General features: G+C 34.4%; 1 protein-coding gene across 3 annotated transcripts; it reads right to left on the bottom strand.

Annotated features, from left to right (window-relative positions):
• Window positions 1-1,075: 1,075 nt before the first annotated feature.
• Window positions 1,076-116,226, bottom strand: TFPI (tissue factor pathway inhibitor). Of its 3 annotated transcripts, none has more exons than XM_007494488.3 (8): window positions 115,902-116,221; window positions 54,977-55,093; window positions 37,261-37,458; window positions 25,346-25,384; window positions 14,596-14,772; window positions 13,900-13,998; window positions 1,987-2,166; window positions 1,076-1,346 (listed from the first exon to the last, which is right to left on the bottom strand). In XM_007494488.3, exons 2-8 carry the CDS (start codon window positions 55,089-55,091, stop codon window positions 1,246-1,248), a joined length of 909 nt encoding a protein of 302 aa, XP_007494550.1. In that variant the 5' UTR covers window positions 55,092-55,093; window positions 115,902-116,221; the 3' UTR covers window positions 1,076-1,245. The 3 variants fall into 3 exon arrangements, with proteins under 3 accessions (XP_007494550.1, XP_007494551.1, XP_007494552.1); XM_007494489.2 differs by lacking the exons at window positions 1,076-1,346; window positions 1,987-2,166 and adding exons at window positions 2,175-3,333; window positions 5,922-5,946 and having other exon boundaries at window positions 115,902-116,226; XM_007494490.3 differs by lacking the exons at window positions 1,076-1,346; window positions 1,987-2,166 and adding an exon at window positions 9,633-10,041 and having other exon boundaries at window positions 115,902-116,222.
• Between the last annotated feature and the right edge of the window lie 13,998 nt (window positions 116,227-130,224).

The following is a 130,224-nucleotide window of genomic DNA, read 5'->3' on the forward strand; positions in this document are numbered from 1 at the left end:
TTTATGCAGTTTTTTCACTGTAGTTATTAATGTTCCATTAGTGACAATGTATTTGAATTCCACAATTGAATTTGAACATCCAATATTTCTATTTGTTCCAAAGAGACCTAACCCAGCTTAATAGTTTTATGTGCTGATTTTTTAAATGAAGAAATAGTGTCATAGTCACAGAGATGTTATTATCTTTTGCAACTTAAATTTAAGCAAAATAGAGCAATTAACATATATCTATATGGAAATGACTTCTAGACACTATGTATAATACAAAGGAATATAAATCACAATCCCATTTTCTCTTTATTCTCTATTTTTATAAGTATATATATATATATAGTATGTGTGCATATATGAAATGTATGTGCATTATTATAGAATATTATTTTTATGTATGAGTAATGCTATATGAATGAGGTCAAAGGATTTCAGCCAAAAAAGCTCAGAGCTTTGAGATGGACATAAAAAGATAGCAAAGATTCCACAAGGGTGAAAGGAGAAGAGGGAGCAGACTAGATTATGGAAATTATGTGAACAAAGGAAAGTACTAAAAAATAAAAATGTAAATATAAATTTTTTCAACTTTTTTACCCCTCCCCCCTTTCCAGGATATTTCTATTTTGCCTATAATTAAATTGACATGAAATATGAAGTCAACCATTCTGATTAACTTGATCTGATTGGTGAAGTCATGGAGGTTTGAATATTGAATAAAATGAACAGATTAGTTCTGTACATTGGCATAGATTAATTCTTATTGCTTTATATCAGAAACCTTAACCCAATTAGCGACTGAGAGAGAGAGAAAGTAGAAAGTGGTGCCTAACAGCTGAAAACTATTTCATAATTTAATGGGTAACAAAATAAAACACAGATCAGTTTGAACTTCATATACTGGGATACAGAATGATTAGGTAATGATTTGTGAATTGAGAAAATAGAAAAAAAGAAAAGAGTAGAAAATAATGAGTGAAAGTAAACTTGGTTAATTGGTCTCTGAATTACTGCAGAACAGATATGGAAGAGGAAATATTATTCGAAGTTGATGAAAAATAGAGTTCTTATATTTTGGAACAAATAATCAACATTTCACAAGATCATTTATTGAAATGTAATTAATAACAAATTTCTAGATTTTAATAAAGGAATCAGATCTTTAAGTAAGGAGTTTCTCTGAGCTGCTATCCACTCTGCATTTTGCAAGCAAAATATCATGTGGTGAATTGCTTAATTGCTTTCAATTTCAGGAAGTTATATTTTTTCAACAATGATTTTTTCATATATCTTCATTGACTGTTTCTTTCTTTTTCTCTTAGTTTTGATTAATCCGCCTTTAGCTGGCCTACTAAAACCTATAAGAAGGACAACAATAACAGATATTAGTTATATTAGATTTGTCAACATTAATTTAAAGTGTAAAATAATCTTCATAGGCAGAAAGGTTGTTTATGTAGGATTACCACATGCTGTATCTCCATATGGACAAAAAGGTCTTCAAAGGCATCCAATTTTAAATGAGAAGCCTGAGTATATGTAGAAAAAGCCAGAGACGATAAGAAAACTATTAAAAGGGGGTAGGCATGCGGCTCAGTGAATTGAGACCCAAAACTAGACATGGGAGATCCTGGGTTCAAATCTGATCTCAGACACTTCCTAGCTGTGCCACCCTGGGCAAGTCACTTAATCCCTATTACCTAGCCCTTACCATTCTTCTGCCTTGGAATCATCAGTAAGTTACATGTTTTTCTACAATTTTTTCTACAATTTCCACAAAAGGCACAAGTTTACACAAATAACTCATGTGATGTATATATACAGAAATATATATATATATATATATATATACATATAATTGTGTTTCAGTTTATATTTTATCATGCATTGAAACCAATAAAGTTTAGCACTTTCTCAGTTTCTCATTTAAAATCTACTTGTCTCATAAACATAATTCTTTGGACATTTGAAATTTATCTTAGATAGGGATTTTCATACCTTTCTTACAAGTGCGGAGACATGATTTTTTAGAAGTGAAATTGTTTTCATTCCCACCACATCCACTGTAGTTAAAAGAATGACATTTTCCAATAGAAGAATTAAAATAAAATCTTTTCTCATTGGCCCTGCAAAGTCCTCTATCTGCAGGAGTCAGACACCAAGAAGGACCGTAGAATTCTAAGAATATTAAGAAAAAATGATTAGAACAATGTGACATATAATCATGCTCATATCTTCCCATTATGATAAATTAATTTCAAAATCATACATTGCTTATACACTTTCTTATACCATGTCTATGAATGACCTAAAAATAATTATTTGGTACTGAGGGATGAGTTGTATATTAGCACACTAAAAATCATTTTTATATATAAATCCATAAAAATCAATTGATATCCATATAAAGGCTTCAGCCTCTCTTCAAAAGATCTTCAAAAATGGCCTTCCATTTTACAAAAATATAATAAAGATTGATGCCAAAGAGCAGTGCTATGATTCTTCTTGGTCTAAAAAAGTGGCGAATGGTAACATGAGCCAATACTAAAATTATTTATTCAAGGTCACACAAAAAAGTGTGAGAAATTAGTGAAAAATAATCATCACTGCTTTTTCTCATTAAAAACTATGTTTGATATACAAAACTGAAGTGATTTCCTAATGCTCAAAACAGGACAGAAAATAATGAATAAAGTCAGTATTCATCATATGCCACACACATTTTAATCTGTTTAAGAAAATTCTGAATGGTGAATGAAACTTGCAAAAAGAATCAAGGAATCAGGAGCAGTGAGGTTTGTCTTTTCAATCTTCAGAACTGTATATACTGAAAAGATTATTGCCTTGTTGACAGTGTTTTCACACAAAGCATGAAGGATCTGAAGTCTCAAGTCTGAATAATGGTTAGATGTTTGGCAGAAGAGAAGCCACTGCCATCATAACTGCTGGGTGTGTGAAGGAACATGGACTTTCTTCAGAATGAGAAGAGAAAATGCACCAAAGGGTAAAACAGAGATACCCTTCCTCCATGAAGAAGAGAATAAGAGTCTCATTTTAATGACACCAGGCAAATCTCTTGAAAGTCTTTCCCTGAGAAGAAACATGTACTTTCTCCAAAGAGAACAAAAACATCCATGAAGTCAAGGAAACAAGATGCACAGACAGGATGGCAGGTGGGGAACTTCAGAGGTCTCCCCACTGGTGAGCTACGGCATAGCAAATGCAAGTGAAGAGGGTTTGTGAAGTTGTCAGTAATGATGGGACATAGAACTTGAGGGGTCCAATAGCCAAAGAAGTTCAGAAAGCAAGAGGCTGCCTGATGGGAAAAAAACCCCAGGGATTAGGCTGCAAGAGAAAAGAAAAAAAAAATGAGACAATTCTGAAATTGACCTGCAAATGCTTCCTAATCTTCCCTTTGTAATTAGCAATTGAGTTTTAAATAATAATAAAATAACAATGATAACAATAATAATGACTGGCATCATGTTTTAGGCCTTTAAGATATGCAAAATATTTATTTGTAAAACACATTAGATATATAGATTGTTCCCAAAATCTTTATATACTTTTAAGTTATTATTCCACCAAGACTTTGAACCAACCTGTATACCTGTAACACCCTTTTGAACTTCAAAACAACCCTGTGATGTATGTGCTATTTCACAGATGAGGAAAGCAAGGTTCAGAGTTTTTTAACCCAGTTAACCAGCTTTACAGTAATATAGAGCATCAATATATACTATTTGTCAGAGGCAATATATGAACACATGTATTTTGAAGGCCAACTAACACTTTAACATTATGTTGAATCTCATCCAATCCCATCTTTGCACCTTTCCTTACTCTAAAAAATATGATAACAAATGCTAGATCTTCTGATATAATAGCTAATTTAATATATACTGCTATAAACTTCTGGGAAAATTTAAATAAAAAGTGGGGCAATAATTGTCTGGGAAGAAATAGGAGAAAATACTTACAAAATACTCTTATATTAGCCCATATTCATTAAATATCAAGTTATATTTGAAGTCTATAAAATGACACTCCTGAGGGTTGATTAAAAAACAATTTAAGATTGTGAAGTTTCATTTGCACCTCTTCATATGGGGAGATAGTGAGAGTGGATTGGATGGAAAGTTATGGGAGTTTCCTGGCAACATAACTTTCTAATCAAAATAAACATACTTATTCATCCTAAGTCCTTTTAATTTTTTATTTATAAGATCAACATATGTTTCATAGGTATGCCTATTCCTTGCATCAATGTGGGTCACACTCTGTCCACACCTTTACTAAGTTCTGTAATGAGCTAATGTGGAGTAAAAATAATCAACACTATGAACTTGGCTGAATTTGATTTTAAAGAGAGGCATGATACATCACTTGACTTAAGGTTTGTCAGAGTATGTGCTCCCTTAATGCAGCTTTTGAAAACCCATCCCTCGATTCTCCTAATATAAGATAGTCTTCCACCTTAAAGCTTGCATTTTTCCTTATTATGGGATAGAGTTGACCCCATCATTTAAAATAGGACAAAACTATTGCCCAGTCAGTCTAGGAACCTTCCCAAGGTCAAAGAAGTAATATCAAAGAAGGATTTGAGTCCATATTTAAAAGCCTCAGTGCTCTTTCCACTAAGAAAAGGTAGCACCCAAACTACCTTCATTTGGAAGGATATATCTCAGAGTCTCATTGGATCCTCTACAGATATATTTTACCCTCAAATAATGCAACAAGCTAAATAGTATTGAAGCCCTTCTATTAATGGCTATCTGATATTTAGTGTTTCTGCCTTTTATGGGTCTAGAAACTTGGCATGTCTAGCCTATTACTGGCAAATCTTTTGTTCATAACACCAGTGAAAACAGATATTGAAAATACAATATATAATTTGACCAAATTTACACATTACTAATTCCAAGATATCTAGTGAATTTAGTGAGAAAATGGAGCTTGATGTTTCCTCTTGCTCTACTTCTATTCCATTTAGTAAAGGAAAGGGAGGATGTCAGTGGGGATAGTCTGTAGTCTGTGAATCTATAGTCAATATAATTTTCAGCTTGTTGGTATTGGCTAAAAAAATAAGTCATATCACCTATAGTCACAGTGAACTTTTACCACCTTGGAAATTTTGCCAAAGTAACAGGGAATCAACAGAATTCTCCTTTCAAAATCTGATGGGTAGAATTATGTTGTTTCAATAATATAGTCATAAAATGAATGTGACTATAGTGTGTAGGGTAGACACTCAGTTTGAAAAATGCTTTATACACATTACTTTCGACTGCAGATGAACAAAATTGAGGTCAATAGATGTGAATTGATATAGCTTGTAGGGCAGCTTCCTGTCCCAAACTATAATATGATATAGTTTATATTTAAGAGCAACCATCTAATCAACACCCATAACCCACCTAACTTTATTAGTTGAATCATATCAAGACGTTCCTTCAGATAATCTAAGGCAAAATGATCCTATGAACTTTGAGAACTGTCAATGATTTCTTGATAATGAGCTCCTTTGATATCCATCATTGTGTTGGTTTTTTCTCTTGTGTTTAGTTTTCTTGTTTTTTTTTTTTTGGCAGAGAAGGAAGGACTATTTCTTCTTGCCCATTAACTGGAAAATTAGCTTGTTTCTAGAGGAACAAAAGGTGGCAGATAGGTGTCACAGTGAATAGAAAGCTAAGCCTAAAGTTAGGAAGACTCATTATATCCACTTAAAATCTGGCCTTGGACACTTATTAACCATATGACCCTGGGAAAGGCACTGAATTCTGTTTGCTTCTGCTCCTCATCTGAAAAAAGTGCTAGAGAAGAAAACAGTAAACTACTTCAATATATTTACCAAGAAAACCCCAAATGGGGTCATGAAGAGTTGGACACAACTGAAATGACTGAATAACAAAATGAGGAACACAAGAACTTACCTTTTTAATATCAACACTATAACATCTACAAAGAAAGAAAACAGAAACAATTTTAAATCTCACATAACTGTGAATTTGATTTCTATTATAATATTTAATAGAATCTAAACATAGGATTAAAAAGCACTAACCTTCTTTTGCTTTGCTTTCAAAGGAAGTATACAATGCCAAATGATTTATCATCTTTAGGGTAACATCATGCTCATTAACTTGTTTCTGAAGAAACTTTGTTGATAAGGTTTCACAAATTAAATAAAAATTTCTAAGGTTTCTATGATGCACAGAACATAGGGCTGGGAACCAAGAAAAATATAGAGACACACAGGATGGTTCCTGGTTTCTGGCATTTCATAATATAGCAAAGTAAAAAAAAATTAAATTTGGAACCATTTTACCAAATGTAGCTTCTAGGATTTAAGAAGAAATCTACTGAAACACAATATTCAAAACTTGGTTCAATTATTTTGAAGATATTTTAGGTCCTTTATGCTCATTCTATAATATCATATTTATAGTATAATGGAAGAAGTAATAGTAATAGTAATAGTAGTGGTTTTAGTTGAGGTGGTGGAATAGAAGGAAAAGAAGAAGGAGGAGGAGGAGAAGAAGTAGAAGAAGAAGAAGAAGAAGGAGGAGGAGGAGGAGGAGGAGGAGCAGGAGGAGGAAGAAGGGCAAATGGTGGCATTTTATGATTTCAAAAGGAACTCATAAGGAGGAAGCATTCTATAGGAATATAGAGCAAAATCCACTATGAAATGTATATCTTTGTGGATCTTCCTGGGTCACCAAGAGGTAAAATATCTTGCTCAGGGTCCCAGAGCCTCTATATACAAAAGCATCATTGATAACCCAATTTATTCTGACAGCAAGTCCATCTTTCTATCTACTATAAAGTGTTGTCATTCTTGTTATTTTAACATCAAATGAAATTTAAACTTTTTAAATTTTATTGACTTAAATTTAGGATCACAAAAGTAATTTAAATCAAGCAAACTTTTATTTGACAAAAAGTGAAGTACTTGATTTAGATATCATAGAATAAATTAAGTAATTAACATACTCATTTCATATTATAAAACATGTTACTGTTATTCTTGCTTTTTCTATCTTCCCACAAAAAGTATTGTCAAGGGACCTAGAGAGGGGGAAGGCAAGTCAGATTAATCAGGAAAAAATATTTTTCTTATTCTAATATTGTAGGAAATATTATTTGTGTTATTTGATAAAATAAAAATATAATTTAGAATTAGATAATTTGTAAGGCACACTAAATCCAAAAACCATAATCTTGCTTGGTAGTCAGCAGAAAATGGGGAAATTTTGTGGGGGACATATATCTATACTTCTTGAAGCAGTTAATGGGGAAATTTTGTGGGGGACATATATCTATACTTCTTGAAGCACTTAGGTACAATGGAGATGAAAATCTACATATTTTGCTAAATTTCAAGTCTATGCAAAACTGCCAAAAATTAGCCCTATAGGAATTCTATCCCACTGGGGAGAGAATGTTGAAGTCCCATTATGGAATAGAGAATCTGGATAGCTAAGAAAGTTTGCCTATAGTATAGAACAGTCTTTTTGATAAAATTGCAGAGAATATGTCAAGAGGAGAGAATTCTGGAATAGCATTCCTAATCAGTATGATTATTTAGGACCTATCTTCAAACTCTGATGATCCAAAGAAAAGGAAAGCATTATAGGAAAAAATTCAAGTAAAATTTTTCAAAATTGTAATAAGTACTTTGTTTCCCACATGGTAGAATAGCTTAAAATAGTTTTTTTTTTTCCTCAGCTGTCCATGGATAGAATAGAACACCTGCAAAATGTTCTGTGCCCAAAGGTGAAAATTAATAATTTTTTTCTGAACTTTAAAGTGACATAAAAATCAATTCAGAAGACAGCTTGCTTTTGGAGAATTGATGACTTTCTTTCAGCTGGAAATGATCCCCGCTGCTTCATGCTCAGCAGGATGATCTTTGACGATTGTTGGTGAGAGTGGTTTCCAATTTGCCTTGATGCCAGGATTCCAGCATCACCTGTAGAGGCACAGCTAACATTCTGAATGTCTGTGTATATTTCAATGTATGGAAATGAGGCACACAATATTGTGTTTTTTTGGTATATAATTTTGAAAATATATATGCTTTGGTTCCTGTTTAAAAAAATGAAAGTCTGTTTTTGTAGAGGATCTTATAAGGGTGATGTTGACCAAAATAGTGCTAACATTTATAATAGGGAAGAAACATTAGCAAATAATCTCTCTTATCTTATTAGTTTAATTATGTAATTAAGAACATCTAAACTGATGATATCTTGAGTTTGGGGGTTTCTGTTTGTTTGGCCTAGACCTGCAACTTCATCAGTGTACAGAATTACCAATGGGCAACTTCTCTGAAACATATAAAAACAAGCTTGTAATGAGGTAAGTTCAAGGGACAGATTAGCCTAGATAGATATATAGAAATATGAGTTATTTACATAGAGATTATAATTAAATCCATGGGAACTGATACGTTTACCCAAAGTGTAGAGGGAAAAGACCTTAAGGCCTAAGAAGGAAATTTTGGAGAAATCCAAAGTGAAAGGGGAGTATTCTATAAGATAAACCAGCAAAGGAGACTGAATGATCTAAGCCATATGAAGAGAACAAAGAGATAGTGGTGCCATAAAACTCAGAGAAGAGGCAGTATCCAGGAGGAAAACTTTTGTCATCAGTGTCAAATCCCATTGATAGGCTAAGAAGAATGAGGATTGAAAAAAAAGACCATTAGATCAATTGAGAAGTCATTAGTGACTTTGTAATGTATAATTTCACTAAGTGTTGATATATAAACCAAAACTGTAAAGGATTGAGAATTCAATTAAGAGTAAGAAAATTGTTTGAGTTCTGAATTATAATCAGAATGTTAATACTATCTCATAAGTGAATTTTGAATAAATACCTATTGATATTAGGAACACTAGAAATTTTCATGAAAGCGTATGTTATACTGATTTCTTAATTAGATCACTTCCCAATAATTTCGTTTCCAAATTAATTGCATGAGGTATTCCTAATTTCTTTTAAAAATCCTTCTTCTTAATTTGTTAATAGCAGCAACAACAGCAAAACACGCAGTGCTTATATAGAAATGTAATTTGATGTATGAAGAGAGCACTAGAATGGTAGTCAGGAAGGCTTGCATTCAAACTTCAGATTCTCACTATGTGGTCCTGGACAACTACTTAGCCTTTCTTATCTTAGTTCTTCATCTGCAAAATCAGCATAATAATCACTGCTCCCTTATAGGATTGTTGTGAGGATAAAAATGAGAACATATTTGTAATGCACTTTGCAAACCTTAAAGTGCCATGTTATATAAAGGTTATTTTTTATTGCAACTATTATTATAAAGCACTTTCAGTGTTATAACATACTTTGCTCATAAAACCCTTTAAGGCAAATAATGTAAGTATTATTACTCTCATTGTAAAGATGGATGAATCAAAGTTTTAAAATAGAAAGCAAATTGTACTTAGTTACATGGCTACTATTAGAGTCCAAATTATATTGTTGATCTTCTCACTCCAAATCCTTCTCTTATCTTGCAGTAATTAAAAATTATCCTTACAGATACCCAGTTCCAGTTCAGTCTAATGTCATAGAATTCTTAATTTGAGGAATATGCTTGACTAATATGGGACAGAAAAGAATGAAATATATTCACATGTTGGCAAATATTCAAACTTTATTAATGAGATAATACTGGAAATACATTGAATTTGCTCAATTAATGACAAGGTACTGAAAGCATGAACTTCTCTGTGTCCACAAACTACCATCCAATTGTTCTAATGTGTAGAAACTTCTCAATCTAATTGGATTCCTCATGAGGTAGTTACTTCCCTTTCAATGAAGATGCTCAAGAAGAGGCAGGTTGAGGATGTTCCAGAGATGGTCGTGTATTGGGAAGAGTAGAGAGTTTCCTATCCATTTAGGTACCTTCAAACTCTATGATTTTATGATTTTATATGAGTTCTAAGAAGAATAATTGTATGCAACTGCAGAAGGTCATCAGAAAGACTTGGTAAAAGTGATCAGCATTCTTCCAACCATCGTTTGTTGACTTTATTTTAACTGTGAATCACAAAATCAGTCAAGATTTACTGAATGCCTACTTGGTGCAGGTAGAGGATACAGTAAAAAATCCCTGACCTTGAGGAATTTTCAGTCTAATTAGGGAGACAAAATTAACAACCATGAAAATAGTAGCAACTTAAAAACAAGACCATATATAATTCCATATTAGTGGGGCAAAATTATTCATTTTCTAAAAGATCAGAGAAAGAAGAAAAGGTGTGAAAGTGGAAGCAGTAAAGGAAGATTTGATTGAAGAAGTGATCCTAGAATTATATCTTGAAGGAATAATCAGGATAAGAATTGGAATGAATAGAGAAGGACATTTCTCTTGTTTTAAATGGCATAAGTGAAGAAAAAGAGATAGTGAGGAACATGGTGTTCATAAATCTATGAAGGAAATGGATGGTACGTGATTGTTGGCAAATTATAAGAAAAAAATCTCTCATAAAATACTGGGCACAGATTATGAAGCGAATTTAAAATGCACAGACTATTATTGTTCATTCACTAGAAAATAGGGAGTTATTAAAGTATTTTGAGCAGAAAAATGGCCAGATGAAAATGTTTATAGAAGATCATTCATATAACAGTATCCAGAATGAATTGGAAGGGGAAAGTGTGACATTAGAGCTATTGCTATTGTTAACAATTCAGGTTCAAGAGTAATGAATGTAAGAATCGGAACAAAGGAAGAGGGAGTTGAGAGGAAGTAGGGTATTGGAGTATCTTTGGAGGAAGTTAAAAGTATGTGTGTGTGTGTGTGTGTGTGCATGCGTGTGTGTCTGGGAATAAAATTTAAGAGTAGCAACAGAACAAAATAATATCTCAAGGGTTCAAGAATGTATGACTAACAACATGTATGAATAAGAATGTATGACTAACAGTAGTACCGTTGAAAGCTAAGTGGGGAATGATAAACTACTGTAAAAATACCATTCTTCAGCATCAGAGTTAAATAAGTTCTCTACATAAGCATTTTCTCAATTGCTAGTTAAATATTAAATGGTAAAAGTACCCTCTCACTTTAATCTAATGCTGTGCTATATCACAGATATTGTGAGACCAGGGAAGAGTGATTTTGAAAGAATTCATGTCTTTATTATGGTTACTTTTCTAAGGACAAGTCTGAATGATGAGCTTTCTTATCTAATTTAAATAATGGTCAAAAGTCAATATATTTGCATGCAGAGACAAGGTGTTATTATAATAACTAAGAAAAAGTTACATGCTAGAATTTTGCAAGAGCTTGAAATAGCATAGTTGTGAGATTTTCTATTTTGTATTTTGTGCAGCAACCAACCTACGTTTAGGGAAACAGTTTCAGAATGTTTGCCTTTCATATCCTATATTGGGAAAAAAAACTGAAAACACACACACATGTATGCATGCACACATAGAGTTGTTTGAACTATCTGCATATTCTATTCTCTAGCTAGGCAAGGATACAATTTCAGTGACTTAGATGTAGGAATGAGGAATAGTTCATATTCCTTCCTCTTTGCTCACTGAGTGTGTTAGTTAAATGTTCCTTATCCCCACAAGGAGAATAGAGCAACAGTATTTGGCAGCATTTACATGACACATTAAAATAGAAATTCTATAACTTCTACAGGGAAAAGCATCAGTCCTAAAATGATATTAAACACATAGGCTTTTCAGGTGCCTTTTTTTTTTTTGGCAATTTGGGCTCTCTAGCAGGGAAATGCTCTCCCCCACTTTTTTGTATTTTCATATATCAGAGCATTTTCCCCTAATGGTAGTATCCAACAACTTAGGCCAATGAAAAAGTAATTTCAACAATATATTCTACGGATGTGTTCTGAAAATTCAAAGTAACTTCATTATCTGAAATTCTTCATACATCAAATTACACTTCCTGGTCTTTGCCCTAAAGTAGAACAAAGTATTTATTTATGTGCACTCCTAGATGCTTAGCACATTTTGGGGTTGTTGCATGAAGAATGTAATTTAATTTAACCCCATCAGATAAGTTATTGCTCCCTAAGAAACAAAATAATAAAATACCTTGAAGCAAGAGTTAACCTATTATCTAGTAAATCTTAATGATAGGGTATTAGTTAAATATCTGCCTTAATATTTAGTGGGATAGTTCCAAGTTCTAAACGGAGATATTTAATTTATGTTAATGTATGCAAACTTTATTTTCTCAGATTAAACCATCAATTATTTATATATTACCAAGGAATGGCTGTTAGTTGATGTGAGTCGGAAAACTCAGAACCCTGGGGAGAGGCTAGAAAAGGACAAAACTTTTCCTGTTTTTTTCTCTTTTTTTTCTTTTTTCCAATTTTTAAGGTGGGACAAAGCTTCCTCACCTTCTTGTAACAATTAGTGAAGATGTTTCTAAAACAAAAGGTAAGAGACAAAGGATCCTCAAAGATACACCACAGGTAGATTATTTATTTTTGTTTTCAACCAAGGTATGTTAAAGGGGAATGAGACAGAAAAATCTTCCAACTGCAATGCAAATATATTTCTTAAAAGGACAGAGTTATTTAGCAAGAAAAATATTGGTTTAGAATCACCAACAAACAACTGACAATAAGGGTTTTATTATCAGACCAGCAAGAAGATGCAAGAATTGTTTTACTCTAACTTTCAGTTTACACTAACAAGTTTTTCAAACATTAAGTCCTTATTCCTGTGAAAGGCATTGTGTTGGGCTATTTGAATGGTAGGATAATAGCTGTCATTGAAAACAATTTCCTTAGGTATCTGTGATTTTATTTTGAAATATCTTCCTATGAGTAGGCTTTACCACCACCATTCCTACTCCAGATGTATATACACAAGAGTTGGAAGAGCTGAATTACAATTCTCGTTGCTACCAACTAGTTGTTTGAGCTTGTGCAAAAGGCACTAATTTCTAAGAATCAATTTCCACACATATGAAAAGAGGAGGTTATGTTAAGTCTCTGAGAACCTCTTTTCCAAACCTTATTGAAAATCTGTGACTATTACATTGGCTTACAACTATTTCAGGAAATTTCAAAGAATTGTTCACAAATAAATTTTTTATGTTCTTTTTCTCTATGGCAATCCCTCTCACTTGTCATGATAGACAATACTCAAGAATGACAGACTTGCAAAGTCAAAAAGTTTGATTCTCCTTAAATATAGACCATAGTCCTTTTGAGAGGATCTGTTAAAGCTGAAGTTACATATGCATTTGTTAGAATGTCAAAGTTTATTCTTCTGAGTAATAAAATTGGCAGAGGTACCTAACACAAAGAATTAGATACTTAAGAGGATATAGATTGGGTGGGGGGGGGTAGGTGGGGGAGAGGAAGCTATTAAGGTAACATAAAAAACAATTATTACATTTAATAACTCTACTATCCATATTATAAATTACTTGGGATTTTTACATATTTTGAATGCTTGTCAACTGTCATATACACTTTACCCAAAGCTATATTATTTATTTTATATTATTTAAAGTATCAAAATTGAGCTATTTCATTGTATTGTCTTTTTTTGGCAGACTTCTTAGGGCTGGAAAGAAGCTTAGACGTCATCTAATTGAACTTCCTCTTTTTCACATGTGATTAGTTAAATCCAGAGAGAAACTGAGTGATTTTCCAAATTGACAAATCTTATTAGTATAAGAACCATATTTATATTTTTTCTACTACTGTAGACTATTTTATTAATCTGGTTATCTCTTCCTACATCAACATTCACATAAAGAATAAATTATTTGTTTAAAAATTATTGTACATATTCAAGTCTCATTACTATCTCTATCAAAGTTCTTTGTAAAAGTCACAAATGGAGTTTTAAATTAAAAATATATTCTGTCACTAGACTAAAAACTCAGCAGCAAATTCTTACCAAAAAGTTTCCGACCTTCAGTTGGCTTGACGGTTGAGGAGTTATTGTTTCCTGAAACAGCTACTGTATTTTCACCATGGTCTACATATATTGTATCCACTAGGAAATTTTCACAAATGAACAAAAAGGTTAGTTATGATCTCAGTCTATTAATGTTAAGTTTAAAGCAAGAAATCCATAGCAGTAATAATATATAGCCATAATGAAATGACTTATTTGGGGGGTGATTAATAAAGACCTCTTCTTATTGGAGATGGCACCTGCATTATCTTTGGAAAGAAGCTATGGATTTTAAAAGGTTAGAATAGAGGGAGATATGAGGAGCCCCTTAGTCAAAGATTTGGAGACAGAAGCTACAATGTTACATAAAAGTAATAAGAATTAGGCTAATTTAATGAAAAAAAAATGTGTGCGAAATGAAGGAATATTAAACAAACCTGGAAAGGTAAATGGGAAATATATTGTGGAGATTTTCAAATACCAGATTGAAGATTTTTTTTTTCCTACTAAAAGCAATAAGGATAAAGTAAAGACTTTTTTTTTTTGATAGGGCCTAATTTGTTCAAGATAAACTACAAGTCCAAGTTTATTGGCATAGCTAGACCAGAAATAGGAGTCCTATAAAATTGTCTTTGATCACTTCCAGATGCTTTCATTATGTTTAAAATTAAGCATAGAAAAATAAAACCAACTTACATTGATCCTCACAGATATTCCTGCATTCTTCCAGAGATTCAAAGTTGTTGGCATTGCCTAGGCACCCGCCATATTTGAAAGGTTCACATCGTTTTGATGTATTATTATAGTAATACCTGAGAAGTAATGCTCGACAAATTCCAAAGTCTTGTTCCAAAAAGCAGATATTTGGTTTTTCTAAAATAAGAATGATGATAAAAACATTGGGTTTATTTATAACAACTTCCACTAATTTTGAGTTAGGATTCAAAATAACAAGATTTTCCCCCAACTCCTATGAATTTGTGGCAAAACATAATAAAATATTAAAACTAAAAATATAATTAAACTTTACATTTATAATGATGAATTCTGACTCTAACAACATTGAAATGATCTTCTCTCTTGGAACATGCCCTCAGACTCAGAGGCAATATTAGAACAATACTGGATAAGTGGTAAAATAATCCAGTTTCCAATTTTAGCTCTGTTACTAAAGCAGCTATGTAACGTAGAAGATTAGATATTCCCCCTTCAGTTTCTGCATTTGTAAAGTGAAGGGAGTGTAGCATTAGAGCTACCCTTCTCATTTATTCCAACCCTCTCATTTTTATCATTGAGGGTACTAAAATCCAAGAAAGAGAAATGATGTGTTCAAGATCACTCTGGAAATAAGTGGCAGGTGAATGAATATTCAAATTCAAAGCCAGTTCTTCTAACTACATTGCTATTTTGACTGTAATAATATCATTAACTCTAATTTTCTAACAGATATGGTGTATACACATAAACACACATAAACAAATGGGTGTGTATTCATAAATATATCTGTCCAAATATAGATGCACATGCATAGTCACATGTGCACATCTAGATACGTGCATATATTATGAATATGTGAATAGTCAGAATACCCATTTATATGTATATTTATGTATGTATGTGTGTATATATGTATATGTGTGTGTATATGTGTGTGTGTATTTATTTAAAAACTCTTACTTTCTGTTTTAGAATTAATACTGTGTATTGGTTCCAAGGCAGAAGAGCAGTAAGGGCTAGACAATGGTTGTTAAGTGACTTGTCCAGGGTCACACTGCTAGGAAGTGTCTAAGATCAGATTTCTAATATGGTGAGTTTCAAACTTATTATATCAAATCAATTTGCTTTTGTCCTAAAATTTTTTTTATTGATTTAAGAAACTAACTCCTTTATGGTTTTGTTGACATAAATATTCTACCATGTAATTTCCCAACATGGATAGAAGAATATATTTTGGTGGAAGAAAAGTTACAGAAGAAAAATTATCTCACTGATTGATCCATTCATACTCTGTTCATGAACCCTCTTTTCTTTCTGTTCCTTTCCTCATTAGCAGTAGGCTATAGGGGATTTTGTCATGAAATGAATTCTTAAAATATGGAATGGTAGGGTGGAAAGAGGGAAGAAAACACTAGGCAAGTTTTCTCTTGGATGATATTATTGAATGCATGGCTATCAACTCTTTTTTTTTTCATATGTACTTTGATAGTATGTGAAGATTCTTAGAATGCAGGATTGTGCATTTGTTTGTGATGTTGTAAATCATGCAATGGTAATGAGAAGATTGGGAAAGTTTAATCCTCATAAACACCAATGTGTCTGATATTTATCAAGAACCCTGAGATAAGAATGAATAAGATTTGGAACAGGAAAGAGTTCCCATAACTTCCTTTATCTGACAAAATTGATGACTCTGCTTTGCATGACTTTTTCATGCATATATATGTATATATACTTTATTATCCAGATACTTGACTGAGCACCATGTAGAAGCACAGGATTGTAAGGACAGTAGACTTGGCCAGAGGTGCTAAGAAACAGATAAATTGAAGTGGTACTCATTTTGTTATCTAAAACATACTGGGTCCAATGATTAATCAAAGTAGTAGTCATGTAATTTGAATTTCTTTCTTCATTTATCCTAACAAAGAATAAGTGGAATACTGATGAAGTTATCTGACTAAAAGCATCTTTAGCTTTGGTCACTATATAATAGTATCAATTCTCTCTAGATATGATTGTTATTGCTTTTTATTCCCTTTTGTTCTTTTTTTTCCTTTCCTCTAGGGTTCCCTTACACTGCTCTTTCCTGGTTCTCCTCCCATCTGTCTGCTCACTTCTTTAATTCATTTTGCTAACTGCTTCTGTTTTATAGATTAATTCATTCCATTTACCTTCATAGTTATGAATACTGATATTTGCTGTGATCCTATTTTATTATGTTTATCCTTCTTTCTCTATTTTTTAATGTCTCTCCTCAAAGTTTATTTTGCTTCTGACAACTGCCTTTCTTGTCTTCCCTCTTATCACTCTCTATCCTTTCTCTTTGTCCCTTCTCAACTAACACTTTTTTAGATTGATATATCTAATTGAGTCAACAAATACACATATGAATATATTTATCTCAGGGTGTATGTGTATTTCTCTGTGGTTATATGTGTATGTATTTAGATACATATATTACTCACACACACACATACACATTCTTTCCTCTTTGAACTAGTCCAAATGAGAGTGAGGTTCAAGTGCTGTCCACCTCCCACCTTCATTTTCTCTTCCTCTTCCACTATAAAAACTGTTCCTTGACCATCTGCTTTATGTGACATTACTTTCCCCCCTTCACTCTTTCACCGTCTTCTAGGGTATACCTGTTTCTCAACATTCCATTTTTTTCTTGAGATCATCTCAACATAATCAACTTACAGACTTGCTCTCGACATACAATTATTCTTAATGACCTAATAATGATAAAGTTCTTAGGAATTACATGAATCACCTTTCCATGTAGGAATGTTAACATCTTAACCTTAATAATTCCCTCAGGACTTCTACTTACCACTTTATACTTGATTCTTGTATTTGAGTGTCAAATTTTCTATTCAACTTGGGTCTTTTGATTAGGAATGTTTAAAAGTCTCTCTTTCACTGTGTCCATTTCTTTTTTCTCCTGAAAGATTATATTCAGTTCTTCTGGATAGGTTATTTTTGGTTATAATCCCAACTTTTCACCTTCATAATCTAAACTTTCACTTAATTCTAGTTTTTAAGGAATTATTTTATTAAGTAAGCTTCTGTACCTCTTTTTATTCAATCAATTCTAGTTTATTTCCTTTAATGATTTTTGTGTCTCTATTGAAAAGCTATTAATTCTCTTTTCATAGTTTTCCTATATTGCTTTTATTCCTTTTCTTTCATAACTCTTATTTGATTTTTAAGATCTTATTGTTTTCTCTTTTAAAAATCTTTCTTTAGCTACTCTAGGAATTCTTGTTTGGCTTTTCTTCAGTCTGAATTTTGCCTTTGAGGCTTTAATTATAGATTTTTTAAATATTGTTAACTTTTTCTGAACTTGTTTCTTAAGCTTTTCCACCACTATAATAGCTTTTAACAGTAACTTATAAAACATTATAACACCTTTTTCTAGTCTGTTTTTTTACTTTAAGCTTATGTTAAAAGTGAGTGGCGGGATCACAGGTTGTTGGGCTGTCACTATCCCTATTTTCACAGCAAGTATCGAGGGTCTGTAAATTATTGTTTCTTCCAAAGTTCTGTGATCTCTGCTTTTTTAATATTTTATTTCCCAATTATATGTAATAATAATTGTCAAAATACATTTTCTGAAATTGCAAGAAATAAATTATTTCCCTCCCTTCTCCTTGAGGTGAAGAGCAATTTGATCTGAGTTATATATGTATTATCATGCAAAACTTAATTCGATATTGGTCATCATTGTAAAAGAATACTCATATAAAACCAAAATTCCAAAATACAAATACAAATAAACCAAAATGAAAAATAGTATGCTTTAACCTGCCTTCTGAAACAATATTTTTTTTATTGGAAGTGGATAGCATTCTTTGTCATAAGTCCATCAGAATTGTCCTGTGTCACTGTATTGCTGAGAACAGCTAACTTCTTTCTCAATTCACAATGTTACTGTTACTATGTACAATATTCTGGTTCTGCCTATTTCAATCTTCATCAGTTCATGTAGGTATATCAAGTTTTTTACTGAAAGAATATTGCTCATCATTTCTTACAACACAATTGTTTTCCATTTCCATCATATACTACAATTTGTTCAGCCATTCCCCAACCAATGGACATCCCCTCCATTATCAATTCCTTGCCACTACAAAAAGAGAAGCTATAAATATTTTTTTTTGAAAAAGTAGGTTCTTCTTAATTTTTAATCTCTTTTGGTTACTGATTTAGTGTGGTATTACTAAATCAAAGACTATGTATTGTCTTATAGCCCTTTCATCATAGTTCCAAATTGCCCTCCAGAATGGTTGGATTTTTTCCCAACTCCACCAATAATGCATTAGCATTCCTATTTTGACATGTATCCTCCAACATTTATCACTTTCTATTACTAACATATTGGCCAATCTCATATTTATGAGGTGGAACCTCAGCATTTTTAAAATTTGCATTTCTCTACCTAAGAGAAATTTAGAAAACTTTACATGATTGTTGATAGCTTTAATTTCTTCATCTGAAAACTGCTTGTTCATATCCTTTGACCATTTGTCAATTGAGGAATGACTTGTATTCTAATAAACTTGACTCTGGTCTCTATATATTTGAGAAATGAGACCTTTATCAGAGAAATTTGCTGCAAAAATTTCTCCCAAATTAATTGCTTCCCTTCTAATCTTGGTAAAATTATTTTTTTTGCACAAAATTTTTAAATTTAATATCAGAATCATTCATTTACATCTCTTTATTATAAATAAAAAATGGATCTAGAGGCTTATTACCAGATTTATAAGCATTTAGGAGAAAGAGAGATTGATAGAGAAAGAAAAAAAATCTCAGCGTAATTTAAGGTAAGATCAGTTCTCAGGTTTTGGTCCAGTGTATTCCTCTCCTGGCTGGGCTACCACTTCTAAGAGATCAAGCAATAACATCAGAGACACCAGCCCAGGGAGTCAATTAGTTCAAGAGCAGAAGTAAAAAAGCCACTTTCTTCATACTGCCTTTTAAAACCTACTAGCTCTTCTCTCCATGATGCTGTTGTGCAGACTCTGGCATGCTGACACCAAAGGATGCCAGGAGATGCCAGCATCAGTCCATCAAATATGACACATTATTCTGTGACATCTGTGTCCCACCTTTGGTGTACTTGGGAATAAATGCTGGATTGGATGTCCCTTAGATATTTTCCTTCACACATCTTAATGCTTGTTTCTCTTGTTTGGTCATAAATTCTTCCCTTCTCCATAGATCTTCCAGGTATGCATTTTAAAATGGCTCTGAACCCTGGAAGACTACATCTCCCAGAACCCTCTACCTCAACTTTCTCAGACACATCCCATTTCCTTTATGGGAAGTTTCTGAAAAGATATAAAAAGAAGAGAGAAGTGCTGGTTTGGGGCACCTTTTCTAGAAAAGAGCCTTTGGTCCCCGCATACGTGCAAGAGATCTAATTTTCTTTAGCTTTCTAAACCTTTATTTTCCAATAAACCTACCTGGCTATAAATGAAGTCTGGCTCAATTTAATTAACTATCCCTACCATAATTATAGGCTAAAAAGAAAAGCCTGGTCAATTTCCCTATGGGGCTACCAGAGCAGAAAGGGTCCCATAGTTACTTTTCTTTCCCTATCTTTTCCCCTTCACTTTTCCCCATCAACATACAGGCAAACTTCTGTTTCCTTAATTTCCTTATAGCATCAACCTTTTTGTCTAAGTCATATATCCATTTTGACACTATCTTACTATAGGGAATAATATATTTGTCTATACCTAGTTTCTACCACATGCTTTTCCAAATTTTCAAGAAGATTTTTTTTTGTCAAATATTAAGTTCTTAATACAGAAGCTGGAATCTTTAAATTTATAAAAAAAAAAAAGATTGCTAAGCCAGTTCATTGATGCCTTGTTGAATTGATTTTTATACGATGAGGGTTATTCAAGTATTCTATATCCTCTTTTGTAAATTTGGGCAATTTATATTTTTTGTTAAATATTCATCTGTTTCACTTAGATTGCCAAATTTACTGGCATATAATTGGACAAATTATATCCCAATGATTGCTTTTAGTTCTTCTTTGTTGGTGATTAATTCTCCCTTTTCATTATAGACTGGTAATTTAATTTTCTTTTATCCTTTAAAAAATCCAATTGACCAATGCTCTTATTATTTGTTTTTCCCATAAAACCAAATCCTAGTCTTATTTCTGAGTTCAATGATTTTCTTACATTAATTTTATTATTTTTTCCTTTGATTTTTAAGACTTCATATTTAGTCTTTAATTGAGGATTTAAAATTTGTTCCTTTTCTGTTTTTTTTAGTTGCATGCCCAATTCATAGATATAAGTAGTTGGAATTATGAAATTTTCCCTAGTTCTGCTTTGGTTGTATCCAAAAATGTTGATATAGTATCTCCACATTATGATTCTGCTTAATAAAATGAATTGTTTTTGTAATTTGTTCTTTGCATTAGATTTAGTTTTCAAATACCTTTTAATTAATTAATTTATTTTACTTTTTATTTGGTCAATTTCAAACATTATTCCTTGGTTACAGAAATCATATTCTATTCCTCCCTCCCCTCCACCACCCCTCCCATAGCCTACTTGCAATTCCACTGAGTATTACATGTGTCCTTGATCAGAACCCATTTCCATGTTGTTGGCATTTGCATTAGGATGTTCATTTAGAGTCTATATCTTCAATCCTATCTCCCTCGACCCATGTAATCAAGCAGTTGTTTTTCTTCTGTGTTTCTACACCCACAGTTTTTCCATTTAAGTCGGTGGAGGGAAAGAACCTTTATTTTTACTCAAGGCACTTCCATTTTTACAGAACTAGAATAAATTTTTAAAAATTCAATGACTAAATAGTTTTCAAAAGGATATAAACAGACAAATTTAAGATAAGGAAATCAAATCCCTCTAAAGTCATATAAAAATGCTACAAATCACTCTAGATTAGAAAAATACAAATTAAAACAATTCTCAGCTACTTCACACCTAACATTGCCAATCTGAAAGAAAAGGAAAATTATAAATGTTGGAGGAAATGCCAGAAAATTGAGACACTAATACACAGTTGGTAGAGTTCTGATCTGATCTAAATATTCTGGAGAGCAGTTTGGGAATGGTGTTCAAAGGATTCTTAAACTGTGAATGCCCTTTAATTCATCAATATCATTGCTAGATCTATGTCCTAAAGATATTTTTTAAAAAAGGAAAAGGACCTATTTAAAAAAAAAACTATTGTAGCTCTTGGTGGTGGCAAAAATTTGTAAATTGAGTGGTTCCCATGAATTAGGGAATGCCTGAACAAGCAGGATGATTTCAAAAAAATCTTGAAGATTTATTTGAACTAATGAAAAGTGAAGCAAATAGAACCAGAACATTATACATCACAATAGCAATATTTTAAAATTAATTAATTAAGAATATTTCCATGGTTACATGATTTATGATTTATCCCACCCCTCTTCCCTTCCCCCTTCCAGAGATGATAAGCAATTAAATTTGGTTATATATGTATCATTATTCAAAACCTATTTTCATGTTATTCATATCTGCAATAGTGACCTTTTAACATCAAAACCTCAATCATATCCCCATTGAACCATTTGATCAGGCAATTTTTTTTTTATTTCCTGCATTTCTACTCCCACAATTCTTTCCCTGGAAGTGGAAAGCGTTCTTTCTCATCATTTCTTCTTGATTGTCCTTGATCATTGCATTGCTAATAGTATAAAAGTCCATTACATTTGATTGTGTCATAATTTATTAGTCTCTGTGTACAATATTCTCCTGGTTCTGCTCCTTTCACTCTGGATCAATTCTCAAAGGTCTTTTCAGCTCACATGAAATTTCTCCAGTTCATTATTTCTTTAAGCACAATAATATTCCATCACCATCAGATACCATAATTTGTTCAGCCATTTTCTAATAGATGTACAATCTTTAATTTTCCTTTTTTTTTGCCACCAATAAGAGTGAGGCTATAAATATTTTTGTACAAGTGTTTTTCCTTATTATCCCTGAGGTACAAACCCAACAGTGGTATGGCTAGGTCAAAGGGTAGGCATTCTTTGCATTCTTTTAAAGCCCTTTGCCCATAGTTTGATCTTTAAATACCTGTTTGAGTTCTTCCATACCCTGCATCAAATTCTCTGGGTTTTTTGAAGCTTTGCTTGATGTTTCATGGATCTCCTGGTCATCCACTGGTTCTATTCTTTGGTCCTTAACCCTAAAGTAGCTTTCCATTGTAGTTTTGTTTCTCTCTTGTTTCTTCATAATGTTTATTTTTTTCCCACTCTATCGTCTATATAGCTTTATCCCTCTGTTGATTTACTTAACCAGAGTGATTGAGATTTTCTGACCTCAGCCAGAATCTTCTCTTTTCTGGTAAACTAAATTCAACTGGTTGAACTAACCTGCTGAACTGGTCTTCTCTGGGGCAAATTTTCCCCTATAGCCATTGGACTGAGGGTATCCAATTAGGTACTCCCCCAACCCTGCCCCCCTCCCCCAGGCCTTGTGATAGTCTGGATCATGTGTGGTCCTGGCTACTATCTCTGCCTAGGGGCTCACACAGTCTGCCAAGTAGCAGAGGTCTAAGTGTGCTGGGTGGAAGAGGATGCATCTCCCTTTTTCCTATGAAAATAGATGGATTGTTCATTCCTTTCAAAGTGTTCTCAGTAGGAGAGTTTCCTGACTTCTTGTTGGGGTTGGATTTCTATTTGCTTTGAAGCATATATGAATATTAGTTTGTAAGGATTGTTCAGAGAGGTTATGGCTTTAAGTGTTTCTAAGCCAGGCTGCCATCTTGGCTCCACTTGACAGTAATATTTTTTTTTTTTGTATAAAAAACTGAATGTCTATTCTCAGTAATGCTGTTACCCAAACAATCCCGGAGCCTCATGATGAAAAATGTCATCTGCCCTCTAAGAAAGGACTGATGGAGTCTAAATGCACACTGAAACATATTTCATTTTCCTGTTCTTGTTGTCCTCTTTTTGCTTTTCCTTCTTTTACTCCTGCCCCTCCTTCATCTCTTCCACAAGATTACTGATATGGAAAAATGTTTTACATGATTGTACATGAGATAGAGTGAGGGACATTGGTTGAGAATTAAGGAGATAATTTTGGACTTCAAAAATTTTTTAAATGAATGTTAACATTTTTACATATAATTGGGGGAAAATAATATTTTTTAAAATCTAAAAGAATTTACTTAAAATCAATACTTAAAATTTTCTTTTAAAATAAACAAAGTACAAGGTACTTTATATAAATGTTCTTAATTGATCCAACTTACAGCAATGTGTGGAAGAAACTACCAAGAGCCTTATTATCCTAGTTTTACAGTTGAGGAAACAGACTCAATTTGAAGCCATTTCCCCAGTTTCTATGTCTAGTAAGAAGTCTTTCCACTACATTAATCTTCCTCACTAGATTTTTACCTAACTTAGGAGTGTTCATGGAAACAATGAAAAAAGCACTTGGTGCATATTCATGCATACATATAATTTGTATTCATGCTGAAATAGGATCAAAGATCCAGAGTTGGAAGAGATTTCATGGCCATTCATTTGAATGTTTTTCCCTATACCTTCAAAAAACTTCTAATACTAACAATCTAAAATTGTAATATTTATTTGGGAAAAGAAATGGGATTGGAAAAATGGAGGATACATGGGAGGTCTGTAGCAGGGGTATGGAGGAGTTAAAGGAGAGAGGGAACACTGCTTGGTGAAGCCAAGGAGGGAGATACCCCCTGCTGAGAGGAAACAGCAGCAGTCCAATGAGGTCTATTTGTCGTTGAATGACTGAACTGAAGTTCAGCTCTCTCTATGACCAGAAAAGATAGTCTACTTATCTGACTGCAAATTCAAATAATATAAAGTTTAATAACCAGTTGGGATTGGAGTTTTTTCTCAGCTTCAGACCTGAGGCCAGGTCCAAGAGGCTGGTGGAGGGTTCTCCCACTCCCGTCTACTCTATATCAGTCCAGTTTTGTCTTTTTAGAATCTTAGCATTAGACAGAAAGCAAACAAGAACAGTTCTAATCTTAAGAAGCGATTGGGCCTGAATCTTTGGGCTGAATCAAGAAGAGGCACACCACACCACACTGGGCTGACAAGCTCCTTCCTTCTCCAACCCCAGGAAGCGAGTCTCAACCTGGCAGGAAGGAAGTACTAGTCACAAGACCCAATTGCCACTCCCAGTTGGCCCCTTCCCCCACAAACTGTCAGTCTTGTTTCCTATCCACAAAATTAAATCCTAGTTTAATGTCTATCCAGATTCCAACTGGTTGTTAGAATTCTACATTTATTCATCTTATCCCTCTCATCACTATATAAAGATTTTGAATATCTTTCATATTCACTAATGTGTACTTCATTATTTTTCCCAGTAGAATAAAAGCCTCTTAAGAAGAGGCATTGTTTTGTTTTTATTTTCCTATTCCATTCAGTGTATTCATAACACTTAAATGACTGAACACCACTGAAAAATTAGTTTCCTCCCTAGTTATAAAACTATATGAAACAAATAAATTTCTTTATTTATTTTGTTAAATTTGCAATCAAGTCCTATATATTTACTTAAACTTAGGGATTCTGCTCTCCATCCCTTATTCCAAAATCAAATGTCACTTGGAATGAAAATTAGCTAGTTTTTAAAGGGAAATTTGTAAAGGGAATTTCTGTATAAATTATTTTAATAAGCCAACAAGAACAATAACAAAATTAATTTACCTTGTAGAAATTTTGTCTTTTCAGTCTTCCTTGGGTACTCTAAAAATAAAGCAAATGTACAAATTAATATAAAATTTAAAAAATTAAATAATTTACATTCATAGTGTAGTTTATTATTTATATTTCAAATTGATTATCTCATTTTATAGTTATTACAGGCTAATGGAGTAAACTGGGCAATTTTTAAAAAGGCATGTTGGAAATTAATGCTCAAAGATTATTTGTGATTAAGGGAATTAGATTATAGAGATTAACTTGATTTGCCTAAGGACACAGAACAAAATTGATGCTAGAACCCACCAAGATAGTAAAAAAACTTACCCAGAATCTTAGAATTGGATGAGAATCTTGAATTTACCTAATGATTTTGATATAATCAATTTTTATTCTATAAAAGTAGAGAAAATTACACAACCATTCTGACTGGGTCTACTACATATTTTATATAATATGTTAATATTATTAATAAAATTAGTACATATGTTATATAACATCAACTGGATTCTCACTGCTACCAGACAATGCCACTATAATTCCCTTTTCAAGTTCACTAGCCCATTCTCCATAGAACCACTTCCAAACTATTTCATCCCTCCTCAAAACTTCCATGGTTTAATATGAAGAAAGGAGAACTAGATGTACCAGATTTCAAATTATACAAGAAAGCAATAATATTCTAAACAACCTAGTACTGATTAAGAAATAAAGTAGTAGATCAATGAGATAGATTCTGTAATCAGACACAGGAGTAAGTGACCATAGTAAACTAGTATTTGATAAACCCAAAATTCAAACTTTTGGGAGGACTCACTATTTGACAAAAACTGCTAGGAGAACTGGAAAACATTATGGCAGAAACTAGATACAAGCCAACATCTCACACTATGTACCAAAATAGATACATGATCTAGAAATACAGTCTAATTATCATAAATAAATTAGGGAAACCCAGAATAGTTTACCTGTCAGAACTATGGATAAGGGAAGAATTTATGACAAAACAAGACATTGAGAAGATTATGAGAATTAAGTGGACAGTTGTGATTACATTAAATTAAAAAAGGTTTGGTACAAATAAAACAAATACAACCAGCATTAGAAGGGTAAAAAAACTAGAAAAATATGGCAAGTATCTCTGACAAAGACCTAATTTCTCAAATATACAGAGAACTGAGTCAAATTTATAAGAATATAAGTCATTGCCCAACTCATAAAGGATCTAAGAAAATTAACAGCAATTCTTAGATGAAGAAATTAAAATGATCTATAATCATATGAAAAAATGCTCCAGTGCTTAGTAATTTCCTTGCACAAAGTAAGTGTTTCATAAATGTTTATTGATTGATAGACAAATCACTGAAACTACCACCTTGCATCAGCCTTCCCAGTAGGGAACCTATGGCTATGATTCTCCATTTTCTTTTTTTTCTTTTCAATCCCTGGCTCATCTGATGCACAAGAAAGATTTTTTCCTGAAAAAGTTTGCTTATACTGTATTTTTTTTCAAGGCACAATGCTCTTGAAAACTTCATTGCTAGTGTATATATTTAATTTCTCCAATACAGAAGAGGGACACTTGGGGAGAACATCTTCTGGTTTTTATTTTTTTTTCCATTTTTATTTATTTTTATTTTAAAGAAGTATATTTCTCTAATGACCTAAATTAGTGTTTCTGAGATAAAAAAAGAGAATCATTGATTCTTTGTTACAACTACCAGTAAGGAAAGAGAAATCATATAATGGGATTGAATCAGTGAGTCAGCGTGAATTGAGTAGTCTGTGCCTTGCTAAGCTAAGTGAGTCTTTCACTCATTTTCCTTCCTTTTTTCTCTAGGCTTAGTTTCAGAAGAAAAACATTTCTAGAGGTCAGGAGCTAAAGAAATGACTCGGAAATTACTGATCTCAAGTAGGAGTAACTCTATTATCACAAGAGTGGGGCAGAGAAAGAAAATGATGAGATCCAGTTTACCTGTTTGCTCAGCAGAGCACCACATTACCACATCACTACTCTATACAAATAGGGAAGCTGAGGTCCAGAGAGATTTAAGTGACTTGTCTTCAGACAAAAGCTGGAAATTTAAAAACTCAGCTCATAACTCATGCAGTGAAATAAACAGAAACAGGAGAACATTGAACACAGAAACAGCAAGATCAACTGTGATACTTCACAATGATCCAGGACAATTCGGAGGGAATTAGGATAAAGAAGGCTAACTACCTACAGAAGAACTGTTGGAGTCAGAATGCAGATGAATATATATGATTTTTCATGTTTGTTTTGAGTTTTTGTTTGGTAATCTGGGTTTCATATGATTATTCACTTATGAAAATAAAAAATATGGAAGTATATTTGGCAAGATAATACATGTATAATACAAATAAATTGCTTGCCAGCCCTGGGATGGGGGAGGAAGACAATTTGTATCATATAACTTCTCCCCCAAAACATGTGAAAATTTGTTATTACATGTAAGTGGTAATTTTTTTAAAATATAAAAATTTTCAATACGCAGATCTAAATCCAGGGTCTTGATACCCTATCTCTTTACAAATTGATGGTAGTTAAGGAATTGTTGAGGTTGTTGTTGACAAAAATGAGTCATAATTAGAAATATTCTGTAGCTAGCTTAATCCAACCCATGAACTAAATGTAAACTTTTCAATCTGGGCATTTATATCTCAGACATTTCTAAATTCCACAAATGATGGCTTGATTTAATGTTTTTCTGACTGTTTACATTTAAGAACATGGTGGGGAAAATGTTAATAATACAGAATAATTTTTAACATGTAGTATATGTACATTAACATTTATTTTTCAGAGATCTAGTAGTAAAACATTTACGAGCCCACCACTGCTAACACTTTTCTTTCTTCTTCTTTTTTTTTAAACCCTTACCTTCCTTGGCTGTGTATTGGCTTCAAGGCAGAAGAGTGGTAAGGGCAAGGCAATGGGGGTCAAGTGACTTGCCCAGGGTCACACAGCTGGGAAGTGTCTGAGGCCAGATTTGAAACTAGGACCTCCCATCTCTAGGCCTGGCTCTCAATCCACTGAGCTACCCATCTGCCCCCTGCTAACACTTTTCAAGCAAAATATCTTGAAAACTACCTTTGTATTAAACTACAGTAACTCTCATTTTGTTGTCTAATTTAACATTATAACTGGGAATATCCTAATATAAACATTTTAAAATACTATCATACTAAATGCAATGAAGCCTGGATAATTGGGTTAAGAATGATCTCTAACTTTTCGTTAGCATTTTTCCAGGCAGCTCTCTCTTTTTCATCATATGTCAGAAAACATGGTTTCAATTGAGAAATCCTACTAGGGTTTCAACAAAATGTTTCAAGTGAAATAATAAAAAGCATGACAATATCAATATATCAAGTTACAAGGAAAAGTCAACTGCCTGATTCATACTAGTATCAAGCACATTTATCATTTTGTGTATACAAATTTTAGAATTATGTCTCTCCAACTTATAGCAATTTTAGAACTTTTTTTCCTGATTTGAAACCATTAAAAATAGTTTTGTGACAAACAGTATTTCTCACTGGTTTTCTCAACCCACATGAAACTTCAAAGCCTGTTAGTAAAATTGAAGCATTAAATAACATACTCTTTTTTCCTTAATAAAACTTGAGAAGACATTTTTCAGTGCCTTGTTCCCATAAACGGTATTTTAAGACATTTTAAGACAGGGTGGGGATCTGATCTGAAGTTCTGTAATTTTTCTTGATTCACATATTTAACCAAATGGCATACATTTGGATTTTGATGTTTTTAAACAAAAAAGAAAGGCAGGGAGCCAGTATAATAAAAAAAGGGTCAGCTTTGGAGTAAGCAAGAAAGGTTTGAGACCTGTCCCTGGTGTACATAAATTGTCTTCCAAGAATCAAGTCACTTAACTTTTATTGGTCTCAGGCAACTTTTTAACTATAAGTTGCAGAAAGGTTCCAAATCTATGGTGAAAGGAGTTTCCATAACAATGAAATTATGGTAGTGCTAGGAAAAAAGAAATGAACAAACAAAGAAAAAAAAGCAAAATGCTTCTGGTAGAGAGTGATGACATATTTTGAGGTTCCTCCCCTCAATAACACAATAATTAATTTTTAAAGTTTTGCATTTTCTTTACCCTGTCCTTTTGGGAGGGGGACAATAGATAACTTTGAAAAATCTTTCAGTTATCAGAATTCACAACTATTTAGAACAATATAGTTCAGAAGATCAACAAGGTAATCTGATGTAGTATAGGAAGGATATATGATAGTTCTGTGTTCACATGTTTTGGTTGTCAATTTCCTGGATCAAGAAATAAGGTGGTCTTCTATATGAGCCATACACTCAGCTTGACATTTATGTTCTGAGTTGAACTACAATTTTTGTTTTGAATGGATTCATTTCTCACATCTGGAAGCTACTGAAATAATTGTATAAGCTACTTTTCATAACATGTGCTTCAAAGAATCCATCTTGGGAATCAGTTGTCTGTGGATCAAAAGGAAAATTGGCAAGTCCATCATAATTTTTTAAATCAAAGGAAAATTAGAGATTTTCATCGCACTAATATAATATGGTAGTGAACATATGAATGTCATTGTACCTAGTTTCTTTTGAGTTAAAAGATGAATAAAAGTCTAGCATATTTCCATTTACTTAGACCACAGTAATTTGATCTTTGCAACATGGATCCCTTAATTTTTAGTTATGTATATAATGTAAAATAAGTTCTCTACTTCCCTAATATCATGAATTTTTCTGGAAGAAATATAACAAAATTTTTAAACCTTTTTCCAGTGCTTTCATAATATATTATCTCTGTGTATATGTATGTATATATGTGTGGGCGTATATGTACATATATATTTTATTTATTATAAGGGGAGAATAATAGACTTTAATACAGAAGGTTGAGAAAAGCAACTAGGGAGAATTAGGAGGATACGCATATTAAAGTCCAAAGAGAACTTATTTAAAAATCAAGGAACTGAATATTATATCTGCAGTGAATTGTTCCCAGCAGTTAATTTGAATATCATTATTTTTACAACTTTGAAAATGATTACTGAATAATTCTGCAGAAAAAAAAACATTTTGAGTGGGACATGGAGACTATTGTATAATAAGCATATCATATTTAAAATATATATGGTTTTTCAATTTATTTTCATGAAGTAATGGGGAGTTGCTTCATGTGAATAGGTAATGCTTTAAAACAAGAGAGTAACTGGAAACTGAGTGAGAAATAAAAGTCAACTAAGAAGAGAATTCATAAATAGAAGGAAGAAAAAAATAAGCAGAGAGGAGAGAAAAAAGAAAGAAGGAATGAAACAAAGAAAGAAAAGAAAGGAAGAAAGCATTGAGGGAGGGAGGAAGGAAGAAAAGAAGGAAGGAAGGGAGGAGGGAAGGAGAGAAAGACAGAAGGAAAGAATGAAGGAAAAATTCTTCCAGAATAAGAAAGAGGCAGAGGAAAATTAAGAGTAACCATTATGGGAAGGAGTAATATGCAAGTATGGATTATTTGTACCCCAACAATCCTAACAAATCCTAAAAAAATCCTAACAAAACAATCCTAACAAAAGGGTGTGCATCTGACTCTCCAGATTCTTTTTACCATGCTATAGAAACATCCTTACCCTATGGAAATCTTATAGACTAATGTTCCTATTGAAGAATGGCATAAAATTTAAAATTAATTTTTAGCAAAGACCCAACTAAAATATGTCTAAAAAATTACATGCTATCATCAGGCTGGATTTACAACAGGAATGCAAGATTGGTTCAATGTTAAGAAAAATATCAACATAGTAGATCAAATTAAGAACAATGACAAAAATAATCATGTGATTATAACAATAGATTTCCAAAATGTTTTGACAAAATATAATTAATTCCTGGCAAAAAAAAACCCAAACATGAAAACTTTATAATAGTAAGATATAGTAATCAAATGACCTTTCCTTTATATGCCAAGTATTTATTTTAAATTAAAACTAGAAATTACAAAAGTGGGTATAAAGCAGAAAACGTTCTGACAAGGAAAGAGGAAAACAGGTGTCCATGGAACACACTTGGAGAACTGAAGGAAGGCCTGAGTAAATTTACTATTACTGCCACATAGTAGCTGTGTGATTATGGGTAAGTAATTTAACCTTTCAGTTCTTCCATGCAGCTCTATAAGACTATAGTTTTAACGAAATGCTCCTTTGCATTGACCAAAAGACATTTTTCACCAAGATTTTTCTACACCAAAGAAATCATTTTCCTCTGGAGAGTGGGCAGCAAAGAGCACACTGAGGTGTCTAGGCAGGAAAGGAAAATATTGTACCAAGAGGTAACACACAGAATTATATTAAATATAAATATATTTTGGGAAAATAAAATGTTTAACTTCTAAGATGTTTTAAATGTGTATCTACCAAGGAATTCCCACAGAAGGATATATATATATATATATATATATATATATATATATATATATATATATATATATAAATGGGAGACTTTATTTTATTTAAAATTGTAAAAGGCCAATTGAGAGAGAGAGACAGAGAGACAGAGAGAGACAGAGACAGAGACAGAGAGAGACAGAGAGAAACAGAGACAGAGAGATGGAGAGAGAGAGACAGAGACAGACAGAAAGAGACAGAGAGTCAGAGAGAGAGACAGACAGACAGAAAGAGACAGAGAGAGAGAGAGAGAGAGAGAGAGAGAGAGAGAGAGAGAGAGAGAGAGAGAGAGAGAGAGGGAGAGAGAGAGGAAGAGAGAGAGTCAGAGACAGAGACAGACAGAGAGAGACAGAGAGACAGAGAGAGAGAGAGACAGAGAGAGAGAGAGAGAAAGAGAAAGAGAGAGACAGAGAGAAAGAGAAAGAGAGAGACAGAGAGACAGAGAGAGAGAGACAGAGAGAGAGAGAGAGAGAGAGAGAGAGAGAGAGAGAGAGAGAGAGAGAGAGAGAGAGAGAGAGCACTAGCTAACCCTTTCTTCATCCAGGGACTTCTTACGTTCTAAACCTTACACAGAATTCCTTGCATTAGCCTCTCTGCAGCCCCTGAGACAACATTCCACATTCTTTTATGGCTTTTTTAAAAATTAAAAGAAAATCAAAAAACATAGCTCATTTTGTCACTTAAAATATCCAAGAATTATTATATGTTCAGATATTTTTTCTCTTTTATTTTATTCTGGAAACTTACCAGTACATGAAAAAGCAAGTTTTAAATTAACTTCTAAATTTAGAGAATAAAAATTTAAAAGTAACTTCACTAACTGTACTGTATCATTTTAAAGTTGGATTAATTTAATATGTAATTTTTTTATTTTTCAGGCTTTTGTAACTAAAAATTACTTAATTCCTGAAAGACTAATATAATACCAATAATGTACTACTGGTTTATTAATGGGACAAATATCTCAATAAGTCAAAATTGTATTCAATATATCCTCTTTATTAAATGCATATCATTAAAAATAGAGAAAAGGACAAATTTGAAGTTCCTAAAATGTTTTATATTCAGGTTTGGACAAAGTAACTTATGTGTAATTCATCTTTTGAAGTTTGTAACTTTTACTTCTTTGGTCATTTTATTTTAGAATACATTCCTAAACATTAGAATAGTTGACATGTATTATCTGTATGTACCTGATATGTGTGTATGAATGTATGTATATATATATATAAAATATATAGCAAAATGAGAATTTTCCAAAGTAGTATGGGTAATACCAAAATAATAATAGGTAAAATGAGAGAACTAGATGCATTATGATAAAAAGCTGAGAATAATCTTTCAATTTTTAAAAAATGCATTTATATATACATATATACATAAGCATTTAGTGAATTCATTTTAAAGGTTTATAATTTAGAAAATAAAGTATAATAATTATACTTTTATTATTATATTATATATACTTATGTTATTATATATTATTAAACTTATACTATATAATTAGAATTAAATAAATAGGAAGCCACAAAATGTAATGCCAAATTTATTTTACACTTAAATGAGTTTGGTCAAATTGGAAAACATATTTTATTTGTCTTATGTTTTAGCATATATATTGATAGACTTGTATATATAATGTACATAAATTTATATATACATAGATGTAGTTTAAAAAAATCAAATGTGTTAAAAAACACTAAATAAAATAAGTCTCCAATGGTACATAAACTGCACACATATATACATACACATGTATGTGTGTATATATAAATATAGGCAACTCTTGTGAAGAAAATCCCCTCTTTATTTTTAGCTTAAAATTTGGGATTCTCTTTTACTAGCAGCAGCTGCAAAAGAAAATGTCAAGAATCCACCAAACTTCACTTCCATGTATACATATATCTTTGTAACATGGGATGGGGTAGCAGCTAAATGGTGAAGTGGATACAGTGCCAGGCTTGGAGCCAGGAGGACTCATCTTGCTGACTTTAAATCTGGGTTCACATTACCTGCTAAATGTGTGATTTTGAGCAAGTCTCTTAACCATGTTACCTTAGTTTTCTTATCTCTAAAATAATCCAGAGAAGGAAATAGCAAAACACTCCAATATCTTTACCAAAAAGAACCCAAATGGGTTAACAAAAGGTCAGACATAACGGAAAACAACTCAACAACAATAAAATAGTATGGGTCTTTAGTGAGAGAGAGGGGATGGCTATATTCAGAAACAAAGGTGATATTTTTAGTAATATTATATCATACTAGAAAAAGCAGAGAACAAATCAACATGATCAAAGCCACTAACATATTTTAAACTTCATCGGCATCATGGAAGCTACATTATGGAAAGAGTTGTAGAATAAAATTAATTTTGTCTTCAAGCTATTCTCATTGTTATGCCTCCTTTAATTACAAAATTAATATTGCATCTTTGGGAACAAATATTTTAAAATGTTATTGTTATTACTATTATTTTTGAAATGCAAAACATATTTACCTCATAATCTTTCATTTCTCTGAGTTATTTTTGCTCATTTAACACATTACCAATCATGAGCAGCTAAGTGACATAGCACATCAAGTCTTGGATGTAGAGATCTAAGATGGAATCCAGTGTCTGGTACATAATATGTGCTTAATTATTGTTTATTGATTGATTTAATATTGCCCACATTAGCTGGGCAACTCTGTTCAAGTCAATTAACATCTCTGTGACTTAGTTTCCTCATCTGTAAAAAAAGGTTAACTATCCACCTCACAAAATTGTTATATGGAAGATATTATGCATTTAAAGTGCTACATGAATCTCAAAGCATTATATACATGTTACTATTGTTGATGAGAGGTGCTTTTGTGTTCTTTGCACACAATACATATTTAGAAAATTGTGTTAATGGCATCCCCCCCTAATTTAGTGCAAATGCTGCCTTAAAATCTGAACTAAGATTCAGGGGACACTCTGTGTTTAAGTTTTTAAATAATTTATCTATAATTTAATAATTTAACAATAATGCAAAAATTAGAGAAAGGGTATAAATTTAAAAATCAGTTAAATGTAATAAATATTAAGTCCATACTATATGCAACATTTTGTGTGATGACAAGGTAATAAGAGCAAGAAAATGGGTTTCTGTTAAAGAAATAGAGAAATAGAGGTGCAACTAATGTGAAATGTAGAATGCCCTTTCATATGCGATCATGGCATTATTACTTTTACTTAATTATTTTACTGTATTAAATAGACTATTTATAAAGCTAGAGTATGCTATAAATGTTTGTAATGTAAAAACAAAACCAATAAATTGAAAATAAAATAAATTGCCCCTCTCTTCAGTAGCTTATAGTCAAGAGGCTGGGTGGGTTGGGGAGAGGAAATACGTAGAGAAAGCAAAGCAAAGCACATCAGGTAAGGCATGAAGGTGGCAGAGAAGATCAGACCTCGTAATCTAGTAATATTTCAGCATAGCTGAAGGTCGGCTGGAGTTAAGTAAAGACCTTAAGAAAGAGGTGGCACCTGATTTAGACTTTAAAAAATAAGCATTCTAAGAAATCAAGATGAGGAAAGAATATAATTTAAGCTTGTGGGAATGCCTGAATGTAAACAACACTGAGAATGGCAAGGTGAGCTCAGGACTTTTAACACCCTGAGAATCAAGATAGCACACACTTTTCCTGAGAGGTTTGTTTTATCATTTAATACTGCCTGTGCCTGGATGATATAGATATTTGTACAAGATAAGTGTTTGCAGGAACTCAGGATAAAATGAATGGTTTTATGTGCATGTCAACCTAGGGGAAATGATCTATTCAACATTGGAGAAGGTTGGGACAAATCTAACTTTGCTATGGGTAAATTTCTCAAGCATGCTTCACTCCTCTGTAATCAAGTTGGCTCTAGGACTCTCCTCAACCCTGCCTTAACTATCTGGCAAGACAAAAAGGACTTTGTATGCATATTCCCCATTTTTCTTCAGTATCAAAGACTGAAATGATTGATTATCAAATTTGTCTTATCTTTGTTCTTGGGAAGAACATTACAATATACTTCTCCATGGCTTCATTCAGAATCCCTGTGCTATAGGATAAGTAAAAATCCTCCTTTTCTGGTCACTAATTTCTATACTTTCATGACTAGCAACAAAATGCTACTCTCTGTTGTTCTTATTGTACTCGTTTATGCCCTTCCATAGTGCTTTCTAAAGTATATATGGGATTGTTGTCAAGTCTTTGGGCTCTCCTCTAGAAATTATTTTCACTATATATTTTTTATGATGTTTCCTTCCAAAAAATTGTAAGTCCTATAAGAGTTGGAAATATTTTATTTTGACTCTGGATTCCTAGTCCCTAACACAAAATATGTCTTTAATAATGCTTTGGCATTCAGCTGAATTGGATTAAATAAGGAAGTATGATAATTGTTCTTACATTTGGATGGTGGTTTATTCATGGTGTTTCACAAAAAAGTTATGTTGTTCTTTCAATGACTTTCAATTATTAGTGCAAAGAAAACATATCTTTTTGGTTTAATGGCAATATTAGGAGAAAAATAGCTTATCCAAGAATAAGACAAATTTATAGAAAAGAATAAGACTTAAAAAAATCAAAATGGAAATTTGTAAATAATGAATCAGTGAGATATCTATCCAAATTTATAAAGACCTAAAGAAGTGAGCATTTTGATGTAGAAATGGAAATATGAGTGAATTGGAAAGAAAAGAATACTTGAACCATAAAAGTCATAGCAGACAATAATATCTGAAATAAAATTTAAGTTGAATGAAATGAATTAGTGGCATTTGTCATTTTTAATATGTGAAAAGGAAAGGGAAAACATGACCTACATATAATTTGTGTATATTTGTTTGTCATGAAATCATCTTCCTGATCCCAGGGAAGAGATGTCTTCTCTCTGAGAACCTTTAAAAGGTTTTTCTCAATTCATGCACTGTTCATTCTCTTGCTCCCTTAAAGGTTATACTCTAATAGTCTTTGGATGGAAATGTAAGGACTGATTTTCTGGCTACCAGAAAAATGTCTGTGCGGGTGGGTGACATACATTCTGTTCTCAAGTCAGGTTACACAGTGCCAGTAATGTTTGAGACTTCAGGACACCCCTGTTTTTGTTGGCACAATATAGTAGGCAAAATATTTGAGGCAGTAAATCAAGTTTTTTCTTCCATTCACTATTCCAAGATAAAGGAGCCTCTTTTGAAAATGCCATTATCAGGGTTTTAATAATAAAAAGGATATATCTGTGCATTCATATTCCCTCTTTCCTGGGTAGCTATATTATACCATAGAAAAAGTATTATAGTGGAAACTAACCTGAGTTATATGGATTCTTGGAGTATCAGGAATAATCAATAAAATGAACAAGTTGCTTTCAATATTTTTATATTTCCTTCTACCCATAAATCCATTATTTCATGAACCAATGATAGATTTTTCAAGGAACTCACCTGCTATGCACTGTTTCTGGCAGTCTTCCAAACTTTCAAATCTGTTTTCATTGCCTTCACAACCTCCATAAACAAATTCTTCACAACGTTGAGTGTGAATATTATAGAAGAACTTTTTGAACATGGCTTTACATGGTCCTCCATCAGCTTTGTAGGCACAACTGGAACGTAGAAGCTTTGGTGGTGGTAAATACATCTCTAGAAGAAGAAATGAAGGCAGGGAAATATATAACAACACAAAATTTTGCTTTGTGAAGTTTTCTCATTCACTTGGAGTGTTTTTTGTAAACTTATGTTCATAAGAGCTTAAGGGAGAGATTTTTTCCCCTAGTCATACTGCTAACTCAGGCATCACAGGAGGTTAGGATGCTCATTATTTTTACTGAGAAATAATGGAGTGGTCAAGGAAAATTTTTAAATGAGGAAATTGAAATATCTCTGGAATAATTCCATGAAGAGGTACTTGAAGCCCTGGGAAGCTCATGGAGGTGTCCTTGTATCAACTCGTACTGCCTCTCTAGAGCAAATTATTAATTTTCAGGATATAAATATACAATTCAGAGAAGATAAAATGCTTCAAATGATGGCTTGATTTGTTGTATTATTGATTATTTGGATTTGAGAAATTAATTAAGAAAATGTTAATCATGTAGAATAAACCTAAGATTATGTTGGGGACAACCAAAGGTTAAAATTTACCAGAACTTCATCTGGGTAAACATGGCGGCAATCTAGATGCAGGATTCTTCCTCTTCTCACCAACTACCGATATAGACTACCTCAAAAAGCCCCCCAAAACCCCCAAATTCATATGAACAAAGGGACTTTACAGTAGGGCGCAGCATTGAAAGTATGTGGGATTCAGGCATTTCCACAGCATAAGGAGATGAAAAAGTTTCCACCAAAACGTGAGCTGATCCACCCTTTCCCACCCCACCTACGGAGCCAGAATCTGAGCCAGTGCATGCTAGAATCAGTGAGGAACGAGGGGCAACTCTAGAGTGAATAAGGGGCACCTCTAGGTCCTTGTCAGATGACTAAGACAACCAAAGACCTACCCCTGAGAAAAGCCAAACCTGAAACCCCAGCAGGCTGAAAAGCGTAGACTGTGGGTGCCTGTGGGAAGACAGCACAGAGAAGGGTAGCAAACCACAGAAGCTACAGAGGCTTGAGAGCTGGCCTCAGCCAAAATCCTTGCTCCTTAGCTCCATACACAGAAAGCCAGCCCTCCTCATTCAGATTTCTGACTGGAAAGGGAAGGAAAAACAACTATAGTGATAGCAAACAGTGCCCAGTGTAAAGATTAAAATTTAGGGGAGACTGGGAGACTGAGGCAGGTAGAAATTAGTTTCTCTCTGCAAGGAGTATTATATTTTTAGAGGTTTATTTAAGATTAAGGATTAAAGAAAATACAGGATAAGAAACACGTGTCCAGGCCATAGAGTGGCCTAGACACAACCTCACCTACATTATGAAAAAAGGCCACGCCTGCCCCAGAACAGAAGTCCAAGAGCCAAGACCCTCAAAAGCCTTTGAATCAGCTTAAATACCTTCTTGATCTTGGCCCAGGTGAGATTACAAGGCATTCTGGGGAAGTGGAACAAAGGCTCATGGGGATTGTAGTCCTCTATTCGAGTCTATTTTTTACACCAGTAACAACTTCCCAACACCATGAAAAACAAGAAGAAGGTATTGACCCTGGATAATTTTTACAGAGGAAAAATCCAGACTACAGAAGAAATAGCAGAAGAGGAAATCCAAATAAATGTGCCAAAACCTTCCTAAAAAATGGAAATTGGCCACAAGCTCTTGAAGAATTTAAATTGGAGCTTACCAAAATTACAGAAACCTTCTGGCAAGGAAAGTGGGAAATAGTTCAAAAAGAAAATAACCGTTTAAAGGACAAGAACTCCCAATTGGAGAAACAGCTGGAAGTCACGAAAAGAAGGATGGGCCAAACTGAAAAGGAAAATCAAAAGATTATAGTAGAAAATAAAAATATTATAGTAGAAAACCAGGCCTTAAGGACCAGATTGGAGCAACTAGAAACCAACGTTCTTGCAAAAGAGCAAGAATTAATAAAGCAAAGTCTAAAGACTGAGAAAATAGAAGACAACATAAAATATTTCACTGACAAGATGATGGATCAGGAAAACAGATCAGGAAGAGACAATTTGAGAATCATAGGTCTACCTGAAAAAAACAGAAATAAACAGAAATTTTGACATCATACTAAAGGAAATTATCCAAGAAAACTGCCCTGATATTCTTGAACAAGGAGGCAAAATAGACAGTGAATGAGTTCATAGAACACCCTGTACACTAAATCCTCAAAAGACAACTCCCAGGAATGTAATTGCCAAATTCAAGAGCATCCAAGCTAAGGATAAATTTTTACAAGAAACCAAAAAAAGACAATTCAGATATCAAGGAGCACCAATCAGGATTACACAAGATCTGGCAGGTTTCACATTAAAGGCCCACAAGGCCTAGAACATGATTTTCAGAAAGGCAAGAGAACTGGGTCTTCAACCAAGGATCATCAAAACTGACTATATACTTCCAGGAGAAATTGTGGGCATTCAACAAAATAGAAGATTTCCAAGTACTTGTAAAGAAAAGACCAGAACTAAGTGGAAAGTTTTATATCCAAACACAAATATCAAGAGAAACATTAAAAGGTAAATAAGAAAGAGAGGGGAAAGGGAGAAAATGATTTTTTATTCAAACTTTCTTCTTTTAGAGCTTCAATGAGATCAAATTGTTTATATCAATATATGGGAAATGTTATTTTTAACTCAAAATTATATTCATTATTATAGTAATTAGAAGAATCACAGAAACATATTGGGATAATAAATGGTATGCAATAAAAAGAAAAAGGGAGAGAGGAATGAAAGATGGCACCAAGAGAAACTTGAAGAAATAAAATAAATAGGATAATCTATACCACACAACAAGGCACATGGGAAGCAGAGGGGAAGAATACTATTTTATAAGGAGAGGAAGAGAGTTCTAATAGGTAATACCTAAATCTTACTCTCAGTGAAACCAATTCTGAGAGGGAAGAGCATGTAGATCCACTGGGGTATTGGATTTTATTCTGCTCTAAAGGGAAAGTGAGAAGGGAAAACTAAGGAGGGAAGGGAGAGGGAGTAGGAAAAGAGAAGAAAAGAGGGGGTAAGGGAACTTAACAGACCCTAAAAAAATAATAAGAAGGGAACAAAAAGGGGGTAGAAAGGGAAACATATTACAGGTGGGGTTTAAGGGGTCTGAATAAAAGCAAACCACTGCTTTAAAATAATATAGCAAAAGAAGAAAGGACAGAACTAGGAAAGGATATCAAAATGCTGGGGAATACACAAGTGGCAATCATAACTTTGATTGTGAATGGGATGAACTCACCTATAAAGTGAAAACAAAGAGCAGAGTGGATTTGAAATCACAATCCTGACATATGTTGTCTAAAAAAAAAAAACACATGAGGCATGTAGGCACACACGAGGTTAGAAATAAAGGTTGGAGTAAAATCTATTGGGCCTCAATTGATAGAAAGAAGGCAGGAATTTCAATCATGATATCTGACAAAGTTAAAGTAAAAATAGTTCTAGATAGGGAAGGTAACTACATCCTAATAAAAGGCAATATAAACAATGAGGAAATATCAGTAATCAACATGTATGCAACAAATGGGATAGCATCCAAATTTCTAAAGGAGAAACTAGTGTAGTTGAAGGAGGAAATAGATAGTAAAACTATACTAGTGGGATACTTGAACCTACCACTATCAAATCTAGATAAATCAAATGAAAAAATTAATAAGAAAGAGGTAAGAGATGTGAATGAAATCTTAGACAAATTAAAGTTAGTAGATATGTGGAGAAAATAGCGACAAAAGTAATACACCTTCTCAGCAGCACATGGTATATTCACAAAGATTGACAATGTTATAGGGCATAAAAACATGGCAAACAAAAGCAGAAAAACAGAACTAATAAATGCAACCTTTTCAGATCACAATGAATTAAAAATAATTAGTAAGGTTACATAGAGAGGCAAATAAAATTTTAATTGGAAATTGTATAATATGATTATAGGTTAGTTAAAATAGGTTAGGTAAAGAACAAATCATAGAAATAATTAATAACTTCATTAAAGAGAGTGACAATGATGAGACATCCTTTCAAAATCTATGGGATACAGCCAAAGAAGTACTTAGGGGGAAACTTATATCCTTGAGTTCATATATTAACAAATTAGGGAGGGCAGAGATCAATGAATTGGGCATGTAAATTAAAAAAAAAACTAGAAAGTGAACAAAATAAAAATCCTCAGATGAAACTTAATTAGAGATCATAAAAATTAAGGGAGAAATTAATAAAATTTAACGTGAAAGAATTATTGAATTTATAAATAAGACTAGAAGCTGGCATTTTGAAAAAACAAAATAGACAAAGTACTGGTCAATCTAATTTTAAAAAGGAAAGAAGAAAAACAAATCAACAGTATCATCGATGAAAAGGGAGACTTCACCTCTAATAAAGAGGAAATTAAGCCCATCATTAAAAACTATTTTTCCCAATTATATGGCAACAAATATGGTAATCTAGGTGATATGGATGAATACTTACAAAAATATAAATTGCCTAGATTAACAGAGGAAGAAATAGAATACCTAAACAACTCCATACGAGAAAAAGAAATTGAACAAGCCATCAAAAAGCTCTCCAAGAAAAATCCTCAGGGCCTGGTGGATTCACAAATGAATTCTATCAACATTCAAAAAAGAAATAATCCCACTATTATACAATTCAACATAATAAGCAAAAAATGAGTTCTAACTCATTCTTTTTATGACACAAATATGGTACTGATTCCAAAGCCAGGCAGATCAAAAACAGAGAAAGAAAACTATAGGCCAATCTCCTTAATGATGCAAAAATCTTAAATAGAATATTAGCAAAAAGACTCCAGCAAGTAATCATGAGGGTTATTCACTATGACCAGGTAGGATTTATACCAGAAATGCAAGGATGGTTCAGTATTAGGAGAACCATCCACATTATTGACCATATTAAAAAGGAAATCGACAAAAATCACATGATTATCTCAATAGATGCAGAAAAAGCCTTTGACAAAATACAACACTTATTCCTATTGAAAACAATAGAAAGTATGGGAATAGAGGGCCTTTTCTAAATATAATAAAGAGTATATATCTAAAACTATCAGCAAACATCATCTTCGAGGGGAATAAACTAGGTGCACTCCCAATAAGATCAAGAGTGAAACAAGGATGCCCATTATCATTTCTATTATTTAACATTGTACTAGAAACACTATCTATAGCAATTATAGAATAAAAAGAAATTGAAGGTATTAAAATAGGCAATGAGGAGACCACGCTATCACTCTTTGCAGATGACATGATGGTCTACTTAAAGAATCCTAGAGAATCAACTAAAAAGCTAGTAGAAATAATCAATAACTCTAGCAAAGTTGCAAGATACAAAATAAACCCACATGAGTCATCAGTATTTCAATATATCTCCAACACATCTCAGTAACAAGAACTGGAAAGAGAAATTCCATTTAAAATCACCCTAGACAATATAAAATACTAAGGAATCTATCTGCTAAGACAAACACAGGAACTCTATGAAAACAACAACAAAACACTCTCCACACAATTGAAACTAGATATAAACAATTGGAGAAACATCAACTGCTCATGGGTAGGACGACCTAACATAATAAAAATGACCAGCCAACCCAAATTTATCTATCTATTTAGTGCCATACCCATCGAACTACCAAAAACTTTTTTGCTGAATTAGAAAATACCATAACAAAGTTCATTTGGAAGAACAAAATATCAAGGATATCCAGGGAAATAATGAAAAAAATGCAAAAGAATATGGCCTTGCAATCCCAGATTGCAAACTATACTATAAAGCAGTTGTCATCAAAACAGTATGGTACTGGCTAAGAGACAGAAAGGAGGATCAGTGAAATAGACTTGGGGTAAGTGACCTCAGCAACACAGTCTATGATAAACCCAATGATCCCTGCTTTTGGGACAAAAATCCACTATTTGATAAAAACTGCTGGGAAAATTTGAAGACAATATGTGAGAGATTAGGTTCAGATCAACATCTCACACCCTACACCAATATAAACTCAGAATGGGTGAATGACCTGAATATAAAGAAGGAAACTATCAGTAAATTAGGGGAACACAGAATAATATACATGTCAGATCTTTGGGAAAGGAAAGGTTTTAAGACCAAGCAAGACTTAGAAGGAGTCACAAAATGTAAAATCAATTATTTTGATTACATCAAATTAAAATGTTATTATACAGATAAAAGCAATGCAACCAAAATTAGAAGGGAAGCAACAAATTGGGAAACAATCTTCATAATAAAAACCTCTGACAAAGGATTAATTACTCAAATTTATAAAGAGCTAAATCAATTGTACAAAAAAAATCAAACCATTCTCCAATTGACAAATGGGCAAGGGACATGGATAGGCAATTTTTAGCTAAAGAAATCACAATTGATAAACACATGAAAAAGTGTTCTAAATCTCTTAATATCAGAGAGATGCAAATCAAAACAACTCTGAGGTATCACTTCACACCTAGAAGATTGGCTAACATGACAGTAAAGGAAAGTAATGAATGCTGGAGGGGATGTGACAATGTCTGGACATTAATGCATTGCTGGTGGAGTTGTGAATTGATCCAACAATTTTGAAGGGCAATTTGGAACTATGCCCAAAGGGCGCTAAAAGACTGTCTGCCCTTTGGTCCAGTCATAGCACTGCTGGATTTGTACCCCAAAGAGATAATAAGGAAAAAAGACATGTACAAGAATATTCTTAGCTGCACTCTTTGGGGTGGCAAAAAAATTGGAAAATGAGGGGATGCCCTTCAATTGGGGAATGACTAAACAAATTATTATATATGTTGTTGATAGCATACTATTGTGCTCAATGGAATAATAAGCTGGAGGAATTCCATGGGAACTGGAATGATCTCCAGGAATTGATGTAGAGTGAACGGAGAAGAACCAGGATAACATTATACACAGAGACTGATACACTGTGGTACAATTGAATATAATGGACTTCTCCATTAGTGGCAATGCAGTGATCCTGAACAACTCTGAGGGATCTACAAGAAAGAACACTATACACATCCAGAGGAAAAAATGTGGGAGTAGAAACACAGAATAAAACCAACAGCTTGATTACATGGGTCGAGGGGGATAGGATTGGAGATATAGACTCTACATGATCATCCTTGTGCAAACATCAACAACATAGAAATAGATTTTGATCAAGGACACATGTAATACCCAGTGGAATTGCGCATTGGCTAGGGGAAAGGTGGGTTGAGGGTAGGGAGGGAAAGAATATGATTCTTGTAACCAAAGAATAATATTCTAAATTGACTAAATAAAATTAAAACAAAAAAGATATTATGCTCCACATAATGTAATTGATGTAAGGGCTGATAAAGATTTAAATGCATAAAAAAATTACCAGCATACTTCCTGGAAAATGGCTATAATTCAATCAATCCTAAGGCACAGGGCTGCATTTCCTCATTCATCACAAACCACAAAAGCATAGACTTATAATGTAGCTATTTGCTTACATGTCTCATCCTCTTTTCGTCCCCTACCTCTGTTAGACTGTAATCTCTATTTTGAGTTTTGGAGGATGTGGATTTGTTGCTTTTATTTTTGTCTCAGTGTCTTTAGTACAATGTATGTGGCAGGTGAATATGAGGAAAGCCATAAATTAGAACAATTCACAAAAATACGAGATCGAAAAATGGACATTATTAGAGTTATGTAAAAATAACTCATGTCTCAGTTATATTAGAAGAACTCATGACTCAGTCAAGAAGTTTAATGAATCAAATATGGAAACATTCAATAGATAAGAAGATGTTAAAGATAAGAAAGATGGAATTACAGAAGAGGGAATTTGCTTGAGAAAATGGAAAGGAATGGGATCAAGGGTCTTGTAGAGGGGCTAACTTTGGATAGTTTTAGGACTACCTCATTATCAGAGACTTAAAGGAAGGAGCAATAAGAAGAAGATGTAGAAGAGTTTTGAGATGAAGAGGACAGGGAAAAGATGTTATAGAAAATACCTTTTTTTTCTGTAAAGTAAGAGAAGATGTCTTCTGCTGAGATAGGAGAGAAGAGATCCAATTTAGTTTCATGAAAGCTCATGAGGGTATGATTGTACTAACTTGGAAGTATCATTTTCTCTTGAATGATAATAATCTTATGTAATATCAAAGCCCATTATTTGGGGTCATATAACTATATTCAACTATAGCTGTATATCCATAGCATGATAGTGCTCCTTGGTTAAATTCTACACTTTATTATTTATCCCTGTTTTTTTTATCTGAACCCATATATCCTACTACCTGTGGGACATTGCTATGTGAATATCTTTCTAAACTTCTCAAATTTTAATCTGTTCAAATTTGATTTGATTTTCATTTGCCTCAAATTTGGGGGTTACCAGTATGTACCATCATCCTGACCTAGCTAAATTCTGAACAGCCTTCAAAAGTCTCAGATAATGATTTATCCACATTCACATAATGAATGTTTGTGGATTTGATTTGTTGGCACAGCTAGTTGTTTACTTTTAACAGAGAGACATATACGCACCATCCCATCACATTGTAAGTCCTATGAGAACAAGTTCCATGGCTTTCCTAAAGTTTGAAATTTAGTGTGTAATATTCTACTTGAAGTTGAAGTTCAGTACCTGTTGGATTGAATTGATGTGTGGTTCATATTCTGGTATTGTGATTCAGTTTCCATGCATATAGTGTAGAAGTAGCTTCTCAGAGATTCAAAAATGCCCAAAGTATCTGTTGCTTCAAAGTTGACATTATATTTCCTCTTAAATGCCATTTTTTTTCAAAAAGGAACTGAAAAGGCCCCAATAATGCTATTTGTTTCCATTTAAATTGGGAAAATATACTTTCTACTAACAACATGCCAGGATGTATTCTAGTTAAAATAGATATGCCTATTATGAGAACTGGCCTTCTCACAAGACAATATTTTAATGGAAAATATTGCCATTAATAAGTGACTAGGAAAAATCACTCTTTATTCCTGTAAGAGTATTGGTCAGTTAAGGGAAGAATTCTAGTGACTAAAATTATAAACCCTTACTTCCAATTTATATTATCAACAGCTTTTTCCTATAATCATTGCAGAAATGAAGGCATAATTAGTTGAGAATTAGCTAGGAACCATTTATGAAACACTGTTGAAATAACATCAAATTGCCCTCCAGAGGGCAGCATCTTTCTATGAAATTAAAACTACACTAAATACTAAAAAAGACATAGCTAATCCATCATAAATTCATTCATTTTGATTCAGTACAAAAGACTACAAATAGATGTGTGGACAATTAATTTTGAACGAAACAATTAAAAAATAGAGAGCAGGATTTGTTATCTATGTCTTTGAACTTCAGATTTCTTTTTTTATGTTCAATAGGTATTCTCAATTTCTTCAAAGTATAAAGGAAGGGCCTATGTGGGGAGAAGTTTAAACACTGTATCCTACTGATGAAGATTTAGAGGATGATGAGAAAATATGAAATGTCCTTTACAATTTTATCAGCATGAATAATAAAAAAGTGACACAATTTACTATAGATAGTAGAGTCTAGAATAAATGGAAGTAATCCACATAGGAGCTTTGGGCTCTTATAGCAGAAGATCCCTCCAAATTGGCTGCTGAGCCAGAAGAAATTATGACAGTGAATTTTTTTAGAGGAAACATAGCTACCATTTGGGCCAAGGTTCCAATGAGGTGTAGAGTAAGTCAATCCTCTTAACCTTGGTATCAGAGCAATCACTTTGTCGTTTTTCATATGGAGTTGGAACTCAACTAGATTGGTTTGGACTGGTGACTCTGGATGGCCTTGACATTTTTGTGTTCATTCTTCCTTGAAGATAACAAAAGGCAGATATGAGTAAGATTGATAATAGCCTTCTTACTTCTACAAGATAAGAATGTTAGGAATGACCTGTTAGGCCATAACTATGGTATCCCTGAAATAGAATGGTCTGATAGCAGGAGATATTTATGAAATACAGAGGTTGATCAGTAGAAAGATCATTGATCTAAGTCTATTTCTTGATCAGATATTGACTAGGTTAATTAAATTTAAAATTAATAAGTTCTACAAACGTCTTTATGTCTTTATGTATGAGAGTTAGATTCTAGTTTTCTAGCCAACTTTAACCATATTTATAAGTTATTTATTATGAATCCTGTTTATCCTGCTGATTCTGTTAATGCGAGCTTTTATCATTCTCTGTTTAGAATTTCTTTCTGAGTTAAATAAACTACATCTCATACCTGATTCATGTTTGTACCTTGAGCACCTTTGCTACTCCCTCATTCTTCTTCCTCCTTTTTTTTTTAGTTCTACACATATGGGCCAGAACTTTTATTATAATAATTATAATTCCATTCCACAAAACATTCATCTAGTAGAAATGGGCTATTATACTGTACTTTAGATAAGTCCAAAAGAATTCAGGAAAGGAAACTCATCAGTATTGTCAAAAGATACCATGAAATTGGAAAAGTTTGATTCTAAAATGAATTACTACTTTAGACTGTGAAAATAGATTTTTTTGTTGGAGCTGAAGATTTAAAATCATATACATATGTAAGTAATAGAAAATATCAGTAATTTACCAAGAGGGATGACCCTGACACTATGAAAATATTCTTTGGAACAGGCAACAAACAACCTTATCTTTGTGAATTTGACTTCAAAATAATTTTCCTTAAATGACTTTATATTCCATGTAATTCTCTATTTATATGAAATTGTACATATCCTTGCAAAGAGATAACAAAGTAAATGCCCTTGAGGTTTTAGATGATTCTTGTATTTTGCTGCTTAGATTAATATTGTCATTATGGCAAAGCAGCTGACAATCGATAGAGAACTTCTTTCCTTTCTTATCTGAAGAAATTTAAATGAATACTTCCTATCCACATATTCCTGAAAGGTTTTTAGGCCAAAGATTTGCACTCTACATTTATGCAACATCTTTTGAAAGAGAAGTATTATAGAGTAAGATAACTCAGTTTTAAATTCTAAGACAAAAATGTGGTAAAAAGAAATTAGTATCTAAAGTCAGTGTCCCTGAAAGACCACTATCATACCTATTTCTGAGTTTGAGATAAGAAAGGAAAAATATTGCAGTATTTTCTCCAGATATAGAATGACAAGAAGTGTGTTTAAGTTATGTCTTTGCATTTCATTGTAGAAACTCAGGCAAGTCATTTAAATTCTATGACTATCAATTCCTTTCTGTATGAAATGAAGAGTTTAGACAATATGGTATATATATATATATATGTATATGTACATATATATATGTATATGTACATATATATGTAAGTATATATTTTAAATTATTTTAGTACAGTACTTTTTCATGATCTTTAAGTATTCATGGCAATATTAGCTCATATGATTGCCCATATATTCTTAGGGAAATATGAATTTTTTTCACAAAAATACTCAAAGATTTTGTAGTTTCGGTAAAGATTTTCCCATATTTTATTCCACCTGATGCTCCTCTCCTTTTCCTTTTCTGCTACCTAATACTATAAATATTCTTTATACTAAAACTTTATTTAAAAAGTTCAAGAGATTTTTACAGATGAGTATTTCATGTCATATATATCCTTTTCTCACTGATAAACAATAGATCTTTATCCTCGTCTTTTAAATCAAATATACGTATATATGGTGTGTGTATGTATATATATGTGTACATATATATATATATATGGATATATATATATATATATATAGTATCTATACTTGTAAGGCATTATAAAGGGGTCTAGGAACAAGTAAAGAAAATTCAATTGAACTAATTCTTCATAGAACACTGAACTGAGTCCCAGGAATGGAGATAGGAATAGGGAAAATAAACATATCTTAACTGCAGGGATATGGAGGATATTTCATTTGGGGAAAATAAATAAGATAGCATACATAGATTGCAAAAATATACAACAATACATGAACTCATTAGAGAAGTTCAAAATATTGTGTGACATTTGATTCATTGTTTCTTTGTAATCTTTGGGACATCCAAATTAATTTTTTGTCATATAAATGATACTGTTTGGTATACTCCACTTTTAAAAAGTGCTTTGATCTGTTATTATGCTACATTGACTCCAGGTGGTGGTATTGTACCACAAGCATGTGGATTTCCCAGAGAATTATAAACCATAAAGAGGTTTAACTGTGTAACATTTAAAAATGTTGGTGCCATAAACTGTTATATTTAAAATAGTTATGAATATGCCTAAGTCAACTGGGTTTTATAGAGAATTTAACTAATAATACAATGAGGAATTAAAGAAAAGGAGAAGGAGAGAGAAAAGGAATTAATGAGAAAAGAATAGGTTGGTCCAGGGCAGGCCTGGCCAACCCAGGCCTAAGCCTTAAGAGAGAAACCAGTCAGTTATCACTCACCACAAGATTTGTTTTAAGCAAGGATGTCTGAGGAACAGAGTCTCCCCAGAGGGAGTTCCAGCCAGAGTCAGCCTCCCAAGGGACTTCTCAAGAGATCTTCAAAGGGCCTCCTCCAAAAGGATCTATCTCCAAGCCTCTCCAAGGATCCCAAGGATCTCCAAGGATCTATCTCCAAGGATCTCCAAGCCTCAAGAGATCCCTTTTCTTATATAAGGGGTTTTTTCCTATGTCACCTCCCTAAGTTCTTCCATCTACCAATCACCATAGATGTTTCCTAAAGGACAGCCCATCTGAATTCCTGCTAAATCGACTAATCTCCTCAGTAAATCTGAACCAGAGAAAACACAGCTGAGTCGACTAATCTCATTAAGAGAAAACTTGCCCGACCCTTTTAGGTACCTAGCATACCATTGTATCAATTCTAAAAAACAGGCATGGCTCAAAGAACTCCTTGCCTTATTATAAGCATGGGTCCAAGTACTTTCATTGTTTAGCAAGGAGTTTTCTCCCCTAAAGCAGTCTTAAGTACAGGTGGAGTAGAGGTCCTCCCATAGCAAGGAGTTTCTCCCCTAAAACAGTCTTAAGTATGGGTGGAGTAGAGGTCCTCCCATTTCTGATCCTGGCGAGTTCTCACATCAAAATGGAGAATGTTTCCAGTAGGGAATTTGTTCCAATGGAGGATTCCTCAATGTGGAAATTTTTAACATTCACAAGTCTGAGAAATTTCAAGATTTACAACTGTACTCAACAGATTAACCCTGAGATTTTTATTCCTATTTCTAGCCCCACCAAAAAAGTATCAATTTATTTTTAAAAGCTATTTAAGTGGCTTTTGTAGGGATATAGAGAATATTTTGAGTAGTTTTTAAAAAATAGAAATAAACACTGAAAAGTAATTTATTACCCTCTTCAATCTTTTGTCAGTGACTAATCTTAAACTTCTTAGGATAGGGGTTGTGGGTTTGTTTTCTTTAACCTTAGTCTCACACCATGTCTTGCATCTAGCAGGACTTAATAAATGCTTCCTAACTAATTTCATTTCTAATGTTAAAAAATACTTTTTAATCTGCATAGAATCCAGAGCTAGATAGAACCTTAGAGATCATTTAGGGAAATTTTCTTATATTACAAAGGGAAATCTGAAGCTCAGGGTGATTTAGTGACTAGCCCTAAATTTATACAGCTAGTAAAATGAACGACAGATTTGAAATTAGGCTCCTTTGCTAAAAATGTGATGCCCTTTACATTAATACCAAGAGACCTCCTTCTCATTGCTAATATTCCTTTAAACATATATATTTAAGTCCAGTTTCTAACCTTGGAATTTGCATAAGATTCTCCTTATTAATGGAAAGAATGATTTCTCAACTTTTTGCCTACCTAGGAAAAGAGTTAATGAAAGCTTTTGAGGAGAGAGCTTTTGGTTTACTTTTTACTTCTGTCTTCATGAAAGGGGCCAATGGAGGGCATCTGGGCAGGGCACTGAATTGTGAGCCAGGCTTAGAGATGGGGGGGTCCTAGGTTCAAATCTAGCCTTAGACACTTCCTAGCTGTGTGACCCTGGGAAAGTCACAACCTCCATTGCCGAGCCCTTATCACTCTTCTGTCTTAGAACCTATACATAGTAATGATTCTAAGGTGGAAGGTAGGGGAAAGGAAGAAAAAAAGAGAGAAAGGAAGGAAGGAAGGAAGGAAGGAAGGAAGGAAGGAAGGAAGGAAGGAAGGAAGGAAGGTAGGAAAAAAGAAAGGTGGGAAGGAAGCAAGAAAGAAAGGAAGGAAGGAAGAACAAAAGGAAGGAAGGAAGAACAAAAGGAAGGAAGGAAGGAAGGAAAGAAGGAAGAAAGAAAGGTAGGAAAAAAGAAAGATAAAAGAAAGGAAGGAAGGAAGGGAGGAAGGAAGGAAGAACAAAAGAATGAAAGAAAGGAAGGAAGAAAGGAAGGAAGAAAGAAAGGTGGGAAGGAAGGATGAAAGAAAGGAAGGAAGAAAGAAAGAAAGGAAGGAAGGATGGAAAGAAGAAAGGAAGGAAGGAAGGAAGGAAGGAAGGAAGGAAGGAAGGAAGGAAGGAAGGAAGGAAGGAAGGAAGGAAGGAAGGAAGGAAGGAAAGAAGAAAGGAAGGAAGGAAGGAAGGAAGGAAGGAAGGAAGGAAGGAAGGAAGGAAGGAAGGAAGGAAGGAAGGAAGGAAGGAAGGAAGGAAGGAAGGAAGGAAGGAAGGAAGGAAGGAAGGAAGGAAGGAAGGAAGGAAGGAAGGAAGGAAGGCACATGAGGTGGTAACAGGTTCTTCTTAAAGAAAAAGTTCTAAAGCAAGAGAAAGACTCTTGTAAGAAGTTAAGGAACCCAGAACCCAGAAGGAAAATAGAAACTTTTCTTCCCAAGTTTTGGATAATACAATCTTGCCCCAGAGGCCCAAGTAATACTTCTCTTCAATAATGAGAAGAGTCTCATATACATACCAATGACTAATCCTTAGAGTTCTATTAACTCCCTTCCTTCTAAATTGTAACTTTGTGAACAAATTTTCTTTAGGGTTATCTATGGCATTAAAGCTATCTCGGTGTCAAAGAGTGTTTTTCTGAAGTAATTCTACTGATCACTGCTTTTTTGCTAAATCACCATCCAAAAGAATATTTTTACTTCCTCTCATGTTCTTTTTTGCTTTAGTAATTTTTTTTTCATATCTTAGCTCTCTTTCTTTATTCAGGAGTTCTTTCTTCTTAACCCACCACCATTTATTTTATTCAACAAATAAGATAACTTCACCAAGGAATTGTGGGTATAAATAGAACACAGCATTGGTTGGCTGTTTTCATCAATGGTATTAAATGTAGCCTCCTTTTTAGCTCCCTTACCAGTTACTTTCTGGTTTACTAACCATCAAATCCCCTAACTTTACTTTCCTTCCATCTCTATTGGGTACTGGGAGATCTTCTGCCCAACTAGCCTTCTGACTCAGTAGGTGGCAGTCAACTCTTTCCATGAAATGTACTAAAAAGTATGCTTCTAATCAGTTCTAGGTTTTATTTTTGTCTTTCATATGCAAAAATTCACAGAGGATAAAGTACTGGTCCTGCAGTCAGGAATATCTGAGTTCACATCTGGCCTCATAGTTATTAGCTGTGTAACCCTAGGCAAGTTTCTTAACTCTGATTGCATTAATCCACTGGACAATTGGCAAACTATTCCAGTATCTTTGTGGGCAGCTAGGGAGAGAGCACTTTTTTGGAACCAGGAAAACTAATCTTTTTGAACTCACATCCAGCCTCAGACCTTTACTAGCTGTGTGATCCTGGGCACAATCCTATTTGTCTCAGTTTCTCATCTGTAAAATGAGCTGGAGGAAAAAAAAAGACAAACCGTTTTAATCTCTTTGCCAGAAAATCCTCAAAGGAGGTCATGAAATACTGGACATAACTAAACAACAAAACAATATCTTTCAAGTTCTATTTTGTATCACTCCCATATATTAATTTTTTTAATCATCGTAGATCATTATCAATTTTCTGTATGCATCTATGATCTCCCATATTGTATACTATGATTGGAATGGCCTACATCACTCTGTTGAAGCTTTTCTATTCCTTTATGGCTCTACTCAGGTAGTCCCTCCTTTATGAAAACTTCTATGACCAACCTCTTCCTAGAAAAAAGTACATGTATCTTTCATCTTAAAATTATCAGTCCTAGACCTCTCCATTATACTTTTCTCATATTACTTCATATAATCATTTATGTTAGAAAGTTCTCTTTCTAACATAGGTTCCATAGGGGTGCAGCTGGGGAGCCCAACAGATTGAGAGCCAGATCTAGGGACAAATCTGACCTCAGATATTTCCTAGTTGTGTGACCCTGAGCAAGTCACCTAACCCCCATTGTCTGGCCCTTATCACTCTTCTGCCTTGGAATCAATGCACAGTATTGTTTCTAAGACAGAAGGTAAGGGTTTTAAAAAAAAGTAGGTTCCATTTCTTATCCATCTTTTATCCAAAATGCCTAGCACTTGGAAAATTCCCAACACTAATACGTTTTGATAACAGCTTTTAGACATATCTTAGAAAATAGCTTGAGGCACATAGAGGCTAAATTACTCAGAGGCACAGAAAGATTGTCCAGGATTATAGAATCACATATGATTTGAATCGTCCTGGTAGTCTTTGTTCTCCAAGTCCATAAGTCCATACTCTACCATATTGTCTATTATTTAAGTCTATAACATAATATGTGCCTCACAAGTGTTTGGTCAATTAAATTGAATTGCATTAATTAAAATAATTGGAGATGTGCTAATTATTGCCATGAAATAACATTTTCTTTTTAAAGAAGTCAATTATTGAGGTTATGTTATCTTTTAAAAGATAATGTAAGTTTTTGAGAGATTCAAACTGGATTCCTGGCAAGCTGATTTTTATTTCTTCTCCTGAAATATTCTGGCTAATATCATAAAACCTTTAGAACATTAATTCAACCATATGAGAGTACCCTTATATTAATGATATACATGGTCAACTTCTAATCCAATATCTCTTTTATTATTCTCTAGACTGGCTGATCTCTAGGTAGGAATCAGATTATATATATATATATATATACATATATATATGTATATATATATATATATATATGGGATTAGAGAAATAGAATAGTTAAAAATTAAATTTCTTTTATCCTTCCTTCTTTCCTTCCTTCCTTCCTTCCTTCCTTCCTTCCTTCCTTCCTTCCTTCCTTCCTTCCTTCCTTCCTTCCTTCCTTCCTTCCTTCCTTCCTTCCTTCCTTCCTTCCTTCCTTCCTTCCTTCCTTCTTTCCTCCCTCCCTCTATTTCTCTCCAAATAGGGTTGCCCTAATGCTAATGTAAGACTATTACAGGACTAATATAGACTTGATTTGTTTCCACAGACTCAGAATAAAGTAATTTTTATTTCTCTGGATTGCTCCCCAGAACAATTGGTAAATTCCATAAAAGAAATTTTTTTGTTGAAGTTGGTCATTGGGGCAAAGTAATTTTCTTTGTTCTTTGTACATGAGCAAAATTGAAGCAGAATAAGAATGCTACTTCTTTGTATTGGAACACACTAAATAAAAGTGAATATTCAGTTAGTACTTGATAAGAATAAAAAATTAAATAATTTCAGAGATAAAATTTTACCTATAGTGTCTCCTTCTTCTTCTTCAGAGTTAGCATCCAGAGGCCAAGGTGCAAGGCTAAGCAGTAAGACAACTGCAACCATAAGCACATGCCCTTTCTTCATCCTGATGATCATTTCTGAAAAATATATTTAGTAAAAAAATTTGATAAAGCATATCCCTACAGAATATGCATGTATGCTATGTAAACACTTCCTACAGTCAATATGATTCAAACTTCAATCATACTGATATACATAATTTTAGCAAAACACTTCAGATTTTTTTGCATGTGCCTCAAAATACAATGTAAACATAATATTCAACCATACTGTATATTGAATATACATAATTTCTACTAATAATGGTGTCTGGGAAAGGTCCTTGTGGTCATTTAGTCCAACCTCATTTTATAGTTAAGAAACTAAGACCTAGAGAGATGAACGTTGTTTTTTCTTGTTGTTGCTTTGATTTACTCTGTTTTTCTAGGGTCATGAAGATAGTTATTGGAGAAACCTGAACTAGAAAACAATTACCTAGCATTCTCAGCTTATGACTCTTCTATAACAACACTTCTGACAGCTCATAGTACTGAAGCCTGAGCAAATGTTTTCCACTTGAGTTCAGTTAAATATTTTTTGACTGTTTTGTGATTTCATGGATTGATTATTCCCTATGGGTCAATAAAAATAGTTAAAACTCTTCGGCTATCATGAAGGCAAAGAAAATTATGTGTGTGTGTGTGTGTGTGTGTGTGTGTGTGTGTGTGTGTGTGTGTGTGTGTATTACTGGTAAATTTTCTCATTTCAAACCTTTTCTTTTTTCCATGTTGCTTTTCATACTATCTCTACTTTTTCTATTTAATCTAAAAATATCTATTCTTTTTCATTTTTTCCTCAAATTTTCAACTTAAGAAATTAATTCTAAAGAGAGCTTTTACTTTCAAGATATTTTTCTGATTTTTTCAAACTTCAAACATTAAAGTTTAGTCATTATCTTTTCATTTACTCTACTTCCATTTCCTATTTCTTAATCATGCTTTCAATAAATCAGCTGATATGCAGCATACTACCAAAGGAAATGGGGTTTCCTAGGGGATTCTGAGTGGCCCCCTTCGTCATTTCTTTCATATTACTTATGAATTATTGATTTAAAGTCAAATTCCCTGTGAAGGTGAAGTCAGGTGGCAACCTATCGTGTAAATGCTGCAATAAAGTGCTGACTTAAGCTTCAAAATGGGACAATTTTTTTTCCCCTTATTTCATTGAAAAATAAAATCCATAAATAAATGTATTTATGTAGAAAATGATTAGCCTCCTTTGGCCTAAGTGTGAATGTAGAATTAAGGATAAAGTTGGAGGTAGCAAGGAAAATCAGAAGCGACTTCAAGTCCATTTTCTTCTAGAGTTCTATTTTATTCAGAAAGGTAAGAGAATGGAAACAATCAGGTACAGTTTTTACAAGCTGAAGCAGATGTTCCATCTAGAGCAATTTAGAAGGCTGGCCTTTCATTTTTATCTATGCATGTTTAGACTTCAATATACTTCAGTGTAAGAATTTTGGGCATGTAAATAATGAAAACAACAATTATACCATTCCTTTGATAATTTTCATGAGACAATACTAAAGTTAAAGAGAAAGAACTGATGAGCTCTGAGTATAAAATATTGTAGAGATTTCTCATTTTCTTTATTTTTCTTCATTATTTTTTGCAATATAGCTAAAAGAGATACATGATTTGCATGATTTTGCATGTGGAATTCACAGTACATTGCTTGCCTTCTCAGTTGGCAGGTTATCTGAGTAGCTAAAGATATTTTGTTGATCAAAATGGCTGGATATATTTTTGATCAGTTCTAGGGTAATTGATAGATTGCATCATTAAGTATTGGTAGATAAGCTGTCCCAATATTGAATTTTTCAATTTGTTAACCAAGAATTTTGTTACTATTATTTTTTTACTCTTAGCAAGTCATCTAACCACCCATTGCCTAGTCATTTCTATTCTTCTGCCTTGGAGTAATACATGCCATTAATTTTTAGATGGAAGTTGTTTTTAAAATATTACATTGAAACCGAAATTACCATTCTGTATAAATGTGAAGATCAACAAATTCCCAAATATCTTCTGAATATTTACTATACATTGTGTTCTAGGTACTATAATTGTAGCTTAATAGCTACAGCTTTACTTTACAAAAGAGCCTGCAATCTAAAGAAAGGTTTTATATAAACAAAGGAATCTGACAAAGAATTGTCAAATAAATATCTATTTTAAAACATCCTATTAGAGAGCCTTCCAGGGGTGGAGCCAAGATGGCAGAGTAATCCTCAGAAGCTCTGTGCCACCATGAGAATCCTCTCTAACCAATATTAAAATATTGCCACAAAACAAATACAGGAGTGAAAGAACCAATAAGGAGACAGATTTTAAAAACTTTCAAGAAAAGAAAAACCCAAAAGGTAGGCAATGAACATCTGGAGCACTGGGGTGAGGAGAGAGCAGATCCAGCAAGAAGCTTTAGCAAGGAAATCATGGAAAGAATTACATATTTCATTAAAGAGAATGACAATGAGGTCATATCATATCAAAATTTATGGGATACAGCCAAAGCAATACTCAGGGGAAAATTTCTATCTCTGAGTGTCTATAGCAACAAAATTGAGAGGGAAGAGATCAATGAATGGGGCTTGCAACTAAAAAAAAAATAGAAAAAGAACAAATTAAATATCTGTAGATAAAAACTAAATTAGAAATTCTAAAAATTAAAGGCAGAATTAATAAGATTGAAAATAAAAGAACTATTGAACTAATAAATGAAGCTAGGGAAATGGTACTTTCAAAAAACAAATAAAATAGTTATAGTATTGGTTAATCTAATGAAAAAGAACAAAGAGAATCAAATTAACAGTATCAAAGATGAAAAGGATGATCTCATTCCAAATGAAGATGAAATTAAGGTAATTATAAAGAAATATTTTGCCCAAAACATATGACAAGAAATACGACAATTTAGATGAAATGGGTGAATATTACAAAAATAAAAATTGACTGGATTGACAAAAGAGAAAATGGAATACATAAAAAATCCTATCTCAGAAAAAGAAATTGAACAAGACATCAAAGAACTTCCTAAGAAAAAATTCCCAGGTCAGATAGAATTACAAGTGAATTCTATCAAACATTTAAAGAACAACTAATCCAATTATTATGACAACTATTTGACAAAATATGAAAAGGTGTCTTATCTAATTCTTTTTATGAAGCAAATATGGTACTGATACCCAAACCAGGAATACTAAAAACAGAGAAAGAAAACTACCGACCAATCTCCTTAATGAACATAGATGCAAAATTTTTTAAATAAAATACTAATAAGATGACTACAGCAAGTTTTCACAAGGATTATCCACTATGACCAGGTGGGATTTATACCAGGAAAGCAAGGATGATTTAATATTAGGAAAACCATCAACATAACTGACCATATCAATAACCAACCCAACATAAATCACATGATTATCTCAAGAGACACAGAAAAAGCCTCTGACAAAATACAACACCAATTCCTATTGAAAACACTAGAAAGTATAGGAATAAAAGGGCTCTTCCTCAAAATAATAAAGAGTATATATTTAAATCCATTAGCAAGTATCATCTGCAATAAGGACAAGTTAGCAGCCTTCCAAATAAGATCAGGAATGAAGCAAGAATGCCCATTATCACTTCCTTATATTGTTTAATATTGTACTACTAACACCAGCAGTAGCAATTAGAGATGAAAAAAAAATTGAAGGGATTAAAGTAAGCAAGGAGGAAGCTAAAGTATCACTCTTTGCAGATGATATGATGATAGACTTAAAGAAATCTAGAAAATCAACTGAAAGACTAGTGGAAATAATTAACAACTTCAGCAAAGTTGCAGGGTACAAGAAAAACCCATATAAATCATCAGCATTTCTATATATTCCCAACACATCCCAGTAGCAGGAGTTAGAAAGAGAAATGCCATTCAAAATCACTCTAAACAATATAAAATATTTAGGAATTTACCTACCAAGACAAACACAGGAATTATATGAATGCAACTACAAAACACTTTTTTCAGACAATTAAAACTAGACCTAAATAACTGGAAAAAACATTAATTGTTCATGGATAGAATAAGCTAACACAATAAAAATGACAATCCTACTAAACTAAATATACTTATTCAGTGCCATCCTTGTCAAACTATGAAAAAAATTTTAGAGAATTAAAAAATTATAATAAAATTTATTTGGAGGAACAAGAGATCAAGAATATCAAGGAAAATAATGAAAAAAAATGTGAAAGATGGGGGTCTAGCAGTACCACATCTTAAACTGTACTATAAAGCAGTGGTCATGAAAACAATATGACACTGACTGAGAGACAGAAGGGTGGATCAATGAAATAGATAAGGGGTAAATGACCTCAGCAAGCTAGTGTTCGATAAACCCATAGATCTCAGCTTTGGGACAAGAACTTACTATTTGACAAAACTACTTAGAAAATTGGAAAACAGTATGGGAAAAATTAGCTTTACATCAACATCTTATAACAACCTATATGAGGATATATTCAAAATGGTTAAATGACTTAAAAATACTATTTCCTAACTTGCATACAAGATAATCAATGAGTATTAACCAAAAAATGAACTCTATACTGCCTTTAATCCAACAGATGCAAATTAATGTCTGTTAAATGAATAATTGAGTGAATATCTATCCATTCTATAATTTTAAGTCTAAATAGATATTATGAAATGCTGGTCCAGTCAGCATTCATTCATGTACCTGTTCTGTTTTCCTCAGACTAAAAGAAGTGAGAGAGAAGGACAAGTCTCAAATATTTGAAGGCAAATGTTAGTATAATTGACCTAGAAAAAATGAGATTTTTCTTGATTTCTAATATCCTAGGCCTAGGAAAAATCTCATTATTTCTTTAGAAAATAGAAGGCAGATGATGAAACGTAGTATTTCATAGACATGTAAAGGAAAATAAATGTACCTACATGAGGAGAAATTTTCAAGGAGAATACCAAGGGTAAACTAGTCAGAAAAAAAAAATGAAATGGTCAGTGACATCCAAGTATTAGATTTTCCAAAGAGCAGAGTCACCAAAACTCTAAGCTGAGACTCTCAGATTTCATATTCTAACTTATCTTGCCACCCTCTACTACTGCTGTCACTAAGAAACAACTAATGCCCATTACTTTTCATATTCCTCATGCAAAATCCCTTGAAGAACTCCTGACCCTCAAATCCTTATTCTTTCATGCCAATTTCCTTAGTCCTTCTCATGAAACTTTTTTCCCTTGCAATATATGCTTTGTAATTGTTAGTCCATAATGAATAAATTTCTCTTCATCCTAAACTTCATCTCATTCTCCATCCATTTACCTTTAATCATACAGACTTAGTTTTTCCCAGAGGACACTGCATCTCAGGCATCTACTTCATCTTTGGGGTGCATTTTCTCATACACTGTTCTTAGATGGGGGTTGGAATACTACATAAGCCCCACTGCCTCCTCTAGACTTTTCAGATGCTGCTAGCATTCAGCAACATCGCCTCCTTTGAAGATCATTAATGCCTTTTACCCAGTACAAAAATCATGTTGACTGTTGTCTATCAGTTTCCAGTTGACATTACAGTTGACATGTCAGTTCAACTCAATGTCTACATATTTCTCAAACATTTTTCAATGAGATCAATTTCTGCCTCACCAATTTCCTCTTTCCCAACTCCTATATCTAGAGAACCTCAATTTTTTCCCATTTCAATTAGTTTATTTAGTCAATTTAGAACATTATTCCTTGGTTACAATAATCACATTATTTCCTCCCCCCCTCCACCCACCTTTCCCGCAGCTGACATACAATTTCATTGGGTATAACTTGTGTCCTTGATCAGAACCGATTTCCATGTTGTTAATATTTGCACTAGGATGTACATTTAGAGTCTACATCCCCAACCATATCCCTTTGACCCATGTATTCAAGCAGTTTTTCTTCAGTGTTTTTACTCCCAGTGATTCCTCTGAATGTGGATAGTGGTTTTTCTCATAGATTGCTCAAAGTTGTTCAGAATCACTGCATTGCCGCTAATGGAGAAGCCCATTACATTTGATTGTAGCGCAGTATATCAGTCTTTGTGTACAATGTTCTCCTGGTTCTGCTCCTTTCACTCTGCATCAATTCCTAGAGGTTGTTCCAGTTCACATGGAATTCCTCCACTTTATTATTCCTTTGAGCACAATAGTATTCCATCACCAACATATACCACAATTTGTTCAGCCATTCCCCAATTGAAGGACATCCCCTCATTTTCCAATTTTTTTTGCCACCACAAAGAGCGGAGCTATGAATATTTTTGTACATGTCTTTTTCCTTATTATCTCTTAGGGGTTCAAACCCAGCAATGCTATGGCTGGATCAAAGGAGAGACAGTCTTTTATCACCCTTTAGGCATAGTTTCAAATTGCCCTCCAGAATGGTTGGATCAATTCACAACTCCACCAGCAGTGCATTAATGTCCCAACTTTTCCACATCCCCTACAGCATTCATTACTTTCCTTTGCTGTCATGTTAGCCAATCTGCTAGGTGTGAGGCGATACCTCAGAGTTGTTTTGATTTGCATTTCTCTGATTATAAGAGATTTAGAACACTTTTTCATGTACTTATTAATAATTTTGATTTCTTTAACTGGAATTTGCCTGTGCAAGTCCTTTGACCATTTATCAATTGGAGAATGGCTTGATTTTTTTGTACAATTGTATTAGCTTTTATAAATTTGAGTAAGTAGACATTTGTCAGAGGTTTTTATAATGACGATTTTTTCCCCCAATTTGTTACTTCCCTTCTAATTTTGGATGCATTCGTTTTGTTTGTACAAAACCTTTTTAATTTGATGTAATCAAAATTATTGATTTCATATTTTGTGATTTTTTTCTAGCTCTTGCTTTGTTTTAAAGGCTTTCCTTTCCCAAAGATCTGACAAATGTTCACCTAATTTGCTTATAGTTTCCTTCTTTATATTCAGGTCATTCCCCCATTGTGAATTTATCTTGGTGTAGGGTGTGAGATGTAGATCCAAACCTAATCTCTCCCATACTGTCTTCCAATTTTCCCAGCACTTTTTATCAAATAGTGGGTTTTGGTCCCCAAAACTGGGATCTTTAGGCTTATCATAGACTGTCTTGCTGAGGTCATTTACCCCAAGTCTATGACACTGATTCTCCTTTCTGTCTCTTATCCAGTTCTGTAATATAAATGGTATTCTGGAGATATTTCTAGTTGTTATAAAGAATACTCTGGCTGACTAAAATCAAAAAAGGATGCTGGCGTATCAATAGTAATAACTCGATACTCTGGCTGACTAGTTGTAATGGAGATATACTAATACCAGGGGAAATCTCAAGGTGCCTAGTTGTAATAGAGAGATATATACTAGGGGAATACTTGAGGGTGTCTATCAATTCCCTAAATGGCTAATTGATTAATATTTTGCCTATCCTCCTCCCTCAAATACCACTCGTTTTCTACCCTCTCCCTCCTGCCTCCCTTTTCCCTTCCCTGGTTTTAGTTAGCCACCTTCTAAGTAACTCAGGGGAACTATGAGATTTCAGAGAGATACTCTTTACTTTTCTTTTCTCAAGTAAGGGGGTTTATTGGGAAAACAGTACAAGGATGGAAGATGAGGTGAGAGGAATGAAGTTTTCCCTAATCTATAATGAGGGTTAGGAGGATTTTAGGAAATGTCAGTCCCATCACAGCTGTGACAAAAGTCTGTGAAGGAGATGGGAGGATAACTGTTTAATCTTCTTTCTTCTTGCTTCAAACTCAAAACTCAGAGACACAAATATCTTCTTCACCACACTAAGCCACCAACGAAAGCCAATTTCTTCTCATCCTAGCTCCAGAGGACAGAAGCTAACAGGGGACCTGTTCCCAGCTTCTTCCCTCTTCAGCCTGGATTGCCTCCAACTGTCTTTCCTGGGAATATTCTATTTGGAATGTTCTTTTTTGATTGACAGCTGAGGTCCTTTACTTTGTTTTGTTTTTCATGCTTGTCTTGTCTTGTAAATCCTCTCTTACACAGTACCAAATTATTTTGATGATCACTGCTTTATAGTTTGAGATCTGGGACTGCAAGTCCTATAGAATCTCAATTTTTTATTGTACCTCAAACACCCTAATTTCCTAGTTCTCCAATCTTTACATTACTTTTTAAACCCTTACTGTTCATCTTAGAATTAATACTGAGTATTGGTTCCAAGGCAGAAGAGTGGTAAGAACTAGGGCAATTGGGGTTAAGTTACTTGCCAAGAATCATACAGGTAGGAAGTGTCTACAGCTTGTTTCAAGGCCCCTTAGCTATCCCAATCTTCTTATAGTCTAAGGTTTTTTTTCTTCATTTCACCTCAGATAGTCACAGGACTTGACACAATCTGTATTTGGGCATTATTCATAGGAGTTGTAATTCCTTGACCAAAAATATTGATCGATTGTCTATCTTTCCATGATTTTATATTCTTCTTTTCCTGATTCTTTATCCTTCCTAAACTATTCTTTGGGATTACTGGTTAATTCTAGTCTACCTATCTGTCCCTATTTTGTTTGGCATTTGCCCCTGCTCCAACATCACTTTTCTCCATTCTCCATCCTAATCATTATGTTATTCTTTCCTCTTCTGACTTCATTATACTTTTGTACTATTGCTATTCATTAGTTGCAAACCTCAACCCTGTATTAATCCCATAACCTATCTGTTCCACTCCTACACTGATAATGGTGAAAAAATCTAAAGGAAGTCATGCAACCTAATTAAATGAGTACATTACAAATATGTTTTCTAACATCAACAGAGTCCTCATTAAAGCAAAGTAACCTCTTTATTCATCCCTAAATAATTCTCTATTCCATTCCTGGCAAAACTGATTACAAAAGATTTTTTCCCTCTTCAGACCTACCACTCTTTTCCCACCGTCCTTTCTCAGTTGAAGTCCTTGCTTCTTACTTTCCTGAGAAAATTGAGAATATTACCTATGAAATTTCTCCTTTTCCAGTTCTCTTTTAACTCAAAACCCTTTATCATTTTATCCCTCTCTCTCTTCCTTTCTTTCAGGCTTTGCTAATGGGTCTTTTACTTGTACGAAGTATCCTCTATATGGATCCTTAATCGTAGCCCTTCTTTTATTCTCCAGTAATTGTCACCTCAATTAGTTTCCTTCACAGCTTCTAATACCTATAATGACTGGTTCCTTCTCTACCGCATTGAACTTTTTGTCACTGAGGCTATCATCTTATATTTTCCTCCCTTTCTCAGTCAAGTTCTTGGGGAAAAAAGCTTTCCACGAGCATTGCCTTTACTTTCTCCACTCTCTTTCATTCTTCAACTCACTGTAATCTATTTTTAATACAAATATCCCTGATGTCTTCAGAATATCCATCAATTTCCTAATTACTGAAAGTAGTACTTTTTCTTTGGTCTTCATCCTTCTTGACCTCTCATTTTCATATTATTGATCACCTTCCTTTTGGGTGTTCAATCTTTTTGAGTATTGCCATATTAATCTTTTCCCTCTTCCTCCTATTCCTCTTTCTTTCATGGCATGCCCTATCCAGGAGTGTACCTTCAAGGTTCTGCTCTGAATCTTTTCTTTGTTCTCTGTACTCTCTCTTGGGTATCCTATATGCTCCTATGTATTAAATGATCATTTCCCTGAATTATGCATCCTGTCCTAATCTCTCCTAAATTCCAGGCCCACTTCACAAATTGTTTATCAGGATTTTCAAACTGTGATCCCTGACACATCTACACTGAACATATCACAAACGGAATTTATTATCTTCTCCCAAACGTCCCTATTTCTCTTAAGAATATCAACATTTTAAAAAATCTCCTGTGTTTGTAACTTTGGTATTATTCTTAAATCTTACTCTCTCCTTACATATTGTATTGGTGACCAAATCTTGTAATTTCGAATCCCACAATAACTGTAACATTTGACTGCTCCTTTCTACTTATACAGTCACTGACCTAATTCATGCCCTCAACATCTCTTGCTTCAACTATTGAAATTTTGTCCTCTTTGATGTGTTTGTTCCTCTTTCCTTGATTCAATACTTTCACCACAAGTCTGATGATGCCACTTCCCTACTCAGTAATCTCCATGGACTCTCTATTGACTCTAGATAAAATAGAAAGGTAGGAGGTAAGAGCCATGCTTTACATTCTGATCAAGGTATCTAGATCTTATAGACTTACCTGGATATCCTCTGATAGTAGTTTTGCAGTATGGTCTTGAATACTAAAGAGAATTTCATTGGCTAATACATTTTCTTTTCCAGTATTTATAAGTTCATTCTTTATGTTGTCATACCTATATCAAATGTTTTTACTTCACAGTCATGTCTTCCTTTTCCTCAGCCTAATTTTAATAGTTTTCTTCCTATTCGTCCTATGTGAAGTCTCTCTGCCAATTAACTGAGCTGTTTTGTTATAAAATTTGCCAGATGACAGCATTACTTTTTGGTTTTGACCACAATTTCCTTTGCCTTTTGTAATGACTGATCCTCTTTCATTACAGAGCTTGACTTAAAAGCTTATCCTTGAAATTATGATTTTCTCACATGAGCAAATGTTGCAATACTTTTAAAAGTCATTGAAATGTACTTTTTAAGAATTATAATTTTTTCATGTTCTTTGGAGATAATATTCATTCTTATAAACCACAATATAAGAAACATAATAAATGAGAATAATGACATATGTGAATATAAGAAATCCATCAGAGAAGTGACAGAAAATTGACTAAAGGTGGGGAAACCATTTCACCATATGGTTTCATGTGGTCAAGGTCAGATGTTCTGAATTACTTTAATTTCAGTAGAAGCGTGCACACACACACACAGAAACTGATGTCACAGAATACAACCATACCAAGATTATTTCTTGTGCCAAATAATTCCCACATCATTTTATGATACAAAATAGAAAATTATCATATACACAGGAGATGTCAGGATGGCCAGCAATATTTAAGGAAGAAAGAATTGTTTCTTATTGGAGAGATTAGGAAAATCACATAATCACATAGTTGTTCTGATTTCAAAGGCTTTTCTAGGGAAAGCATCATGGAGCAGGTGGCATTTGAGCTGGCTTTTGAAGCAGTCAACAGGATGAATGAAATGGTAGGTCACAGGGGAGAGAATGTTCCAGGATGGGGGAATATCATTCACAAGGTCATAAAATTAGGAGAGGTCAGAACAAGTTCAAGATAAAGTGAATAATCCATCTTGGCTGGAGCACGGAGTATAAAAAGAGAAACACTAAAAAATATGGAGGGAAAGGCAGGGTGAAGCCAAAGAGCACAAGATACCTGATTAAGGAATTTTTATTTCACACAGTAGGAAATATGGAGCCTCTGGAGAGTTTTGTGTGACCTGACCAGAACTTTGCATCAGAAAGACCACTTTGTCAGTAATGTGAAGGGGGTTTGTGTGAGTTAAAGTGTCGATGTAAATATTGTTGTAGTCAAATTTTCCTATTTGATATTCTCTTCACTCACTCCATGCTATCTAAACTGAAACAGAAAGATGCAAAGGAAAAATTGAGAGACATGGTAACAGCAGTGGTCTCTCATTGACTGCTGCATGACAAAGGGCTTATCCTTTTTGTGGCTTAGTTTCTTCATTTGTAAAATGTGAGTGATAACAGCTACAGCAAGTTTTCTCATAAATATCTTGTAAGTATCAAAAAGATTTACTATATTAGCAATTATTGAAAACTTCAAAATCCTACACAAAAGCCAGATAGCATCTCTTATTGTTCCCTTTTAAAAGTATGTTGAGTATTTCATGATGGCTTGAAGTTGATTACATATAGTAGTAGTAGTCTCTCGGTGACCAAGGATGACAATCGTCTTTGTGCAGTTTCATCTACGGTCTACCCTCATGTGGCTTTGGAGTCCAAAGGCTGAGGCGCAGAGTTTGTGGCACATGGGGCATGGGACGCCAGTTGTTATGGGAGGTCTGGCTGTGGCCTGGTGTCGGCGTTCACGTGCAGCGGCAAGACGTCGACGTCATTCATCTTCAAAGTGGTGGCTGCATGGTTAATGTGGGTTCTCCAGCTGCTTCTGTCAGAGGCAGCAAGTTCTAGTTGCTTTGGTGTGATGCCAGCCCACTTCAAGTTTGACTTTAGCTGATCCTTGAATCTTTTCTTTGGTTGGCCTTGTTTCCTGAGTCCAGCTGACAGTTCACCATAGAATACCTGTCTTGGTATTCGCTGTGGGTCCATGCGGATGACGTGTCCAGACCATCGTAGCTGGGTTTTGAGGCCCATGACTTCGATGCTGGTGGAGTTGGCTCTGTCGAGGACTTCCTGGTCAGTGAATTGGTCCTGCCATCGGATCCTCATGATTGACCAGAGGGAGCTTTGGTGGAATTGCTTCAGCTGTTTCATGTGCTTCCTGTACAGTGTCCATGTCTCACAACAGTACAGGAGCGAGCTGAGGACCACTTTGAGCTTCATCACAGTGCTTACACTGCTGTGTTGGAGGACTTTGCAGTGCAGCCGCCCAAGTACCTGGCTGGCCTTTTGGATCCTGGCATTGATCTCGTGGTCTAGGGACCCATTGTTGGCGATGGTGCTGCCCAGGTACTTGAAAGTGTTGGTGTTAGAAAGCTGCGTGCTGTCGATTGTAATGCACGGCTGGTTAGTTGGCCTCCCTGGTCCAGGTTGGAAGAGCACCTCTATTAAACAGTTTTGTTGCGGTGGAGAACCTGTCCACAATGGTTTGAAGATGATTTTCTTGGTGGGCCATGACAGCACAGTCATCTGCAAAGAGAGCTTCCAGGATGAGTCTCTCTGTTGTCTTTGTTTTTGCAGTCAGGTGGCGAAGGTCAAATAGTGAGCCATCCAGTCGGTATTTGATGTAGACACCCAGGTCTAGATCCATCACAGCATGTCGTAATACTTGGGTGAAAAATAGGTTGAATAGTACCGGAGCGAGGACACAGCCTTGTTTCATGCCACTGGAGATGTTGAAATGATCGGAAGTCTCTCCACTAGATAGGACTTCCCCTGTCATGTTGACATGAAAGAGCTGGATCAGTTTGAAGAATTTTGCTGGGCAACCGAGCTTGCTAAGAATCACCCACAATGCATCCCTGTTCACTGTGTCGAATGCCTTCATCAGGTCTAAGAAGACAATGTAGAGACTCAGGTTCTGCTCAAGGCATTTTTCCTGCATTTCCCTCACCATGAATACCATGTCGATGGTGCTGTGATCTGGTCAGAAGCCGCATTGTGATTCAGGCAGGTTCTGCTCTGAGACAGATGATAGGAGTCTGTTGAGTATAACACAGACGAGGATCTTTTCAGCAGTGGAGAGTAGTGAGATGCCTCTGTAGTTGTCACAGGCTGCTCCTGCGCCTTTGTTCTTGTATAGGGCTATGATGGAGGCATCTCTGAGTTCTGAGGGCATGTCTTCCTCTTCCCATATGCTGGTCAGCACTATATGGAATGCCTGAAGCACCTTTTCATTTAAGGCCTTGTATACCTCAGTTGGGATCCTGTCTTCACCAGGTGCCTTGCCTGCACTCATTTGTTTAATGGATTTTTGGACTCCTTCTAATGAAAGAGGGACATCAAGTTGTTTGATGGTGCAGTTTTGGGGGTTCTGGTCAAGGGAACTTTGGTTGACTGAGGAGGGTAGGTTGAAGAACTGGCTGAAGTATTCTTTCCACCTATTGCTGATGCCTTTTTGTCTTTTATGAGAGTGTCACCATCAGAGGATAGCAAGGGGGCAGTGGCGGATTTTAATGGCCCATAGACAGTCTTGAGGGCACTGAAAAATTGTTTATAGTTTTTTGTGTCAGCAAAGAGCTAGATTTCTTCTGCCTATTTTTCCCACCATCGGTCTTAAATTTTCCTGAATTTCTTGAATTTTTCTCACACTGGGCTGTGGTTTAGAGAGACTTGAATCTGTCCTTTTTAGGAGCAGAGTTTGGGTTATTTTGCCACTCCAAAAATGCTTTATTCTTTTTGTTCAACAGGTCTTCAATAGCAGTGTTGTTCTCATGCAACCAGTCCTGGTGGTTGCATTGTTTGGGGCCTAGGATTGCTTTTGATGTTTCCGTCACCTTGTCTCTGAACTGGTTCCATTTCTTGGTTGGGCTTCCAATAAGTGGTCCCTTGGCAGACAGCTTGTCATCCAGACAGGACTGGAATGTTTGCAGATAAAATGGATCTCTGAGACGACTCACGTTGTAAGATGCGCGAACTGTCTGGGCACATTTTGGATGGCAAGGTACAATGCGTATTTGAAAAGTCGCCCTAACCAATTGGTGGTCTGTCCAGCATTCAGCTCCTCTCATGGCTCTGGTGATCTGTACATCCTGGAGGACTCGCCGGTGTATAATGATGTAGTCAATGAGATGCCGCTGTTTTGATCGTGGATGCATCCATGTTGTTTTATATTTGTTCACCATTCTGAACACAGTGTTCGTGATGGTGAGTTCGAACTCTGAGCATTTGCTGAGTAGCAGTAGGCCATTGTTGTTCATTTTGCCCATGCTGTGTTTGCCAAGCACTCCTTCCCATCTTTCATGGTCCTGGCCAATGCTGGTGTTAAAGTCTCCCAGTAATATCAGCTTGTCATTGGTGGGCACTGAGTGCAGGACAGCGCTCAGGTCAGAGTAGAACTGCTCGATGGTCTCCTCTGTGCTGGTCAGTGTTGGGGCATATGTGCTGATGATTGTGGCACACCGGTCTTTGCTGAGAGGCAAAAGGATCTTCATGAGCCTCTTGCTGATGCCCACAGGCAAGTCTGGCAGCTGTTTGAGCAAACTGGTCTTGATTGCCAGGCCAACACCATGGATTCTGTCTTCATTTGAGGCTCTACCTTTCCAGAAGAAGGTGTATCCAGAGGTGGGTTCGCTGAGTGATTCCTCTTCTGGTGAGCGTGTTTCGCTTAAAGTTGTGATGTCAATGTCATATCGAGCCAGTTCTTTACCGATTAGAGCTGTTCTTCTCTCAGGTCTTGGGGTATTCTCTCTATCAAGTAATGTCCTGATGTTCCATGTTCCTAGTAGGAGTTTCTTTGTATTTTGTTTTCTTTGATTTTGACCTCTTAAAGGGATGACCCACCAGCCGTGGTGTGCTGACCAGGTGTTTGTAGGGCAGGCAATGTTTGGGACACCTTTTCTCGTCCCCTCTCTTTATTAGGGTGAGCAGTGCTGTCCTAGAGAGGGCTGCTCAGTCGCCCAGGATGCGGCCGAACATCTCTGCTGCCCTACAGAGCTGAGCGACCACTGGTCCATGGGCCGTCTACATGCAGGATTGTGACTACAATTGCCAGTGGTCACCTCCACCTGTTGCGTCACCACTCCCCTATCACCACAGGTCTTGAAGAGGGTGGACGGGGTAGGATAGATGAGTGTGCACAAAGATACTTTTGCGTGAAGGAGATTTAAGTGGAAAAGTCGATGCACAGAGACAGCCCCACTCTCATATGAATTACATATATTACTATCATAACTACTACTACTATTACTACAATTACATGGGATAGACAAACATTGGGAAGAAAAAGGAAAGATAAGTAAAAATCCAGATCCTTTTTCTACTGAGAAAAAAAAATACTAATCATCTTATTTTCCTTTTGCTATATATTAGTTTTCTCCACTCAGAATTGCAGCCATCTTTATCTTCTCATTTCCCTACTGAAACCTGCTGCCTATTTTGGTCCTCTCTGTTTCTAGCAGTTATGTAGTACATTGTGGTTTACATAGCACCTTACAGATATTATCCCCCTTGATCCTCAGAACAACCCTGTGAATTTGATGCTATTATTATGCCAGTTTTATAGTGGAGGCAATTGAGGCATCAGAAGTTAGGGGATCTGTCCAAGGTCACCATCTATTAAGTATCTGAATTTGCATTGGAGTACAGGACTTGTGGACTCAAAGTGCAAGGTTATATCCCCTCTACCACTTATCTACCTTTGTTCAATATCAGGACAAAACAAACAAAAGAAATAGAAGGACTATTGGAAGGATAATTAGCTGTATATCTTGAGGTTACAGTGGTAGTCAGTCATTAAGTGGAGATGAACTTAATTACCTTGTGAACAATATTGTCCATGGAGTTTTCTCAGTAAAGATTTTGAAGTGGTTTTCCATTTCCTTTTCTTCTTTAGTGGATTAAGGCAAACAGAGATGACAGGCCTTACCCAGGGTCACATAGCTAGTGAGGGTCTGAAGTCTGATTTGAACTTAGTTCTTTCCCACTCCAGATCAAGGTTTTTATCCACTGAGAAATCTAGCTTGTTTCTGAATCAGGAGATCCAGCTTCAAATCCTGCCTCTGAAACTTCTTTGCCTTGTGAACTTGCCAAAGGAAATTAACTTTCTTGGGACATTGTTTTATCATTACTCTAATGAGGATTTGAAATAGATTTCTTCTAATATCTCTTTTTTCTCTTACCCTAATAATACGAACCTAAAAGTGATACTTCAGGAGAGGAAGTGAGAAAAGAAAGGATTACTATGTAGGTTGTACCTGAATAAAATATAAAACAAAAAGCAACTAATACTCTGATTTTCTTTTCTTTGACATATCAATAATTTCCTTGTTATTTTTTATTACTCAGTTTGCATTTTAAACTATTAATTTCTTGAGCAGTTTGTAGAAATGGAAAATTCGAGACTTCCAGTCAAGATGGCGGCTTAGAGAAAGCTAAAGTTCAGATCTCTGGAAACCCTTGTTTACCGATCTCAAACTATATGCTCCTAGGGCACCGAAACTCAAAACAAACAATAGCATAGACCCCGGGAAACCTCCTCCTGGACCTGGATCAAAAGGTATGGCCCCCCCAAAAGCCAGAACCCGAGATCACTTGGACCTAAGGGGTAGGCAGAAGGAAGGTCCCAGGACCTATCCCATCCAACCCAGAGCTCTGAGTCCAAGGCAGCAGCGGGAACCTCAGAACCTGCAAAAGGACCTCAGGGCTGGCTATTCTGAAGGCCGCATCCTGAAAACAACCTGATTCAGTCGTGGGGGCACCCAACACAGACAGCAGGGAAAGAGAGGGGGGGGAGCCTGTAGCCCCCTGGCTGGATCCTTCCATCTGAGTCTCACAGAAGGTCCCTGCTTTACGGCATACTCAATCCAACCCAGCTGAGGTTAATCCTATCAGGAGCCCTCAGAGCTCAGGGAAGCCATGGACCCTCCCCCCTCAGAGTGCAGGGTCTTCTGAGACAACAGTAACCCTCAGGGCTGGCAAAAGGACCTCAGGGCCTGCTATTTTGAAGGTCCTGAAGGCACCCAACAAAGACAGCAGGGAAACATTGAAAGATGGGGGTGGGGGAGCCTGTAGCCCCCTGGCTGGATCCTTCAATATGAGTCTCATAGAAGGTCCCTGCTTCAGGGCATACTCAGCCCAACCCAGCTGAAGTTAATCCTATCAGGAGCCCTTGGAGCTCTGGGAAGACGAGGCCCCTCCCCCCTCAGAGTGCAGCCTCTTCTGGCCCGCAAAGGCACTGAGATACCTTGCGGAGAGTGCCAAGCCAGGCTCAGAGTGTGGAAGTAAGGCAACAGAGAAGCATCGGGAGAGAACTGAGGAGAGCAGTAACACCAAAACACCAGAAATTCCTGACTTCCCCAGGAAGACAGAACAACAACTGCATAGAACACACAATTTACCTAGGGCTAAAGCCTCTGATGACCAGACATAGATAAGAAAAGCTAGTCCTCCCCACTCAGATAGAGATGGAAAACAGCACAGAAAAGCCTCAAAACGCCAAGAAAAACAAGAAGAAGGGGAGGATTTTGTACACATTATATAGAGCAAAAATACAAAATGCAGAGGAGATAGAAGAGGAAACACAAGCAAATGCTCTAAAACCCTCCAAAGGAAATGGAAACTCTCCACAAACCCATGAAGAATTTGAATCAGATATGATCAAAAAGATGGAAGCATTCTGGAAGGAAAAATGGGAAATAATGCACAAGAAATTCACGCATCTACAAAACCGGTTGGACCAAATTGAAGAGGAAAACCAGGCTTTAAAGGTCAGAATCAGTCAACTGGAAGACAACGAGCATGTAAAAGAGCAAGAATCAGTAAAGCAAAGCCAAAAGACCAAGAAATTAGAAGAGGACATAAAATATCTCAATGACAAGGTCATAGACTTGGAAAATCGAGGGAGAAGAGACAATTTAAGAATAATTGGACTACCAGAAAAGCCAGAAATAAACAGCAAACTCAACATTGTAATACAAGATATAATCAAAGAAAATTGCCCAGAGATCCTAGAACAAGGGGGCAATACAGGCACTGAACGAGTTCACAGAATACCCTCTACACTAAATCCCCAAACGACAATGCCCAGGAATGTAATTGCCAAATTCCAAAGCTTTCAAGCAAAAGAAAAAATCTTACAAGAAGTCAGAAAAAGACAATTTAGATATAAAGGAATGCCAATCAGGGTAACACAAGACCTTGCAAGTTCTACTCTGAATGATCGCAAGGCATGGAACATGATTTTCAGAAAGGCAAGAGAGCTGTGCCTTCAACCAAGAATCAGCTGTTCATCAAAACTAACTATATACTTCCTAGGGAAAGTATGGGCATTCAACAAAATAGAAGATTTCAAAGTTTTTGCAAAGAAAAGACCAGAGCTCTGTGGAAAGTTCGATATCGAAAAACAAAGAATATCGAATACCTGAAAAATTAAATATGAAGGAAAGGGAAAAGGAGAAAAATGTTATCTTTTTCTTTTACTCAAACTCTCTTCTATAAGGACTACATTTATATCAATCTATGTATATTGACATGTAGGGAAAATGTAATGTGTAAATAGGGGGAAAAGAAAGACCAAATAGAATAATCTTTCTCACACAAATATTCACACGGGAAGGGGAGGGGAAGAAAACTCCTATAAGAAGGAGAGGAAGAAAGTTTTTACTTAAAAGTTACTCTCAGGGAAATCAACTCTGAGAGGGAAGAACATCCAGATCCATTGGGAACTTGAATTCTTTCTTACCCAACAAGGGTAGGGAGAAGGGAAAACCAAAGGGGGTAGGGAAGAGGAAACACAAAAAAGGGAGGGAAGAAGAGGGGGGAAGGAGAAGGGAACAAAAAGGGATGGGCTAGAAAGGGAAACATATCAAGGGAGGGGACATGGGGGACTGATTTAAAGTAAATCACTGGATTAAAAGGTAGAGCTGAAGAAGAAAGGTTAGAATTAAGAAAGGATATCAAAATGCCAGGGAGTCCACAAGTGACAATCATAACTTTGAACATGAATGGGATGAACTCACCCATAAAACGTAGATGAATAGCAGAATGGATTAGAATCCAAAACCCTAACATATGTTGTCTTCAAGAAACACACATGAGGCGGGTTGACACCCACAAGGTCAGAATTAAAGGATGGACTAAGACCTTCTGGGCCTCAACTGACAGAAAGAAGGCAGGTGTGGCAATCATGATATCTGATAAAGCCAAAGCAAAAATACACTTGATTAAAAGCGATAGGGAAAGTAATTATATTCTGTTAAAAGGTACTTTAGATAATGAGGAAATATCACTAATCAACATGTATGCACCAAATAATATAGCACCCAAATTTCTAATGGAGAGACTAGGAGAACTGAAGGAAGAAATAGACAGTAAAACCATATTAGTGGGAGACTTGAACCAACCATTATCAAATTTAGATAAATCAAATCAAAAAATAAATAAGAAAGAGGTAAAAGAAGTGAATGAAATCTTAGAAAAATTAGAATTAATAGACATTTGGAGAAAAATAAATAGGGAGAAAAAGGAATACACCTTCTTCTCAGTACCACATGGCACATTCACAAAGATTGACCATACACTAGGTCACAGAAACATGGCATACAAATGCAGAAAAGCAGAAATAATAAATGCAGGCTTTTCAGATCACAAGGCAATAAAAATAATGATCAGTAATGGTACATGGAAAACAAAATCAAAAATTAATTGGAAATTAAACAATATAGTACTCCAAAATCTTTTAGTTAGAGAAGAAATCATAGAAACAATTAATAATTGTATTGAGGAAAATGACAATGGCGAGACATCCTTTCAAACCTTTTGGGATGCAGCCAAAGAGGTAATCAGAGGTAAATTTATATCCCTGAGTACATATATTAACAAACTAGGGAGAGCAAAGATCAATGAATTAGAAATGAAAATAAAAAAAAAACTCGAAAACGACCAAATTAAAAACCCCCAGAATAAAACCAAACTAGAAATCCTAACAATTAAGGGAGAAATTAATAAAATCAAAAGTGATAGAACTATTGATTTAATAAATAAGACAAGAAGTTGGTACTTTGAAAAAACAAACAAAATAGACAAAGTACTGGTCAATCTAATTAAAAAAAGGAAAGAAGAAAAGCAAATTAACAGCATCAAAGACAAAAAGGGGGACATCATCTCCAATGAGGAGGAAATTAAGGCAATCATTAAAAATTACTTTGCCCTATTATATGGCAATAAATACACCAATATAGGTGGCATGGATGAATACATACAAAAATACAAACTACCTAGACTAACAGAAGAAGAAATAGAATTCTTAAATAATCCCATATCAGAAAATGAAATCCAACAGACCATCAAAGAACTCCCTAAGAAAAAATCCCCAGAGCCTGATGGATTCACAGGTGAATTCTATCAAACAGTTAGTTTGATAGAGAACAGTTAATCCCAATACTATATAAACTATTTGACATAATAAGCAAATAGGGAGTTCTATCAAACTCCTTTCATGACACAAACATGATACTGATTACAAAACCAGGCAGGTCAAAAACAGAGAAAGAAAAGTATAGACCAATCTCCCTAATGAATATAGATGCAAAAATCATAAATGGGATACTAGCAAAAAGACTGCAGCAAGTGATCAGAAGGGTCATCCACCATGATCAAGTAGGATTTATACCAGGGATGCAGGGCTGGTTCAATATTAGGAAAACCATCCACATAATTGATCACATCAATAAGCAAACCAACAAGAATCACATGATTATCTCAATAGACGCAGAAAAAGCCTTTGATAAAATACAACATCAATTCCTATTAAAAACACTAGAAAGCATAGGAATAGGAGGGTCGTTCCTAAAAATAATAAACAGTATATATCTAAAACCATCAACTAATATCATCTGCAATGGGGATAAACTAGATGCATTCCCAATAAGATCAGGAGTGAAACAAGGATGCCCACTATCACCTCTACTATTTGATATTGTAGTAGAAACACTAGCAGTAGCAATTAGAGAAGAAAAAGAAATTGAAGGCATCAAAATAGGCAAGGAGGAGACCAAGTTATCGCACTTTGCAGATGACATGATGGTCTACTTAAAGAATCCTAGAGATTCAACCAAAAAGCTAATTGAAATAATCAACAACTTTAGCAAAGTTGCAGGATACAAAATAAACCCACATAAGTCATCAGCATTTCTATACATCTCCAACACAGCTCAGCAGCAAAAACTAGAAAGAGAAATCCCATTCAAAATCACTTTAGACAAAATAAAATACTTTGGAATCTATCTCCCAAGACAAACACAGGAACTATATGAACACAACTACAAAACACTCTCCACTCAACTAAAACTAGACTTGAGCAATTGGAAAAACATTAACTGCTCATGGGTAGGACTAGCCAATATAGTAAAAATGACCATCCTATCCAAAATTATCTATCTATTTAGTGCCATACCCATGGAACTTCCAAAAAATTTCTTTACTGATTTAGAAAAAAACCATAACAAAGTTCATTTGAAATAATAAAGGATCAAGGATATCCAGGGAAATAATGAAAAAAAAAATACAAAGGGACTGGGCCTTGCAGTCCCAGATCTCAAACTATATTACAAATCAGCAGTCATCAAAACAATTTGGTACTGGCTAAAAGACAGAAAGGAGGATCAGTGGAATAGACTTGGGGTAAGTGACCTCAGCAAGACAATATATGATAAACCCAAAGATCCCAAATTTGGGGTCAAAAATCCACTATTCAATAAAAACTCCTGGGAAAATTGGAAGACAGTGTGGGAAAGATTCGATTGGGATCAACACCTCACACCCTACACCAAGATAAATTCAAAATGGGTGAATGACATGAACATAAAGAAGGAAACTATAAGTAAATTAGGCAAACACAGAATAGTATACATGTCAGACCTTTGGGAAGGGAAAGACTTTAAAACCAAGCAAGACATAGAAAGAGTCACAAAATGTAAAATAAATAATTTTGACAACATCAAATTAAAAAGCTTTTGTACAAAGAAAACCAATATAACTAAAATCAAAAGGAAATCAACAAATTGGGAAGCAATCTTCATAAAAACCTCTGACAAAGGTTTAATTACTCAAATTTACAAAGAACTAAATCAATTATATAAAAAATCAAGCCATTCTCCAATTGATAAATGGGCAAGGGACATGAACAGGCAGTTCTGAGCCAAAGAAATCAAAACTATTAATAAGCACATGAAAAAGTGCTCTACATCTCTTATAATCAGAGAGATGCAAATCAAAACAACTCTGAGGTATCACCTCACACCTAGCAGATTGGCTAACATAACAGCAAAGGAAAGTAATGAATGCTGGAGGGGATGTGGCAAAGTAGGGACATTAATTCATTGCTGGTGGAGTTGTGAACTGATCCAACCATTCTGGAGGGCAATTTGGAACTATGCACAAAGGGCGATAAAAGACTGTCTGCCCTTTGATCCAGCCATAGCACTGCTGGGTTTGTACCCCAAAGAAATAATAGGGAAAAAGACTTGTGCAAGAATATTCATGGCTGCGCTCTTTGTGGTGGCCAAAAATTGGAAAATGAGGGGATGCCCATCAATTGGGGAATGGCTGAACAAATTGTGGTATATGTTGGTGATGGAATATTATTGTGCTAAAAGGAATAATAAAGTGGAGGAATTCCATGGAGACTTGAACAACCTCCAGGAAGTGATGCAGAGCGAGAGGAGCAGAACCAGGAAATCATTGTACACAGAGACTAATACACTGTGGTACAATTGAAGGTAATGGACTTCTCCATTAGGGTCAATGCAATGTCCCAGAACAACTTGTAGGGATTTAAAAAACACTATCCATAAGCAGAGGATAAACTGTGGGAGTAAAAACACAGGTGAAAAGCAACTTCTTGAATATAGGTGCTAAGGGGAAATGACTGAGAAGAGATTCTCAATGAACACTCTAGTGCAAATACCAACAACATGGAAATGGGTTCGAATCAAGAACACATGTGAAACCCAGTGGAATTGTGCCTCGGCTATGGGGGGTCTGGGGGGTAAGAAAGTGATCTTTGTCTCTAATGAATAATGCTTGGAAATGATCAAATAAAAAATTATTTAAAAAAACAGAAAATTAAGTAAAGGAAATTTTGGGGACTAGTGATCCTCTCTACTTTTAGAAACTCTATTTCTATTAATGGAGTCCAATATCCTATTAGCTTTTTTCCCCAAAAAACTGATTCAAATTCGCCTTATGATCTACTAAAATCTCCATGGCCTTTATGGCTTTGTAGCCATATTGACTCCATTCTATATTTGTATAGTTTCTCTGTTGACCCTAATCAGAAATTCATCCCTCTTAAAATTGACCTTATTGGATTTAACCCATCATTCTAGTCTCTGATGATTTGTTTTTCTGAATTTTGTCATCTGATTTATTCTTTTCTTCCCAGATTCATGCAATTCAATTCTAGAAACATTTTTTTAGGTACCTATGATGTGCAAGGCATACGCAAATTAATAAGTGTGCCATATACTTGTCATCATCTGAGTCATTAAGAAATTCTGTTCTGTTGAACAACACAAAGCTCCAGGATCATCCAAGACCTCCCTTTTGGCAGCCATCAATCCATCACTAATTTAAACCAGTGGTTCAGCCAGTTCTGGCTGTTTCAGCTTCCATTCTGAATCTCTTTTTCATGTATTCCCTATTTCCTATCTTGTCTAGAAGGACAAGTCACTTAATCTCACTGGCTTTTAGTATCCTCATCTGTAAAATGAAGAAATAGGACCTGAAAAAAAGAAGAAATGGAAAATTCCCCAAAACTAAACAAAAAACCCCCACAAAATGGCATGTCTGCTAAACCCACACTTCCCACCAAGTTAGTTTGGAAAACCTTAGTTTAGAGGTTAGAATTACATCATTAGTATAAGAGGAACAATGTCAGTGAGAAGTCTGAACATTGCTTTTTCCTCTGGGGGGAAAGGGCCATTCTATAAAGGGGTGGAGCAGGGAGAGACATTGTGGGAATGCAAACTTTTGGGCCATTTCCCTAGGGCAACTTTAGTCTGTCAGTGTACATCTGGCACATTCCAAATTTTAACAAGTCAATACAGAGCTTTCTTTATCTTTTTATTAAGTTTCTCTGCAATTACACATTCCTAAGACTCTGTGTCATCCTTTCAGCCTTATTTTGGTTTAAGGAGGATTTTACTGTGACATCAATACAAAAAAAGATCTAAATTATCCTGTCTTATTTTAAATGATATCATAGAAGTAGAAATTTATTTCATATGATGAAATTTTAATTTTCAGAATAATGACTGATTGAATCATATTTTAGGATTTTGTTTTTAAGGAAACTCTTGCTAAAAAAGAATAATAATAATTATTATTTTAAATCTAGGGCTCAAACTGAGACTGCAGCACTCAGCCTTGCCCCACTCTGATGTATATAATAGCTCTGATCTGGACCAAACCTATTAAAATCTGCCCCTCTTTAAACCTAGTGCCCACCTTGTTCTTGGGAGATCACTATATCCATGCTGCACTTTGCACATTAGAACAGCTTAATCTTGTGCACTTCGGAATTGTGGAGCTCAAATATAGCCTCACTGGTTGCTGGGATTACAAGCATGTGACAACATGCTTGCTTAAAAAGAAGACTTAATGAGAAACTTTGTTTAAGCATCATTAACAAAAACTTTTTATGTAGGTCATATGAATCAAAGCTCATTTCAGAAGAATCAAGAGAATAAAAAAAAAGACAGAATATGTGTTGTTTTCTGTCTGATTTTCTCTTCCAGAGATATTGATTAGGCAGTTATTTTAGATAGGAAAGATTTTTCTTAGGAAGGGGTCATGCTTCTATGCGAATTCACAACTCATTCTTAGAATGATTTTTCACCATCCTCTTCTTTAACCTTGTTAGTTCAATGTTGAGTCTGGGATTCTGCAAGTGTTTTCCACTATCTCTGTAAGTAAAGTGCTAGTTCAAAGCAGGCATGAAAACAACATGATATTTTGGTTATTGTTAATAATATTTCCCCACCCCTTGGTTGATAGATCCATTTTAAAAATCTTTAGAGCAGCTGACCTCTGGCTCACACCTCAGCTTATTTCATATGATAGTGGATTGGTTTGCTTAGTCCATGGGGCCTCCTGCAGCTGGGATTAGATGACAGAAGTTCACCCATAGCCAAAAACTGGCTATATTAAATAAACTCAAACAAGTTTAAACAGAGGCTCATCTAAGTTTGGGCTTCAACAATCACTTGAGCTCACTTTGTTTCTCAGTGGAGAATGCGAACCACAAGAGGAGCTCTTATAAAGGCTCTGGAGTTGAAAAGGGCAAATTCCTATTGTATTGCAGCCATATTGAGAGGATTAAAAAATGACAATCTCCTCAATACTCAGCATTGGTTTCTCTTATGTAAATTATCTGGGACTCTTGTTTATAGTGCTTTTCTACTATTACCAAAAAGAGAGAGGGAACATTTTAAGCAAGTCATTTTTTTAAAGAGTTACTGGTGCAACATATTAAAGGCTTTACTTTTAAATAAAGTGAATAAATTAAATTTACTTTGATTTTATTATTTGTTTGTTATTATTATTTGTTTATTATTATTAGCAGCAATTAAACTGCTCTCAGACCTTAGCTTTCCCACCATCATTACATCTGTGTCTGTATCACCCAGTCCATATCTTTTTCAGGTTCACCATCCAAGTTAACTCCTTATGAAAATAGTTCAGCACCTGCCCCCCTTTGTCCTTTTATGCCCTCAAAATTAGTGACCTCAATACACAAATTAAGTTTCTCCAAACACCCTACTGGCTTCAAACTCATCCACCTCCTCAATTCTCATAACTTCAGTCCAATATAAGGATGTTCATAATCTTCTTCTCATCAAGTACCCATAACTAGAGTACCTGCCAGATCCCAAATTCTGAAATTTAGTTATTTTTCTGGGCAGATGACTCTGTGTGTATAATCTCCTCTAAACTCTTTCCAAACTCAAGGCTTGTGTTTTCACTCAATTGCTGATGAAAATCACTTAGATGAAAATAATGAAACATTTTATTCTCCCCAAAACTTTTCCCTCCTCCTAACTTATCTCAGGATTCCAAGTCTCCCTTTGACTCTCTCTTCTAAACCTTATTTTTCATCTTCAGCATGACTTTCAGACTTGCCATGATATGGTATTCTCCCAGGCAATCACTACTTTCAGGCCTAACCTTCTTCCCTTCATTATATGAGAGACCAGTTCAGCTCTACACTGTCCCATAACATTTTATCTCTTGTCTGCTTGTCCTATTGACTAAGACCCTTCATGAAACCCTAGCTCCTCACAAAAGGTGAATTCTACTGGAGGAAGTTTCTCAACTAAGATGACTGGGGTTGTCTACTACAAATATATGTTACCATATTTCATCTGCAGGACAATCATTTTAAACTTTATCAACTGATTATTATTCTCATCCATAGTGACTGTTCCAGATTTTCTCTTTTCAAGAAGTTGATTTCATTGCATTCTCTTCCCTTTAAGCATGTACTACAGAGGTCTTCCATCATGACCTACATCCTCTCCAAATGCAAACCTTTTATATAATTCCCCCCTTTGCTCCTCCTTTTCTCCAATCTCTATGGCTTAGGAAAGTGGAACAAGCAATAGGGCTGACCTAATTAAAGAGAGGGATAAGATGACCCTTCCCTGCCAAGTTATTCTCTTGATCCTATTTTATTCCCTTCTGCATAAACCCTTCATTCCTTCCTCTTCCCTTTTTGTATCTTTTTCAGTCTCCAACCTCTACTTAAACATATGCTTTCCCCATGATGTCTGGAAAGATGTTCTTGTCTCTCCTATCCTTAAAACAAATTTCCCTACTACTTTTCAGAAGAATGTCGTTTTTTAAGTCATCCAGATTTACAATCTTTCTGTCATCTGAGTCTTCTCACATTCCTTCATCTCACATATCCACCCTTTCTCTCTATTTATACAACCACTAACCTAATTCAATATTTCATCAACTTGAATAAATAATCATAATAGCTACCAAATAGTCTTTTTTTTATCTTTCCCCTTTCTAAAGATCTTCTGTTATTTTCTCAAAAATAAGTCAGACTATGTTACTATCCTAATATCTAAATTCCAAATGGTTCCTTACAAATTCTTTATTTGCAAGAGATGGGGGGTTAAAGCTTTTTTTATGATCTATTGATTGAGTATTCAGCCTCTTTTCTCACCACAATTCAATTTCATGGATTATATATGTATGCATAAATAGTATGCCTTCTATATCAACAATATTATTTATAGTTTCTCTAATACAAATAAGTCTGAGGATGACGTAGACTTCTTTTTCTTTTAATGTCTAAAAATGCTCCAAGCTTTCCAATTACAATCCTAAAAGAGCAAATCAAATTAACTCACTTCTTTATCATATTAAAAGTTAACCCCCCTACTCTTGCATAATTCTTCCCCTTTCTCCTTTTTTCCTTTCTCTTCCCCCTCCTCCTCTTTTTTTTATATTAGACTTCCTTCTTCTGCATCTTCTCCACTGATTGTTTGGTAATATACCTAGTAAATTTGACATAATCTTTCTTTTTAATTTAAGGGTCTATTAACTAAGATAAATTTAAAATAAAAGTATTGCAGTCACTTCGAGTCAAATAATAGCTACCTACATTTTGTGCTAGGAAAAAGATCAGACCTTTTAGGTATATTTATAAGAATGAGTAATCTGTGAGATTTGAAATTCAGAATGTCATCACTTTCCTATGTAATTATCAAAGACTTGAAATAGCAAGGACTTTTGGAATGTAGGAAAGAGAAGAACTTGGTAAACTGAGGGGAAAATGAATGCTTTTGAGCTAACCTATATAATTTAATTTGAGAAAAGTCGGACTGATTGGAATTGGATCTTTAGATGAACGGGGCATGCTTTTACTTGAATAGAACTATATAACGTTTCAATTGTTAAGATTCCAAAAAATGCTCAGAAAACATAGGGGATACATGAATTCATTCTTCTCTGGCTAGAGCAGCCTTTAAAGCAGTGTCAATAAAAAGGAAAAAAAAAAACTACATACGATTATAATCTATTAAACTCCTAAGTAATCTCATCATTTACATGGACGTATTTCCCATAATTGCCTTATTAGGACACAGGCACAGGGAAGTTGATCCCTGTGATTTTAGAGCATGTTTAAGGAAAAATTATGATGTTTAAAGTTATTGCTGAGACAGATGTTTTAATGAATAATTTCCAAAGACTAACATTTTCCAGGAATCATGGATCACAGAGAAGGAATTTACTTCTTAATAAGACAATTGACCAATTACCTGGTTTTTATTAAGACTACGTAATAAGGTGAATGAGTCATAAAATCATTTTTTTCTTCTTTTAAACTGGCCTTTTTCACAGAATATTTAATTAAGCCTTAGTTAATTATGTGGAAAATAATAAAAAGAGTTATAACTAATAAGAATAAGAATAAAAACTATAGTTTATATATGCATATATCACTTTAATGTTCACACAATGCTTTACATGTAATATTCCAGATGATATACTATGATTCGGCAAAGTATTATGAAAAGATTATTGTATTTGGCATCAGAAAGAACTAGGCTCAGACCCTGACTGTGCTACTAATATCCTGAAGTCTACCTTATTTTGAGGTCCTGGATTTAAATACTGCCTTCAATTCTTAATACTTTTGTGGCCATGAGCAAGTCACTTGCTCCCCATCTCTGCCATATACCCCAGTTTCTTTACCTATAAAATGAAGTGATTTGAATAACTACCCTCTGAGATTCCTTCGATTCCTAAATCTATGATACTAAGTCAATTATTCCTAAATAGAGAGTAGGCAGTTAAGTCTAAGGTAATGTACTGATATAATTCTATGATTTTTTTAGGAGTCTTGCATGTAGCTTCTAGTCCTTTCTCAAGCCTTCTACAGCACTCACCTGACTAGAGGACCTTGACTGCTTCTTTCCCAAGAAAACAAACCACCATTTTCACCTCCCTATATCTTTGGTCTATACCTCACAAATCATCTGCATCATTATTTTTTCACTATTTTTTGACATTCAATACAATTTTTAAGAATCGTTTTATGATATTGTGTGATCCATGTTCTCTCCCTCATTCCCTCTCTTCCCCATTCCCTGACAGAGGGCAGATAATACAATAAAACATATGCATGTCCTACTTGGCAATATATATCTCCATATCTATTATTTTGTGAAAGAAGAAAATGTCACTTATTCAGGGAAAAACACTTATAAAGGAAATAAATTGAAAAATGGCATGTATAAATCTGCATTCAATCTCCATCATTTCCTTCTCTGGTGGTGATTACCTTTTTCTTTTTTGTTATGAGTCTTTTGGTGTTACATTGGATCCTTGTGTTGCTGTTAGTAAAGTTATTCACAGTTGATCATCATGCATTATTGCTATTATTGTGTACAATGTTCTTCTGGTTCTGCTCACTTTATTTTCCATCACTTCACATAAATGTTATTAGTTATTATTTTATCATTATAGTCATCATTTCTTATGGAACAATAGTATCTGTTTATAATCATATGCCACAACTTGTTCAGTCATTTCTCAACTGATTGATATCTCTTCAGTTATTTTTTTGCCACCACAAAAAGAACAACTATAAATATCTTTTTAGAAATATTTTCTTTTCCCTTATCTTTAATTTCTTTCAAGATAAAGACCTTGTAGTGCTATTGGTGGGTCAAAGGGTATGTAAAATGTTATGGTCTTTTAGGCAAGGTTCCAAATTGCTTTCCAGAATGGATGTATCAGTTCACATCACCACCCACAATGTGTTAGTGTGAAAATTTTCCCTCATACTTTCCAACATTTGCAATTTTCATTTTCTGTCATATTAGTCAATCTGATAGCTGTGAGATGATACCTCAGAGTTGTCTTAAATTGTATTTCTCTAATTAATAATGATTAGGAACATTTTTTGAGACTTCCTGCTTTAAATGTTTTTGTTGTAGATAGCGTATTGTGGAATTGTGGCTTTTAAGTCACTCTATTGTTCTCTGCCATTTTATGAGTGAGTTCATCCCATTCACATTCAATTTATGATTGCTAATTTTGTGTTTCCCCACTTCTTATTTCCCCATGTTTATCTTTCTCTTTCTCTGCTCATAGATGTTTTACTTTTGACTACCACTTCTCCTGTTCACTCTTCCTTTTGTCTGTCCTTGCCTTAACCATCTCCCCAAAGCCCATCCCATCTTACTTCCTTATTGGACAAGATAGATTTCTAAAGCCAACTGAGTTTAGGTGTTATTCCTGCTTTGAGGATTTTTATATTTTGATTTCTTTTAGAAGGTGACTGATAGATTCTTTAAATATCTATCCTCCCTCCTCTTGTTTAATAACAGCAAGGCAGCTCTCCCTGATAATTATTTTTAATAGGGTGGCCAGACTCTTTTTTGATTATGTCTTTCAGGAAGTCCAGTGATTCTTAGATTATTATTCTCAGGTCTCATTAAAAAGGTTAGTTATCAGATTTTCTTCTATTTCTTTATACTTTTGAATTTGCTTTATTATTTGCTGATATATTATGGAATCATTTGCTTCCATTTGTTCAATTCTAAACCTCTTATTTGTTTGTTTTTTGTTGTTCTTTTTGAGCTCTTCTAGGAGATCATTCTGAATTTTATATTTTCCTTTGATGCACACATTTTCATTTTTTGTATTTCTGTCTTCTTCTGAGCTTGCATTTCTGTCATCTTTGTTGCTGAAATAGTTTTACAGTGTCAGGCTTTTTCCTTATCTTTTGTTCATTTGGGGTTTGGGGAGGGGGCTTTTTAAAGACTTTGCTTATGTTTTAGATCTACTCTATTCCTAAGGTGTGGAGAGTACTAGACCTATCTTGTATTGTAGTCTATTTTGGTGCCTGGGTTTGACTTGGCTGAATCTCGGTCCTAAGCTGAACACTGTGCAGAAGGAGCCTGGCTAGTTTGTTAGTTCATCCATATCCCATTTGTGCTAGATCATATTGGATTCTGGAATAAACTGTTTGTGCTTTTTTCTCTGCTACTTGTACCATATTAAACCTAAGTTCTTCCCCACCATTCTAGACCAAATTCTCTTCTCATGCCTCAGGGAGATGAACCCTCCTTACTGACCCTCAAGCCAGAATCTAAATACTCTTTTATCACCCTCTTCTCTTGGTTCCACTACTTCAGAAATTATTTTGAGGCATTTGGGGATTTTTGGTCATCTGGAGATGGGTTTGGTGAGCTGTGACTGTTTTTTACTCTGCCATCTTAGCTCCAGCACTATCTTTCATTTTCTCTTTCTTTGCTCAGGTTGTTCCCATATCACCCCTGTACAGGTTAGCCATCAGCAGAATTAATATGTAGTATTAGATCCATTAAACATATCATCTTGATAGTTCATGTGTTCCTAATTCTCTGAATTTCATTTAACCAATCAGGTATATGTATAATCAGTTTTAGAATTAATAGGATACTACTAATTGAAGAAGAAAATAGAAAACTACTTCAGTATCTTTGCCAAGAAAATCTCAAATGGAGTAATAAAGTCAGATATAACTAAAACAACTGAACAAAAAGAAAAAGACCTTCATGATATCTCCTACTTGTATTTTCTATCTCAATGCTTGTTTTTTTTTAACCCTTTTTTCTCTGTGTATAAACATTTATTTTGAATGATTTGTTTTAGACTCTTTGGCCTTACCATTCTATATTCTAAATCTTGTTTGGAAACAGAGATGACTAAGCTTGACCATAGTCTTTTCCCCTTCACTTGCTAGTGGTCTGGTCTGTTTAACATTAATATGTTCTGTTTCTCAAGTCTAGTCACTTCAACTATAACTGCCTGTTCTTGTAAAGTCCTTGGTTTATCATTTAGTTTTATCCTATACTTGATTTTAAATAGACATGCCTTGTTAGGAATTAACATATTGCATTTTCTATACACTTTCTGCAAATCAAAAATTTGAGCATGAATTGAGCCCTCACTCTTATAATCATCCTGAAATAGAACACTAGATGTGTGGAAGAAACTATGAAGGTTATCTAATCCAACCCCCCGATTTCACACAAGAAGAAACTGAAGTCCAAAGAGAGTTGGGATTGTAATACACAAGTCAGCATTTCTCCACCTAATTTCCAATTCTGTCATAAAGAAGGCAACATTTTATGTTAAATTATTGAAAAGCTCACATGGTCCCTATGGCTATATAGGCTTGTATGAGTACTTAAAAACACAAGGATAAAACAAGAGAGCACATTCTGATGCATCTGATGAATAAGTGAATGTTAATGATTTCAGGTCACTAAAGTAAAGAAGACTATGACAAATCTTTGACTATTAGTTTCTTTGGAGTTTTGCCAATATTCTGGTCAGTCAGCCACTTTCTTAAAATCAATCATTTTCTCTTTACCAGAAATCTGATATTTTTTGGAGAAATTAAGCAATGTGAAATCCCCTAAGAACTCAGACATTGTCAGAGTCATAATGACTACCAAGCCAGGAACTCAGAAATAACAATAAACACAAAGATTTACGTTTTCATGATGCTTTACAATTTACACAGAGCTTCCTCATGTACACATAGGAGGTAGTTAGTAACAATATTATCTACACTATATTTAAATAGAAAAATGGAGGCTAAGCTTTAGATTGTAAATAGCTCTGTTATCGAACATATCTCTTGCTGCATACTCCTCTTTTATTTCAAAATGTGCTTTATTTCTAGGGTAACAACAATAGATTACTTGAAGAAACAACAAATTATAAATAACTCATGTTCTTGGCTAATAAACAATGACAGTTCTCTGAGAATGAAATTACATGGAGTCTCTGATACGAAAGTAGTTGTCTTTCTGAAATTTTGAGATACTTATTTTTCAATGAATATATATATATATATATATATATATATATATATATATATATATATAATATGAGATCCTTAAGGGCATGGACTTTCACATTTCTATATTTGGGTTCTAATCATCTGGCACATGATAGGCACTAAATAAATCTTTGCTTGCTACTAGATAAGAACATAACAAAAAGGAACTATGACAGAGAAGAAAGAGCATAGAATTTGGATCAGAGGGATTTTAATTTAGCTTCTGGCTCCAAAACATACAGACTGTATGGTTATAGAAAAGATATTTAATGTCTATAGGCCTTGGTTTACTAATTTGCAAAATGGTGGTATATTCACCTATCTAACTTTAAAGGATTGATTTGAGAGGAAAAATTCTGCATAATCATGAAACACAAACATGCATTGCTATAATATTTATAGTTGTAGCCTTTTACTATTATTTTTTCTAAATTAAATTTTACTGTTTTCAATGAACAAAAATCCATTTTCTCTTACTCTACTGGAAAAAGGAAAAAAGGAAACTCATAACAAATAGGCAGAAGCAAACTAGTTTTCTTATTGACTATATCTAAAAACATATCTCATTATGCAATATTAGTCAATCAATAGTTAATAAGCATTTATTAGGTACTTGGTATGTGATAGGCACTGTGCTAAGTGCATGTAATACAAATACAAGTAGGAAGAAAAAGATTCCCTGCCTTAAAGAAGTTTACATTCCAAAGGAGGAGGCAATAAACAAAAGGAGGAAGAGGCAAAGATATTTGGCCATGGTATAAGGCCATGGTAAAAGAAATCTCTATCTTAGCATAGAGAAGAATGCATGGTGGATTGCATGCTTTTGTCATCAGTCCTGTGGAAACTAGGCTTGTCATTACATTAATCAGAATTCTTGTCTTGCAAGATTGTTTGTTTTTTCTCCATGTTGTTCAATAAATTATTAATACTATTCTGCCATTTTAATAGTCATTATTTCATATAAGTTTTCTTAGATTTCAACAAAAGCATCCTTTTCATCATTTCTTGTAAAACAATAGCTTTCCATTCTTTTCATGTATTACAATTTGTTCAGCTATTCTTCAATTGATTGAGACCTTTTTATCCAATTCTTTACTAGCATCAGGAGAACTGCTATAACCATATTTGAACATTTGAATCTTTTTTCTTATTTGACTAATCTCTTTGGGGTCTGATCTTAGTAGGGCACTGTTGACTGAAAAGAATATGCACAGAATACTGACCACAGTTCCAAATAACTTTCTAGAACAGTTGGGTCAATTTAAAAATTTAATGTGCATATTTTCCCTATGCTCTTCTAACTTGCCATTTTATAATTTGATCAGCTTTGCCATTATGAAACATACAAGTTGGATTGAAACTTCAGAGTTGATTCATTTGTATTTCTCTATATCAGTATTTTTTAAGTATAATTACAGACAGATTATATTTTTCCATGATTTTTGCTTGTTCATATCATTTGGTTGTTAATTGTAGAATGACTTTTCTTTAGAATCAGTTCCTCATGTGCCTTGGAAATTAGACCACTAAAATAGTCTTGTTGCTGTTTGGTTTTCTCCTTTGAATCCAACTCTTTGTGATCCCATTTGGAATTTTCTTGGCAAAGATACTAGTTTGCCATTTCCTTCTCTGGATAGAGGAGGAAATTGAAGCAAATCAGATTAAATGATTTGCCCAGGATGACACAGCTAGTAAATGTCCAGATTTGAACTCAGGTCTTTATGACTCTAGACCTGGAGTCCTATTTGCTGTATCACCTAGCTACTCTCATTATCAGAAGATCCTTCAAAAAAATTTTTTTTCCCTCTGTATCTGCTTCCTTCCTAATTTTATCTCCATTGACTATGTGCGTATGTGTGTGTGTAATTAAATTTTTAAAAGATTAATCATTGTGGGAAAGTCTATATCAGGAAATTTAAGAACCTTTAATATTCTGTGCAATGGAAAAGGTCCCTGATGAATTGAGTTATCCATTAAGAATGTAGGGGAAAAAGACATCCAAGGGAAGCCTGATGAGCCAATGAAAATTTAACCTACTGTTCTCCCATGACTCTTCCCTTTTTCTTTTCTAAAATAAGCTGCAATGCATTTGTTCTCTCTAGAATTCCTATACAACATTAGAATATGGCAGGGCCCTGAAATAGAGAACTGTACAAAGATATGGAAAAAGCCCTTTTAAATATTTTAAAACATTATTTAAAGTATTTAAGTAACATTAACTCTAACCAATCAAGTCAAGGAACAATAAAATAACATTATATTTCTATATTATGATCACTTAAGAAAGTAAAGCATAGAAGACAGAGAAATAGAGAAGAAACCAAAAGTGGGGATGAAGTATGGAGAGAAGCAGAGAAAATGACAAAAAGAAAAAGAGAGTAAATAAAAGAATGATAAAAATATATACATGTATGGTATGTCCTAGTATATTCTGACATAACCAATCTATCAAGTCTTGTCATTTCTACTCCCCTGTGTCACATATCTGCCCGCTTTACTCAAATAATTTGCCACTTAAAGCTGTCTATCATTGCCTCTCACCTGAAGTATCTCAATAACCTACTGATTGATCTAACTAATTTCTTACTCTCCTTCCAATACATCCTCAACCAGTTTCTAAGGTAATATTCCATAATCACAAGTTGGATCATGACAGTTTCATGATTGATATTCTTCAATAGTTCCCAATTATACTGATGATCAAGTACCAACTTCTCTGGCTTGTACTGACCCAGTTCCATCCTGACTTTCCAGGCTGAATACTTCTTGCTTACAAAAATCCAGCCAATTTGAACTTTTTCCTTTTCCTCCCAGAGATATGCTATCTCCCATCTCCATGCTTTGGTACAGATTATCCCCAATGTAAATAAGGTACTCTTCTTCACTTCTATATCTTAAAATAAAAAAATAATTCTTCAGCAATTAGCTCAAATTATACCTTCTAGTTTAGGCTTTCCTTAAGTCCCTGAATTGATAATGTCTCATTCTTCAAAAATTTACTTTGAATTAATTTCATATATAATTTTTACATGGGATCATGAGGTATTAGACACAACTGAAAGATATCAACAACAAAGATTGGATACACATTTATATACTTCCTCACCTGGAAAGTCTCCCTATTCCTGAATTTGTATATGCATGTGTTACTCCCCTTACAGAATAGAAAGTAGGAGGGCAAGGGCTATTTTGATTTAGCCTTTGTATTCCTGGTGTCTATTATAGTTCTTAGTTCATAAGAAATAAATAATAGTTGTTTGTATATTGATTCCTTAATTGAATGGTTTTCCTCATCTTTGCATATTGAAAACCTATTAATCCTTCACCTTGTTTTAAAAATGAGAATTTTCATGATTTTTCCAGTCAAAAGCGGCCTCATCATCTAGTTTTTCAAAGAATTCTGCTTGTATTTATTTTTATAACCTTAAAATATTGGGCAATTTGTATCACTAAGGAAAAGGGAAAATAATGCAATAATATTTGACCCATTCTTCTTTTGATAAATTTGTGGTGTTAAAAGAAAGACTTAAAATACATTTGATGGATCCCTATATAGCACATTTTTAGTAGAAAATCTCATAAAGGTTGGCAGACATGAATAAATTAAGTTTTTCATCATTAGACAGAATACTTATATCAATGAAGATCAGTTAGTTTAATTATATGTCTATTTCTTTCATTTCATAATTTATTTTTAGCTCTTTTTCTCATATATATTAAGTATTTGAATTGTATGACTTTTAAGGATATTTCAATTTAAAGATATTTTAAAGATAGGTGAAATTAATTGATAACTATAACTATAACTAAAATTACTATTCTTTAAAACTTGTCTGGTGGGCTCAAATTAAGTACAGTATAATTTAAAGAACACTGGATTAGGATTTGGAAGATGTGCTATTTTCTTCTTAAATGTCACCTTGAGCTGATATAGTTTCCTTCTCCATAAAATGAAGATGACCAAGTTCCCTCCCAGTTCTAAATCCAGTCATCCTAAAATGAATTCTCAATCTGGCCTGTTACTTGGAAACATTATTCTCTTTTCTAGAACTAAAGAAAAAGATTTTTAAAAGCATTTAACACTGTAGAGTTCATAAGAGAATAAGTATAAGATAGTGACAATTTCATGATAGAAAGATACTAACAAAATAATGACAATAAAAATGATACTATATTTGTGAATATTATTTTATTTCCTATATATAAGTAGTAAGTATGTAAAAATTTGGTCAATCATTGACATTTTATAAGATAAAATGATCAGAACATTTTATAATTTCATAATATTCTTAAGAAATATCTTTTCAAATAAAGGCTACGGCTATTATTTTGATTATATTCACTATTTTTAGTCAGATTGACACTTATTTCCATAGTAAATCAAGTTGGCTAATCAAACAAATTCAGCATAACATACTATTGTTCTCTAAATGGGAAGTACTACAAGTTGCTTCCATGTGTGTCCTCTAACAACTGACAGTTTAAGAGAATACCATTCTTCCAGAATGAAAAGATGAATAACTCAGAATGACAACAAGGAGAGTGGAATTAAATATATTTTAAGAGGGAATGATGAATATGGGGTGCAGGAAACCCTGGAAAGAATCAATCCAAAAGGCCTACCTTGTCTTGGAGGCTATTTATCATTATTTATTCTTCTGAGTATTCTTTTAAAGAATGACACTGATCATGAAAAGAATGACCTTTTATGGATTATTCACAGGAATCACTATTTCCAGAAGATTTCAAATCTTCACAATAATTCTACTTGCCTGTGCTGAAGAAGAATGATTTTAAGAATTGAATGCCTTAAACTATTTCCATTTTTGAGAGATTACTTTCTTCTATATTTTTTGTTAAATACTTAGCAATGATAAATTCATAGTAAGTTCAGTTCCTATGTTCAATATTTAAATGTATTATCAATAGAAAAGTTTAACTGGCAAATTAAACTTTCCTGGGGACAGAGTCAAGATTGCCACTAGAAGCAGCAAAAGCTGAGTCCTCTTTAAAAAACCTTTCACACTAATCAAAAACAAAGTGGTTTGAGGAGACAGAAAACAAAAATCTAACAACAGGATAGAGCTGGGGAACCCTCTGGCTCAACTCAACTTAAAAGGTCCCTAGGTTTAAGGAAAAGTAAGAAAGGATGTCCCAGGACTCCTCCCCAACCTATTATGCTGAGTTTCATATGGTGGCTGGAATCTCAGAAGCTGGGATCTTGGGGTGAGGCTTTAGCCAGGAGGGAGTGCCTTGAACCACAGCTGGACCAGGCTCAGGGCACTGACCATAGCCTGCAGGGAGGCAGCTTGAGGAGAGGTGCAGACAGGAGGATAGCCCAGTCCAAGCCACCACTCTATCTTGGAGGCCACAGCTTCATTAGGTTTTGGCCTCAGGGCACATCCTGCTCAACAGATAAACTCCATACCACAGCTTAATCTAGTCTATCAATAGGGCATATAAGAAGCCTTCTGAGGGCAGGGAAGCTCAATCTCCAACACCACTCCCCACCATGGACTGTGCTGAGAGAATCTGTAAGAATCTAGCTAACTGGGATCCCAGGGCAAAAGCTGACAGAATACCTTACTAATATGGCGGGAAATCCAGCTCCCTTCAGTTTCCACACCTTCACCTACACCTTCAGCTTCTGCTGCCAGCTGGGGAAGATCTAACCTCAGGGCTCATTAATACTCCATCAGCCCAATCTAGCCATTCAGCATAGCAGAGAAGCCCCTACAGGATAGAATAGCCCAAATAAACAGAGAAGCAAGATTACAGCCAATGACAGGGGAGAAAGAAGGAAAAATATGTGCAAACAACAACAACAAAAAAATTACAATCAATAGTTTCTATCCAGGTAATGAACAAAGAGCAAATGGAACAGAGGAGCATCAAGGAACACCAAGCACAAATTCAGAAATTCCAGAGAATTTGACATAGGCTTTGGAAGAACTCAAAACACAATTCAAAAATCAATTAAAAGAGGTTGAAGAAAATTCTGAAAAGAACTTAAAAAGCAAAATAAGTCATCTGGAAACAGAAGCATATAAACTAAAAGAAGAAAATAGTATTTTGAGAGTCAGAATTGGCCAGCTTGAAAATGAGGCAAAGAAGGTGAAAGATGACCTACAATGAAAATCAGACCACATGGAGAAGGATGACCAAGAAGCCAGGGATGAAATTCAGTCTTTTCAAATTAGAATCCAATAAGTAGAAGCAAATGACTTCACAAGGCAGTAAGAGTCTATAAAACAAAATTAAAAGAATAAAAAATTGAGGAAAATATGAAACACCTCATTGATAAAATTACAGACCTGGAAAACAGACCCAGGAGAAACAATTTAAGAATTATTGGACTACTGAAAGATCATGACAAAAGAAAAATTCTGGAATAATTATATAGGAAATTGTTTGAGAAAACTGCCCCAACATTCTTGAACAGGAGAGATAAGCTGAGGTTAAAAGAATCCACAGATCACATTCTAAAATTTGGCAGCCAGAATCAAATTGGATTGGCTAGTAGGTCATAGAGCAGTGGCACAACTGCTCCTTTAATCCAGGAAATGTTGTTTATCTTCAAGGGTCAGGTCATAATGTATCTCCTCTAAGACAACTTCTCTTGTCTGCATCAGTCTGCCTCAATTTGTTCCCTCCTATACTAGTACATATCACCAAATTCAGCACTGGATCCTAGCTCTGTCTTTTACTGGTTTTGTGATTTTAAGCAAAACACTTCTTTCTGGGTTCAGTTTCCACATTTGTTTTTAACTAATTAATTATTTTCATTTTTATTGTCATAAAAAAATACTTCCATATTGGTCATTGTTGTAAGAGCACATTAATACATAACCAAAACCCCAAAATAAAACCAAAGATACACTGATGTGAAAGATGACTCCAACAGTTCTTTCTCTGGAGGTGGAGAGCATTCCCTACCATGTCTTTCAGGATTGTCCCAGATCTTTGTATTGTTGAGATTAGCCAAGTTTTCACAGATAATCATCATCCAATATTATTGTTAGAGTGTAGAATGTTCTCCCAATTCTGCTTATTTTTCTCTGCATCTGTTCCCGCAGATCTTTCCAGCTTTTTCTGAAATCATTTTGCTTATCATTTCTTATAGCACAAGAGTATTTTGTTACCAACATGTACCATTGTTTTTTCATCCATACCCCAATTGATGGGCATCCTCTCAATTTCTAATTCTTTGCCACCACAAAAAGAGCAGCTATAAATATTTTTCTATAAGTATATCCTTTCCCCTTTTTAATTATCTCTTTGGGATACAGACCCAGTAGTGGCACTACTGAATGAAAGTTTATGCACAGTTTTATAGCAATTTAAATTTCCAAATTGCCCTCCAGAGTGGTTGGATCAGTTCACAACTCCACCAACAATGCATCAGTGTCCTGATTTTGCCACATCCTTTCCAACATTTATCACGTTCCTTAACAGCCATATTGGTCAATCTTATAAGTTTAAAGTGGTATCTGTTTTGTTTTAATTTGTATTTCTCTAATCAAGAGTTATTTAGTACTTTTTCATGATTATTGATGGCTTTGTTGTCTTCATCCAAAAATTGCTTGTTCATATCCTTTGGCCATTTTTCAATTGGGAAATGGCTTATGTTCTTATAAATTTAACTTAGTTCTTTATAAATTTGAGAAATTAGTATTTTATCAGAGACAGTTGTTATAAATCTTCCCCCCATTTGTTGTTTTCCTTCTAAGCTTAGTTGGATTGTTTTTTGGTTCCTATGAAAGCTTTTTAATTTAATATAATAAAAATATTCATTTTATATCCTATAATACTTTCTATCTCTTATTTGGTCCTAAATTCTTCCCTTCTCTAAAGATTTGCTAGTTAAACTATTCTGTGTTCCCCTAATTTAGTTAAGGAATCACTCTTTATATCTAAATCATATATCCATTTTGACCTCATCTTGGTATAGGGAAGCATTGACAAAGGTTTTAAGTTTGTGTGCATAGACTACAATTTCAAGCTGCCTGTGATTCTCCCTGCATTCCCCAAAGAACAGAGGAAGGAAGTGCTCACTTTCGGCAGCTGGACAGAGGGGCAGGGCATACCAAAAAATGTCCTCCATCACTTAAAAGAAGAGGAATGGAGCAATTCCCTGAATGCAGGCTCTGCATGTGTGCCAATACTTTGTCAATGATGTTATAAGTTGTGAGATATTGATCTATACCTATTTTCTGCCATACTGTTTTCAGATTTTATCAGCAGTTTTTGTTAAGTGAATTCTTATTCCAATAGTTGGGATCTCTGTGTTTATCAAACACTATATTGCTAAAGTCATTTACCCCTGTATATTGTGTATCTAATCTGCTCCATTGATCTACTATGCAATTCCATAGCCAGTACCAGATGGATGATGCTTGTTTTATACCATAGTTTGAGATCTGGTACTGCTAGGACTTCTTCTTTTACAATTTTTTCCATTAGTTCCCTTGATATCCTTGACCTTTTGTTCTTCCAGATGAATTTTATTATTGTTTCTAGTTCTATAAAATAATTATTTGATAGTTTAATTGATATAGCACTGAATAAATGAATTAATTTAGGTATAATTGTCAATTTTATTATTAGCTCAATCTACCCATGAGCAATTAATATTTTGTCCAATTGTTTATATCTGATTTTATCTGTGTGAACAATGTTTTATAATTGTGTTCATATAATTTCTGGTTTTGCTTTGTCAAGTATATTCCCAAATATTTTATGTTTATAGTGATTTTAAATGGAGTTTCTCTAACTGTTGCTACTGGGTTTTGTTGGTAACATATAGCAATGCTGGTGATTTATGTGGATTTACTTTATATCTTGCAACTTTACTAAAGTTATTATTTCCACTAGGATTTTAGTTGATTCTCTAAGTATACTATCATATCTGTGAAGAGTGATAGTTTAGTTTGCCACTTTAATTCCTTCAATTTCTTTTTCTTTCCTTCTTGCTAAAGCTAGAATTTCTAATACAATATTATATAATAGTGGTGATAATGGGCATCATTGGTTCACCCCTGATATTATAGGGAAGGCTTCTATCTTATCCCCATTGCTGATGGTACTTGCTGAAGGTTTTAGATATATATTACTTATTTTAAGAATTGAGCCATTTAATGCTATGCTGTCTAGTGTTTTTAATAGGAATGGGTGTTGTATTTTGCCAAAGGCTTATTCTGCAAGTATTGAGATAATCATGTGATTTCTGTTAGTTTGTTTATTGATATGGTCAATTATGGTATTATTTTTCCTAATATTAAACCAGCCCTTCATTCCTGATGTAAATCTCTCCTGGTCATAGTAAATGACCCTTGTTATATATTGCTATATTCTTCTTGCTATTATCTTATTTAAAATTTTTGAATCCAAATTCATTAGTGAAATTGACCTATGACTTTCTTTCTCTGCTTTTGTTTTTCCTGGCTCATATAACAGTAACATATTAATTTCATAAAAAGAATTTGACAGAATTCCTTCTCTGCTTATTTTCCCATAGTTTTTATGTAGTATTGGGATTAATTGTTCTTTAAATCTTTGATAGAATTCACTTGTGAATCTATCTGGACCTGGGGATTTTTTCTTAGGGAGTTCATTATTGGCTTATTCAATTTCTATTTCTGATATGAGATTATTTAAGTACTCTATTTCTTCTTTTGCTAACCTGGACCAATTTCCATATTTGTACAACAGAAATAAAATAAACTTAAACTACTTAACTCAAAATGTTATGAAGAATGCACTTTATAGGCCCTAACATATATGAAAATGTGAGTTAACTAATTATTGTTATTCATTGGCCTTTCATGTAATTTTCTTTTTAATTGCTATTTCTTCCTACCAAATTATGGAAGAATGCCAATAAATGTGGCTGTAGAATTCAGAGTTTCTTCAAGATGTAGCTCATATGGCCACCATAGGAAAATTCTCATTTATGTATCAGTTTCTTCACTATCTACTTGCTCAGTTCATGTGCCCTATTTAGGAAAACTGTCCTGATCCATTAGATACTTCTTTGTTTATATGGCAAGTCCTTAAATAAAGTATAAGCTCCTTGAGAACAAAAGCTTTATAAAATTTTGATTTCATGTCCTGAACACCAACCAAAGCATCTTGCACAATGCAGCTACTTCTGAAAGCTTATTAGATTACTCTGAGATACCTCACTCTCCAGTGGAGACTCCCCCCAGAGCATCTCTCATCATTCTTATTAGCTCCTATTCAAATTCCTAGCTGATGTTATTACCCTGGGGGACCAAAAGAACAAAGTAGAATTGACTTATGTGAGTCCTGAATTCTGGCTGTCCCTTTTTTCTGTCATTTTGTACCTTGGGAATTGCTGCCATGGAAAAGAAGAATATAAAATGTACTACTTGTTGCCACCATTTTTTAATGCTCTTCAGGACAATAGAAGCAACAGAAACATTCTCAAAATGACCTTCTGGATCAAAGCAGTCTTCTAATCAACTCAGAAACCTCTCTGACTATATCAGTGATAGATAATTTATAAGCTATACATCCCACCTATTCTGTTACCCCTCCAAAGGAGAAAGATGTACCCCTAATGTTTTCTTGCTTTATTTTAATAACTTTTTATACAGTGGAGATAGTTCCTCAAGGAATACAGAACAAAATATAAAGGAAGGAATCAGGAGTCATGGCTTCAAGCCCTATTTGCAGCTAAGTGGCACAAGGAATTGAGTGCCAGGTCTGGAGTGAGGACGTCCTGAGTTCAAATCCAGCCTCAGGCACTTATTTATGACAAGTCACTTAATCTGGGCAAGTCATTTAACCATATTTCCTCAATTTACTCATTTGTAAAATTAACTGGAGAAGGCAATAGCAAACTACTCAAGTATCTTAGCCAAGAAAACCCCAAATGTGGCCTCATGGGTTGGACAAAATTTAATAATACCAACTAATTTTTAAGCTCTGTAAGGAATTAAAATTAAGGATTTGACTAAATATATGAGAATTCTAAGATGATACTGTGGTCACTGATTTAAAAATATTATAGATCAAATAATATTGATTTTTAATAGTTTTACTTACAAAAAATGTGAAAAGAGTGAAAATGGAGAAATATAAAAGAGGGTAGGGAAATGCCTATCACCCTAAGTGTTGCTTTGGTCCCTCAATCAGAGGACCCAGTGGTGAATTAAATAGGGGTTCCCACACGTGGCCTCCTCTAAGAGAGGAAGGCCTCACTAGAACTAATCTCTCCAGAAGTCAGGAATGGAGTGTTGGCTTCTCACTCACCCAACAAATCTCCAAAGGAGAAGATCCAGGGTCAGTCTTACCAGAAGCAATCCAAGAACCAGAGTTCCAGGTCAAAGTCCCAAGTTGTAGCTCCAAGCTGCAGTCCTAGTCAAAGACCTCCAAGCCCAAGATTCAAGTCGACGACTTCTTGGATAGGAAGTCAAGGACTTATATAGTCCTTTTTCCATGTCACTTCTTGTCCCTTCCTCCACTTTACAGATGCCAAATGATGTTTTTAAATTTGCTTATCACTCTATTCCCTTACCAATAAATGGGCAAGGGACATGAACAGGCAATTTTCAGATAAAGATATAAAAACTATCAAGAACATGTGAAAAGGTGTGCTAAATCTCTTATAATTAGGGAGATGCAAATCAAAACAACTCTGAGGTATCACCTCACACCAAGCAGATTGGGTAACATGACAGCAAAGGAAAGTAATGAATGCTGGAGAGGATGTGGCAAAGTGGGGACATTAATTCATTGCTGGTGGAGTTGTGAACTGATCCAACCATTCTGGAGGGCAATTTGGAACTATGTCCAAAGGGCGATAGTCATCTGCCCTTTGATTCAGCCATAGCACTGCTGGATTTGTACCCCAAAGAGACAATAAGGAAAAAGACTTGTACAAGAATATTCATAGCTACGCTCTTTGTGGTGGCCAAAAATTGGAAAATGAGGGGATGCCCTTCAATTGGGGAATGGCTGAACAAATTATGGTATATATTGGTGATGGAATACTATTGTGCTCAAAGGAATAATGAACTGGAGGAATTCCATGTAAACACCTTCATGAATTGATGCAGTGAATGGAGCAGAACCAGGAGAACATTGTTCATGGAGAAGGATACACTGTGGCAAATCTAAACATTTTTCTACTAGCAGCAATGCAATAATCCAGGGCAATTCTGAGCAATGTATAAGAAAGAATGCTATTCACATCTAGAGAAAGAACTGTGGAAGTTGAAACACAGAAGAAAAACAATTGCTTGATCACATGGGTTGATGGGGATATGATTGGGGATATAGACTCTAAAGGATCCCCCTGGTGCAAATATCAATAATATGGAAATAGGTCTTAATCAATGACACATGTAAAACCCAGTGGAATTGCTCACTGGCTATGGGGGAGGGGAAAAGAGTGGAGGGAAAGAACATTAATCATGTAACTTTGGAAAAATATTCTAAATTAATTAACTGATTTTTTTTCAATTAAAAAAAAAGTAACAAGTAAACACATGACCTTGGGGAAATCCCTGAACCTATCTATCTCTGCTTCACCTTCCTTAACTATAAGATGAGGGGACTGTATTCTACAGTTTTTAAGGTCTCTTCCATTTTGAAGTTGATTATACTATGATCTTATAAACCAATCAGGGCACCCAGGCAATTTAGACTAGAGGTTACAAAGAAGGTCTCAACCTATATTGGTAATGAAGTCCTTTACTGGAAAGAGTTCTCTTTCCAATAAAGAAATCACCTGTCAAAAAAACAAATAATAAATCTGCTTATCACTGTCTAGGTGGTGGTCAGTCACTTCTGCAGTTGTCACCAACGTTTAAAGGAAAAACTATTGGAGCTTAAGGAGGAAATACATAGTAAAACTATACTAGTGGGAGACCTCAAATTTCCTCTATCAGATCTAGATAAATCAAACCAAAAAATAAGTAAGAAAGAGGTAAGAGATGTGAATGAAATCTTAGACATATGTAGAGGTATATAAATCTTAGAGAAATATTATAGTTATTAGATCTATGGAGAAAAGTAAATAGGAATACAAAGGAATATGCCTTTATTTCAGCAGCACATGGTACATTCACAAAGACTGAACATGTACTAGGGCATAAAAACAATGCAAACAAATTCTGAAAAGCAGAATAATAACTATGGAATACAATAAATATAAATTATAAAATAACTTATTTCTAAAAGTATTTATTTATTTTCCCCCAAATTAATTTATGTTTAGAACAGTGTTTGTAATACAAATTATTCTATATCATTCTGTTGTTTGCAGGAAACTATCATTTCCATCATTGTCCTTCTTAAGTTTCTTCTCCAAATCAGTGTGTTTGCCCTTCTCACTGTTTCTTATTTTGACATTTTAAGTAATTTCTTTCATTAATTTTAATAAAATGCTCCATATAACTGAACTATGCATTTTCTAAGAAATTGGTTCAATTTTAAATAATTCAAATAAATTCTTTCACACTTACAAAAAAAAAGAAATTAAGGTTGATACCAATAGCAAATTAGGGGAGAATTAAATAGTTTACCTATCATACCTATGGATAATATAACTTACTATTTGACAAAAGTTTTGGGGGAAACTAGAAAACAATATGAAAGAAATTAGCCATATAGACCAACACCTCACACCAAATATCAAAGTAAAGTCAAAATGCATACATGATTTAGAAATAAAGGTTGACAAAATACTACCATATGTTGTCTACAAGAAACACACATGAGGCAGGCAGACACACACAGGGTAAAAGAAAGAGGCTGCAATAGAATTTATTGAGTATCAAATGAGAAAAAGAAGGCAGGAGTCACAATCATGATATCTGACAAAGCCAAAGTAAAAATAAATCTGATTAGAAGAGATAGGGAAGGTAATTACATCCTAAGAAAAGGCAGTGTAGACAAAGAAGAAATATCAGTACTCAATATGCATGCACCAAATGGTATAACATCCAGATTTTTAAATAATTCAAATAAATTCTTTCACACTTACAAAAAAAAAAGAAATTAAGGTTGATACCAATAGCAAATTAGGGGAGAATTAAATAGTTTACCTATCATACCTATGGATAAGAATTTAGTTCAAAACAAGATATATAGTACATTACAAGATTTAAAATAGATAACTTTTACTACATTAAGTTAAAAAGTTTCTACAAAAACAAAAGCAATGCATTCAAGATTAAAAGGCAGACAAGAAAAATAAGAAAAATTATAACAAGTCTTTCATTCAAAGCTTTTGTTTCTCAAATACATAGAAAATTGAGTCAAATATTTGAAAATACAGAACATTTCCCAATTGACAAATGATCAATGAATATGAATAAACAATTCTAAGATTAAGAAATTTAAAATATATTTAGTCATAAAAATGCTCTAAATCTCTATTGATTAGAGAAATTCCAGACAAATCTCTGAGGTACCAACTCACACCCATCAGATTGACCCATCAGATTGACTAACAGATCAAGGATAGAAAAAAATAAATATTAGTGGGGATGTGGAAAAATTTGGATACTCTGAGACAGCCATTCTGGAGAGCAAACTGGAACCATGTCCAAAGGACCATAAAACTTTGGATACTCTCTGACCTAGTAATATCACTACTAGGTCTGTTTCCCAAAGAGAATAAAGAAAAAAGTATGAAAATAAATTATCTTTACCAAAATATTAATAGTGGCTCTTTTTGTGGCAAGAAAGAACTGGAAATTAAAGGGATATCCATCAATTCAGGAATGTTGTTGTATATGCTTGTAATGGAATACTCTTGTGCCATAAGAAATGAAAAACAAAATAATCATGAAAAAACAACCACCCTGAAAGATTTTTATAAAATGATGCAAACTAAAATAAATAGAACCAGGTGAATATTGTATATAGTAACAACAATAATATATGATGATCAGCTGCATTATCAATAATGCAAGGATCCAGGAAAACTGCCAGAGACTAATGATAAACAAAATAAAACAAAAACAACATTCAACATTCACTGCCATAGAAGGAACAGATGGAGCTTGAATGCAAAATGAATATATACAATACTTTATTTCATCCCTGAATTTTTCTCTAGTGTAAGCAATATGTGTCTTCTTTTACAACATGAAGAACATGGAAATATATGTACAAACTATATTATATTACTTGCCTTCTTTGGGAGTGGGAGAGATGTGATGGAGAGAGAAGACATAGATTGCCAAATGTCAGGAAATTAATATCAAAATGATATTGATATATAATCTAGAAAAATAAAAAAATTATAATAAAAAAGAAAGATTGGAAGATTGGGAATGTCACAACTATGATTGGGAGTCAGACCATCTAAATTCAGAAGCTTATAGATTTAAGAGTCTCAAAAAATATAAAAAATCATTTAGTCATATCTAATCATTTTACAGCTTGTGAACTAAAGGCCAAGAAAGTGAGGAGACTGCCCCAGGGCCACACAACTAAGTCCTCTGATTCCAACTAGCATTTTTCTAGCATACTTTGAATCTTAGCTTGATTACTGTGTGACCCTGGGCAAATGATAGCATGATAGAAAAGTCACTGGATTCAGTCATGTAGACCCAGGTACAAATTTTACCTCAGGTAGTAGGTATCTGACTCTAGTAATTTAAATTTCATGGCTCTCAGTTTTCTTATTTATAAAATGACAAGTTAGGACCCTTTGATTTTGATGATATCTTCCAACACTTAATCTAATATCTTACAAATTTCTATAGACCTCAGTTTCTTCATAAGGAAAAATGAGGGGAGGGGTGGATTAGATCATCTCCATGATTCCTTTCAAATCTCTAATTAGTAATTACTAAATTAATTACTATAAAGCATTAATTGAGGTTTAAGGTCATTTCCTAATTCAACAATTCATTTATCTGCTCTAAATTCTAGCAATCTTTGGTCAGGTTTCCTTATATTTAGTCAATAACCTTTCTAACTCAGGTGCCTCATACTCTTGGGCTTGCCCAAGATCTAACTTCCCTGACACCTTGTTTACATACAGTGATCCCTTACCTATCATGGGAGATCTGTTCCAGAGAACCCCAAGGGAGGTGAAAATCCATGAAATAGCAGTGTTATATTTATTTTATTATTCTTTGAAGGCAAGCATCTTCCTTTCAAGCTTGGGTTCAGTGCTAAGTCTTAGAAAGTGCAGAACCTTTAGGTGGTCATAGGGCCTTAAATAAATTCAAACTTTAACAAAAACACACTACCACAGAGCAACAATATGAGCAGCAATCAGATGGTGATGTGAAGTGGACAAGGAGAAATGCTGAATGTATGAGCACAGTGCAGGAAAGCAAAAAGACCAATGCTACAGACACTGAGTCAATCACCACCCAGGACACAGAACACACTGCTGTGGTTGGTCACTTTTCATTCCATCAGCCAATAGTGTGCCATGTACTATCTCATGCTTGCAAACTTGAGCAAGTGGTAGTGACCTACTGCAATTCCTTTGTGTACAGTATGATATTCATCTGTAAAATACTGTGATATAGTGAAAATTCCATGATATAAAATTATATATATATACATATATATAATTTGTCTGTGATATAGTGAAGCCCAGTAAGTGAACCATACTATAGTGAAAACTGTAGTTAGAAAATCAACTTATCTCAATTACTTCACACACACACACATTCATTGGCTTACTATTGTCTATCAAATAAAATCCAATCTCTTTGGTTTGGAAATCAGTACTCGATAATTGAGCTCTAACATACTCTTCTAGCTTTGTTACATACTAATAATCTTTCTGAAAACTATTTTTTTCAAGTAACAAAAATCTTTTTCTCTCCCAACTCCTCACATTCATTAGAAAGGAGAAAAAAAGTAACCCTCCTAATAAATATACACAGCCAAGCAGAAGAAATTGTTGCATTTGCCATAGCCAAAAACAAGTACAGCCATTCTTCACTATATCTCAGTTCGCTTATTAAGGCTTCACTGTATCATTGCAGGTTAAAATATATATGACACACTATTGGATGATGGAATGAAAGGCAACCCACCACAGTGATGTATTCTATACTTTGGGAGCTGATTTGCTCAGTGACTATAGGTAAATAAGAGTGTGGAAAAGGTTTATAGGAAGGTGGGAAGCATTTATAAAGCCTTAAATATATATATATATATATATATATATGTATATAATACAATAACTATAAAACTGCTACTTCTCAGATTTTCACCTATTACAGAGGTCTTTGGAAGGAATTCCCACTATAGGTAAGGGACCACTATATTTAATTTTCCACCCCATCTGGAGGTGAGTAGCATATTCATCATGAGCCCATTGGAATTGCTACACTGCTTCTCTTCCTGCCTCCTAAACTAAAGTTAAAATAGATTAAATTATTGCCCAAATAAAATCTTCCTTTGTTAACTCTTGCTTTGCTTGAAACAATTCGCTATAGAAGGAATATGTTACTTTTGACTTTTCTGCCTTTTGAAATCTTAATCATCTTACAAGATAGGAAACTATCAGCTGAGATTGATATTTAACATCCATAATAATGGAAAGTCTGTGATCATTAAGATCATGGAGTTACCATTGTTATGAGTGGTAAGGTGATTCAAGATGCTATTGCATACTGTATTTTTTTACATATGTCTACAAGTTTGATAGTAAGGGTTGGATTGGAAGACTATTAGTTAATTATTATAGTTTTCAAAGAAGTAGAGAGTATGGTCAATGGACAAGTTTATTTTAGTTATGGTATTTTAGATCCGGTAATATCAATGTACAGAGTGAACATTCTACAAATGCAGAAATGATGAGTTTAACTACAGTAATATAGAGTAAGGAGTTTGCCAAACTTTCCTCCTGTTCCATTTTGTATAGGTTTGGGGTGGGAAAAGGGATTAAGGAGAAAGGGAACAGCAAGCACTGGAGACATTGTCCAAAGATATTTGGGAGAGACCTAGGTTTCTAAGTGGACCATTTGAGATAATGAGTGTTTGGGGCTAAAGTTAGAGTTTAACTTTAAGAAACTGGTTCCTAGGCTCTAGTGTAAGACATGGCACTTGGTGCACATGAGTGAGCATCAGAATCAATAAATACTTGACAGTGATGTTTCTAAATGTTGTCATTGAGTTGTTTTAAACATGTCTTACTCTTCATGATCTGATTTGAGGTTTTATTGGCAAAGATACTGTAGTGGTATTATTTCTTTGTTGAAGTTATTTTATAGTCGAAGAAACAGAGGTAAACAGTGTTTAAGTGACTTTCCCAGAGTCGCAAAGCTAGTAAATGTCTGAGATCACATTTGAACTTAAGAAAAATAAATCTTCTTGACTCCAAGCCTGGTTCTCTAACACCCAGATCCCTAGGGGCTGGACTAAATTCAGACTCCAACTTAACTATGGATATATGTGAAGATATAGTGAATAAGGAAAACCAGGATATAGAATGGACATTGGTGTCTAGGCATTTGGAAAGGTGAGATGGGGAAAATAAGACATGGGGATGGAGTTGTACAGACAGGATAACTCTGTCCTTCTCTCTGGAAATGGAATATAGAGAGAATGTGATATAGAGTATTATGGATAGAGAATGGTAAGTAAGCTGACTTATTTGGAACAAAAGCATATGAAAAATAATATACATTGTCAGTAGAAAGGCAGACTGTAACCAGATTATAAAGCTTTAAAATCTAAACAGAGAAATGTATATTTTACCCTAGAAAATAAAAGGGAGCCATTAGGTGGAATGTAAAAGTCTGGTCAGGATAGATATAGAAATCTGAAAGTCATCTCCTTAGAGATAACTTAAATCCAAATAGGGTTCACTCTTGGCGATACTCTACTCTAACTCTGATTCTATGTTAGTTCAAATTAATTGAAATTAATACTAAATATTAATATCTTAGGCATAAACCTTCTAAAAACTGCCTTAAACCAGCAGAACATTGTACACAGAGACCGATACACTGTAGTACAATTGAATGTAATGGACTTCTCCATTAGTGGTAATGCAGTGATCCTGAACAACCCAGAGGGATCTATGAGAAAGAACACTATCCTCATTCAGATGAAAAACTGTGGGAGTAGAAACCCAGAAGAAAAACAACTGCTTGATTACATGGGTCGAGGGGACATGTCTGGGGATGTAGACTCTAAATGAACATCCTAGTGCAAACATCAACAACATGGAAATAGGTTCTGATCAAGGACACAAGTAATACCCAATGAAATTGCATGTTGGCTACAGGAAGGGTGGGGGGGAGGGGAGGGAGGGAAATAATGTTATTCCTGTAACCAAGGAATAATGTCCTAAATTGACTAAATAAATTAACTCAAAAACTGTAAAAAATAAATCAATACTGCCTTAATACCAAAAGACATTTTTATTTCTCTAATATCTAAATTTCTTCCATATCAATTTTACTGAGATCATCCTAATGAAGAACGTGCCTACAGTGCTCTTTCTCACAGGTTTTCTAGAACAATTTTATAATTATCTTGCAGAATCTGAGCATGTGTCAAAAATGAAAAAAATAGTAAAAAAAGGAAGACTTATTTGATGACAACTGAAATAAACTTCATATGAAGTCTAGGACTGTTCATCCCATGATCTGAAACTGAGAGTTTTCTGTTTTGTTTTGATATTTTTGAAATGTGCTAAAAGTCCCTAGAAGCTTAGAGTTGGAAAGAACCTTTGAGATCATTTAGTCCAACAAACTCATTTAACAGACAAGGAAACTAAGGCTCAGAGAAGTGAAATGACATGTAAAGACAGCCAAAATTAGAAGCTGAATTTTCTAATTTCTATCTCATTGGTATTTTTCTATTTCCACTACATCCTTCCAAAATCCTTTTCTGGTAGGGTAAATTTGTCTGATAATAATGCCCTTCTCTCTATCAGGGTTGGGGGTTAACACCCATTCTTTAATTCATCAGAGTAGACACTTATTATAGTATGAAAAAAAGAGAAAGATACTGAATATAGTTTGGTAGCTGCTTGACATGACTTCCTATGTATTTTCATTCATTCATTGAATAAGCACCTAATATGTGCAAAAGGCATGTGATATGGAATGTCATATAAAGGGAACTGATATTGGGCCAATTTGGTTGGAATGTAGAGAATATTAGAGAGAGTAGAGAATATAGAGAATATTAGAGAGAGAAATGAACAATAAATGAAGAATGGTAGGTTGCATATGAATTGTGAATGGCTTTAAAAGTCAAAGACAAGAGTTTGTATTTCATCCTAGATGTAAGAATAAAGTACTGAGTGCCAGAATGAGAGTGGATATATAGACTTGGGAGTCATCTTCAAAAAGATTACCCTATTTCCTGTAGAATTGCCTCAGTGAAATGAATCTACTTGTTCCAGTATTCTTATCTTGGAAGAAAGGTTATCTTGTTGGAGCCCCCATTTTAAAAATGAGAGAAATGAAGCTCAGAGACATGAATGAACTGCTCAAAGGCATTCAACTAGTAAAAGACATACTTGGAATTCAAAACCAGACATTTTCATTCCAAAAAAAATATCACAAATTATTGTGATATATCTACTAATGTATAAAATATTTTACTAATACATTTTCCCAGACAAGAGTGACTTTCAAGCTGCTAATATTGCAAAATTATTTGCATTAAAAGACTATGACATCATGAATTCTTGTTAATACTTTTGGTGATGCAATTTCTGAAATTGGCTCTCATAGTTGTATATATAGAAAGTTCTGTGGGGTGGAGAGAGAAGGAAGACATGTAGGTAGCTTGTCCGCTATGCCCTTCCATCTCTTCTTTTATAATTTCATTAAAGTGAAATTCACCCCTCCTATACCTAGTCATTCACAAGGTGTTATTTGGTCCCCTGTTTCTTTTTTGTCCCATCCCTTTATATTTTCCCCTAAATATTTTTTTCCCTGAGCTTTTCTTCTTTTAATCAGGGAGAAGGCCCAAAGATTGAATTTTTCTTTTACAAGACCTGGGTTTGAATCATCTCAGATTCTTGCAACCTGGGTGATATTGCCACTTACTATCTCAGGGTCTATGTTTCTTCATCTTTAAAATGATGAATATTTTAAACATTTTTTCTATCTCTTCATCTACCTACAATTCTACCTCAGCAGAAAGAATTGCTATATAATGAATGAAATTGTTACTATTTTCTTAGTTTTATTAAAGACAAGGGTGTAACAACAAACATATAGAGCAACTAACATAAATTTAGAACCATTATATCATAAGATTATATAAATGAAATATACTTTAAAGATCATTAAATTCAACCACCTATTTTTTATGAGGAAAATGGTTCCTAGGAACTAGAATGGTGATTTCTAGTAATCAGCATAAAAATGGAGGCAGGGAAGTAGGAAAAAGATATAATAAACCATATTCCATTAGACTGTTTTCTCCTTGCAGATAGGTACTGTCATTTATCTCTTTTCTATCCCCAGCAAGTAGCATAGTGGCTTGCACATAGAAGATATTTAATAAATGTTTTTGGATTGATTATTTGAGATTGAAGTTGTTTAAATTTTTATTATATCCCCAGAAAGTAGTACAGTGCTTGGCATGCAGTAGGTACTTAATAAATATTTGTTGTTTTATTGATAATAGTGGTACAATTGCCTGGAATGGAAGATCACAAATAGAGGAACTAATCTCTTATTTATACATAAGGGAGAATCAACCTTCTTCAAAGCCATGTATCAATGATATTTATATGATTTGTCATTCTGATTTGAACATTTCAATACTTCTTTCCATATCAGTTTGTGTGTTTGTGCCACTTTTTTCACTTCTGTTGTCAAAATAGAGCCTTTATAAAAACATTTTCCTCCAGCATCCTTGATTACTACTACTAGAGGAGGGAAAGAAGAATTATAAGGGTACATGGATAGCATACCTTCAGGGAGAGCAATCTCTGACCTTTCACAAAATACCATAGTTTTGTAAGGATATACATTGAGGTGCTCATTTGGGAAGCTTTTCATAAGAGTCTACTTAAGAAGTAATTTTTTTTCTACTTTAGAAACTTGGAACTATTTTTTTCATTCCAGTTAGAAAAAGACAGCTTGGATGTAGTAGAGAGCAAGTTGAGCCAGGAAGTCATTCATTTATCTGGTATTCATGAAGTACCTTTTATATAAATAACACTATGCCTTAAGTGCTAGGGATACAAGGAAAGGCAAAGAACAGTTCCCCCACCTTTTTCATATACTGGTTGCATGACTTTCATAATCATTTAGTCCCTCAGTGCTCTAGAGAAGTGGTGTCAAAACTAAGTAGAAATTTAGTCATCCTGGGTCTCATTTCCTCAGTTCCCCTGTATATTTTTCTTCCTGTTCATGTGGTATTCCCTTCTAGTTATAAGATGTACTTTCTAGTATTTGTAGGACTCAGACCACTCACTGGAACTATTTTGTAAAGTACTTAGACTCTAAAGTGCGTGGTATGAAGTATCTCTCTATTGTATTTTCCAGAGGCATTAATATTGCACAGAGGGACTATTGTTGAGTTTCATGTTATCCAACTTAAGCATCATACAACCGTTTGTTTCTCTGCTTTCAAATCCATTGCAAAGGAAATCAGTCTCTCTCAAATGGTCTCCCAGTTAAATGACAAAATACTTGAATCTCTAAATCTCTTACAACTTTTTATATTTCAGCTCTGTCTCCCCAAACATCCAACTTCAATCAAATGGTTTCTTAGGCTTCCTTAAGAGAGGTGAAATACCCATAATAAAAAAGAATATACTTCCACCATATTTGTCAATCGTCAGGAGCACAATGTTTAGTTGTAAGTACTGAATTTTAGTAAACCCCACAAAAGCTGGAGCACATCCAGAAGAGGACAAGCACAAAGGTGAAATTACCTACATAACATGTCATATGATGACTAATGAGGGGTATTTAGATTGGAGAAGAGAAGATTTAGGGGGCACCTAATAACTGTCTTTCATGTTTCTAGGAATGTCATGTATAGTGAGGTCTAGATTTGTGCTGCTTGCTCTGAAAGGACAGAATAAGAAGCTATGTGTAAGGTTGTAAGGTGAAAAATATACTTTTGGGGGGCTTAAGATTTTTTAGCAATTGGAACTATTAAAATGAAAGAGAACATCTCAAAAAAAATAGCAGTTTCCTCTGTAAAAAAGGTCTTGAAAGAAAAGAAAGAATGGCCACTTGTTGAGTACATTGTTGAGGAAATACATGATTTTGTGTGGGTTGGAAATGTCAGCCTCTGAGGTCCCTTTCAGTTATGAAGTTTTTAAATTCACTGTTTTTATGAACTTCTTTCATCAGGAACTTGGGAACAGTTTCGGTCCCCATTCCCTAACTTAAGTGGAGCTTTGCTGCAGTTGACATAAAAATGTCACCACAAGCTTTACTCATGTACTACAGTTCCATCTACTTCATGTTTCACAGTAAGCCATGAGGGAGCAGATATGGAAGTGTCCCTTCAGAATATGCACGTATGCACACATCTTCTCCTAGTTAGGACACTGGTTTTGGTCTCTGCTCATTGTGAAAGTTTGTTCTCACCTCAACTCAATTCAACAGGCATTCATTAAATGTTTATATGTAAAGTTCTACTCCACTTGACTCACTTATTTCACTTCTTCTGACTCTCATTTAAACCCCCAAATATGAGAAAAAGATTTCTATGTTTTTGTTATGATGGCATTATAAATATGGAGGATGTGTGGGGCAAGACCCATTCCAGTATATTTCTGTATGGAAACATTTGCATTTGGCAAAAACTGTTACCCACTCAATGAAAGATGCTTCGACATTTAAAGGAGATAATACATACATATATATATATATATATATATATATATATATATATATATATACTAACAGAAAGAAATAGAAGGCATTGACAATGTTTAATGCAATCTATTGGATTAAAGGGAGAGAAGGAAAGAGAAGATAACAATCAAGGATTTCTCCATCTTTCAGGAAAGATCACACTTTAAAGTCCTTCCCAACGTTGATCTCCAACTGAGATGGATTTGGGGCCTAGAAAAACAATCAGGAATTCAGGATAGCAGTAGGGGAGAACAGCAGAGCTATTGGATTAAATGCAGGATGTAATGGCAGGGAAGGTTTCCCAGCAAGAATAAACCCCCATTTTTTTCCCCAAATATGTGGAGAGTAATGTAGAAATGGTGTAGTTGTTGTGTGGCTACAAGGATTTTGATATGTATTCCAAGCACCCTACGACAAAAATATTGAAAACTATAGATATTAAAATTCAAGAGAAATTTTATCATTTCTACATATGGGCTCAGAGAGAAACAGTTTTGAAGATGTTGCTGAATGAATTGTGCTAAAAAGGCAGCCTTCCAAGTTATATTCCCAAAAGCACAAAAGTCTTTATAGAGCAAAAGAAAAGAATCTGGATGAAAATACCACCACTCAAGCCAACAAACAATCTTAAGGTTATTATGATGATATGTGTGTATAAAATTTCATTTTATGATAATAACAATTCAATGAGGTAAGTGCTATTATTATCCCCCTTTTTATAGATAAGAAAATTAAGACTAAAGTCATTAAGTGCCTCTCCTCAGTTCTTATGGGTAATAAGTGTCTAATGAGGGATTTCTCTTCAGGTTTTCCCGACTCCAGCTCCACTGCTTTATTCAACATGGCAGACTGCCAGCAAGGATAGCTTATCTATTCAATGTCAAAAGTCACAACTGAACCCTGGTCTTTTTCCAAGCTCATTACAGCATCTATTATGCCAAGGTATTTTTATAAACTTTGTTGTACTTTAATGATAAAATAAAATCTTTTTTTAATATTGTGCTAGTGTAAAAATATTAAAGAAGTTTGAGTAGGGTGATATGAGTTCTAATTCTAACTCTGCTACTGAGTGGCTGTCTGACCTTTGGCACATCATTCAATATCTCTGGGACTTGGTTTCCTAATCTGTCACACAATAAATAAATAACTTGAGTAATTGGAAATGGAGATAGACCAGTCATGTAGGAAGAATGAAAATTAACAACAAAGGATAACAAAAGGTAGCACTAGTAACCACAATACATCAAAAATTTAAGATTAAGGGACTTCTAAAATGACTGGGACAGAGAGGTGGTACAGTGGATAAAGTGCTGGATCTGTATTCAGGAAGACACATCTTCTTAAGTCTGGACTCAGATACTTACTAGCTGTGAGAACCTGGACAAATTATTCAACCTTTTTTGGCCCATTTCCTCTTCTGTAAAATGAGCTGGATAAGGAAAAGCAAACCATTCCAGCATCTCTCCCAAGAAAACCCTACATGAGGTCACCAAAAAATCAGACATGACTGAAATACCTGAACAATAACAATGAAATTGCCTGAATGGTAAGGAAGAGAATATCCAAAGAAATCCCCTTCAAGTACTTTCAAGGATCACTCTTTTCCAAACATGGTGGGATTAAGTCATACTGGAATGCTATTCCACTATTCACATAAAGATCTATCCCCTGCCATATTTACATTTGCTCTTCAGTAACCCCAATAATTCAATTCTTCTTCACCCTTTTGACCTTGGAATATTTGATTCTCTGCAAGACTCAGATCAAGTCTCACTTTTGACACAAAGACTTTCTCCAAGCCCCAATAATTAGTATGTTTATGTTGTCTTCCTATACCATTATGAAGGAAACAAGTTTTTTGTTAAGTACCTACTGTATGCCAGGTACATTCCTAAGTACTGTACAAACATTAACTCAGGGTGATGTGAGAAACAAGATGGCAGAATACAAGCTTTCTCCAATCCAAATGACCTCTCAGATGTCTCCAAAACAGAAATTATGCACCAGAGATAAAGCAACTTCTATTGTTTCCAAACACTTTGTACCCGCCTAATCAGTTACTAAAAATTCAGGAAGATTTAGTACAGATTTTTGAGGTAAAACAGACTAGGTTCATATCTCTCCTTGTTAATGATATCCTGTTTTATCTTTAATTTTTAAAAATATTTTTCTGTTCATCATGCACAATTCAGTGTTGTATTTTTACAAAATAACACAATAGTGATGAGACAGTAACAAATGGTTACCCATTATATGACATGACAAGTTTCTTGTTTCCAATTACATCCATAATATGAACTATATTAACATTCTGTCTTACCTAATGAATCCTAAGAGATAATATTTTCCTCCACCACTTTTCCCAATTTTCTTCAATTATATTGAATTTTTATTTTAAGCTTAGTTAAAATCAGACAACTACACAATAAAACAAACATTTATTCTATTGTTTGAGTGAAAGAACTCACAGAAATATGGTAAAAACAGAATGTTTCATCAGTGGAAAACAGTGATATTATTTTCAAAGGTGTCCTGAACTTTTCATTCTTTTGTGACATGAACACTGTGTACTTCTACTAGAAATATGACTATCTGGCTTGTCTATTTCCTGTCTTGGCTCCCCCTTTAGACTCTCAGGAAGGAGGGCTTAGGTTCCTATCACACTCTATTATCCAAAGTCATTTTATGACTAATTTCCAGAGCACTTAGTCATATTGAGTCTGTTGCTTATCATTTCTTTGTTATTCTTTTCCCCACACTATACTTGTTCTTTGCCCTTTTTTGTGCTTCTCCCATCCCTACTATTTAATGTGCTGTCAAAAACAGAAAATAATTTAGTGCAGTATGGTTATGAAGTTTGGTCTTTTTTGCTACTATAATATACCATTCTACATGAATTTATGCTAGACTATCCTTAACTCACATACCTCAAGACGGTTTCATATTGTGTCGTGTGAAACTAAAGAACTGATGTAAATCATATTTGTTCCCTTAAAAAATCCAGATCTATGATTTCATTATTGAGAGGGACTCTCAGAGTGAATAATCTGTCATAAAATGTAGATCTGCAATTCCTCTATAATTTACAGCCTTAGAGAGCTAACTGGGGCGCTGATTCAATGATGTGTCTATTGACACACAGCTAGTATGAGTTACAGGTAGGATTGGAATCCAAGTTTTCCTTACTCTAATTATTCATTTTAGTTATTTCACTTTGTTCTCTATTAGTCTGCTTAAAGCCTGAAAAGTTAAGGGATGAACAATATTTATCATTGTCTCTAACAAAGTGAAGATGCCTTGATCTCTGGAAAGGTTAACAACTAACCCTAGAAATTTTGCTTATACTTTCCCAAAATGTTTCCTTTTACTAAATTTCGAAATGATGCTAAATTAATTTGAATAAGTTAAAAAGTATTGCAATAAGCATTTTCACCCTCACACAAGACTCCATAAACCAACAAGAATATCATTTTTCATTCCAAAGTACTGAGCATCATTTAAGAGAAGAGGAGAAACGCTAGTCTTTAAAAACAATCAAAACACAATTATTCATTAATAATCTCACAGTTCCTACACTTTTTCTTTCTTAAATGTTATTCTTGAACATTTAAATAGGCAACCATCTTCTTATGGTTATATGAACATAAAAGATCCAGAGGAAAGCACACTGGAAAACCAAATTTTCAGGTGCTCTAAGAGCTAGATTTTACATTTGAAAGTCTGTTCATTTTGACCTAAAGAGGAATCAGTTTTCATCCCAGAGTACATATTGTCCTCTCCCTTTCTCTGTCTCTCAGTCTCCCCCACCCCCATTTGCCTCCAAAACAAAACAAAACAAAACCACCACAAATTTTCTCATAAGCAGGAAAGATTATTACCAAGTACTCACCAGCGAAGTTCCTGTAGAAAGTTCTTGGAAAGGGTTTTTTTTTTTTCCTTCAAAAAAACGGAGCTGAGGTTAGTTTAACCCTCCAGCCATAACAGAGAAGATTTATTCCCTACTTTTATTTTCCTTCTTTTCTTCACCACATCAGGGAGCTAAAGGAATAGAAAATAATAAAAGAAATGTAATTTGATCTTGTGAGCCGGGTGAAAGGGAGAGGTAAGAACTTGGAGATTATACTGCCAGAAGTAGCTTCCGCCTATTGGAGCAAAGAGGGGTTGCTCAGTTCGTTTCAAAGTGATCACCAACAGTGGGGAATAGCAGAGCTTCCTGTTTAGCTCATTCTAACCCTGCCTGCGTTTTAGGCTAATTTGTTTTGCCAAACTTTCAAAGCGCTCCTCTCAAGTATGGAGGAAACAGGACAGGAAAGCAGCTTGTATTCAGATTTCATTTTGTACCATTTTTAAATGGGGGCTTCTGAACATTCCAGTGAGGTTTTTTGTGTCTGAGATGACCCGGGAGGAAAGGGGAGAGGGAGGCATTTTCCATAGTTCTAATGACTTTTTATTCTTACTTAAGAATAGTAGTTCACATTTCTATATCACTTTTAAAATTTGCAAAGCAATTTACATTGTTATATTTTAGTTTCATATAACCCGGTGACAAGGGTGTATGGATTCCCACTTTACAGAGGAAACCAAGGCTCATTAAATTGTGACTTATTTTAGTAATATAGTTAATAAATGTTAGACATTATAAGGATGGGTTACTGTCACTCAACTTCTTGCAAAATTCCATCTCTTCCTCTTGCAACCCATTCTCATAACACATATTATAGTTGAATTACTAATAGATATTAAATATCATTTTCCCAGGTCTCTTTTACTTATCTTTCTAAAACTACTCCTATCTCCTCCCCTCAAGAAAGACATAGATTTAAAACTAGAAGGAATGGAAGAGACACTTCTTATATAGCTTTACAGATAAAGAAACGGATGATTGGACATTTTGTGTCTCTCTCCCAGGGGTGTGCTGGAGTCATCTCTAGCCAGTTTGTGAAAAACTATTGTTAAATTTTCAAATTTTGAGTATAAACAGTTATACTTCAGATATCTGAAAACCTATAAATCAGTATTTAGTTTATTATTTTGTTGATTATCTAGATTTAAGAAACTATAATAATGCAGATTAAACTTAAAAGCAAGTGCAAATAGATTTGTTATTTTTCCTCCAAGAATGCTGGTTGTTAAACCTTTAGTAGTATATTCCAGTATTGTTATATGCCCATTGCTTGAATTCAGCAGGAGAGTAAGCAAAGACTTCAGAAATCCTCAAACCTGTGTGAATTGCAGATTATGCACAATAGCAAGAGGGATTAATAGAGTACTTGAAGGTTTTCAAAGTGCTTTATATCCATTATCTCATTTGATCCCCTAATCACCCTGGACTTTTCCAAGGTAGAAGGCAAACTCCTTCTGAGTAGGGACTGTTTCATCCTTCCTACTTGTATTGCCAGTACTTAGCACAGTGCCTGTCATCCATTAGACACCTAATAAATACTTATTGGCTGATTGATAGCCAAGGGTCAAATGGGGAATAAGGAAGACAAGGATTTGAACCTAGAATGTCTGACTAGAAATATATTATGTTTTGTACTGCCTCACATGAACCCATTTCAGAAATATCTCTGAGGAAAATTCACAATCATTTTAAATAACAAGAACTAAAACAATTCCATACCTCCAATCCCTTAAATTTGTCCATCCTGCCCCATAATTATTTCATGCTTCCATTATTGGAAAAAAAAACAACTCTCACCCATTGGTTGTGTAATACTGGAATCATCTTTGATTGCAGTCACTAAGAATTTAAGAAAGTAGCAGCCCTCTTTCTACATTCTAGATGCCATTCCTGGTAATTGAGACCCTGTTATCATTTCTAACTGTCAAGTTCACTGGATACCTGGTCAAGAGAGAACTGAAACCAGGGGTGTTATGAGGCTGAGATAATGAATAAAAAGTACTTTACAAGCCTCAAAGTGTTATATAAATGCCAGTTTTTATTATGATAGTGATCAGCCTCCAATTTGGAGACAGCTTCATTCCGTGACTCTTTAATTGTGTTCCTACTGAGTTAAGGCAATGTTTAAAAATAATACAGTGGTCTATTGATAAATGTTTAATAACTAGTATTCTGAAAAATATATATGTGTATATATTTGTATACATATGTGGAAAGCATATGAATATATGTATATATATATAACTTATGTATATATATATACATATATATATATATACACACACACAGTTTAAGTGAATTCTTCATCATTAAAACTTTACCAAAAAAGAAATAAATCTAGCCCTGATTTATAGTGACTGCTTATTCCTGTGGTGTAAATGATCATAGTAGAAATTTAACAATTGGCTTTGTCCAAAGGACTTTTTAATATAGTCCTACTTGAATCTCCAGGAGCTTAGCTGTTTTAAGGGAGCCTAAGAATCTCCAGTCATGGTGAACCTTTTAGAGACTGAGTGCCCAAACTACAACCCTCACTCCCATGTGAACTAGCCCCTTACCCCAGACAAGGGAATGGAAAGTGCTTCCATTGGACTGCTGGGCAGAGGGGCAGGTGCAGTGAGAAATATCCTCTAGAGTGGGTAGAGAGCAGCCTCCTCTGGCATGCTCTAGCATACATGCCAAAGGTTTGCCAACACAGCTCTAGTCTAGTGCTAATCATAACTCAGATTCTAAAAGAATTTATTGATAAAAGGGTGGAATATCTATTAATAATCTTTGAAAAGTAATGGGAAAAAGGAGACTAAAGATAGATGACTCTTGTCTGAGGTTTGAAAAAGTAGTAAGAACAAAGGCAGCCAAGTGGCTTGATAGACAGAGAGCCTATCCTAGTTTGTGTATTTCTACCTTGAATCTGGAAAGACCTTAATCCCTTATCTGTAAAATATGGAGGTTGAACAATGTAGCATTTTCTAAAGTTTCTTGCAGTTTTAAGTCTATGATCTTTTGATGATTTACAAGGTACTCTCCTTCAATGTGCAGGCAATACAGATATTGAAGAGATAGATAATTCATTTGATGACAAGAAGCAAGATTAAAAAAAAACCTCTGTAATATAGTACAATGGGATTAAATGAACTCTTGTAATGAAATTGAACAGTTAAGTCTCTTTATTGTCCAAGTGTTGTGATCCTTTTCATATAAACTAAGAAATGATGAAATAGAAAATAAAATATATATATAGACATAATTTGAGAGAATAATCTGAGGGAAATTGGTGTTGGAACTTAGAACTGCATTAACTCTCAATTTACCACTTACTAAATAAACATGATGTTAAGACCCTCTCTAAATTTGTTTTCATATTCTGTTTCAAGGACTTCTTTAGAACTCTGCTGCAGCCTCTCCAGGGTTGAGAAAAAAAGACTCCTCTATAGAATAATCTCATTCAAAGCAAAAAATATTATATTAGAAAAGACACCATTTATAATGTAATATTATAATTTTGTTGCTGTTGTTGTTCCCAGTATCTGGGTTAATGAATCCTTTCAGAGAGGCTTTCTAAAAGTATTGTCTCTTCAGCTCTGAACTTGTGTACCTTTTATCAGAGCCAGAGCATCCCTACCCCACTTTGGTATTGTTTAAGTCAACTGAGGTAAGCCTAATGGCTACTGACTTCTATTACTATTCAGATTCCGTTGCTTGCTGTATTGTCTAGTGACTAAGCAAAACCTTTCCCTCATCCTGAAATTTTGTGGTCTTCATTGTTTAATCCCCTCTTTCTGGTCTACTCTGATCCTGAGGTCTGTTATACTAAATAAGCATAGCCTATATTCTCTTCTCCATAACCTTTTGAGTATGAGTATGAGTCCTTGGAGAAGGCAAAGAAATCAGAATGCAGGGAGCATACTTCCTGGAAATTTTTTGTTTGTTTGTTAATTTATTTATTTATTGTTGTTTTTATGACTGGGTTTTCCTATCTTTCCCTGGATGGAAGTAAAGTGGCCACTCATGGGTTTATTCCAAAACTAATCAAGACAGAACCTTACTCTGATAATTTTTTCTGACCTGAAATCACAAGTTTTTGGATAGTTTTTGTTCCCCTCTTTCCACTCCCTTCCTACCAAATAATATCTCTATGATTAAAGCTAGACAATTTGGATCCACCAGACACAGGAAGGATTATAGGCCTATCTGTCTATGCCTGACCACATGATACAAATAAAAGCAATAAGAAAACTAAAATCCATGTCTAACCAAAAATAATATCTTTAGGTAAGCAGGTAGAGAAAGTTCAGTAATTCTGCATTCATAAATGAACATACTTGCTCTAAAATATTAATCCCGAACAAAAGTTATATTTTCAGACTGTTTTGTTGTTGTGCAGTCTTTAGTTTTTAGTTGGATCCAATCCTTCTAGATCTTATTTAGGACCTTCTTGACAAAAATACTAAAGTATTTTGCCATTTCCTTCTCCAGCTCATTTACAGGTGAAGAAACTGAGGCAAACAGAGTTAAAAATACTTGCTCAGAGTCACACAACTGATAAAATGGTGTTTTTTGGTTTTTAACTCTGGTCTTCCTGACTTCAGGCCTGGATCTCTTACCATTGCTCAATCTCGTTGCCCTTATCTTAATATTATTAAAATATGAAAAAATGTAACAGATTATATATAACAGATTTATTATTATGTAACAGATCATAATAAATATGATTACTCAAGAGAAACAAATTCTCATATTAGCTATGTCCAAAAAATCTGTCTCATTCTTTTTCCCGTATTCTTCCACTTCTTCCCAAGAAGGCAAATAATATGATGTGCATTGTACAGATATTATTGTATAATACATGTTTCCCTGTTCATCATATTGCAAAATAAGATCCAAATTGCAAGACAAAAATTAATAGATGAAATAAAGTGAAAAATGATGAAATTCAATCTGCATTTGGACTCCATCTGTTTTTTCTACGGTGGTGTACATATATATATATTTTTTTTTATTCAGGAGACCCTGGGAATTGTCCTGCATCCTTGCTTTGTTGATAATAATTAAATCATTCACAGTTGATCATCATGTATAATTGTTGTTACTGTGTACAATATTCTTCTCACTTCACTTTATATCACTTCATATAAGTCTTTCCAGGTCTTTTTTTTTGGGGGGGGGTGATCATCATTGTCATTTCTTCTGGCACAGTAGTATTCTACTACAAACAAATACCATACACGTTGAGCCATTCTTCAACTTTCAGTGTTTAGTTCTTTGCTACCACAAAAAGAGCTGCTATAAATATTTAAGAATATATAGTTTCCTTCCTTTTTTCCTTGATGATTTTGTGAAATAAACCTAACAATGGCATTATTGGGTTAAAAGACATACACAATTTTATATCTATTTGAGTATAATTCTAGATTTCTTTTCAAAATGGTTGGATCATTATACAGTTCAATCAACAATATATTAGTGTATCTATTTTTTAATGTCCCCTCCAACGTTGTCGTTTTTCCCTTTTATTATTTTAGCCAATCTGACAGGTATGAGATGATATCACAGAAAGTTGTTTTGATTTGACTTCCTTTAATCAATCTTGATTTCTGGCATTTTTCATATAATTCTATCTATCTATCTATCTATCTATCTATCATTCAAAAACTGTGTTTATATCTTTAAATATTTATAAATAGATGGAATGGCTTATATCCTAATATATTTGAAAAAATTCTCTATATATTTTTGTTATGAGGTCTCTATTAGAGAAAGTGACTATGAACCCCCCCAACTTATTGCTTTACTTCTAATCTTGGCTACATTAATATCATTTCTACAAAACTTTTCAGCTTATTGAATTTCATTTTATACTTTACAATGTTTTCTTCTCTAGTTTATTAATAAATACTTCTCCTATCCACAAATATTATAGGTGTTATGTTCCCCGTTCTTTTAATTTGTTTCTAATATCACTTTTTTTTACCTAGGTCATCTATCCATTTTGATCTTGTCTTTATGAATGGGGCAGGATATTGATCTATATCTATTTTCTGTCAAACTGTTTTCCAATTTTACCATCAATTTTCATCAAGTAGTGAATTCTTACTCTAAAAATTTGGATCTTAACTTCTGTCAAACACAAAGTTGTTATAATGTTTTACAACTATTTGTTGTACATTTATTCTGTTCCATCAGACTACTTTTCTATTTCTTAGCCAGTAACATATAGTTTTAATAATGATTGCTTTTTAATAAAGTAAAAAAAAATCAGAGAGATGCTAAGACTCCTCTCTTAATTTTACCCATTATTTCTTTTCAAATTATTGACCTTTTTCCAAATGAAAATTCCAAAATTTTATTATTTTTCTAGTTCAATAAAATAATTTGATGGTTATTTAATTAGGATGATTTTGAGTAAGTATATTAATTTAGGTATTTTATTAGATATAATTATTAGGTAGGATTGTCCTTTTAATCATAGTTGCTCTGTCTACTCATCAACAAGACATATTACTCCAACTATTTAAATCGGACATTATTTGTATAAAAGGTATTTTTCAATTATGTTCATGAATTGGTAATGTCTTACTGTTTTTTTTTAATTTTGAACATTATTTTATTTGGTCATTTCCAAACATTATTCAATGGCAACAAAGATCATTTTCTTTTCCTCCCCTCCCCCACTCCCACCAACTTTCACTCTCCCATAGCCAACTCACGATTCCACTGGTTATCACATGTGTTCTTGATTCGAACCCATTGCCATGTTGTTGGTATTTGCATTAGAGTGTTCATTTAGAGTCTCTCCTCAGTCATATTCCCTCAACCCCTGTAGCCAAGCAGTTGCTTTTCATCGGTGTTTTTACTCCCACAGTTTATCCTCTGCTTGTGGATAGTATTTTTTAGATCCCTGCAGATTGTTCAGGGACATTGCATTGACACTAATGGAGAAGTCCATCACCTTCAACTGTACCACAGTGTTTCAGTCTCTGTGTACAATGTTTTCCTGGTTCTGCTCCTTTTGCTCTGCATCACTTCCTGGAGGTTGTTCCAGTCTCCATGGAATTCCTCTACTTTATTATTCCTTTTAGCACAATAGTATTCCATCACCAACATATACCACAATTTGTTCATCCATTCCCCAATTGAAGGGCATCCCCTCGTTTTCCAATTTTTGGCCACCACAAAGAGCGCAGCTATGAATATTCTTGTACAAGTCTTTTTCCTTATTATCTCTTTGGGGTACAAACCCAGCAGTGCTATAGCTGGATCAAAGGGCAGACAGTCCCTTATCACCCTTTGGGCATAGTTCCAAATTGCCCTCCAGAATGGCTGGATCAATTCACAACTCCACCAGCAATGAATTAATGTCCCCACTTTGCCACATCCCCTCCAGCATTCATTACTTTCCATAGCTGTCATGTTAGCCAATCTGCTTGGTGTGAGGTGATACCTCAGAGTTGTTTTGATTTGCATCTCTCTGATTATAAGAGATGTAGAGCACTTTTTCATGTGCTTATTAATAGTTTTGATTTCTTTGGCTGAGAACAGCCTGTTCATGTCCTTTGCCCATTTGTTAATTGGAGAATGGCTTGATTTTTTGTACAATTGATTTAGTTCTTTGTAAATTTGAGTAATTAAATCTTTGTCAGAGGTTTTTATGGAGATTGTTTCCCAATTTGTTGCTACCCTTCTGATTTTGGTTACATTGGTTTTGTTTGTATAAAAACTTTTTAATTTGATGTATTCCAGATTATTTATTTTGCATTTTGTAACTCTTTCTAATTCTTGCTTGGTTTCAAAGTCTTTCCCTTCCCAAAAGTCTGACATGTATACTATTCTGTGTTCGCCTAATTTTCTTATAATTTCCTTCTTTATGTTCAAGTCATTCACCCATTTTGAATTTATCTTGATGTAGGTTGTGAGGTGTTGATCTAAACCTAATCTTTCCCACACTGTCCTCTAATTTTCCTAGCAGTTTTTATGAAATAGTGGATTTTTGTCCCAAAAGCTGGGATCTTTGGGTTTGTCATATACTGTTTTGCTGAGGTTGCTTGCCCCCAGTCTATTCCACTGATCCTCCTTTCTTTCTCTTAGCCAGTACCAAATTGTTTTGATGACCATTGCTTTATAATATAGTCTGAGATCTGGGACTGCAAGTCCACCTTCCTTTGTATTTTTTTTTCATTATTTCCCTGGATATCCTTGATCTTTTGTTCTTCCAAATGAACTTTGTTATAGATTTTCTAAATCAGTAAAAAAAAATTTTTTGGAAGTTCCATGGGTACAGCACTAAATAGATAGATGAGTTTGGGTAGGATTGTCATTTTTATTATATTGGCTCGTCCTAGCCATGAGCAGTTGATGTTCTTCCAATTGTTCAAGTCTAGTTTTAGTTGTGTGGAAAGTGTTTTGTAGTTGTGTACATATAGATCCTGTGTTTGTCTCGGGAGATAGATTCCTAAGTATTTTATTTTGTCTAAGGTAATTTTGAATGGGATTTCTCATTCTAGTTTTTGCTGCTGAGCTGTGTTGGAGATGTATAGAAAATCTGATGACTTATGTGGGTTTATTTTGTATCCTGCAACTTTGCTAAAGTTGTTGATTATTTCAATTAGTTTTTAGGTTGAATCTCTAGGATTCTTTAAGTAGACCATCATGTCATCTGCAAAGAGCGATAATTTGGTCTCCTCCTTGCCTATTTTAATGCCTTCAATTTCTTTTTCTTCTCTAATTGCTACTGCTAGTGTTTCTAATACAATGTCAAATAATAGAGGTGATAATGGGCATCCTTGTTTCACTCCTGATCTTAATGGGAATGGATTTAGTTTATCCCCATTGCAGATGATATTAGTTGATGGTTTTAGATATATACTGTTTATTATTTTTAGGAACGACCCTTCTATTCCTATGCTTTCTAGTGTTTTTAGTAGGAATGTGTGTTGTATTTCATCAAAGGCTTTTTCTGCATCTATTGAGATAATCATGTGGTTCTTGTTGGTTTGCTTGTTGATGTGGTCAGTTATGTGGATGGTTTTCCTAATATTGAACCAGCCCTGCATCCCTGGTATAAATACTACTTGATCATGGTGGATGACCCTTCTGATCACTTGCTGGAGTCTTTTTGCTAGTATCCTATTTAAGATTTTTGCATCTATATTCATTAGGGAGATTGGTCTATAATTTTCTTTCTCTGTTTTTGGCCTTCCTGGATTTGGAATTATTACCATGTTTGTGTTATAAAAGGAGTTTGGTAGAACTCCCTCTTTGCTTATTATGTCAAATAGTTTGTATAGTATTGGAGTTAGCTGTTCTTTGAATGTTTGATAGAATTCACTGGTGAATCCATCAGGCCCTGGGGATTTTTTCTTAGGAAGTTCTTTGATGGCCTGTTGGATTTCTTTTTCTGATATGGGATTATTTAAGAAATCTATTTCTTCTTCTGTTAGTCTAGGCAATTTGTATTTTTGTAAATATTCATCCACATCACCTAGGTTGGTATATTTATTGCCATATAGTTGGGCAAAGTAGTTTTTAATGATTGCCTTAATTTCCTCTGCATTGGAGGTGAGATCCCCCTTTTCATCCTTGATGCTGGTAATTTGCCTTTCTTCTTTCCTTTTTTAAATTAGATTAACCAGTACTTTGTCTATTTTTTCTGTTTTTTCAAAGTACCAGCTTCTAGTCTTATTTATTAGGTCAATATTTCTGTCACTTTCAATTTTATTAATTTCTCCCTTAATTTTTAGGATCTCTAGTTTGGTTTTCTTCTGGGGGTTTTTAATTTGTTTGTTCTCAAGTTTTTTAATTTGCATTTCCAATTCCTTGATCTCTGTCCTCCCTAATTTGTTAATATATGCACTCAGGGATATGAATTTTCCTTTAAGTACTGCCTTGACTACATCCCATAAGGTTTGAAAGGATGTCTCGCCATTGTCATTTTCTTCAACGAAATTATTAATTGTTTCTATGATTTCTTCTCTAACTATCCGATTTTGGAGTATCATATTATTTAATTTCCAATTAATTTTTGATTTGGCTCTCCATGTACCCTTATCGATCAATATTTTTATTGCCTTGTGATCTGAAAAAGGCTGCATTTATTATTTCTGCTTTTTTGCATTTGAGTGCCATGTCTCTTTGACCAAGTGTATGATCTTTTTTTGTGAATGTGCCATGTGGTGCTGAAAAAGAAGGTGTATTCCTTTTTGTCCCTATTTATTTTTCTCCATATGTCTATTAACTCTAATTTTTCTAAAATTTGATTCACCTCTTTTACTTCTTTCTTGTTTATTTTTTGGTTTGATTTATCTAAATTTGATAGTGGTTGGTTCAAGTTTCCCACTAATATGGTTTTACTGTCTATATCCTCCTTCAATTCTCCTAGTTTCTCTATTAAAAATTTGGATGCTATACCATTTGGTGCATACATGTTGATTAGTGATATTTCCTCATTGTCTATACTCGCTTTTAACAGAATATATTTACCTTTCCTATCCCTTTTGATCAGGTCTATTTGTGCTTTGGCTTTGTCAGATATCATGATTGCAACTCCTGCCTTCCTTCTATCAGTTGAGGCTCAAAAGGTCTTACTCCAATCTGTAATTCTAACCTTGTGAGTGTCAACCCGCCTCATATGTGTTTCTTGAAGACAACAAATGGTAGGGTTTTGGTTCTAATCCAATCTGCTATTTTTCTACGTTTTATGGGTGACTTCATCCCATTCATGTTCAAGGTTATGATTGTCATTTGTGAATTTGCTGGCATTTTGATATCTTCCCCTAGTTCTGACCTTTCTTCTTTAGCTTTCTCCTTTTGAACCAGTGATTTGCTTTAGGTCAGTCCCCCTAGTCCCCTCCCTTGAGATGCTTCCCTTTCTAGGCCCTCCCTTTTTGTGCTTCCCTTCCCCTCCCACCTCCTCTTCCCTCCCTTTTTATGCTCCCTCCCCCCCCTTAATTTTCCTTTCTTTCTTGCCTTAATGGATAAGATAGAATTCAGGATCCCACTGGATCTAGATGTTCTTCACTCTCAGATTTAATTTCACTGAGAGTAAGGTTTAAGTAATTCCACTTCACGCTCTCTTCCTCTCCTTCTCATATTTCTTCCCCTCCCCTTCCCATGTGTATCTTTATATCGGAAAGATTATTCTATTAAGTCCCCCACCCCATTTCTTGAAGTAAGTCTTATTATTATCGACAGTTCCCCCTTCCCTTTTCCTTTCTTTTGCCCCCACTTTCCCCAAATCTTCTTAATGCCCCAATCTTTCCCTATGCATGTTTCCTCTAACTACTCTTATGATGCTACAATTTTTGAGAGTTACACAAAACATTTTCCCCACATATTAATATATATAATTTGATGTAAATGTAGTCCTTATAGAAGAGAGTTTGACTTAAAGAAAAAGATAAGATTTATCTCCTTTTCCCTTTCTTTCATATTTACCTTCTCATGTTTCTCTTGCTTTCTGTGCTTGGATATTGAACTTTCCACAGAGCTCTGGTCTTTTCTTAGCAAATGCTTGGAAATCTTCTATTTTGTTGAATGCCCATACTTTCCCCTGGAAGTATATAGTCAGTTTTGCTGGGTAATTGATTCTTGGTTGGAGACCCAGCTCTCTTGCCTTTCTAAATATCGTGTTCCATGCTTTGCGGTCTCTTAGTGTGTTAGTTGCTAAGTCGTGTGTGATCCTTATGGGAGCCCCCTTATGTGGTGAAGCTCCTCTTCTTGGCTTCTTGTAGGATTTTCTCCTTTTCTTGGAAGTTCTTGAATTTGGCAATTGCATTCCTAGGGGTGGTCTTTTGGGGATTTAGTATAGTATATGCCCCCTCTCTGCTCCAGAACATGGGGGCAATTTTCTTTTATAATCTCCTGTAGAATAATATTGAGTTCATTGTTTTATTTCTGGTTTTTCTGGGGAGACCGATAATTCAGAGATTTTCTCTTCTCCCTCTATTTTCCAGATCGGTGACCTTCTCAGTGAGATATTTATGTTTTCTTCTAATTCATTAATTTTTTGGGTTTGCTTTATTGATTCTTGCTGTTTTATGATCTCACTTTCTTCGAGTTTCTTGATTCTGGTCGTTAAGGACTGGTTTTTGCTTTTTTAGCTTTGTCTGCCCTTCTATTGGATGCCTTCGAGCTCTTTTTCCAATTGAGCAGTCTTATCTTTCAGACTGCTGATCTCTTTCTCCCATTTTTCTTTCCAGGTTTCCATCTTTTGGGTAAGCTCCAGTTTGAGATCTTCCAGAGTCCTTGAGAGTTTCCATTTTGGGAGACATGTTCTGATTTTTTTTTTTTTTTTTGGATTTCCTCCTCATTCTCTTCTTTTCCTTGGGTACTTCCACCATAAAAGTTTTCAATAGTCACCTTTTTCCCTTTCTTCCTGGAGGCTTGATTTTGGGCCATGTGAGCCATCCTTTAGTGGTTTTATTCCCCTTTCCTTTTTGGTCTGGGGTCTGGGTGATGTGGGAGGGTTTTCTGTGAATTTAGGTTGCCTCAGACTAGTTCTTCCCAGTCTCCGAGGTTTCTTAGAGTGCTGGGGCAGATACACTGCCCAGGTGTTCAGCTCCGCCCAGATAATCAGCACTTGGTCCACCCCTGGTGTTTTAGCTCCACAGAGATGTTCAGCACAACTGCCCCAATACAGCTCCTCTGACCCCTGTGATCAGCGCCAGTTCTACAGTGAAACCAACCCTGAGACGTTTTTTCCTGGCAGTCCCCCGATCCCAAGGATCCTGGAGTGCCCCGCCAGACAAAGACATTCCCCACTCACTCTCTGTCCCAGTGAGAGCTCAGGTAGCTCACTCTGGTTTGGTGTGGGAGATGGGGGGGGGGAAGGGTGGCTCAGTTCACATTTCTGTGCAAGCTTTTCCTCCTTCTTATTATAGTGTGGAAATGTTCAAACCCCACGCACCTTTGCCTCTGTGGAGTTCTGGGAGTACTGGGGTGTCCTTCTGTTCCTCAAAGGTGATTTTTATGCTCCTTTGATGTAGTCTGTTTCGTTCGGTGCCGGGGAGAGGAAGTGTGTGGCATCTAGATTGCAGCCATGATTACCCGGAATTCAATAATATTTGTTAATGGCTTTACGCATGTATTTTTTATTAATCTAAGGAAAATATATACATACCTATGTTTTAAAGTGTTTAATAGGAGAACTGTATTTTGTCAAAAGCTTATTCTATACCTATTGATATAATCATATGATTTTTGTTACTTTTCTGTTGATTTAGATACTTATGTTATGAGTTTTCCTTATAATGATAATCTTTGTGATACACTGTTGAAGTCTCATAGCTAATATTTTATTTTGAATTTTTCATCTTTATTCATTAATGAAAATGGCCTAGATTTTTCTCCCTGTTCTTCCTCTTTCTGTCTTAGGTATTAGTACCATATTTATTTCATAAAATAGGTAGGACTCCTTTACCAATTGTTTTAATAATTTATTTGATATTGGAATTAGATGAATATTAAAGGATTGATAAAATCCACTTGTAAATCCATCTAATCCTGATACTCTTTTTTTCTTAAGAATTTCTTTTATATCCTGTTCAGTTTCTTATCTAAAAATGTTTATTGAAATATTCTATCTCATTTACTGTTGTTCTAGGCAATTTATATATTTGTATTTTTATATTTATTTCACTTAAATTTTTAAACTTGTTGGAATATAATTTGCAAATAACTCCTAATAATTGCCTTGATTTTATCATCATTAGTGGCAAATTCACGCTTTTCATTTTGATGCTTGTGATTTGGTTTTTTTCTCTCCTTTTTAAAAAATCATGTTAATGAATGGCTTATCTATTTTGTTGAGTTTTCCATTAAACCATCTCTTAGTTTTAAATTTTAATTTAATGCTTTTCTTACATTCAGTTATGTTAATTTCATCTTTAAGTTTAGGATTTGAAATTTAGCATTAATTGGAGACAATTGTTCTATTCTTTCTTACTTTCTCAGTTCATCAGTATAAGCATTTAGATAAATATATTTTTCTTTAATCAATGGTTTTTTCTAGATTCCATCAGTGTTGATATGTTGTCTCATTTTTATCATTTTCTTTAATAACATTGTTTTTTGTTTCTATTACATTCTTTAACCTACCCATTCTGTCTTTTCCTTTCCTTCCTTCCTTCCTTCCTTCCTTCCTTCCTTCCTTCCTTCCTTCCTTCCTTCCTTCCTTCCTTCCTTCCTTCCTTCCTTCCTTCCTTCCTTCCTTCCTTCCTTCCTTCCTTCCTTCCTTCCTTCCTTCCTTCCTTTCTTCCTTCCTTCCTTTCTTTCTTTCTTTCTTTCTCTTTCTTTCTTTCTTTCTTTCTTTCTT

Source organism: Monodelphis domestica, chromosome 4, assembly GCF_027887165.1.
Source record: "Monodelphis domestica isolate mMonDom1 chromosome 4, mMonDom1.pri, whole genome shotgun sequence".
Lineage (NCBI taxonomy): Eukaryota > Metazoa > Chordata > Mammalia > Didelphimorphia > Didelphidae > Monodelphis > Monodelphis domestica.

What these genes read in the sequence shown, in the direction of transcription:
- TFPI (XM_007494488.3), bottom strand. Translation starts at nt 55,091, where the DNA reads ATGATCATCAGGATGAAGAAAGGGCATGTGCTTATGGTTGCAGTTGTC. An exon ending in CCAGAAACAGTGCATAGCAG is followed by an intron (nt 25,385 to 37,260) that starts GTGAGTTCCTTG and finishes CTTTATTTTTAG; the next exon opens with AGTACCCAAGGAAGACTGAA. An exon ending in GAATATCTGTGAGGATCAAT is followed by an intron (nt 13,999 to 14,595) that starts GTAAGTTGGTTT and finishes AAAATTTCCTAG; the next exon opens with TGGATACAATATATGTAGAC.